General features: G+C 33.4%; 7 protein-coding genes across 12 annotated transcripts; all 7 read left to right on the forward strand.

The window, feature by feature from the left end:
• The first annotated feature begins 18,409 nt into the window (after positions 1–18,409).
• Dus1 (Dihydrouridine synthase 1) lies at positions 18,410–22,066 on the forward strand. Its single transcript, XM_080165370.1, has 9 exons — positions 18,410–18,562; positions 18,767–19,212; positions 19,504–19,610; positions 20,008–20,084; positions 20,282–20,393; positions 20,721–20,823; positions 21,044–21,133; positions 21,541–21,725; positions 21,798–22,066. The coding sequence occupies exons 1-9, from the start codon at positions 18,447–18,449 to the stop codon at positions 22,005–22,007; spliced, it is 1,446 nt and encodes a 481-aa protein (XP_080021496.1). The 5' UTR covers positions 18,410–18,446; the 3' UTR covers positions 22,008–22,066.
• Positions 22,067–22,509: 443 nt separating this feature from the next.
• On the forward strand, positions 22,510–36,082 carry Tgs1 (Trimethylguanosine synthase 1). 2 transcript variants are annotated; one of them, XR_013880461.1, is made up of 24 exons: positions 22,510–22,583; positions 22,761–23,439; positions 23,701–23,776; positions 24,444–24,584; positions 25,191–25,271; positions 25,817–25,867; positions 26,341–26,417; positions 26,892–26,981; positions 27,314–28,257; positions 28,565–28,661; positions 28,793–29,315; positions 29,624–29,774; positions 30,535–30,618; positions 30,883–31,006; positions 31,134–31,197; positions 31,500–31,594; positions 31,936–32,025; positions 32,305–32,417; positions 32,571–32,757; positions 33,096–33,170; positions 33,708–33,773; positions 34,270–34,349; positions 35,381–35,628; positions 35,918–36,082. XR_013880461.1 is itself a non-coding variant. In XM_080163673.1 (23 exons), the coding sequence occupies exons 2-23, from the start codon at positions 23,371–23,373 to the stop codon at positions 35,463–35,465; spliced, it is 3,363 nt and encodes a 1,120-aa protein (XP_080019799.1). In that variant the 5' UTR covers positions 22,510–22,583; positions 22,761–23,370; the 3' UTR covers positions 35,466–36,082. The 2 variants fall into 2 exon arrangements, 1 of the variants encoding a protein (XP_080019799.1); XM_080163673.1 differs by having other exon boundaries at positions 35,381–36,082.
• Positions 36,083–36,628: 546 nt separating this feature from the next.
• LOC145321962 (uncharacterized) lies at positions 36,629–50,688 on the forward strand. Of its 2 annotated transcripts, XM_080163675.1 has the most exons (18): positions 36,633–36,804; positions 37,343–37,448; positions 37,700–37,761; positions 38,295–38,401; positions 38,815–38,900; positions 39,278–39,339; positions 40,449–40,485; positions 40,945–41,066; positions 41,926–42,013; positions 43,001–43,097; positions 44,206–44,300; positions 45,434–45,500; positions 47,048–47,097; positions 47,551–47,644; positions 48,302–48,368; positions 49,021–49,094; positions 49,986–50,042; positions 50,494–50,688. In XM_080163675.1, the coding sequence occupies exons 1-18, from the start codon at positions 36,675–36,677 to the stop codon at positions 50,569–50,571; spliced, it is 1,479 nt and encodes a 492-aa protein (XP_080019801.1). In that variant the 5' UTR covers positions 36,633–36,674; the 3' UTR covers positions 50,572–50,688. The 2 variants fall into 2 exon arrangements, 1 of the variants encoding a protein (XP_080019801.1); XR_013880463.1 differs by lacking the exon at positions 50,494–50,688 and having other exon boundaries at positions 36,629–36,804; positions 47,551–47,600.
• A 3,931-nt stretch (positions 50,689–54,619) lies between these two features.
• Positions 54,620–69,440, forward strand: LOC145321957 (monoglyceride lipase-like). The gene is made up of 14 exons (XM_080163671.1): positions 54,620–55,746; positions 56,279–56,359; positions 56,901–56,964; positions 58,320–58,383; positions 58,720–58,784; positions 61,011–61,042; positions 61,615–61,655; positions 62,161–62,247; positions 62,609–62,644; positions 64,410–64,464; positions 66,880–66,952; positions 67,503–67,574; positions 68,036–68,116; positions 68,393–69,440. The coding sequence occupies exons 1-14, from the start codon at positions 55,677–55,679 to the stop codon at positions 68,439–68,441; spliced, it is 870 nt and encodes a 289-aa protein (XP_080019797.1). The 5' UTR covers positions 54,620–55,676; the 3' UTR covers positions 68,442–69,440.
• Positions 69,441–70,636: 1,196 nt separating this feature from the next.
• LOC145321963 (homocysteine-responsive endoplasmic reticulum-resident ubiquitin-like domain member 2 protein) lies at positions 70,637–83,401 on the forward strand. 4 transcript variants are annotated; one of them, XR_013880465.1, is made up of 17 exons: positions 70,637–70,792; positions 71,219–71,295; positions 71,572–71,653; positions 72,365–72,429; positions 72,862–72,919; positions 73,338–73,410; positions 74,312–74,374; positions 74,732–74,868; positions 75,295–75,381; positions 75,569–75,622; positions 75,867–75,965; positions 76,311–76,385; positions 78,134–78,337; positions 78,944–79,039; positions 79,280–79,399; positions 79,784–82,869; positions 83,249–83,401. XR_013880465.1 is itself a non-coding variant. In XM_080163676.1 (16 exons), exons 2-16 carry the CDS (start codon positions 71,219–71,221, stop codon positions 79,877–79,879), a joined length of 1,386 nt encoding a protein of 461 aa, XP_080019802.1. In that variant the 5' UTR covers positions 70,637–70,792; the 3' UTR covers positions 79,880–83,401. The 4 variants fall into 4 exon arrangements, 1 of the variants encoding a protein (XP_080019802.1); XR_013880466.1 differs by having other exon boundaries at positions 83,267–83,401; XR_013880464.1 differs by having other exon boundaries at positions 79,784–80,059; positions 81,625–83,401.
• Positions 83,402–88,747: 5,346 nt separating this feature from the next.
• On the forward strand, positions 88,748–93,120 carry LOC145322983 (uncharacterized). The gene is made up of 7 exons (XM_080165371.1): positions 88,748–88,841; positions 89,936–89,997; positions 90,269–90,314; positions 90,730–90,804; positions 91,125–91,176; positions 92,034–92,102; positions 93,036–93,120. Exons 1-7 carry the CDS (start codon positions 88,775–88,777, stop codon positions 93,118–93,120), a joined length of 456 nt encoding a protein of 151 aa, XP_080021497.1. The 5' UTR covers positions 88,748–88,774.
• Positions 93,121–93,433: 313 nt separating this feature from the next.
• Positions 93,434–102,094, forward strand: LOC145323282 (uncharacterized). Its single transcript, XM_080165711.1, has 6 exons — positions 93,434–93,514; positions 94,225–94,307; positions 97,768–97,849; positions 98,648–98,699; positions 100,735–100,778; positions 101,494–102,094. The coding sequence occupies exons 2-6, from the start codon at positions 94,227–94,229 to the stop codon at positions 101,559–101,561; spliced, it is 327 nt and encodes a 108-aa protein (XP_080021837.1). The 5' UTR covers positions 93,434–93,514; positions 94,225–94,226; the 3' UTR covers positions 101,562–102,094.
• The last annotated feature ends 31,547 nt before the right edge of the window (positions 102,095–133,641 follow it).

The following is a 133,641-nucleotide window of genomic DNA, read 5'->3' on the forward strand; positions in this document are numbered from 1 at the left end:
TCTTGAATTTTAGATCATCAAAACTCTTTATTTCTAAACTTCAGAAAATTATTCCCTTGAAAAATCTAAAAAGTCTGGGAAAGCGTATTTAAAATGGCACAAAAGTTTAGGATCTAAATTATAAAAGTTTAGGGCATAATTTAATTTTTGACCTGCAAATTAGGTCGGTGTGGCCTTCGTGTAGCAAAATAAAGTGGCTGGTATTGCCCTTTTGAATCCAATCTAAATTTGGGAGGTGTGAACCTCAAATAGCAAAACAAATTTGGCGGTGTGGCACTCGCGTAGCAAAACAAAATGTGCAGATTTACCCTTTTAAACCATTCTAGATTAAGGAGGTTTGGCCATCGCTTATCAAAATAAAATGGAGGATGTCTTTTTAAAGCCCTTACTTCAATTGACTTCTACTGACCATTTTAAAAGGCAACGAATCACACTGTGTGTGTGACTTTGATTATCTTTGATTTTTCGTAGGGATTTGGTTGCATATAGGCCGTAACCGCATCTGCGATTGTATGTATTTTTAGTGGGCCAAACAACAAAAGAATACCTTTTTCTTCAATAAATGGTAAAAAAATCGACGCTTTAAATGTAGCTTTTTTGGCGAAACTCTGTACATGTTATTTAAATGATAGTGCCTTTAAAAGAGTGGTATTTGTTTTTCTTTTCAAAATTATTATTTTTTATGAGGCTTGACCTTTAGAACTCAATCTTAATTATTAATACAAAACCTGCGGCTTTAACGTGAGGGGTGATGCATCCCTTCCTCTTATAGTGGCATACTATTACTTAAGACTTGAAAAATAGTACTGCTGCTGATCTGCCAGGCGTGTGTAATTGATAATAAAAGTGAGTCGACATACCTGTCTTAATAAAGGCTTTAATAAAAATGCAATTTTTTTCAAATCACAAAATTTATATTTTATGGCTTTGATAAAAAATGATCATTTACCCTATCCCCCCTTTCCTAATGGGTGAATTTTCACAGTTAAGACACAAAGATCGGCTAAGCATATAGCAATTTTTTACAAGACAAGATTTTCTTCAACAAGAATTGTCCGGCTTCCATTAATTCTATTCTAATCTTCGAATAAAGATTATTGAAACGATAAGTTAAACACAGCGTATTTAGTATTTAGATGATATAACATCATTGGAAAAATTATAAATTTGACCAAAAATCTTAATGAAATTGATAAAAAGCGCTATTTATTTTTTGCGTCATTGTTATGTTATAATAGAATTAAAAGTTAGATAACTAGTTAAGATAGATTTACCTATGTACAATACTTTGCATTGTACCAAATTAATCCTCTAAAGGAGAGATATAAACCAATTGACAAGAAAAATCTATAAGCCGCAATGCTCATAAAGAATTCAAATTTAGAATATGCAAACAAACTGTGTTCACAGTGGTCCTCAAGGCAAAAGAAGTTTGACAAAACCTACCATAAAAACGGACTATATGGCCATCAAATATACACATTGGAGGGCCAGGAACTGATTTTCTTAAAATCATAGCTGTTCCTTCTTGGGGTTTATTCCATTTTAAAGTTAACAGACCAAATTCCCTAAAAAATCAAGGTTGTTTGTCACGATTTTGTTGCTTTGGATTCAAACCTTTATAACTTTGGCTGTATGTAAGACTCATGAAAGCTAAACCTACCATTGGAAAGCCTATTGAATGACAATTTCAGACATAGCTTTAAATTTTTTGTAGCTTTCTTACTTTTTGCTCTACAAGGAAAATTGTAACCAAAGGGAAAAAATTTATTGATAAATCTATTCTCAGAAAGGCTTTCACTAGGGTATTTTGATGTAAATTTTTCAGGATTTTTCTTATGTTCAGTGATTCTTTTGATGACAAATGCAAAAAATACACTTTCATACATTTAATTTGGTTTATTTGCATTTTTTCTACCTTGTGCCAAAAATTTTTTATAAAAATTATAAGTTGGTGTATATTTTTTTGTCCAAAATTGTACATAAATTTCAGGAATAAATATTAAGAACCATCAATTGCTACATTTTACATGTGTAGTTTTAAATTTCCTATATTTATGGTTGTATAGGAGCCTCAAAAATGCTAAACCTACCATTGTAAAGCATGTTGAACACTCTATCCAAATAAACCTACGACTTTAAAAAAAAAATTGACTTCAAAGGCTTGCACAGGATTTATGTTAGGTGTAATAAATTTCACCAAAAATGTTTTCTTTCCTACAAAATTTGGAGTAGAAGGGAGGTTACAAAGCAGTAATAGTTATCACATGTCCTGTTTCAACACCAATCTATGGAGGGGGTGTGCCCCCCCCCCCAAAAAAAGGTGCAGGGCTTAGGTGCCCCCCCTTTCCCCCCATAAAAGGGAGGGGGGTAACAATTTGATTGTTGAAAATAATGCAAAATTTAAAAATTTAAAAAAATATTTTTTTCAAAACTCAACAAGATATAACATACCCCCCCTCCCCCTCCCCTATCCCATATCTATGGGGAATAATTCACAGTTGGGGGAGAGGGGGGGGGGGGGGTGTAAAAAGTGCATGAAGAGTCATCATCATTGCCTTTTAGTTCTCGGCAGAACGTAGGCCATGCACAATGGTTCTCCAATCTTCCTTTGTTTGGGCACGTTTTGAGGCAATGCTAAAAGATGGAATTTTTAAATCTTTCAGTTCACTTAAAGGGACTGTAAACGTAAATTTTTCTCATCTTAATATCAAATCTTAACATTATCTCATTCATAATATCTCACAGATAGAGCAAAACGCGCTTTTGTTTGCTTAAAAAACGGCTTTTTCTGATGATTATTATAAGGTACAGGGAAAGGAAGAAATTTTACGTATTATATAAAATGTGCATTAAATTCTTTTTTTCTCCCATTATAGCTAAAATTTAATTTTTTCACATAGTTCTTTATTTTTCCTAACGGTTAAGCTAACTTTTAACATAATCCTTGCTTTAAACCAATGTATAGTTACTTAGAAATTGATAAAATAAGCAATATTTTTTATTGAAAACCAAATACAATAATAAAGCTAGAAACTGTTTTTTTTAGTATCCAATTAACTTTAGATGGCCCATCTCTCGCCCACCTTTAATTACAAAATTTGTAAATAATAAAGATGCAACATTTCTTTATAAACAGTCTGATAAAAGTGTAAACTAATTCTCCAAAGTGGGTTGTTTATAGTCCAACACAATAAAAAAGGATATTATCACTTCAAATAATCTCTAAGATTCAACCCTTTGTAAACAGTAAGGTATTTTTTTGTCAATAATATGAACTTAAAATAAATCTTTATTACTTAATTTCTACGTTATTACAGCATGAATTAACAATTTTATGTCATAAAATAAATGCTTAACAGTAAGTAAATAGTTTAAGCTATATGTGACAAGTTAAATATCCCTACAAACATTTTAATAAAGAAAAAAGTTCAGATTTTCCCTGTTTTTCCAGTTTTCCCTCCCAAAATACCAAAAAATCAAGGCTTAAATCCTTGATATTTTTGTTAATACGACGTTTTTAGTTGATCAGTTTATTGAAATGTGCTTAGAAAATGTTAAGATTTGATAATATGATGAGAAATTTTTACCTTTACACTCCCTTTAAGTGTTTCCTCCTCCAGGTTGTTTTTGGTCTACCTGGTTTCCTCTTTCCTATTTGAGGGTTCCAAGTCAAGGCCTGGATATATCATCATGCCCTTTCCTTAGTGTGTTCCCCAACCATCACCATTTCCTCTGTTTTATTGTCAGTTTAATGTCTGACATGTCACTGCGCTCTAGAAGCTCAGCATTTGTGATCTTATTTGGCTGAAAGATCTAGTGGATTCTCCTGAGACATTTATTAATATATGTCTGTAGCTTGGAGACCACTGCTTTGTTTAGGAACCAAGTTTCAGCCCCATACAGCAAAACAGAGAGAATATCTTAACTTGATCTTTATGGAGATGTTGTTGGAATTCCAAATGTTGTTCAGGCTGGCAAAGGCTGTCCTAGATTTGTTAATTCTAGCTTTAACATCTGTTAAAGTGCCTCCAGCTTCATCAATTTTACTTCCAAGATACTCAAAACAATCTACATCCTCAAGAATTTGGTCTCCAATAGTAATTGGTTCTTGGGAATTTGCATTTAATTTGAGTATTTTGGTTTTAGGAACATTAATTTCTAGTCCAATTTTCTTGGAAGTTTCAGCTATCATGTTAGTCCTTCTTTGCATTTGACTTCTATTGCTTGTTAACAAAGCAATATCATCAGCAAAGTCCAAAACTCCCAAATATTTTGGATTGCCAAATAGCTCCCAGCAAATGCCATCATTACTTTCACAGTTCTTCATGATCCAGTCAATGGCAAGGAGGAAAAGGAAGGGAGAAAGAAGGCATCCTTGTCTGACGCCTGTTACAATCTCAAAAAAGTTTGATAGTTTACCTTTATACATTACATTTCCACCTCCTTTATGAAAGATAGCTTTAATGATATTGATTATCTTTTCTGGAATGCCATAGTGTCGGCAGATTTTCCAGAGAGATCTTCTGTCTAAAGAATCAAATGCTTTTTTTGTAGTCAATGAAGTTTACAAAGAGCTCAGAGTTTCATTCCTTGGATTGCTCTATGATGATTCTTAGAGAGGTTACCTGATCAATATTGGAACGGTTTAGTCTAAATCCAGCCTGATTAGGTCTTAGCTTTTCATTAACCTTTTTCTTTATTCTATTAAGAAGAATCTTACTAAGGATACGGCTAGTTACTGAAAGGACGCCTGCAAGAAATAACACCCTTTAACTGTTAAAAGACTGCCACAAGAAGACCCAATACCCCAAATTATAAGCCTTCAGCTTCAATAACAAAAAAGTTCTAGGCATTTCAAAATAGCATTTTATGTACAATGGAATTTTTGAAAGATTTCCAATGCTCATAAAAGAAAAAACAATATTAAATTACGTTGCCTAGACATAAAATTATAACCTTATCTTTGTCAGAAACTTAGATTGCCTGTAACTGATTACATTTTTACAATAAAAACACCACATTTCATAGTCAAAATCTATGAAAAAAATTCGATTTAAATTGCATTTTTAAACGAAAATCATAGCGGAAACAAAGGGGTAAACTAATACAAGCTTAGCTGTGATTGGTTGTTAAGCTGATTCAGCCTTCTGATTGGCTACAGTACATTCGGTACAACACAAGTAAAACTTAATTTTTTTTTAATGATTTTGACTATAAAAATGGGTATTTTTATTGTAAAAATATAATTAGTTACTGGAAACCTAAATTTATGACAAAAATAAGCTTATAATTTTGTTTCTAGGCCACATAGTTTAATTTTAAAGTTTTCAACATGAGCATTGCAATTCTTTTAAAATTTCCATTGTACATAAAATGTCATTTTAAAATGCCTAGAACTTTTTTGTTATAGAAGCTGAAGGCTTCAAATTTGGGGTATTTGGTCTACTTGTGGCAGTCTTTCAGCAGTTAAAGCGTGGTATTTCTTGCAGGCTTCCTTGAAAGAAGCATTATCCCTCTGTAGTTCCCACATTGGGACAAGTGTCCTTTTTTGGCTAGTAATGAGATATGTCCATTCTTCCAGTCCTCTGGGCATAACTCATCATTCCATACCTTTGTGATCAAAGGTAGGAATGCCTCAGCTGATGTATCTAGGTCTGCTTTTATGACCTCAGCTGGTATGTTATCAGGTCCAGTGGCCTTGTTATTTTTCAAATTTTTAATGGCCTCTTTGATTTCCAATAGATTTGGCACTTGACAGTCAATGTCAAGTGCATCTGAGGGTGGAATCTCAGTTTCTTCCTCTGGAACTGGAAGATTTAGCAGTTCAGTGAAGTGCTCTGCCCATCTATTTGAAATATCTTCATCAGTTTTAAGGAGTGAACCATCCTTGTCCCTGATGTGTGATCCTGATTTGTGTACTTTACCTGCAATGCTCTTAGTAATCTCATAGACATCTTTCATTCTATTTTGATTAGCAGCATTTTCTGCTTGCATAGCAAGGTATTCCAAGTGTTCTTTTTTGTCAATTCTGACACTTCTTTTGATTTCCCTGTTGAGCATCTTATACAGGTCTTTATCTTCTGGAGAGTTTCTAGAAAGTGTCTTTTGTCTTACATCTCTTCTTTGATCCATGAGATCAATGGATCTTTTAGTGATCCACGGCTTTTGGTTAGCCTTTTTGAAACCTAATCATTCTTGGCTAGTATCATTATAAACTTTTTTGATACTTTGCCCAATATCTTCCACTCCATCTTCCTCTTGAAGAGTCAACAACTTAAATCTGTTCTTTTGAGTGAGCTTAAACTCTTGTAGCTTTTCAGAGTTTTGAAGGGTTGTTAAATTATATTTCTTCCTGGGGTTAGGGTTTGAGTCCTGCTTTTTAAATCTAAGCCGAACTTTAGAAGATAGAAGATAATAGTCTGAATGGTCCTCTTTCAAACCTGACATCAAGGAGAGAACCTTTTATACATCTAGATATACAGATGTGGTCTATCTGTTTAAAGGTTCTTTGATCTGGTGATCTCCAGGTGGCAGTATGAATCTTCTTGTGTTTAAAGATGGTTCCACCAATGACAAGTTTGTTTTCAGTACAAAAACTTACAAGTCTATCACCATTGTCATTTTCCTTGCCATTACTTAAGCCTAGGCCATATTTGCCCATGACTTCTTTAAATTCTCATTATTACTCCCCTCTTGAGCATTGAAATCTCCTAGGAGCATGGTCAGGTCCTTTTCTTTATGACCATTCTTAAATACAGAGTCAAGCTGGTCATAAAATTCGTTTTTGACCTCTGTATCTGCTTGTTCTGTAAGAGCATATGCTACTATAATTCTCAGATTGATGTTTATATCTGAGGATTTGAAGTAAGCCTCCATGATTCTTAGGGGAAGTTACCAGAATTTAGAAGGGGAAGAGTTAAAAAAAATGAAAAAAATTCCCAGAGATGTCTAAGGAGGTGGGGGGAGGGGTTGAGGGCACACCCCCTCCAGTGATTGGTGTTTAAACAGGACATTTGATAACTATTACTTCTTTGTAACCTCCCTTCTACTCAAAATTTTGTAGGAAAGAAAACATTTTTGGTGAAATTTATTACACCTAACATAAATCCTGTGCAAGCCTTGAAGTCAATTTTTTTTTTAAAGTCGTAGATTTATTTGGATAGAGTGTTCAACATGCTTTACAATGGTAGGTTTAGCATTTTTGAGGCTCCTACACAACCATAAATATAGGAAATTTAAAACTACACATGTAAAATGTAGCAATTGATGGTTCTTAATATTTATTCCTGAAATTTATGTACAATTTTGGACAAAAAAATATACACCAACTTATAATTTTTATAAAAAAATTTTGGCACAAGGTAGAAAAAATGCAAATATACCAAATTAAATGTATGAAAATGTATTTTTTGCAATTGTCATCAAAAGAATCACTGAACATAAGAAAAATCCTGAAAAATTTACTTAAAAATACCCTAGTGAAAGCCTTTCTGAGAATAGATTTATCAATAAATTTTCTCCCTTTGGTTACAATTTTCCTTGTAGAGCAAAAAGTAAGAAAGCTACAAAAAATTTAAAGCTATGTCTGAAATTGTCATTCAATAGGCTTTCCAATGGTAGGTTTAGCTTTCATGAGTCTTTCATACAGCCAAAGATATAAAGGTTTGAATCCAAAGCAACAAAATCGTGACAAACAACCTTGATTTTTTAGGGAATTTGGTCTGTTAACTTTAAAATGGAATAAACCCCAAGAAGGAACAGCTATGATTTTAAGAAAATCAGTTCCTGGCCCTCCAATGTGTATATTTGATGGCCATATAGTCCGTTTTTATGGTAGGTTTTGTCAAACTTCTTTTGCCTTGAGGACCACTGTGTGTTACGTACAGATTAGATGCGCATTTTAAATAAGAAATTTTAGTATTCTATCTCATACAGCAGCTGAGTGAATAACAGACATACAGACCAACTTAGTGTGTTGTAAAGGAGATACACATCTTGGTTAGGACATTCATTCACGACTGATCAGTTTTCTATATCACCTACCTATGGCATAATAACAGACATACTGATAGACTAAGTAAGGTATATAATGGAAGATTAATATTACATTTACACAGACATTTAAAAATATTTAATAGCGAAGCTGCTAAAGTAACAAAAATTTACCCAAAAAAAATCCTTCTTTAAATTTTGTAACACTTACACTTTAGTTTGATAAAAAAATGTTTTCTAATTAAGGGTGTTAATAATTTTGTAGAAGTTTAAATGAAATTAATAACAAGGGCAATAACACAGGGGAAGCGGCATGGAAAATTAATTAGTTAACTTTTTTTATATCTCTTGTGGTTAAATTATGTTTTGTTACTAAGGTAGTGTTTATTCAATACCAATAATCACAAATGGACAAACGACGAACGTTTACAAATTAATTACAAACTTGCAATCTAAGAAGTAATTATAGAGATGTATTGTAAATCCCCTTTGTAAACTAAAAAAATTGAGAGAATAGTTCTATGATATTAGATATTATTTTAAAAATCAGGGAACCAAGTTACCAAGGATCCATGGACAACTGAACATTGTAAAACACATATTGAATGCACTTTTAATATTAAGAAACAGACATACTAACCATTATAAATATCGAGTTGTTTTGCTTTCTAATTTGAACCCAACTGTTTCAGGATTCATCGTCAAATTTTGAGATCCGTAGGACAATTCTAACATGTGTAAATTAAGGATTAGAGCTTTCCATTAAAATCGATCACCTCAAATTGTAGAAAAGCTTCGTTTTAAAATTACTCATTAACATTGATAAAATGAACATACTTGCCTTGTAGAGTTGATGCGCTCATGCGGTTATACACAGCCTTTAAACACGAGAAGGCGAATCTAACATATCTAAAATTAAAGAGCTATATAATACTTATAAAATCTATACTAAAGAATCTGCAGGATTGGTGGAACACCATTTTAGTTAAGCTTACACGGTCTGGGCCCGAGGGTATTTTTAACAAGAAGTAAAATTGGATGGGCCGATTTAAAAACAACTTTTAGAAAAGGCTATTTTTGGTCATATGTAAATGAAAGATATAAAAATAATATTTTTCTCTTATTTTCTAATTTATTGGCTTAAAAACTTTGGGTACTTTTATGTAATTTGATTTGTTAGTTTAAACTGGTAATGCCCAAGCATCAATAAACCCCAGATTTTAATCTTTGTTTATCATCATTGGGTATGCACATCAATTTATCGTCCACTGTCTCGTATCCCGTAATATCCCAGACTTTTTCGTCACGTCTAGCAGACAAGCATATCAGACATTGAAGAGCAGCTTCACTGCTAAAGTTAAATTTTCCAAATATCAGCTCTGCCTATGTTATGTCTACAAAGGAGGTATATTTTTAGCCAAGTCTTACGACCATATGGCATTTTTTTTAAAGGGAGCGCAGCTAATAGATAATTTAGCTAAGCTTATAAGAGAGTGAATTAATTTTATCTCCAACTTACTGAAGCTTAAGATCTCAATGTCTATTGAACCGATTGGGTTCTTTTATAGGTAAACTTCACTCACATAGGTCCTTTGATAGTTTTAGCTTATTCTTTTTTCCAAATTGGAAATGGTTTTAAACTAGCTTCTTTGAATGCAGTGCCCCTAGAGGCAAAAGGCGTAGCTACAGTTCTATCTTATGATACAAAGTAGAATGATGTCTTTATATATAAAGTATCGCCAAGCACTATATATATGGCTGAGTTCTACATTTTAGGATAGCTTGAAATAGGTCACGGTGTGGTTTTCTCCTTTTTTTTGGAAGTCTTGTATTGGTTTTATGCTATTTCTGCTCTCTTCTTATTTTTGGAGAAAACTTGATTAAGATTTCAAATTATTATAGGCCAAAATTACAATGATAATAAGAGTGTTTGAGAGTATGAAAATAACTCTGCTTACATTTACTTTATCAGATTGGTTTCTGACTGATCTTTCAATCTCAGAGCAGCTTATAAAGAAACTCCAGTAGTCCCTGGTTGCCTGCCTTTTATATATAAAGTAGAAATGATAAAGCAGGGGCGAGTATTAAGTAGAGGATATAAAGTAGAAATTAAGAAAGTAATTTTTTAACCGGAGTAACATGAAACTGTTGGAACACTAAATAAATTATAATTTAAACATAATTAATCATAATTTGATTTAAAAACTTTGGAGACTTTTTTCTTGTAAAATATTAGTTGGAAGGTTGCAGCTTATACCAACAACCAAATTAATTCGAAAAAAAACACGAAATTATATGTGTTTTTTACCTGTCGTTTGGGGGCAACACATCGTAAAATTTACGACCTCTCTATTTGCCCCCCAAATATTATTTTATATTTTTTTCGCTTGTTGGTAAGGTTCAAACTTTTTCCCTATCCATTATAATATTTCTAATTATTTCTAAAAGTCGTCTTTTCCCGATGTTGCGCTAATGCCGCGTAATTCGTCATAACAAAAAATAAACGAGACGACACACAGTGGTCCTCAAGGCAAAAGAAGTTTGACAAAACCTACCATAAAAACGGACTATATGGCCATCAAATATACACATTGGGTGGCCAGGAACTGATTTTCTTAAAATCATAGCTGTTCCTTCTTGGGGTTTATTCCATTTTAAAGTTAACAGACCAAATTCCCTAAAAAATCAAGGTTGTTTGTCACGATTTTGTTGCTTTGGTTTCAAACCCTTATAACTTTGGCTGTATGAAAGACTCATGAAAGCTAAACCTTTCAGTGGAAAGCCTATTGAATGACAATTTCAGACATAGCTTTAGATTTTTTGTAGCTTTCTTACTTTTTGCTCTACAAGGAAAATTGTAACCAAAGGGAGAAAATTTATTGATAAATCTATTCTCAGAAAGGCTTTCACTAGGGTATTTTGATGTAAATTTTTTCAGGATTTTGATTATGTTCAGTGATTCTTTTGATGACAAATGCAAAAAATACACTTTCATACATTTAATTTGGTATATTTGCATTTTTTCTACCTTGTGCCAAAATTTTTTTATAAAAATTATAAGTTGGTGTATATTTTTTTGTCCAAAATTGTACATAAATTTCAGGAATAAATATTAAGAACCATCAATTGCTACATTTTACATGTGTAGTTTTAAATTACCTATATCTATGGCTGTGCAGGAGACTCAAAAATGCTAAACCTACCATTGTAAAGCTTGTTGAACACTCTATCCAGATAAAGCAACGACTTTAAAAAAAAATAATTGACTAAAAAGGCGTGCACAGGATTTATGTTAGGTGTAATAAATTTCACCAAAATTGTTTCAAAGCAGTAATAGTTATCACATGTCCTGTTTCAACACCAATCTATGGAGGGGGTGTGCCCCCCCCCCCAAAAAAAAATGGTGCAGGGCTTAGGTGCCCCCCCCTCCCCCCCTAAAAAGGGAGGGGGGTAACATTTTGAAAATTATGCAAAATTTAGAAATTTAAAAAAATATTTTTTCAAAACAAGATATAACATACCCCCCCCCTAGCCCCCCTTCCCTACCCCATATCTATGGGGAATAATTCACAGTTTGGGGAGAGGGGGGGGGGGTAAAAAGTGCATGAAGAGTGCTGAAATTTATTTTATTTTCCTAAAAAATATCTACCCTAGGGCCCGGTAACACTTTTATGGGGTGGGGGGTATTATCTGCTATTTATTTTTTTTTAAATTACCTCCTTGGACATCTCTGGGAATTTTTTTCGTCTTTTTTACCTCTTCCCCTTCTGAATTCTGGTCACTTCCCCCAGTTCAGGGGGTTTGGGTGGGGCTAACAATCCTTCCCTAGAAAAAAACCTGCTCATGTTCAATCTGCACAAAGTAAAGACCAATTTAACTTTGGGCTCAGGAGGTTGGAAACAACAATATGATGTTTGGCTGGGAAACCGCTAAAGGACTAGTCAGGCGGATGATTCTGAATTCCCGCAGACCAGCAAAAATTTGCACCTGGAATGTTTGGACAATGTTTCAGTCAGGCCAGACAGAAAACATTTGCCGAGAAATGATTAGAGCCAGGGTTGATATCCTGGCTATCACCGAATCAAGGTGGACAAATAATGGAGAGTTTAAACATCATTCTGGCTTAAAAATACTTCACTCAGGCCATATGAATGAGAATCTAGGACATAACCAAGGGGTGGCTCTTATGCTGACCAAACAAGCAGAGCAGGCCATGATCAGTTGGCAACCCCATGGTCCAAGAATCATGGAGGCTTACTTCAAATCCTCAGATAAAAACATCAATCTGAGAATTATAGTATCATATGCTCCTACAGAACAAGCAGATACAGAGGTCAAAAACGAATTTTATGACCAGCTTGACTCTGTATTTAAGAATGGTCATAAAGAAAAGGACCTGACCATGCTCCTAGGAGATTTCAATGCTCAAGTGGGGAGTAATAATGAGAATTTAGAAGAAGTCATGGGCAGATATGGCCTAGGCTTAAGTAATGGCAAGGAAAATGACAATGGTGATAGACTTGTAAGTTTTTGTACTGAAAACAAACTTGTCAATGGTGAAACCATCTTTAAACACAAGAAGATTCTTACTGCTACCTGGAGATCACCAGATCAAAGAACCTTTAAACAGATAGACCACATCTGTATATCTAGACGTTTTAAAGGTTCTCTCCTTGATGTCAGGGTTGAAAGAGGACCTGATGTTAATTCAGACCAAATTCTTCTATATTCTAAAGTTCGGCTTAGATTTAAATAGCAGGACTCAAAGCCTAAGAAAGGAAGAAATATAATTTAACAACCCTTCAAAACTCTGAAAAGCTGCAAGAGTTTAAGCTCACTCTAAAGAACAGATTTGAGTTGTTGACTCTTCAAGATGAAGATGGAGTTGAATATATTTGGCAAGGTATCAAAAAAGTTTATAGTGATACTAGCCAAGAAAAATTAGGTTCCAAAAAGGCTAACCAAAAGCCATAGATCACTCAAAGATCCATTGATCTCATGGATCAAAGAAGAGAGGTAAGCAGGGAAATTCAAAGAAGTGTCAGAATTGACAAAAAAGAACACTTGGAAAACCTTGCTATGCAAGCAGAAAATGCTGCTAAACAAAATAGAATGAAAGATGTCTATGAGATTACTAAGAGCATTGTAGGTAAAGTACACAAATCAAAATCATACATCAGGGACAAGGATGGTTCACTCCTTAAAACTGATGAAGATATTCTAAATAGATGGGCAGATCACTTCACTAAACTGCTGAATCTTCCAGTTCCAGAGGAAGAAACTGAGATTTCACCCTCAGATGCACTTGACATTGACTGGCGAGCGCCAAATATATTGGAAATCAAAGAGGCCATTAAAAGTTTGAAAAATAACAAGGCTGCTGGACCTGATAACATACCAGCTGAGGTCATAAAAGCAGACCTAGATACATCAGCTGAGGAGCTGAGGCATTCCTACCTTTGATCACAAAGATATGGAATGATGAGTTATGCCCAGAGGACTGGAAGAATGGACATTGATATCTCAATACTAGCCAAATAAGGAGACTTGACCCAATGTGGAAACTACAGAGGGATAATGCTTCTTTCAGTACCTGGCCGTATCCTTAGTAAGATTCTTCTTAAAAGACGCCTGCAAGAAATACCACGCTTTAACTGCTGAAAGACTGCCACAAGTAGACCCAATACCCCAAATTTAAAGCCTTCAGCTTCAATAACAAAAAAGTTCTGGGCATTTCAAAATAGCATTTTATGTACAATACAAATTTTGAAAGAATCTAATGCTCATAAAAGAAAAAAAGAATATTAAATTACGTCACCTAGACACAAAATCATAACCTTATCTTTGTCAGAAACTTAGATTGCCGGTAACTGATTACATTTTTACAATAAAAACACCACATTTCATAGTTAAAATCTATGGAAAAAAATTCAATTTAAATTGCATTTTTAAATGAAAATCATAGCAGAAACAAAGGGGGAAACTAATACAAGCTCAGCTGTGATTGGTTGCTTAGCTGATTCACCCTTCTGATTGGCTACAGTACACTCAGTACAACGCAAGTTAAATTGAATTTTTATAATGCTTTTGACTATAAAAATGGGTATTTTTATTGTAAAAATATAATTAGTTACTGGCAATCTAAATTTATGACAAAAATAAGCTTATAATTTTGTTTCTAGGCCACATAGTTTAATTTCAAAATTTCTAACATTAGCATTGAAATTCTTTCAAAATTTTCATTGTACATAAAAGGTCATTTTAAAATGCCTAGAACTTTTTTGTTATAGAAGCTGAAGGCATCAAATTTGGGGTATTTGGTCTACTTGTGGCAGTCTTTCAGCAGTTAAAGCGTGGTATTTCTTGCAGGCTTCCTTTAATAGAATAAAGAAGATGGTTAATGAAAAGCTAAGACCTAATCAGGCTGGATTTAGACCAAACCGTTCCACTATTGATCAGATAACCTCTCTAAGAATCATCATAGAGCAATCCAAGGAATGGAACTCTGATCTCTTTGTAAACTTCATTGACTACAAAAAAGCATTTGATTCTTTAGACAGATGATCTCTCTGGAAAATCTGCCAACACTAAGGCATTCCAGAAAAGATAATCAATAACAGTAAAGCTATCCATCATAAAGGAGGTGGAAATGTAATGTATAAAGGTAGACTATCAACCTTTTTTGAGATTGTAACAGGCATCAGACAAGGATGCCTTCTTTCTCCCTTCCTTTTCCTCCTTGCCATTGACTGGATCATGAAGAACTGTGAAAGTAATGATGGCATTCAATGGGAGCTATTTGGCAATCCCAAATATTTGGGAGATCTGACTTTGCTGATGATATTGTTTTTTTATCAAGCAATAGACGTCAAAAGCAAAGAAGGACTAACATTATAGCTGAAACTTCCAAGAAAATTGGACTAGAAATTAATGTTCCTAAAACCAAAATACTCAAATTAAATGCAAATTTCCAAGAACCAATTACTATTGGAGACCAAATTCTTGAGGATGTAGATTGTTTTGAGCATCTTGGAAGTAAAATTGATGAAGCTGGAGGCACTTTAACAGATGTTAAAGCTAGAATTAACAAATCTAGGACAGCCTTTGCCAGCCTGTACAAAATTTGGAATTCCAACAACATCTCCATAAAGACCAAGTTCAGACTGTTCAAGTCAAATGTTTTCTCTGTTTTGCTGTATGGGGCTGAAACTTGGTTCCTAAACACAGCATTGGTCTCCAAGCTACAGACATGTGTCAATAAATGTCTCAGGAGAATCCACAAGATTTTTTGGCCAAATAAGATCACAAATGCTGAGTTTCTAGAGCGCAGTGATATGTCAGACATTAAACTGACAATAAAACAGAGGAAATGGAGATGGTTGGGGCACACTCTAAGGAAAGGGCATGATGATATAACCAATCAGGCCTTGACTTGGAACCTCACATAGGAAAGAGGAAACCAGGTAGACCAAAAACAACCTGGAGGAGGGAACTCTTAAGTGATCTGAAAGATAAAAAAATTCCATCTTTCAGCAATGCCTCAAAATGTGCCCAAACAAAGGAAAATTGGAGAACCATTGTGCATGGCCTACGTTCTGCTGAGAACTAAAAGGCTATGATGATGACTCTTCATGCACTTTTTCCCCCCCCTCTTCCCCAACTGTGAATTATTCCCCATAGATATGGGGTAGGGGAGGGGGGTCAGGAGGGGGGGTATGTTATATCTTGTTGAAATTTGAAAAAATATTTTTTTAAATTTCTAAATTTTGCATAATTTTCAAAATGTTACCCCCCTCCCTTTTTAGGGGGGGAGGGGGGGGGCACCTAAGCCCTGCACCATTTTTTTGGGGGGGGGGCACACCCCCTCCATAGATTGGTGTTGAAACAGGACATGTGATAACTATTACTGCTTTGTAACCTCCCTTCTACTCCAAATTTTGTAGGAAAGAAAACATTTTTGGTGAAATTTATTACACCTAACATAAATCCTGTGCACGCCTTTTTAGTCAATTCTTTTTTTTTTAAGTCGTTGCTTTATCTGGATAGAGTGTTCAACAAGCTTTACAATGGTAGGTTTAGCATTTTTGAGGCTCCTACACAGCCATAGATTTAGGTAATTTAAAACTACACATGTAAAATGTAGCAATTGATGGTTCTTAATATTTATTCCTGAAATTTATGTACAATTTTGGACAAAAAAATATACACCAACTTATAATTTTTATAAAAAATTTTTGGCACAAGGTAGAAAAAATGCAAATATACCAAATTAAATGCATGAAAGTGTATTTTTTGCATTTGTCATCAAAAGAATCACTGAACATAAGAAAAATCCTGAAAAATTTACATCAAAATACCCTAGTGAAAGCCTTTCTGAGAATAGATTTATCAATAAATTTTCTCCCTTTGGTTACAATTTTCCTTCTAGAGCAAAAAGTAAGAAAGTTACAAAAAATCTAAAGCTATGTCTGAAATTGTCATTCAAAAGGCTTTCCAACGATAGGTTTAGCTTTCATGAGTCTTTCATACAGCCAAAGTTATAAGGGTTTGAAATCAAAGCAACAAAATTGTGACAAACAACCTTGATTTTTTAGGGAATTTGGTCTGTTAACTTTAAAATGGTATAAACCCCAAGAAGTAACAGCTATGATTTTAAGAAAATCAGTTCCTGGCCACCCAATGTGTATATTTGATGGCCATATAGTCCGTTTTTATGGTAGGTTTTGTCAAACTTCTTTTGCCTTGAGGACCACTGTGGACATGGAAAATGGACATATAAATTCGCTTTTAAAGAAATTTCCTTCTTTATTGAAAACAATTACACCACAAATTTACAATATTGCATATATACTAAATTTCACGCTAAAAAAAATAAATTAGAACCGAATATTATTACCTCATTTTGTAAACTAATAAGTTTTTTTGTGTCAGTCAAGATTTTGCTTCAATCAACACTGAACTAATATATTGAGGTTTTCGTTTTAGGGAAGCTTCATAAATATTTTGACATGTATCTGGGCTAAATTTTATATTCAAATTAATTCCAATTTTACTGCCCTCTCTGCAGCGTTATATTCTTAGAAAGTTACGATCAAAATAAACAAACTCATAGAATTTATCTACTTCAAACTACAAACCATAATTTTCATCTTTGTGTTATAAATGTAGCACGGTGCCTTAAATCAAAACTAATTGGATTTCTGGTGTGTCACAAATATTACCATTAAATTTCAGGGTCGCCACATTTTGTCGATATATTTCCCCAAAGTTTAGAGTGATTTTTAACATGTAATAAAACGATTGTTGAAATTAAATTATAGCTAAAGATAGAGAAAACTAGTTTATTTACTTATATTAATTCTTAAAATAACTGCTTTATAAATAAAATTTCTCAAAATTGACGACTAAAGTTTATGAATTTTAAAGTCTGATAATTTTTAAAATTGAGCTTTTATACTCATTTTTTAGAAAGTATTTAAAAGAAAATACATTTTTAAACATACCCTAGCAATTTCTTTTCATTCTGATCACTAGAACCAACTGTCTGTTACTTTTTATAAAAATGGGGTCATTATTATCTTCGTTAAGGTATGTGTTTTAAGACTGTAATACAGGAGTAGAATGCTAAAATTTAAAATGGCAGTTGCTCTAATATCATACAATATGAAATTGTTAAGAAATGGCTGCAAAACTGCTGTTGCCGCCGAAAACTGGTAATCCCCTGAAAAAAATTTAGCTTGTTCTTAATTAATTAGACAATTTTGAAAAACTTTAAGGCTCAATGAGTAAAAACAATGTCCTAGTTGGACCCAAGCATAACTGAGATAAGCAAGCCTAAAGTAGAAACCAATCCATTGCTTTGAGCTAAGAAGGAAGGCACAAATTACGGGTAAGACGGTACTAACCACTACCGCACGTAGTATAGCTAGATATCTTATGCTCAAATGCAGATTTTCACAACCATATTTAAAGTTTTGATTTGTTCTTTAGTAGCTACCAAAACAAAAAAATGTATTTCCAAAATTTTAATGAATATTATTTTTCAAGGGGAAAAAGTTTCCAAATTGCATGGCAACCATGTTATATACTATTACTGGCTGTACTCTGTGTACAGCTGATATAACAGCTGATCCTAAACATTTCAAATGTTCAGAAGTTACAATAGGATTAGGAAAAATATGTTTTTTAACATACTGTGATTATTTGATGTAAAGTGACTCTAGAGATGCAAAATGATTTGTATTGACTCAAATTTTATAGTACAGTAGAAGTGCTTGCTTAAAGCGCGGTGGTAGTGGCCCCCCCCCCCCCCCCCCACTTTAGAAATCCATATTACAGCCTAATTCGTTCAGCAATTGGCGAGATTGTAAGTTTCATACGAATGGATGGATAAAAATATAATACTTTGTATAAGAAAATAAACACTAAGTAATATTACATAGAAATGAAAAATGCCTGACAAAAAGAAAGGATATGAGTTTTATCGGGAGGTGCTTGGCTCCCCAAAATATGTTGTGGCTCCTATGGTAGACGCTAGTGAATTAGCTTGGAGACAACTATCTAGAAGGTTTTATATTTTTCAATAATTTTTTATACATTAATTTTATTTTTTCGTTTACTTATTATATGATCATTGAACATCTACACTACAAATGATAATTGCTCAAGTTTAATGGACATTATTTTTTAGTTCCATTAGGTTTGTACGTGTTTACAAGTCCACTTTTTCAATTAATTCCATTGACACTAATCTTGTATTTTTTCATTTAAGGTACAATGCAGATCTATGCTACACCCCCATGTTTCATGCTGCAGTTTTTGTCCGCGATGCAAAATACAGAAAAGAATCCTTACAGACCTGTCCCGAGGACCGACCGTTAATTGTCCAATTTTGCGCAAACGACCCCAAAATATTCTTGGAAGCCGCGAGGCTGACCGTTCAAATGATCGACTGTGATGCTATTGACCTAAATCTTGGCTGTCCACAAATCATTGCCAAGCGCGGCCATTTTGGTTCATATTTGCAGGATGAATGGGATTTGATCCACAGTATTATTTCCTTGGCTTCCAAAGAGTTGAATATTCCCATCACGGCCAAGTGTCGGGTGTTTCCAGAGTTGGAAAAGACAATAAAGTATGCTCAAATGTTGGAGAGTGCTGGGGCAGAGTTGATAACTGTTCACGGCAGGACTAGAGAACAGAAAGGTCCTTTGACAGGTATGCAAATATAATGGGCAATTTATGACCATTATTAGCACAAAAATATCATAGAACCCACAGTATACTTCAAAATGGACATTAAACTGTCATAATTGTTTATAATCTTTAGGCTTTAGGTATGTCTTAAAGAAGTAAAATGACAGACTGATAGATATTCATCGAATGAGAGAAGCCGCGCTCTTAAAGAAATACTTGCGACTTAAATAAAATAATAAAACTAAATAAAGACTTCAGATTTGCTGACCTTCAACATGTTTTTAAATTAGCATATTTTGTTCAATTGTTTAGGTCTTGCAAACTGGAGTTACATTAAAGCAGTAAAAGAGTCAGTTAAAGTTCCCGTCTTTGCCAATGGAAATATTCAATGTCGTGATGACGCCGATAGGTGCATTAAGGTAGAGTTCATTAGTAGCACAGCTACAGTATAACTAAGTTATATCCGCAATTCACTAAAAGATCATGATATTTACTATTTAGGAACACATTCTCTACGAAGTCTATTAAGATATTCACTTTTTCAATGCAAATTGCACTTATACGTCTTTAAACAACTTTTTATCTGTCCATGTCCTTTATTAAATATGACATAAGATTTCATTTATTATTCTGTAGTCATGTATCGTTTGCAATTATGATTTTCAAAATATACCTAGAAATTAAGATAATTTATGTAACAAATATTAGACTTTATTTAAGAACGTGCAGCACAAAGTCTTTTATTCTTAGACATACCAACAGTCATTAATAAAAAGGTATTTGCGCTACTATAAATTACAATTATAATATTTGTAGGAGACCGGTGTTGATGGCGTAATGTCCGCTGAGGGCAACCTGACCAATCCCGCTCTTTTTGCTGGCAAAGATCCCCCAGGAAACAAAAGCTTTCATTCAAATCTTTTTAGAGAAACCGTTGTTTGGGTTTGAAATTTTTTCCAGGGAAGCAATGTAATGGTCTGTATCATTATTATCTTTGTAAGGGTGTAACTCACCTACCCGTCCCCCAAAAATATTCTAAAATCAAAACGCAAAATTGAGGATTTTATTTAAAAGTTTTTGTTTATTTGTTAGTTTGGGAAATGGCTTTGGAGTATCTTGACCTTGTTGACACCTACCCCTGTCCAAATTCATATGTACGCGGACATTTGTTTAAAATGTTGCATCATTGTCTACAAATAGAGGCAGGAATAAAGAATAGATTATTTTTTTTTATTGTTGTTGTGTTGTTTATAGAGTTTTCTTGTACATGTATAAGAGCCCTACGTCCTGATATTTTGATGGATTATTCAGAGCACATGTGTGTAGAGGGGAATGGCGGGGGTGTTTATATATTAATTGCCTTACAAAATAATGACTAGGATTTCTTCAGTTTAACTTTTTTCTGCAACTTTTAGTACACTGAAATGAATGAAGAAGAAATAGTTGTATGTTAATGTAGAGAAAAAATCCAATCATAAAAGCTATAATTTTTCAAAACCCATTAATTAATTCTTTATTCTAAACTTAAGGAAAATTTTGATTTACGGGAGATGATAGCCAAAACGTCGGAAATGTCACAGTTTAGGGAAGCAGTTGTCAAGCTCAAAGAAAGATATATTGATTACTATTTAGGTAGATAATTAAAAAAAATTTCATTAAAAATGAGGAATATGCTGTATTAAATTCGTTATTTGTATGGTTTGAAGGACCTTAAAAACAATAAGCTTAAAAAAACTTCTCAGTCTTCTTTTATATTTGGCTTATCTTAGCCGATTTTCATTTTTTCTTCAGGAATTTCATTTAGAACAGGCGTAAGTTTTCCTGAAAACTAATTTGTTTTATATATTTTCAGGTACTAAAGAATATTCGAACGAAGAAGAGGCTGCTAGACTTAATATCAAACTACCTCCCTGGATTTGCCAACCTTATGTCAGACAATCTCCAGGAAAGATAATGAAATATATTTTGGCTTCAATTTCACTTTAGGCTAAGACGTTTGTCATGCGATTATAACATAATAAGGATGACACATTCATAAGTAGCGAAGCCCCTAAAAGAAATTGGTTTGACCAAAAAGTCAATTATATACCTAGTAGGTAGATGTTCAGTGACATTGAATAGAAAATCATAAAACCTTTTTAATTTTTATATAAAATATGATTAGGCTTTTTGTAGCATGACCGACTGACCAATTGTATTAAACTCTGGATGTTTAATTTTTAGCTTCAGTTTTCTTTTAAAAATGAATCGTCTATCTTGAAGAGCAGCTGAGAAATTTACGTTTCCTCAATATCGTCTCTAACAGATGGACAATATTTCGAAATACATATAATATTTATTAATCTTTCTCAGAGGAATATAAAGCCAAGATGGCAAAGATAAGAGAGGAGCAGGCTAAAACCGGAGCCGACAAAACGCTGCCCCCGGCGGCTCCTGCCGTTAAAAGACTAAATGAAAACGGGGAGGAAGAAGTTGTTCTATCCAAAAGAAAACAAAAGAAAATGGAAAGAAATCCACATAAAGCCTTTTCTAAGGTAATTCAAAATGTTATTTTTAAAATTACCACTCATGCTCTTTAGTTAATAATAGTTAGTTTCATTAGTTAGTTTCCCGGCCGAAGAACAACCAGGAACATACCTAATATTGATGGCGAAAACAGTCTACAAGTATTATTCCATCACACAGAAATTGGTAAAAATTTCTTCAGCACAAGAGCCACTAAAGATTGGAACAATCTACCTGTGAATGTTAAATCTACAGACAAAATATCAGTGTTTAAAAAACTCTTGGACAAATATATTGAAACATTGATATAGTGAATCAACAACCTCCTCTTATGGTCCTATTTGGACTTCTTGGAGTTATTTAACCATAAACCATAAACCAAAACCATTGACTTAGTGGTTATATGTATCTTCCCAAAATTTATCTATTACTGCACATTTTTTACATTAATGAATTTTACATCATGGTACATTTTCAATCACTTAATCTGGTACTTACAGATTTGTATAAGAATTCCTAAATTTGCTGGGAGAGACCAGTAACAAATAAAAAATACCCTTGCAGTAGATGTCCTATTGCCTACTATTTCTCACGTTTACCAAAACTATGTAGTAAATAAGTATATGTGATTTTCTACATTATACAAGTTTGGTCTTCTTTTAATCGCCTCCCCCCCAAAAAACCCCTAGATCATATATATTGAATTATTGTTTTTTTTTTGTTTAGGAGAGACGAGGTTGTAAGTTATGCAGTGTTTGTAAGATGCCCGCAGGGTTAAAATGTGACCATGAATTATGTAGAAATTGTTGTAAGGTAAGCTATGATGTGTTTGTAAGATGCCCGGAGGGTTAAAATATGACCATAAATTATGTAGAAATTGTTGTAAGGTAAGTGTCTATTTATACGTTAAGAAATAAGCATATTTAGCCGCTGTTACAGCCTCTTATAAAACTTTCTTAAAATGGAGAGTCTAATCGGTTCATTAGTTCTTGAAATCTTAAGCTTTAAACGATAAAAAACCTTTATACTTTATATACCTAATAGGATAAATTATTTATTTTTAGACGAAGATGATAGAAGAAAAATTAGACTGCGAGGGACATAAAATGTTTCTCGGCAAGAAAAGACATAAAAACGAGGATAAAACTACAAATCAAGAGACTATAACTTCTTCCAATGAAACATGATTATTTGTTTATTTAATAAATATAAAATCATTAGAATTATTTTCCTGTAAATTAATCAGAGTGGGCCGGGGGAGGGACGTTGGACCGTAAATTACAATAGTACCCAAAGTTTAAAAAGGGCTCTATCATTCGATGGCTTTCATACTTTGGGTACTTTTATTGAATTTTGATTGTTTGGTTTCAAACTTTTCAACCAATGATTTAATCTACAGGTTGGATAATTATGTTAATCAACAATTTATAGTCCATTGTCTTATCCCTGAAGATCCCTGCTTGTATCCACAAAATTATGTTAAAATATACCTACCTAAGAATAAAAAGTTTATAATTCTAATGATATTTTGTGTAAAATTTACACTTTACCCTTTCGCCTTATTGATTACATTACAATTAATGAAAAAAAATATTGTATACCTACCTACCTAGATATTTTAATTATAATATAACTGTTACCTTTATATTTTGTTATTTTTTTTCAGAATCAAAAATGGACGCTTGGTACGATGAGCCAAATTACGAAAAGATAAATCTTGCAGATATTCATCTTTTGTTAGAGGTAATATATCTTGAGTAAGTTTTCAGAAGGGGGGGGGGGGGGTATTGTAACTCAAAATTGTAGGTAATACCCCCCTTAAAGATAAAGATATTTTTTATGTTAAAACCTCTTATAACAAAATTTACCCTCATAAATTTGGGAGCCGGGAATTTTGTATCATAGGTAGAATTATAAGGTTATTCTTTTTAAATTGGCGAAATACTTATTTAGTGATAAAAAAATGTTCATAAATTTCCCTGTAAATATTTATTTACTTTAAAGGGATATGCAGCTAGCGATGGAATCAACTGTTTGGCCTCCAGGGTCCTTCTTCACGATGAGGTTCTGCTTAATGCTGGTGAGTTATTGTCTTCATTGTAGTGCTCTAAGCTTTAAATATATTTTTTAGATTACGAAATTTTACAAAGTGGTAGGTAGTTGCAAAAAATGCATTTGAACCTTAATTAGTGAAAACAATATTCTTTGATATCTTGTGCATAAGTAAATATAACTTATAAATTATTTTTTTTATTTTTTCACCATGCAATTAAAAAAAATATCAAGACTTGAAAATTATACCTACTCATGTTATATATGCATCTTTTAAAGATGTATTATTTTCATCTAAACATGAAGGAATAACTTTTAGTGGTGCCAAACTGTTTATTATTTACTTTCTTGTGAAATACAAACGTGAAGCGGTATTCTTGTGATGTATACTCTTAACACTATTACTTGTAATCATTTCTCTGAAATGTTAACCTTAAAAATAAAAAAAGACATTTTCAGGTGTATCTAAAAATGTTGCATTAAAATTAAATTTTTCTCGAATATCTTAATTGCTAATTCATAGTTATTGTATAAATATTCTACAAAAATATTTTAAGGTTCACTGCTCCAAGTACTTAACTCGTTTTAATTGCATGCAACTATCCCTTCGAGGGAAGAATTATTTCGAGTTTACTTTTACTTGACCCTCTGTCATGGCTATGCCTCTATTAAATCTGTTAAAATGAAATATTAAGGCATGAAGGGAAAAGTTATAGAGGAACCTCCAGCTAAAGAAGTAGAAGCCAATGAGAATAAAGAAACTCTGGAAGAAAATGCTGGCAAAACTGTCCGATTTGATATCCAACCAGAACAAGAAATTGAAAAAATTACATCAGGTTAGTCCAAGAAAAGTATGAGTTATGTTAATATAGCAAAAGCAATCTAACAGTAATTTTGTTTTAAAAAGAAAATTGAAGTTTATATTACCTACTTTATATTATTTCCTGTTACCTCTCTTATCTTGATTACTTTATGGTTTGACTTTGCATGTACATAACTTTACTCGATTGATTGATTGGTATACAATGGCTTTGTTAAAACTTTTTAGTTTTTACTTTTTACACCACAGCAAAGACATTATTACTGATCGGCATATTGAGAGTGCCTAGTCGAACACAGAACCTCTCCTACCTTAAATAAGGGAACGGAAGGTGTTTCTAGGGCTCGATATGCACTTTGAGGGAAAACACCGAATGGTTGAGTTGAAATCTTTAGCTACACAGATGGTTAAAAATGTAAATATTCAATTTTTGGAAGGTATCGATAAAAAATCTTTAAATTTCCTCATTTGCTAATTCAACTTAAAGCTTTTTAAGTTAAAATTTTTAAAAATCCTTCAATAAACGAGAAAGGTATATAATATATCCATTATACTCTGATGTAGTAATGTTTGTATTCACGAACACATGGATCAGCTTCGCTACTAATTAACACTATTTCAGATCCTGTATGTGATGAAGTTGAAACTGGTGAACAGGTCCCACCTGTTGTGAAGCCGGGATATGTCCTTGTGGATCAAATTTATCAGGAATTAAACACTAGCATTATCATTTGAGTTTGAATTATAGTTGTAATTGCAATAAGTTTTGAATGAATATAAAGTTTACATATTGTTTAGTTATGGAATTAATATAGTAAGTGTAGATCCTCAATCCCTAATGGGACCAATAGGAAAATAGTGTAGGAACAATCCGAACATTTTATTGGTAAGAAAATGTATGAAAAGGCCTTCTTTTATTTCAAAATTTTATTCTCCGCTATAATATTATAGTTATATATCTTAGGATACAACTGTATTGCCAATGAAATTATTGTGTCTGATTGACCATCTAGAGTAATACATCTATTAGTGATGGGATATTGTTGAACAATATGTTTTATCATGAAATTAGACCAGCAAATTTCTCCTTACCTTTTAAAGTAACATGTGTAATCCAAAGCAACACTTCTTTAGTAATTTTGTGCGTGGACTCGAACCATCTACATCCAGAAATGTAAGTAAGTCACTCAAACAACATATCCACAAATCTCCTTCCTTCTAATTACAATGTTGTAATGCTAGTATTTAATCAGGAGCCTTTGGAAGAATATGACATTGCTTTTCAAGATGACTTACAAAAGGAAATTCTTTTTAAAATTTAAGTATAAATCAATATTTGTACATTTCAAACGATTAATATCTATATTAATAATCTATGATAGTTTGAAAATGACAAAAAAGTACAGTTACGGAAATAATATTGAACAAATTGTACAAAATCTTAATTATAATAAGTTTTGATTGGCGAAAAGTTATTGTTAAAATAGATTTTCTTTTTTTAAACCCTACAACATTACAAAACAGTTCTTGTTTCTGTTCCAGGGATCTTAAGGGATAAGACAATGAACGATTAATTAATATACATCCCCAATAATGTTGATTAAAATTACACCTTTTGTAGATTTAGATTAATGGTTGAAAAGTTTACACTCTGGTCATTTAGAACTAACCTAATATGAAATAGATTAAAATATATAAAGTTTATAGTGCATTTTAAAGAACAATATTCCCTTTCCTACCTGTTTCATCCTAATATGAAAAGAAGATTCTCTAGATGAAAGATATGGGTCTGCCATTGGGATTTCTAAACACAACACCTTTTGAAGTCGAGGAAAACGATGGAGTCATCAAGGAATTTTACTCAAACAAAATATTATTATATATTTCAAGCACAAATAAGTATGACAGAATCAGTAAATCAATAATCGAAATATTATTACTTGGATATTGTACCAGATTTTCATTTACTCTAATAAATTGATACTCGCAGCTGGCTAAAATAATAATTATTAATACCCCTCCCCCCCACCCATACACCACCTTTACCCCATTCACTCCCTCTCTAATAGATGAACGAACTGGCCATTAAATGAGGTCCATGTTAGCAACATTATCATTAATAATGTCCGTCTGACCATCCGTCAATCCATGACACTATGGGAGAAATGATGATCTGTTGCAATTAAAGCTAGACCTCAGATTGACAATTTACTTGTCTGTTTGTCAATGCTAGATTTTTTGTGATTCGCTACTTATGAATGTTGTCACCCTTGTTTATCAGGTCCCCTAATTAATTTATATTTGATTGAGATAAATAATATTGAAGGCAGCTGTAAGCACAGGGACCGGACAAGGCAAGAAGAAAAGGAGACCAAAAAAGAAAAAGAAAATTGTTCCCCCTGATTTGGTTCAGGTTATATTGTTATTTATTATCCACAGATTGAAAATAATATATAATGGCATAGGTCGAAAAAATAATCTACATCACCAGACAATGGACAATAAATTGATGAACAATTACATCCCCAATGATGAAAAACAAAGTTACCTGTTCTGTGAATGTAAATTATTAGTTGTAAAGTTTGGACAATTGCTTGAAACCAACCAATCATAATTCATTTAAAGTAGGTACCTACCCATGTTTCGAATTAAAAAGTAATGTACTCTCAATAGTTATTAGTAAACATTGGGAGAAAGAAATTAGCCTCCACTTCCCCTATAAGTCTTGACTGTTTTTTTTTATAGGAATTCAACGATGGTTGGTGGGCCGAGCAAGGAAATGACGCCATTTTGAAAGTTTGGAAACAAAAATATGGAGCTTTCATGGATAATGGCGAGGCTGAATCAACAGATGTTACATCTGAAAATATTGACACAGCTCAAAACAAAGTTGAGGATCAATTTCAACAGTGGAGCATCAGCTGTGATACAACTAATACTGATGATAAGCCAAAGAATGTTGGTGTTGACAATTGGGGTGATGTAAAGAAGGACACAAATGAAGTTGTTGGTAATTGGGGCGATTCTGAATCATCAGATAACAAGAATGTAAAGGCTGGTGAAACTATTGGCAATTGGGGAGATTCTGGTGCCTCAAATACAGAGAATAGTGTGGGAAATTGGGGTGATGTCAAGTCTCAAGATAACAATGGTCAAACAGCAAATCAAATAGGCAATTGGGGTGATTCGCCAGCAACAAACAATGAGGCAGTTGGTGAATGGGGAAATACTTCTGCCCCAATTTCAAGCTCTGGTTGGGGCGATGCTGCTCACACTGAGCCTGAAAATAACAAAGATTCTTCAACTGCTGTGACAGGCTGGAAGAATGAAGGTGACAAAGAATCAAATTCCTGGGGTAATCCCAATGAAAATACGACCCAAGATCCCAGCAATGAATGGGGAAAAGACACAGCCATACCTCATTCAAACTGCACAAGCTCTTTCGGCAGTGCCAGCAAAGATACCACCACCACTCCAACAACAGATCAAAAGATTGGCTCCGGTTGGATCCAGCCCAATGTTGGAGAGCTGTGTGCAGAAAAGGGCGACGGTTCTGAATGGAATAAAGAGTTTGCCGGACAGGCTCAGGACGGGTCTGCTGGTGGGGGTGGCGAATCGTCTGGTTGGACTCAACAGTGGGGAGGTCACGCCACTAGTCAGACTACGACACATCAGCATGACTGGGACAGGTAGGTTTACAACACAATGTGTTCTTAAATGCTTCTATAAAGCCCTCAATTTCTTTAAAGTTAACTACAATGTTAAAACTTTAAATGCTTTTTTAATTGCTTTAAAATTATTTTTGTATCAAGGCATGAAAGGTTAAAACCTAGCAAAAAAATAAGACTTTGTAAATGTTAAAAGTTAAACATTAGGCTTAAAAATATTTCTATATCTATTAGAAACTTTTTCTAATACTACCTAGGTACCTACTAAAAATTCTTTTCTGCATTTCTACGGAAACTTCAAAATAAGAATAAAATATACCTATTTAAGATTATGGATAGAAGTTACAAATGAGGTATACAAACAGGAATTAAACAAATATTTGGAAGCTGCTGAAAACAAAGAAATGGAAGCGAAACAAGAAATGGTAATAAAATATAAATTTTTAAAGTTTCTTCGTTTTTATTGTTGACTAATTAATTTCTAATTTACTGTTAATTTTGGCATTCTTTACAAACATTATTGTCCTTGTCAGCTCTAAATAAAATTTGTTTATAGGTGATGCGAAAACCAAAGAATAAAGTTAATGAAGAAGAAACAATTGAAGATAAACTAGACTCCATGAATTTAAATGAAAATACAAAGAGTTCCTATGCAAATGAAGCAAATAGTACATCTGAAGAAAATGAAAAGTGTACACTTGCAGATGATGCAAAGAGTACACTTATAGAGGTAGCAAAGAGTACAGCTACAGATGATGAAAAGAGTACACTAGGAGAGTGTGCAAAGAGTACAACATCTAAACATGCCAACTGGAATAAGCAAAGATATATCTCAGGTATTGGATCAATCCTTCAGAACTTAAAGTGCAATGGATTTCAAGACAACAATGAGCAGACAGATGATTCTGATAACAATGAGGATACTCAAAATAAATCTAGAGGTGATAACAAAGATTCAGCCAATAATGAATCTACTGGTGATGACAGCAATGATAAGAATGGTGAGGAGAGAGATGGTGATGGTGACAATGGTGATAATTCTGATGATGAACCTCCAGAAGAAGTTTTTGGAATCACAGGTATCAATACTTTATCTGAATAATGCTAACTTGTTTTTTTACACTAAAAAACATAATTTCCTATAGAAAACATTCAAACAACTAGCTTTTAAAGTATTCTTTTGGGTTAACTAAATGTGACATATTAAAGACTGTAAAAGCAATAATTAACTGTTTTTGATATATGAACAAAGGGCAAGAAAAATTCAATTACAAACGTAGGTATATTATGACCATGTATGAATGCACATTTAAGACTTCCTGAGAAGGGCCATGACAAAAAAAAGTTTAAAAATTATGAAGAAAATGTGTATTTGTATAATTCATAGGAAAGAGAAAGCATGGAGAGGCCATCCTTGAGCAGGACCAGGATGATGATCTGAATCCTGGATTGTCCAGAGCTGTGCGGGCATTTGACCAGTTAGGATTCATCTTTGAGATTGGTGAGGGAGAACGCTACCCGGAAACGCCTCCAATTAGGTAAATTTTTTATTCTAGCTACAAAACTATTGCTAGCAATCATCAATTCACAATTTAAATGTTATATAGAACAAGGATGACAACATCCATAAAAGCGAAGCACTGAAACGGTAGGACAAACGGACATTAACACTTGTATAGTGTCAGAACTGAATAATCAGAATATAAATGTACAAGAGTCAAAGCAATATTGTAAGTAAATTTGTTGAAAAATTGCTTGATACAGGATAATGTTTATGGTCATGCTTACATTTTTAGGACTTGATTATAGAGTTGCTTTGCTTATAACAATATACTTTGTTGTCCCAGGAATCAATATACCAAAATTCAGATCGATCGGATGATTAGATCACATAAAAATTTGTTGTTAAAAAAGTAAAAAAAATCAACATGTTTAAAATGGACGTACGGACATTTTGGTAATGATTAATATTATAGAGTTGCTACGCTTTCTAAATCGTACCTAACTACTAAAGGAATCACCATGCAAAGTTTAAAATCGATAGGACAATTCTAACATGCCTAAATTAACGAAAAAATCTATCCGTTTTGGACGTACGGACGGACCGACCCTAATTATAGAAAAGCTTCGCTTTTAATAGTAATGATATCTTATAATTTGTTATTCATGTACTATTTTTTCTTTTGTGTAATATATTACCTTACACTACTGAAGTTGTATTATAAATAAGCACAATCCAATTAAGAAAGATTAATTTGTCTCCATAAGCCTATCTCTTTCTTATGTTTCTTTGTATAGGTCTGGTGCCCTGCATTGGAGAACCAAGAATGCAGTAAAGAAGTCAAGACAGTTGAGGCTCTGTAAAAGAAACAGAATTATAAGGTAATTTTAGTTCAGAAACTACTCTGTCCGTCATACTGTCTGTAACGCCATGGGGGAAATGTGATGATCTAATCTGTTGTGTAAGACATACTGCTGTTTATCTTTGTAAAGTTAAGTAAAAATTAAGCATACAACTTACTTGGTCCGTCCGTAAGTGGGATTTGTAGATTTGAATCTTCCTTCGATTAAATTTTCACCATTTAACATCCACTCTATAACTTACCCTGTCCGTTTGTTCATCGATCAATTTTGTTTTTCTGAAAGGTTTGATGCAGAAGGCAAGAAGATTGAAACAGAAGAACATAACGAGTATTCTGAAAATCCAACATCAACTCAAATAGAGCCCAGTGATGCCATAGAGCTTAATGATGATCATGAAAGCAAAGAGGTAAGCATTGATTTTTTTTATAATAAACAGAACAGTCTAAGAATTTAGGTATTTCATTTAGTAAACTAAAATATACCTAATTGAAGTTAAAGATTAAAGTTGAGTAATGAACTTAATAATTTTTTAGACTGACACAAATCCAACAGAAGAGAAAAGGGTCCCCCATCCACAAAACGAAGATTTTAGTACAGGTTCAAAATTATATTATTCATGATAAAAATCAAATTATCTAACTGTAATTTTGATGTTAAAAAAAAAGAATCTTACTTGTAAAAGTCATAGTTTTCATTAGGTAACTGTATGTAAGATGTTGTGACACATTCATATTAAATCATATGTAAAAATTACAGTCAGCAATTGCAAGGTAACTCTACATACATGCAATGCAAGTAGTATGGGGTTTTAAAATTGCTCTAGGCTTTTGTTTTTGGTTCCAGTCCTTCTGAGACAGTGAACGAAGCCGTTAGTGTTTATTATATTTGTACTTTTCTAGAGGAAGATTATTACACCCCTGATGAACAAGAGAATACAACAGAAGAAAATACTCAAGCTATGGAACAGTTTTTTGATGCAAAGCAAAGTCCTAAGGTAAAACTAGTTGTTTATTGCATCGTATTATAATCAGCTTTCCGGTTTCCTCGGATATTAAACTGTAAAATTACAGGGTTAAAGCCAGTTTTGTTATCCCCTAGGTGCCGAAGGCCTGGGCTAACAAAACTGGTGTAATTTTATGATTTTTGTTTTAATATTCTTGGAAAAGCCTTATCTGAAAATATTTTACACTTTCCTAGTGGCTTCTATTAAGATAATATTTTTTCATTAAAATGAGTTCATGAGTTCTGTGCTCGACTAAGCACTTTGAGGGAAACCGCCGTGATTTATAACAGTCTTATTATCTATCTAATAACAAAATATCTACTGAATTTTAGGCTGTGAAAGAAAAGAAGCGGGGAAAACTACTTCGTCACCCCCCTGAACCTCCCCCAGATGATATCAAACATTTACATCATATCAACAAGGTAGGAAAGATTTATAGGTCAAACATAGGTAGACAGCCACCGAGATTGATAGACAAGACAGACACACCGTTACCCTTCAATGCCTTCCTTAGATGATAAATTATCATTTACACTATATCAACAAGGTTAGAAAGATAGACAAAACACAGATAGATAGACAGATAGACATACAGACAATATGATTTCTTTATATATAGTATTGGGCCCAGAGGTATAGACTATTCTCTCTGTATGATGAGGGTATCCTTCTAGATAGATAGATAATATAATTATATTTAGTATTGGGCCCAGAGGTATAGACTATTCTCTCTGTATGATGAGGGTATCCTGCTAGATGAAGAGTCCTGGTACTCTGTAACTCCTGAAAAAATAGCAGAACACATAGCCTACAGGTAGAAATGATCTTTGTGCTTTCCCATAAAGTGCTGAAATCCCCCTCCCTTATTTTAAAAAGAATTGGAAATTTGGGGGTGGGTTGGGTATTTTTTTTTAACAACAATTTAACTACTTTAGGACAACCATTTGATAAAGAACTTTTCTATTAGATGTCAGTCAGATGTGATAGTTGACGGCTTTTGTGGGGTGGGTGGCAACGCAATCCAGTTTGCCTTCACCTGCAACCACGTCATTGCCATCGACATTGACCCCAACAAGATCAAGCTGGCGCGTCACAACGCGGCTGTGTATGGTGTCGCAGACAGGATTGAGTTTATTGTCGGGGACTACTTTCAGGTGGGAATTAATATTTTTAAATGGATAAGCCCAAGCCCGTCTTTCTGTTTGCTTGATAGATTTTCTGGGAAGCTTACTATTGGGCCGACGTAGGCTATTTCAAATTTAAATCTGAATTAAGATATTCACCCTCCCTCCCTCCCATTTTTTCTTTCGGCGAAGTCCATGATCGAAGCCACTAGTTTTGAATAAAGAGGCTTTTTATGACAAATAACATACAAATATGTTTGAAATAGGTTGAATTAGTTAAGCTTTGAATTTAGAAATAAACCCGAACTAGTTTAGCAGTTACAGAATGACGAATAGGCAGCTTACTTTTAAAATATTTCATTTTCCAGATTATAAAGAACTTGAAGCCGGACGTTGTGTTCCTGTCACCTCCTTGGGGAGGCCCTCAATATCTTAATCAAGAGGTAATGAGACCTACAGATAGATTGACAGATCGACAAATATTTAGAGAGGAAGGTAGAACGAGAAACAGACAAATAGATTATAAAGTCGGATTTATTTCCTATTATTACCTTGGTGGGACCCACATTATCTTAATCAAGAGGCAAAGAGTTCAACAGACAGACTGACAGATCGACATACGTCATACATACAGTTGGACGAAACTAAGTGTTGGGTTCGAGTTTTTTCCCCACACTGATTCATAATAGAGACGTAAAAAAGGGTATCAACTGCTGTTAGTTTTGTAACGTATAGATAGATTAGGGGGAATGCCTTGGCCCGTTAGCATGCGCACTTCTGGCGCACAGTCGGAACATCCAGACAAGGGTAGTGCAATCAAAGGGTTTGTTGTCTTTTGGATATAATTAACCTAATATCCCTGTGCTAAAAAGAATCACGTTTAGTTTAAATGGCCGATGCAAAAAGGTCTATGAACGATCCCTTGAAATTCAAAGTCTCATTTAAATCAAAGGACAAGTATAATCTGCATATAAATTTAGGTCTTTGATCTCCAAGTAATGGATGGAAACCTGGATGGTATAGAAATATTTCAAGCCGCGCTCAAGGTTGTAAATTTTCAAATTTCATCTAAATTAAACTGTAGTATTTACCAAAACTTTAACTTAATATTTATTAAGATTAACTTCTAGACTTTGGTTTTCTTAATGATTTAATTAAAGAAAATTTTTTTTAAATTAAAATGATTTACCTAAAAACTGATTTTCAAACCTCTAGTGTAGAAAACGCTTACCAATAACAATCATTCCCTCTAAGTACCTAGGGTGTACTGTATAGAAACGTTATAAACTACAAATATAGAGGGGGTATGATTTTTTTTATGTCTAATCCCTGAGAATTTCTGAAACCTTTGTTGCTTATACTACGCCGTGACTGTTTTATTTATCTTGATCTAAAGTAAAACACAAACACACAAAAAAGGACCTTCGTCGCCTTATTTTCTATTTATTTCTAAATAACGGGTAGCGTTTCTGAGCCCGACAAGGCACTTTGAGGGAAACCGCCCAATATACTAACCTATTTAAAAATTATTTGTATTGGTAGGTATGTGAGAATATTGCCTATTTTGTGCCTCGTAACACAAATGTTGACCAGTTGGCCAGCCTGGCGGGTCCGGGTGGCAGGTAGGAACATTTTAAATTGCAAAACTACTCTATAAGTGATCATTATCTGTCTGTCTGCCATAATGATATATATGCTGCTCTCTACTCGGTTCTCATCTCACAAAAACACTACAGATTGACCTCTTCTTTCCTCTAACTCATATCTCCATACTATCACTACTAAAGCAAAGTTTACCTTCGTTAATCATCACGATAAATTAGAAAACTCAACTGTACTACCTCTAGGGGCGAGGCTGCTGTTCATGACACTAATGTCATGTCACGTAACACAACCACAATGATAGCTAAGGGTTATGTCTCCTTTTTTGTCTAAACAACCGGGGTATTTTGTATTTCGAACTGCAAATGGTAATGAGTTGCCCCCATTTTTGGTCGAAGACATTTTCCCTATTAATGTCACTTGCATGAAAAAGCATCTGTAGTTTCCATTTTCAAAGTTTGTTGTTTGTCGTGGTGAGGTCCAGACTCGAACCTAACACCTCTCCGAGAGCAAACAAACACGTTACTAATAACTAGGGCTGGCAAACCAAATCCGGGATCCGGAATCCACCCAATTTTTGGCCAATTTTGGAATCCGAATCCGTTTTTTAATAGCGGATTCGGATTCTTAATTGTTAGGCTAAAATTAGCGTCTTGAGTTTTTTTACTTCAACTCCTCCTTTTTGAAGGCAAAGATTATCACCATTATATAAAATATCTTTTAAATTCTCGGAAGTGAATTATAGAGAACACCAAGAACATTAATTTTTAGGACAAACGTAGCACTTAAATTTTTAAATTTTTTTAAAAAGCCTTTTAAAATATTGCTAGAATCCGGAATCCGAATTCGGAATCTGCCAAAAATAAGAATCCGGAATCCGCGAGAATCCGCCATTTTTTGGACGGATTCTTGGACGGAATTCAGTCCAAAAATTTGACGGATTGCCATCCCTACTAATAACGCTAATGCCGCGGATTCAGATACTATAGTTCATACAACAAAATTTCACTAGGTACCTAATGATATTTTAACTTTTCATTTATGATTTCAGAGTGGAGGTAGAGCAGAATATTATCAACAGAAAGTTCAAGACACTGACAGCCTATTATGGTGAACTTGTAGATGATCAAAGCTAAAGCAATCCGTCGCAGAATGATAAAATGGAGGGGGGGGGGGGGATTTTAGTAGACATCTCGAAAGTCAAAGTACAGAGTATTAAAATTTTTACTAAATAGATTTTTTGACTTTGTAGTTTTTTTCATGGAGTCCTTCATACGTTGATTACGATATATCTTCATAGTTTACCCTCTCCCTAAGTCTAAGCATTTGATTTTGTTTTCATGTTATTTCATTATTATTATACTCATGTAATTTGTATTTTATAACAGGGAGTTTAGGAGATAAGACATTGGACGATAAATTACCCCAGAACCCACATTTTTTTTTCATTGAAAATGATAAGGTGGTTGTAAAACTTTGGGTACCAGTGTATTTTGCTTACCAATGTCCACTCCCTCCCTGATTTTTTTTTCTTTTATTTCGTTTCATGTTTACATAAGAAAAGGATAAACTATAATATTACATCCAGTGAAAAAAGAACTTTTATGCTTTCAGTGCTTTTATTAAAAAAATCGTCCATTTTTAAAAATTGTGTATTTTTAATTTTGTGCATCATTACATACAAGTCATATTTAGATATTATGTTAAAATATATTTTAAATGTACATTTCATTATATTCTTATTATTTTCAGATTTAATTATGAACAAGATGTATTTTAGATTGGTAAAAATCAAATTTTCCTGGTTTTTTTGGGTAGTGTAACTATCCTTTCCTAAGCTGTGTTCTTCCATACGCCAGTTGATATGACAGTCAAATCTAAAAATTAAATAGCTCAAAACCAAATTGGGAATTATGTGAAACATTACTTGAAAAGGAGAACTCAATCATTTCATTAGTTATTGAAATTTTTAGCTCCAGAAAAATTTATACTTTTTAATTATACTAGCGGCTTCGCCCTAGCCTCTAGGGGTTATACCACAAGAGGTAATAAAAACGATAGATAACTACCTAAGGGGGGAGGGATTTATTTTTTTTTTTTTTTTGGGGGGGGGGGGGGTTGGTATTTGAACCCCCAAGAAAATAGCTTTAACCACCACAGGATCAGTAGATATATCCCCTAAAGAGTAGAATCCAATAGGTTCAGTGGTTACCGAGATCTTAAGCGTCGAGACGGACGAACATCAAGCTACTTTGTATTATAGATAGACAAATGATTTTAAATATATTGTTAAGATATTTTACTTAATTAAAGAGAAACATACGTTTTTCGTTTTGCAGACCAAAATGCGATTATATAACAATTCTTTGATAAAAAGTAGAGTTTATGAACCTTTATTTCTATTACGAATTTTAAAGGAACGAATCACAAATGTAAAATGTTGCTTTTCTTCGGAGAATGCGCTACCAAACCCAGGTAATCTTGCATTTTAACTAGGGGTTAGAGGGGGGATGAATTGTCAGGAAAATACCCTAAAACCACCCTAAAAGCGTCCCTGAAAAATACAACCCAATCTGGTCATCAATTTCACAGCTTTAAAAAAACTTTTATAGGATGGAAACGTATTGTGTCAAATGCTTTGTTTAAGTCAAACAAACATAAATTACGAAAGGATAAAAGCAGACATCATAAAAACAAAGTAGAAGGACAAATAGATGCTTGTTAATGTGATTGTCATACTAGAGACGTTAAAAATTGTAGATACTGCTACAATGTCAAGCCTGTGACACCAATAAATAGTGCGGGCTTGAAAACACTTGCGCATAAACAGGCGTAAACATCCACAGTTAGGATTTTCAGACGGAAGTCGAGTAATCAAAGTGTTGGTTGTCTGTAGGGTATAACTTTACCTATTGATTTGATTATACCGTTTATAAACTACCTACAGAGTATACCTTCGATTTTTAATTGAACGTAACATTTTATGGAACCTAATAATTATTTTTATACATAGAAAAACCCAAGGAAGAAGAAAAGAAATTATCAAAACGAGACGCAATGTTGCAATATTTAAGCACTATGCCTGCTGACGTTCGAGAAAATCTGTTTGAACCAAGAAAGTAAGATAGTTTAAAAGTTTAAAGTATTAAAAATCACTGGTACCCAAAGTTTTATAACGTTTACCTCTTATTTGTAGTCTCAAAACTTTTTGTTACTTTTTATCGAATTTTAATTTTTCGGTTCTAAACTACCTATTAATTTCAAAATTTCTCCATCAATAATTTTAATCTACAAAAGTGGTAATTTAGATTATCATCATTGTGGATGTATTTAAATTCAACGTCAATTTTTTTATCCCTTGATATTTTAGGGGAATGGGAAAGTACAAAAATGGTTTCGATTACATGACCAAGTCATATGCCAAAGTGCCAGGTGAGGCTATACACAAGATTTAAGATATACACATTAATTTTTAGGCTTTCTCTAAAGTAGTTGGGAGGTCTAAAAGCCAAAGTATTTGGAATGTCAATCTTCATATCTGTTTATCAATGAGGCTGTTTTTTTTAAAACCATTAATAATACTTTTTACGTGCAGTTCAACTAGCTACACGATCGTGCATTAATATGTTTGTGTATTTTTAAAAGTAAAGCTTTTCTATAATTAGGTTCGGTCCGTCCCAACGTAACGGATAGCTCTTTTCGTTAAATAATGCATGTTGGAATTGTCCAATCGATTTCAAACTTTGCATGATGATGTATGTCCAAAAAAATTATCCTGTATTTAAGAATTTTTAAACTAATTTACTTAAAAATTTGTTTCGAAATTATAATTTATATTTCTAATTATTCAGTTCTGACACTCTACGAATGTTAATGTCAGTTTGACTTATCGTTTCAGAGCTTTTATGGATGATGTCATCCTTGTTTTTGAACAAGCAAATTGTAATTTCTTGTATTTATTGTAGTGCGTATTTTGATTGAGAAAATGATGCTAATAAATCCGTCAACAGCTAAGAGGATAGCTAAATCAATAGTGGAAAATTCAGTTGTATTAAACTCTAAAGATAACCAAGTGAGTTTTTATTAGCCTAGGGTGCTTTTTCGTCTAGTTAACTTAAATAAACTTTTCGAAGTTTTTCCTTTGTTGAGCACAGAACCACTATCCACCCTTCAATAGTTTCTCGTTTGTTTTCCCCCTTCACCGACAAAACTACAACCTAACCTAACCAAATAATCGTTCTCGGCGAGAGTCATAGATTTTTTTTTTTTTTTTGGGGGGGGGGGGTGAGGTTTAAAAATTCTCAAAATTTAAAAAATTAAAAAAATGGGATAAGGCCAAAATTTTTCATTTGGAAAATGAAATTTTCATCTGAATTAAACGACAAATAATGGTAAATCATTAGTCGCTCAGTAAAAGACATTTTGTAAAAATATATACCTAGTCGAAGAGCTGCTCTATAAATATAATATTTTTTTATTATTTAGAACAAAGTTGTGTATGATTCTGATGGAATGTTATGTTTAACATCAATGGAACTAAGAAAACAATTACAAGCTAAAAATATCAAATCAGGAATAAAGATTGACGAAAATAATTTCATTCAATCAAATGTGTATTTTACAAATAATAATAATCAAAGCACTGAACTTTAACCCCCCGCCCCCCCCCTTTTTATGGTGGATTTTTCACGAAAACAATATTGCCCCACTAAGCGATTAGTGGGGCAATTTTTTTTTAAAGAATCCACCTCTGCATTGTCCTCACTTTTTCGGGTCAACCCGTATTTATTATAACCTAACCTAACCTAAAGTAATAAAAAAATATTCCCATCCCTCACATTTTGAATTAGTTGGGGGAGGGGGAAGGTTCTGTGCCCAACAAGGCACTTTATGGAACAACGTTAAATTTTTTTTCTGATAAAAAAAGTTAATCTTATATTTTAATTAAAGAGATCACAATTGTATCCGCATCAGATTTTTTGAAAAACATCCATCCAAAAGAATTACTTAAGGAATGGTTTTATGTTGTTTGTGGATTTTCAATGATATGAAAACTCTACCTTAAAAACTACCATAAAGGGGGGAGGGGGGTTTAATGCAACCATCTCGTAATCAATGATTAAATGGCACTTAGAATTCGAATTTCGATCTGAAATTTTGCATGAATAATCCTTGGTAGGTCTATTTTCCCTAAATCAAACAAAAAGTTGGAAAAGTAACGGCTAACGGCTGGCGGCTCAGCCGTTTTGCCATTTTTTGGATATCTTAAAAGTAAATTAGTCACGAAACCTATTTACACATAATACATTTTGTGGCTAAAAAACCTTATCAAACGGTTATAGCCGGTAGCTGTTGGTACTAGAAATATAAAAAATGGTTATTGCTATCATATAACATGAATTAAACCAAAATATGTTTTAAAAAGTTGATTCCTGCGTAATTAATGATGAATTTGCCTTGGAAATAGGCAAAAAACGGCTAAACGGCTGAGCCGCCAGCCTTTACTTTTCCAACTTTTTGTTCGATTTAGGGAAAATAGACCTACCAAGGATTACTCATGAAAATTTCAGATCGAAAATCGAATTCAAAGTGCCATTTAATCATTGATTACGAGATGGTTGCATTAACCCCCCCCCCCCCCCCCCCTTACTATAAATTTCTCTGGTATCCAAACTTTCTTATTTTATTCATCTTGTACTTTTGAGTACTTTAATTGTATTGTGATTAGTTAGTTTAAACTTGCAGTGACCAAACTTTTCAACCAACATATTCCCAAACCAACAATTGTAGAGGGAGTATTTTGTGAATCATCATTCATGTCACTGGTGAATGTGATGTACATTAATTTGTTTTCTATTTCTTATGGGGTGAATGATTTCTTTCGTCCACTTTTATTTTCTCCTTTTCCTACCTTCCATTACCCCTTGTTTACAACCCAGGTTATGTTATTTTTTTACCAGGGATCATAAGGGACAAAACAATGGACGATGAATTGATTTGTACCCAAAGTTTTAAAGTCAATAAATGCGAGGGATATTTTAAATAAAAAAATGTGCTGCGTAATTTACTTTCCCCCCTCTCTCCCTACATTTTCAAATATTACCATATTATGATGAAACAGGAGCTTGATATTGGAGAGTATCCAGGTATAGCCAGGTAAGCAGCTTTCAGGAAGGAAGGGAAGGGACATTAGACTGGAAATTACACTGATACTCAAAAGTTTTATAACCACGTTGTGTTATTCGTGGTTTTAACTTTTATTGAATTTGATTCCAAACTTGCAGTGTCAAAACCTTTCAACCAATACATATATATATATATAGAAAATGGAATTTCATTTGTTTATCATAATTGGGGACGAATGTTAATTTATCGTCCACTGTTTTTTTCCCTCAAGAAATGTGAGGATCTTTGGACATAAGTTATTTATTTAGTCCAAGAAGATCGCATTCGGTCATAATAGGGCAATATGAAAAGAAGAGAAATCATGCCTATCATTTTAATTAACATAAAAGGGGGGGGGGGGGGGCTGGGTCATTTCTTACCATCTTCATTCAATTGGGATCCTGAAGTGACACTACTTGTTGATGTTGTCATCCTTGTAACTTTTCTTAGTGTGGCACGTATGAGTTACGAGACTCGTCTGATGGGTACTGGCAATGAAACCTGTATGCACTCACTGGTCAACAGACCTGAATTCCGTACCTGGGAGAATCCAGTACCTGCCTATGTATACGGTAATCGTTTGGTGCTTTCCCTCAAAGTGCCTATCGAGCACAGAACCCACCCCCTCTCTGTTATTTGTAAAAATGGAAATAAAGAGGAGGGTTAAGCCCAAACGGTGATCACAGTACCTATTATAACCTTACCTAACCTAAAATAATGAATAAATTAGGGAAAAACTACCCATGAACCCTCTTATTTTATTTAATTCTAAACAAGGGGAAGGGTTTGTGCTTTATAAGGCACTTGATGGAAATTGAAATTGTTTTATTGATTGATTGGCCATAGTTTCTTATAATCTGAACATAAAGAATGTTTTTGTGAACTGAAGATCTTTTGATCGTTGAGCATCTAAATCATTTATATTTGATTTAAAGTATGTCTAAAATGGTTCAAGAGTTTTGAATATCTTTTAATAGCAAGACTTTTTTTTAACTTACCATGTCCTTAAGACATTGGATGTTATTGTTAAGTTATGAAATATTATTATGTCTTTTTTTCTTTACCTAACCTATTCGTTACGAGCTCCCAAAGTTAAAAAGTTTAAATCACCGAGGTTCAACAAAATAGATTTTTTCAATAATTACTCAACAGAATTAAAAAAGTAAGGTGTCAAATTAAAAATCTTACTATTTTTGTTCATAATCACAAAAGTTAGGACACGTTCTTTTTAGAAATTACTTTGGTATTAAAATGAAAATGTAGAAAACAAAGTAGCGGGTTTCGACGTATTTTCACAGTAGCTTTTGATGGGCTATATGAGGTAATTGTTATTGATTGCCCCACAGGGGCTAGAAAAAGGAGAAAAGTTACTGTGAAAATACGACGAAACCCGCTACTTCGTTTTCTTTCCATGATCCAAGATATTTTTAGTTGGAATGTCGGGTTACAGCACTTTGCAAAACTTTATCCAAATGTACCTACTCAGACATCAACATAACAATATATTTGCAAACACCAGGTAAGTGAAGTAGTGCAGCTACTCTAAATCTGAGTTAGCTTCGTACGTCTTCTGTCTCCACGTATGTCAATGCAACCTTTTTGTCCTTTAATTTTTTTGTGCATATTACATTAGGTATATTATACATTATAATAACCCGCGACCGTGGCTCAACACGTAGCGCATCCGCTCGTCGTCGGGAAGGTGATAGGTTAGAATCTCGGACCGACACCGCGTCATAACTAAAGACGTTAAAAATGGTTCCTACTGCTGCTATGTCAGGTGCGCGACAAAAATAGTTAGAGTAGGGGGAATGCCTTGGCCTAAAACAGGCGCAACTCACTACCATGCTCAGTTAGGACTTCTCAGACAAAAGTCGTGCAATCAAAGGGTTGGTTGTCTGATGGGCAAATGGAAGCTTTACACCGCAATCATAGGGCTTAGGGCTGACAACCCTATCCCTTATCCAATCCATAAAAAGCCACATTGTTACAGAAACACTGACAAATTGTCAGCGGTCTATGCTCCTGTGGAGTGAAAAGGGCTTGTTACTGTTATATTATACATTTTCTCAGCTTACCAAAGAACTCATCCGTTTGTTCAATGTTCATCCATGATATTTTTGTCCTGCGCTACTTATGAATGTTGTCATCCTTGTTGCGCAACTTTTTAGTGTAATAGATATTTATTCCACTATATTATAGACAATAATCTGGGGATATTAAAATAAAAGTTTCTAAGATTAAAACCAGTATTATTAGCTCTGTATAGGGCCGAAGGTTTGGACTAACAAAACTGGTATCAAAGTTTTTTTATCCTATTCGTAGAAAATTGTCTGTAATACGATGCTATACATGATTTTTCAGTATGGCAGAGAATCGGTTCTAATCCAGCGTAAATTAATCGGTTTCAAAGCCATTCTGGAATATTCATTATTGTACCCTAGTGGACTACAAATAAGACTTGTTTATAGTATTTTTATTGGGTATTTATCTATTATTTTTTTAGGCCAGAGTTTTTTCTGCTACTAGACCCTATCACATTCTTCAAACTGAATTTTACCATTCCAGAAATTGAAAGAACTACAGATGGATGTATTATTAAAGTAAGATAGATTATGAGAAACGAAGCTTTTCCACATTTAGGGTTTGACTTTCTGTACACCCAGCCTGGCGTCCGTCATGTCAACAGGTTGATAATATTGACCTGGGGAAATTGATGGGATCTAAAGGGATTAGACAATGGCCGATAAATTAATGTCCATCACAAATAATGATACACAAAATTTCCCCTTTTGTAGATTTCAATAGCGGCTGAAACGTTTGGACACTCAATGAAATAAACTAATCAATCAAAATTCATTAAAGTCCCCAAAGTTGTTGAGCCAACTTACATTAAAACGGTATAAAACTTTGGTGACTTGTGTAATAAATAGACCATTGTCCCCTCCATCCCTGGAAAATTGTCATATAAAAAACGTAATAACCATGGGCGTGCGGGAGGATGGACTGATAAAGGGGAGTTTTAACCGGTCCATTTCAATAAGTAGATTTCTACTTTCAGAAAATAGTTTCTAAGCGTTCAATGGGGGTTGTATGCAAGGAGGTAGGGGACATAAGGCTGTTTAGTAAACTATTCTTCCCATTCCTTTTCGTATTCGTTCAACTTTTTCGAATTTTGATTGGTTTGTTCATTTAGTTAAGTTTCAAAGCGTTTAAACCACTAATTTTAATCTACAGAAGAGGTAGTTTTGTACATAAATTTATTGGTTTAATCCATTTAAATCCCAGGATTCTATGTCTAAACTAATGCATATTAATCTTGATGTCATAAAAAAAGGGAATTATTATAATATATATCTAGCGTGTTTCGAAGCCGGGAGCCGTGAAGCCGCCATATTTTGCCGGAGCTGGAGCCGTATTTTAATTAAAAAACGGCTCCGGCTCCGGACTAGATAAATAAAGAGATTTTTTGTAAATTATAATTTGGTAACTCTGTTTTTTCATGTGCAAATGCCCCTTTTAAGTTTTTCAAGTCCATTTTTATCAAAAATTGAACTTTTAAAACCTTCAAAAGTCAAAAATAGACTTGGGAGAAAAAAAAATGTCGAGATTTTCTTGATTTTTGGTCGGAGCCGGAGCTGCACCAAAATCAAACGGCTCCGAAACACTGATATCTAATAATTTTTCTTTGATTTGTTATAATGTTTGTAGGAACCAAAAACTGCATTTCACCCCTTAAAAGATGCCGAGAATTTTACAATTTTAAGCAGAAAACAAAGTAACTCAAAGAATTCTATCTTGTTCAGGTACTTAATAGTTATTTACGCATCATATTATAGACAGCTTTCCGCGGATATTAAAATAAAAAAATGTAAGATTAAAGTCAGTTTTTTAGCTCCGAGAGGCCGAAGGCCCGGGCTGGTTTTAATTTTATGATTTTTATTTTATTATTCATAATACGATCCTATACATGATTTTTTAGTATGGATGAGAACCAGTTCTAATGAAGCGGATATTAATCGGTTTCGAACCAATACTGAAAAAGACATTAAATTATTAGGCAGTTTCCCTTAGAGTGCCTTATCAAACACAGGAAACTTATTTTGAATTGTAAATAAGTGGGGGGGGGGGGGGGGGGTCTGGTTTATTTTTTACCTTATGATAACTAATTTGGGCTAGGTTATATTGGTAGCCTCGCAAGGTTTGGATTTTGCAAGTACAGTCCTTCAGGGGTTAGGCAAAAAAAGTACCCCCTCATTTTTAATTTAGTCCTTGGGTGGGGGGGGGGGGGGGTGTTATATTGGTTGAAAAAATTGGAATCTACATGTGTTGAACCAACCAATCAAAATTCAACAAAAGCACTTAACAAATAAGATGGGTACCATATGAGGGGGGGGGGGGGGGGTTAATGCAACCATCTCGTAATCAATGCGCAAAGGCACCTAGAATCCGAATTTCAGGATGAAATTTGGTATGAGTAATCCTTGGTAGGTCTTTTTTTCCCCCTAAATTGAATAAAACGTTGGAAAAGTAACAGAAAACGGCTGTCGGCTCAGCCGTTTAGCCGTTTTAGGGCTTTTAATCGATATTAATACAAATACACTTTTTAAAAATCTCTAGTACCAGCTGGTACAGCTAGAACCGACTAAAAACGGCTGGTCATCATATTATTCAAAAAGTTGATTCCTACGTAATTAAATGATAGATTTGCCCTGAAAATATCAAAAACCGGCTTAACGAATGCCATTAAATTTCCAACTTTTTATTCGATTTAGGGAAAATAGACCTACAAAGGATTACTCATTCCTAATTTCATCCTGAAATTTAGATTCTAAGTGCCATCTGCGATTTGATAACGAGATAGTTGCATTACCCTACCCCCCCCCCCCCCCTTTACAGTCCAATGTCCCTTACCTTACTTTCATGCAATTTCTTTTAGACTTTTCTTTGATGCCAAATTGGTGGATTTGCTGCCAGCCAAAGATTTTTTCCCGTGGAAAAAGAAGGTAAAGAAAAGTAGAGAATAGTTATTTATCTCATCATTTTAGACAACTTTCTCCGGATATTAAATTGAAAAAAATAAAAAAATTAAAGCCAGTTTTGTTAGCCCTGAGAGGCCAAACGTCCGTTCTCACAAAATTGGTATTAAATTATGATTTTTATTTTAATCTTCGTGGAAAATTGTCTATAATTAGATGCTTTAAATGATTTTTCAGTATGGCTGGGCACCGGTTGTAATCCAGCGCATATAAATCGGTTTAGAAGCCACACTGGAGAGTAACTAGTAAACTACTCACCCATATATTCCGTAAAACCCCTTGTTTTGCATGTTTAGAAACAGCACTGAAAGCAAATAATTCTTATATTGCTTATCATAAAAAGGTATTAGAAAGCTTAAATGGAATCCTGTAATATAAAGTAGTAAGGTGCTTTTGTTTGTAGCGAAGGTCTCGCTAAATACTGAACCGATACGGTTCCCCTTTTTAGTGTAGCTTCTCATAGGTCCTGGAAAACTTTATAGCTATTTTAAGGGAGGGTAAGGTAAGACCACCCCAACCCCCCTGTGTTGTCATCCCTGTTTTAGGCCAAAAAAGATATCTTTTTAAATTATTTTTGTTTGTCCCCTTTTTGAACAATCTTTTCAGTAGCTGAGCTATTATATAATTTTCTTTGTTGCCTCCTTATTCTTAACGATTACTTGTACTAAACAACATCAGGGAGTAAGGGAGGGGACAGTGGATCGAATATTCAATTTTTAGGAGTCTCAGACTTTATGTAGTGGCTTAAAGGGAATGTGCATGAATTTAGCAGGTTCTGACTGACTTTGGGTACTAGCGCATCTTTGCCGCTAACTCGCTGAGTTAATTTTGACAAGTATCTATAAACTTAATCTTAATCTTAATTTCTAGCAGACAGAAAAATTTGTTATGAGATGGCCAGTTTTTATAATTTTTTTCTCTAAAAAATATTATTTCATAGATAAAAACTTTATTGTGATATTTGTGTAATAAACAATCTAAGAACCCTTAAATTTAATTCTTGTATATAGTGGCATTTTAAAATTTAGAAATATGGGGTAAACGAGTTCCAGGGACGATTTTTCTAGTAATTAATTTCAGAATGGTTACGTCAGTCTGATGTACTGGTAATCTAATTTTCAAATGAATGCTTTTTTATTAGAACTTTTTTCTTATTTTATAGTTTTCTAAATTTGATTAACATACCTTTACAATTTTCTTCAAATTTTCTAGATAAATCTTGATTTCATGGCCTTTCAGCAAAAACTCTTAAATTGAATTAATTGCCCATTGTCCCCTCTATTACTCCCTAAAACAGCATCCAGTATGCAATTCATTTTGTCCGTCGGTCTGTCAGTGATGCTGCAAAATCTAAAAAATTTTAAGAAAAGAAAAAATACGTGAGAATGTTTTTTTCTCCTAGGATAGGTAACTATTATTGAGTTTAACAAAAGCTCTTTAAATCTTCTTGTCCCTATAACCGTTCATGATTTTTATGCTTGGCTACTTATGGATGTTGTCAAACCTTGTTTTAGTATGAAGAGCCGACAAACACAAAACCTAAAAATGCTGCTCTTATGAAAAGGTAAGCGTTTATTTATAATTGAATGATAAGCTACAAAAGACAGAATTTTATCACTCTAAAAGGCTGATAAGGTTTATTTGTCCTCGATTGTCCAATTCCTGTATCTTTGTCTTGTGTAAAAAATAATCTTATACATTTGATTTTCCATCAATTAAAAAAGTTTTAGTAGCAAAGCAACTCTATAAATCGAAATGTCCGTCAAATTAAAACGTTTTGGACGAAACGTGGTTTTCTTCGGTTTCCATGCAAGATAGACGGTTGAAGTTTCTCGTCAACATTCGCAACGTAATGGAACATTTTTAAGTATAAAACACCCATGGCTGTCAGACTGCTTTTAAGCGTTTTTTAGCTTTGTTTAGGGTTTAAAATAACATTGATCGGTTACAGTTTACCATTAAACAATTCAGAATAATACCTGGCAGACAACTAGCAAATACTTGTGAGTTTGTTCAGGTTTGATAAAGACATTGCCCTGGTACAGATAACTCCCAGGATAGATCCAGGTATACCGCTGAAAGAACCGGAACACCTTCGATACTTTTTCTTGGTAAGTTAATAGGCGTGCTTTGCTTACACTTCCGTATTTTATCCATAGTGTTTTATATTCACAAAAAAAACATTAATTAAGTAACAAGGATGACATCATCCATAAGAAGCTAAGAACAAAACAATCATAGATGAACAAAATACTTTAATATAAAGTAGTAAGGTTTTTTTGTCTGAAGCTAAAGATTTTGGAAAACAATGATCCGAATTGGTTGTACTTATCAGTGAAGCCTTATAAATGTCTCTGTGAGGTATTAGACTAATTTTCTGTGAGGTATTAGACTAATTTACTGACCTCCCCTAGTGGCCTGGGGCGAAGAAATTAGTTAGTTGTATAGCAGATGCTAAGTTTTCATAAAGGAAAAAGAAAGAGATAAGTCCTTATTAGAAATCATGCATGTTTATCAAAAATTTCTCTGTCTTTTGAATTTTGGCAGACGGGCCAAGTAAGTTTTATACTAGATGTTCATTGGTATTGGGTATCATTACCATAAAATTAGCTGTCTATCTTAAATAGCAGCTGAGAAATTCGTTTACGTTGCCAATGGACAGACGGCCGGATTTTCGGGCAGGCATAGTGAGTTATGGAGATAATTCCCTACTAAAATTGCTGTTTAATATCTAGTATAACTTTTTCTTTAAATAAAAGTTTTTTTAGGGTTTATCCTCGCGTCCTAACCACCTGTACAACCCAGTCATGCCTGAATTTGAAAGATGGCTTCCAGGTACATTTTTAAATTCGGGGATACTTCATAAAAAAATAGATTAATCTTCCCTCAATCCAAAGAGATTGTTGCATAAATAACATTTTTAGGTACTAGGAGAATTTAAAATATTTCAAATACTTTTATATAAGATCATTATTAGGATTAGCAATAAAGATATTCAACAGAAAATCAACTTTTACCAGACAATTTTTGAGATGCACCTAAAAATGTAGAACTTGTGATTGTTAAGTTTGCCATTCCGAAAAATGATTGCAGCATAAATCACAAGAATATAATAGACAAAATAATTTTTTCTGCTAACTAAAATGGTTGTTTAAAAAGTTTGGAAAAGGCAAAGGGTTGGTTGGTTGTCTATAGCATGCTGATCTCAATTTTTTTTCTTTTTATGTCGATTTAATATTTTCTAGTATGGATGGTTCGAAACCGATTAATATCCGCTGGATTACAACCGGTTATCAGCCATTATATTACAGACAATTTTCCACTAATATTAAAATAAAAATCATAAAATTGATGCCTGTTTTGTTAGCCTGGGCCTTAGAACCTTCGGGGCTAGCCAAACTTGCTTTCATCTTAAAATTTTCCATATTATATCTGCGTAAATCTGTCTAAAATATTATGCGATAAATAACTAGGTATTATTATTTAGGATTTGGACTGGAATTGATAAGAAAAGGGTATGATCCTTTTACATCAATAACGGAAATCAAAATTGATGATATCAGGAATATTAACTTTCATCATAGAAGTTTTACAGTAGTGAAGTTTCTACAAATACTCTTGTTTATTTTTTTTGATATAATGCAATTAATGAAATAATATCTAATCTTTTATTTCTACAACTTAATTCTGCCTTTATACCTACTATACTCTATGAGGAAGGAAGAAACTCTCAACTTACTTTTTTTTTAATTAAAGAAATAAATTTTTTGTGGGGGTTATTTTTTATCAGGGTCGATTTCTCTTAGGAAGATAGCTATAAATTTCTTAACCTACAAGAAGCTTTACCCGCGACCGTGGCTCAACACGTAGCGCATCCGCTCGTCGTCGGGAAGGTGATAGGTTCGAATCTCGGACACCGCGTCATAACTAGAGACGTTAAAAATGGTTCCTACTGCTGCTATGTCAGGTGCGCGACATAAATAGTTAGAGTAGAGGGAATGCATTGGCCCAAAACAGGCGCAACTCACTACCATGCACAGTTAGGACTTCGCAGACAAAGGTCGTGCATTCAAAGGGTTGGTTGTCTAATATGGCAAATGGACGCTTTACACCGCAATCATAGGGCTTAGGGCTGACAGCCCTATCCCATACATATAAAGCCACATTGTTACAGAAACACTGACAAATTGTCAGCGGCCTATGCTCCCCCTGTGGAGTGAAAAGGGCTTGTTACTGTTTACTGTTACAAGAAGCTTTACTGAATAGTACAACCTTGTCAGTTCAGTGGTTAGCGAAATCCATCGTTGCAGACAGATAGACAGACATCATGCTACTTTTTATTATATTAGGATATAGAAAGCCCTTTGGCTCATGAAATGAAAGTATTATGTCAACAAAAGTAGATAGTTAAGTATTTTATTGAAAGTTGATTATAATTACTTATTACTCTTTAGATATTTCTATAATTTCTTGATAAACCATCCGGAGTTCAAAAATTCTAATTTTGAGGTAATAAAATATAGAAATAAATATAAAAAGTCTAAATCCTTTAGTAAATAGTAACACAGTATAGGAACTATCCAACAACCTTTTCTAACGATTTTTCTACTCCTATCTAATTATCACAAATTCTCTAATTCTTTTTCTTTTTATGGCCTCTGAAAATCTGTTCTTTAACACACTTTGTCCGTTTGCCCATTTATGATTATTGTGCTTCGCTACTTATGGATGTTATTATCCTTCTTAAAGATGAAGGGGTAGTTACCTTTTTTTAATGAAGACTAATCTTGTAGTTTGTAGTCCTGCATCTACTCTATAACAAAATAATTTTGTCCGTTTATCCGTCCATCCATGATTTTTTTTGTGCTTTGCTACTTATGGACGTTTGCACCTTTGTTAAAGAGTAGATTAAGGGGTAGGTAATTTTTTTCCCCACAATAACTAGTTCTGTTATTTGCAGGCCTGCAGTGTGGCACAAGATTTCTACAGAAATATCCGCAACGCCCCAAGAAAGTTTAGGACTGACCAGAACAAGTAAACAGTGCAAGTGAATGAAAAATTGGACAAACGAACATATACAATTGAAGAGCTATCTAGATATTTAAATTCATCTCTAAAATGGACAAACGAACATATACAAATAAAGATAATTTATAAATAATATCTCAACTGTAAAAAGATCCCACTTGCTATAGAAACTTACTTAATTTCTCCACTATAGGATAGCCTTAGAAAGGTCCCAGGTTAGTTTTAGGCTATTCTAGTATTTTTATTTGATTGTTTGGATGGTTTTAGGCTAACATTCTGCACCTTTATAGCCCTTCGAATATTTAACCCCTCTATTTATAAATCAGAATAAAACTTTGTTTAAAGTTTTATTTTCAAATCTTTGCTTAGCAGATGTACTTACCTTTAATAAGTATTCAGGGCGACCACTGCATACTATATATACTATTTATACTATATAGGATGAATTTGGATACTATATCATACTATATGACCAAAATTTACTATATATACTATATATTTTAACCTTTACTTGACCAAAATTTACTATATATACTATATAATATTACATTTATATAACATAAAACTAATATTGCCAGTTTTGTGACAACGCCTCTTAAGGAGCGTTTTGTCTTATTTTCACAGTAGGTTTTCTCTTATTTCTAGCCCCTGCGGGGGGCTCAAAAGATACTGTGATACGACTAAAATGCATAAATTAAGAAAATCCTTTAAAATATATTTTTGTTTGTGATTATGATATAAATATCAGTTATTTTTCATAGAGTTAACTTAAGGGTGAGGGGTAAGTTTTACCACTTTCGCTTACTCAGTGATTATTAGGCTAGGTATTAATGTGAGACTATAGGGTATTTGGGACAAAAATTTACTTTTGGGTAGTAGTTCACTTATATTCAATATTTTTTTGGATAAGTTTCCAGGTTCAGGTAGGAAAAAGGTGGTTTCTGGACAGGTAAAAAAATTGTAAAATTTAGAGATCAACTTATAAAACAAAATATGCATCTTTCAGGATGTTATTAACATATCTGAAGAAAAAAATTTAAATTGGCCTCAAAGTTCTGGTCCTGCAGGCCACCAGGTCAACTCTGGACTGGTAAAAATTAAAATTTTTTTGTTTGATGAGTTAGAGGTCAACCTATAAAACAGAATATGCATCTTTTTGGATGTTATTAACATATCTGAAAAAAATTGAAAATTAGCCCTTAGGGTCAAGCCGTGCAGACCTCCAGGTCCATTCTGGACAAGTAAAAAATCAATTTCTTATTCTAAGAGTTAGAGGTCAACTTATAAAACAGATTATGTATTTTTTTTTTTGATCTTATTAACATATCTGAAGAAAATATATAAATCGGCCTCCTAGTTTAGGTCCTGCAGGCCTTTAGGTCCACTCTGAACAGGTAAACAATCAAATTTTTTATATGAAGAGTTAGAGGTCTATTTATATAACATAATATGCATTTATTTGGATAATATTAACATATCAGGATCCAAGTTCAGGTTCATTCAGGACAGGTAAAAGACTCAAATTTTTAATTTGAAGAGTTCAAGTTCAGGCCTCCAGGTTTTCTCTGGACAGAGTCTACATGGAAGCCTGCAGCACCTTGACCTGGAGGTCAAGGAAGGGGGGAGTTCTGACACATTTGCGTAAACCTGGTATATAGGCTTTATCTTTGGATTGTAAGGATAGGTTATTAAAAATAAATCATTCTTATATGATTAATTTTTCCAATTTTTTAGATTTTTTGGATAGGCCTCCAGGATCCGGAGCTCCAGGCCTCCAGGTGGTCTCTGTACAGGTAAAAATGAAAAAAAAAAATTTTTAAGAGTTAGAGGTCAACTTATAAAACAAAATATGCTTCTTTTTTAATGTTATTCACATATTTGAAGAAAAAAAACATGCACTGTAACTCTTTAAAAAAAATTTTCATTTACCTGTACAGAGACCACCTGGAGGCCTATCCAAAAAATCTTAAAACTTGGGAAAATTCATCATATAAGAATGATTTTATCTTTAATAACCTATCCTCTCTGTCCAAAGATAAAGCCAAAATACCAGGTTTACGCAAATTTGTCAGAACTCCCCCCCCCCTTGTATTTTTTCTTCAGATATGTAAATAACATCTAAAAAGATGCTTATGGTGTTTTATAAACTAACCTCTAACTACATAAATAAGAAATTTTGATTTTTTCCTGTCCAGAGTCCACCTGGAGGCCTGCAGCATCAAACCTGGAGGTCGATTGTCCTTTTTTCTTTAAACATATAAATAGCATCTATAGAAATGCTTATGTTGTTTAATAAACCTCTAACTCCTTAAATTTAAAATTTTTATTTTATTCATGTCCAGAGTCCACCTGGAGGCCTGCAGCTCCTAAACCTGAAGGCCAATTTTATTTTTTTCTTTCAAATATATAAAGAACATCCAAATATAAGCTCATTTTGTTTAATAAATTTACCATTAACTGTTCAATTAGGGAAGTTTTATTTTTACCTGTCCAGAGTCTGCAGGACCAGAACTTAGAGGTCGATTTTAATTTTTTTCTTCAGTTATGTTAATAACATCCAAAAAGATGTATATTCTTTTTTTATAAGTTGACCTCTAATTCTTCAAAGAAGAAATTTTAATTTTTTACCCGTCCAGAGTGGACATGGAGGCCTACAGGACCAGAACTTGGAGGCCGATTTTAATTTTTTCGTCAGATATGTTAATAGCATTCAAAAAGATGCATATTCTGTTTTATTAGTTGGCCTCTAACTCTTCAAATAAAAAAAATATCTATAACCTGTCCAGAGTGGACCTGGAGGGGGCCTGCAAGACCAGAACTTGGAGGACTATTTTAATTTTTTCTTCATTTATGTTAATAACATCCAAAAAGATGCATATTTTGTTTTATAAGTTGATCTCTAACTAACTCTTCAAACAGAAATCTAAATTTTTTTACCTTTCCAGATAGCCTGCAGCACCTGAACCTGAGACCTATCCAAAAAATGATTAAATATATGTGAAATACTAACCAAACGTAAACTTTTATCCTAAATAACCTATAATCTCACATTGATACCTTGCCTAATAATCACAGAGTAGGCCCCTTATATGTGAAATTGCTTTGATAACAGCTATGCTTTGAGTTATTATTGATGATGTATATTGTATATACTATGTATTACTAAATAATTCTAAGTCCGATACTATATCATACTATATGAGTTTTAAAAAATATACTATATATACTATATGGATTAAAAAAATATACTATAAAAATACTATATTTTTTTGATTTCGGAGTGGTCGCCCTGAGTATTATAAAGTGGCTTTGCTTAAAGAATTTGTGCTTTATTGTCCAAGGAATTGATGTTACATATCATGATAATAGTACTTAGGTATAATCACAACATATGTAACTTAAATTTCATAAAGCTAAAAATCATCATATTTTCAATAACCTTTCGGTAACGATTATCAGGCATTTTTTCGTGATTTGTAGAGAAGATTCGCAAGGAAAACTCATCTTAATCACATCATTGTGGTGTGCATTCACTTCCGTATATATAACCGTAACTGCTTAGGGTTTATATTTAAGCGAGGATCACAGTATCTACAAAAAAAAAAATGGATTGACAAACAAACAAAGATATGAAGCAGATGCTCATTATTACAAAAAATCTTCACCAAAAATTTCAGCTGTCTTTCTTAAATAGCAGATTAGAAATACACGTTTCACACATCCCTTTTCTTACTGATGGACGGTTGGACATTTCAAATTATACATAGAATAATAAGAATTGAAGAAAAGGGTGAATATTAGGTTTAATCTTTTAATAAAATGTAATTCACAAGTGCGGAAGTGATTGTGCGCCCATCATTGTGTATATAGGTGTTCTCTTATCAAGCCATATTGTTCAAAGGTTGCTTTGCTTAGTGACATATTATAGTAGTTGGGGTTTTGAGTTCATTTTGATTATTAGAGTGATGCCGTGTCTTCCATTTTGCATGGGAGGGGGGGGGGGGTTGAAATTTACATTGTGGGAGGATTAGATCGTCAAATTATTTGTAGTTATATATATTTCTATCGGCTGCTCGCCTAGCTACTAGAGGGAAAGGGAGAGCAGAAAATAGCCTAAAACCATCCTAGAATTGATGTGATATCTAAGCGAGATATAATAAGCGGTAAACGATATTAACGAACAAGCCAAAAAACACGTATAACTTCATATAATAGGATAGAATAAAAATGATAGTAAAAATCCGAATAAGTTCAGAGAAGTACACTCAACTATTAACTTTAAAATTTGAACCGCTTACAAATTAAAAGTATTGTATATACTCAGTTCATATTTCATCATCACAATGTTTTATCATAATCATAGTAAAATTCAAAAGCAAAACTTTTTTTATAAAGAAGTTCATCAGCTACCTTAAAATTGCTGTAAAAAATTTTATTATCAAAATCAAATATATTCTTTTTTTAATTTATTTATTGTTTTTGTTGTTATTAAAAGCAAGTTATTTTTTAAGTCAGTTAAATATGAGATGTTATTAGATCTATAGTATAGATGAATATATAGATAACTACCTCCCATCCTTTTTTAATGACCTTATTCGTCTGCTACCAAATTATTTCCTGCTACTTGGCTGTGTCAATACACACCACACCATTGTTTGATTATCAATGACCCAATTGAAAGTCAGAACAAGGACAGTGCGAGTGGGAGATACAGTTTTTTAAGGCTTTTCCTCTCTAGTGTTTTACTCCAATTTAGATATAAGCAAGAATTCTATTTAAACTTTGATTTTTCTAAATCTCACTTAAAAAAGCTTTTGAGAGGGTTGTGACCTCTTCCCCTTCCCTTCCTCTTCCATAACCCTTGCCAGGTACTAAATCACCATATAAATATTGTTTGAAATAGTTCCTCTATTCGACGAGTGGACCATCCTCCTTCCTAACTCAATTTTTTAAAATATTGTTCACTCCAATACCTACCTATTCTTAGAGTCTTTTTTATGTTCCACAGTCGGATGAGGGAAAATTACTACTATTAAAAAGGAAATTAGGTGTATTAATTGTTAAACTTTAGCTGTTAGAATTTAATATTTTTTCATATTTGAAGTGAATATAAAAATGTACGTGGAAGACAGCCTAACAAACAGACGTGGAGAGAAGCTGGCCACCCATACCTGGAAGCCCGCAGGTAGGCATGTTATCCTGTTATAATTCATTAGATGTTGATTTTTTTACTAGAAATTAAATTGTGGTCAATCCTATATCACCTGTTTCAAGGACCTCCAAAACAATTGTCTCAAAAGTTGTCTATCTGTGAAAGTAGTTGAATGTTTGTGATTGAAAGTTTTTGCTCAATTAAAATATCAGGAAATAATTCCCAGGCTTTCTATCGGGTTTGGATGTCTGTACACGAAGAGCTAGTACCAATTTTTTTTAAAGTGAAGCTTTTCTATAATTAGGGTCGGTCCGTCCGTAACGGTTTATTTTTTTTTTGTTTATTTATGCATGTTAGAATTGTCCTATCGATCTCAAACTTTGTATGATGATTCCTCTAGTAATTTACGATTAAGAAAGCGTAACAACTCCCCCCCCCCCAAAAAAAAAAAAAAATCAGAAATAATAAATTGGGTTAGGTATCAAATTCGACTCTCCCCCTCCTCATGTGCCTATAGAGGCCTCTAGGAGCGTAGCCGCTAGTATTTATATAGTTTTCTTTGTAGGTGCTCCACGATGCTTGGTGTTTCTGTCACATGGTTTCAGTGAACATCTGGGTCTATATCAGGAAGTTGCAGCATCTTTAAGTAAGTAACTTTCCTCTTGAGGGATATATAAGTTTTTGTGCTATTTGTTTACGGATATTGCAACATGAATATTTTATCTCAAATGTATTAAACATTTAATTTTTTATGATTTATTAATTCTCATCAAAACTCTTTATTTGCAGCGTTGCTACTCCATAATTTACTTTTGTCTGTCCGTCTGTAAGGCTTTGGGAGAATTGTGATATTCTTGGCTGCCTTTCGGTCATACTTTAGATTTAAAAATATTTTTTTATGACGACTGAACATCTACTTGTATGACTCACTGTTCCCGTTTTCCATTCGTTGATTTTTTGGTGCTTCGCTACTTCTGGATGCTGTCGCAAATAATAAAGCAAAAGTTATATACATTACATTCAGATCAACAGAATTACGTTAATATAATTAGATCACCTATCATATTAGAGGGCATTAAGAGAATCTTCGTATTTGATTACCTACGCAAAAGATATTTTCGTTTATTTGCATCAATTTTTTTTAGGAAAAAGAAACATTTTATTATCTTAACCTGAAATTATTTTAGATTCGTATGGTTACCTAGTATTCGGTCATGATCATGTAGGACACGGGAAGAGTGATGGGAAAAGGTAATGAAATGATTGATTGATTGATAGCTTTTGGTCATGTCTGACAAGTTTTGGGGACGAAAAGAGAATATCTATTAATAATCGATTGATTGATTGATAGCATTTGGTTATGATCTCATAATCGAATAAAAGGGTAATACAATGTTTAACTGAATGATTGGGGACGAAAAAAGAATACCTATTAATAATCGATTGATTGATTGATTGATAGGAAGTATTCGGTCATGACCACGTGGGAAGGTAAATTAAATGATATTGATTGATAGTATTCGATCATAACACATAGTAAAAATAAAGACTTTATTATTTGAAAGTATTCAGTCATAAATAACCACGTTAGACATAATGTAACGAGTGATGGGTATATGATTGATTGCTTGAAAGTATTTGGTAATGGCTAAAATGGACATAAAAACAGTAACAGAAAGGACAATACAATTTTTGATCGATTGATAGTATTCGGTCATGATTACATAGTTGATTAAAAGATAATACAATGCTTGATTGATAGTTATTATTCGGTCATGACCACGTGGGACATCGAAAGAGTGATGGAGAAGGGTAATAATGATAATGATGATAACAAAGCAGAATTAAATGCTTCATTAATTTTTATTTATAGTATTATTCGGTCATTTCAACGGTGGACATGTAAAAAGTGATGGGTAAATTGATTGATATTCGTGCATGACCATATAGTGAATTAAAAGGGTAATACAATCCTTAATCGATTGAATTCAATATAGGGTAGGCAAGGTTTTTAGATAAACCATTATCCTTTTCGAAAATTGCGCATCAGCGAGAAGCTATATTTTAACATCATAGAATCCGAGTTATATACATATGCACATTTGTTCTTGGTATACTTTGAATATGTAATAAAATTGATACGTCTGTATTAAAGAATGTGTAGGTTTTATAGGAATCAAAATTCAAATTAGATAAAAAATTATTAAGAATGACAATATGCTTTGCTTAATGTACCGGACATGATTTCTTTTTACATTACGATATTCTAGATATATTCACGTACACATCTTACACAATAACTTTTGATGTTGTAATTCTTGTCTTTAGAAGTCCAGCTTTTCTTTAAGAAGTATGTCTGTATGCTCTGAGACAATGCACTTATGGACGGTCAAATTTTGGTGTTTTTTTATCTTTTTAACATCAAATCTGCTAAATATTTTCTGCTTTTATTATTGTTTGTGTTTTACAATTTGAACTTGTTAAGGAAAACGACTGACCATAATCAAATTTCCCTTTACATTTAACTTTTTTAGTTTGTCCATCCAGGACATGATTTTTCTTTGCTTCGCTACTTACTGAATGTTGTCATTCTTGTTTTTGTTTAGAGTGTATATAGAGAATGTTGACGATTACTGTGACGACGTTATTCAGCATTGTGTTCATGTTAAAGTAAGTTTTTCATTGTTTAGGGATACAGGGATAGGACAATAGACCAGAAATGATTCCTTAATACTATTTCTGTATCATCTCCGGGACTTTGGACTGAAACTATACTGGCACCCGAATTAATTTGAAACAAGTTTTCTCATTCTTTAAAAACTTTGGGAACTTTTATTGAATCTTGATTGGTTGGTATAATTTAGCGGTGTCAAAACCTTTTAAACCATCAATTTTCAACTACAGAATCATTAATTTTGTCTATCATTATTTTGTACACTCATTAATTTATCGTCCATTGTCTTATCCTTAAAATCCCTTTTTAATTCTGATTTTCCTTGTTTCTAGGAGAAGTACCCTGACCTGAAATTGTACATTGTTGGACACTCTATGGGTGGCATGGTCACTATCAGGTTGGTAATATTAAAATATAAAGTACAAACAGTACACTGTTGGACACTCTTTAGGTGGCATGATCACTATCAGGTTCGTAATATTAAAATATAAAGTACAAACAGTAAACTGTTGGGCACTCCATGGTTGGCATGGTCACTATCAGGTTGGTAGTTTTAAAATAGAAAGTACAAACTGAACATTATTGGACACTCCATGGGTGGCATGGTCACTATCAGGTTGGTAGTATTAAAATATAAAGTACAAACTGTACATTGTTCGACATTCTATGGGTGGTATGATAACCATCAGTTTGGTAGTATTAAAATATAAAGTACAAACTGGACATTGTTGGACATTCTATGGGTGGCATGGTCACTATCAGATTGGTAATATTAGAATATAAAGTACAAACTGTACATTGTTGGACACTCCATGGGTGGCATGGTCACTATCAGGTTGGTTGTATTAGAATATTAAGTACAAACTGAACATTGTTGGACACTCCATGGGTGGCATGGTAACTATCTGGTTGGTAGTATTAAAATATAAAGTACAAACAGTACACTGTAGGACACTCTTTGGGTGACTTGGTCACTATCAGGTTAATAGTATTAAAATATTAAGTACAAACTGAACATTGTTGGCAGAGATGGTAAAAACCAGGTTTTTTTTAAAAAAGAACAAACCAGTTGTTTTTTTTATAAAAAACATGTTTTTTTGTTTGTTTTTTATAATTTCCAAATTATAGGCCTGCCCCCCCCCTCTTTTTTCAACCCTCCCCCTTTTTCTCACCCCTCAAACAGGGGGTGCCAAAATCTGCCGAAGGACCCGAAAAAGGGCAGCCCAAACCGCCCGTCCAAAAGCGCCCGCCCTATTTGACAACCCTGGCTGATACGGTAATTTAGGTTTTTGACAGTTATTTACTGTATTATTTACGCTATGAAAAGATATAACTAGAAAGATAGGCCTTTGTATACATATTTAAAAAAAACCATCCCCACCTTGGTTTTTTGTTGTTGTTTTTTTTTGTTTCAACCACTTGGTTTAAACCAAGTGGTTTTTTTATGCCATCTTTGATTGTTGGACACTCTATGGGTGCTATGGTAACCATCAGTTTGGTAGTATTCATCATAAAGTACAAACATAGTACATACATTGATTTATATTTTGTAGAATGTCCATCATATTAAAACACGGACAAAGTAAATTGTTTACTGGGTGATCTGTAATAAGGTCAGGGGTATCTTCAACAAAAATCAGCATTCTATCTTAAATAAAAGCCGACTGACATTACGGTTGGACAGACAAGGTGATTTATAGTGTAGCTATGCTACATAAAAGTACTTTTATTCTCAATAATCAATATTGAAATCATTTCTTAATCTGAATCTTATGAAACTTAATCGTTTTGAAATCTAAAGAATTTTTAAAAGCAAAGCTTTTCTATATTTATTTTTTTTATTCGTCCTTCATCACGGAGAGTGGACGGACAATGACATAAGCTTTAAATCTTGTATAAAATTTCCTGTAATAGTAAGGTTTTTAGAAGTTTATGCACTCGAAAATATTTTAAACTTAAATTGACTTTTTTTTTACCTTAAATTGACCTTAAAAGAATCGTTCTACAGATTTGAAACTTATAATAGACACCATGACTAATGAAAGGCAATTCATAATGTAATTATAAGTTCGTTCATGTACAATAGAGCATATTGTGAAATTTAAGAATAGACAGTAAACTTGAGTTATGAATGTTGGCATCCTTGTTGGATTAAAAATTGATTCACTAAATTTTGCACCAGAATTTAAAGTTGACGTTAAAGAAATTCTAGATAATATATATATTCATTACTAGTGGCTGCGCCATTATAGTCCTCTTGGGGCATTTAAAGAAGGGGGGAGGGGCGGGGGCGTAGAAGAGGTTGCCTCGCCACCCTAAATTTTACCTAGTTTTTAAAGGAAAAATAAAATTGGGATGGGAGTTTATTTTCCTAGTGGCTATACCTATATATCTTCCCAAAAAACCTTCTTGGAACAATTAAGAAGCTTTACTATAAAGGAAAGCCATATCGGTCCAGCTACTAGAAATATCTTTCAGTACCAGTATCATGCGGACAAATAGACATACATACTATCACTTTTATATGAGAATTAGTGCACTATTCATGAAATTATTTCTGAAAGATTCTATAAAATGTACAAAAAGTTATATAATTAATATGAAAGAATTTATTATATTTCAGAGCAGCTCTGATGCAGAAAGAAATGTTTCATGGTAAGTGTTTTGTATAAGTTTCTTTACACGTCATGATATCTGACGGTCATTTCTCAATCATCTGGATTTTTTTTGTCAATATGTATTATATGTATAAACCTCTAACAAAAATAGGGATCCAAGGGGATAAGACAATGGCCGATGAATTGATATACATCCCCAATGATGATACATAAAATTTACCCTTTCTGTAGATAAAAATTAGTGGTAGAAACGTTTGAACGCTAAACTTAATGAAGCATCTAATTAAAAATCAAAAGTCCCAAATGTTGTTAAGCCAACGAATTAGAAAACGTAATTATAAAACTTTAGGGATTTGTGTAATAAACGGCCCAATGTCCTCTTTCTCTCTGATAAATACATGAACTAACAACACTGGCATTTATACGTCTAGTAATTTTATGTTAAGTAACCATTAAGTTTTTTGAATTTTTATCTTTAAAGCAATCAATTTGGTTTTAAAAAGGGCCTCAAACGCATATCCTTCGTGTTTTGTCAAAAGCTTTGTACAAGTCAAACTCCAAAGAAACATTAAATAAATTCAATATTATTGATCTTAACTTTTATTCAAGGTATGGTTCTAAATGGTCCACTGGTTGTTCCTGGGCCCCAGGTAAAAAAATATGTTTTATTGGAGGCAACGGGTTCTCGATAATTCAGTCCTCGACCCTCCCCTTCCATGTTTTTAATTTGTTTAGCCCTTCTTAAGACTAGTTACTTCGCCCCTAGACTCTAGGGGAGGGTGAGAGGTTAGGGAAATAGTCTAAAACCATCCCATAATATTTGTAAAGCTTCCCTGAAAAGTACAACTCATTAGGAATGAAGATTTATGAGATCTTAAGCTTCAGATAAAAAAACCTTACTACTACTTTATAAAATAAGATTATTGTGTTTTGACATTGAAGGTTTCTATTACCCAATCAAGTGCAAAAAAATTTTAAGCAAACTAAAAAAAGATCTTGTTGAAACTTTCAATGTCCCCTTCCTCCCTGATTGAAAGAAGAGTAAGATTTCTTTGTGAACAGATTCTTTACAGGTCTGCATTGCGACTCTAATCCATGCTTTTAAGTATCATAGATTGTTTTTATTAAAGCTTAGATAATTTTATGTTAATTAAGATCTTTGGAATGGACCTGCGTGCCACACCTATCAGAACATTCATCAGTAGGGCTGTTCTAAGTTTTCTCAGTATGTTTATACCTGAGGTAAGTTGAAATAGTTATCTTCCTGTGTCTTTTTGTGTGTCCCGCTGAACCAATATGGTTCTTCTTTAAAGTGTAGCTTTACCTAGGTCCTGGGAAGTTATATAACCATTTTTGGGGTTGGTATCACCACCATTCCAAGAGAAAACGCCTCTAGGAAATAAATTACTCCCTCCTTCCACCTCCAAAAAATAATCCTTTTTCTTTTAAAAACTAAAATCTAAAATGGCCCATTCTCAAATTCGGCGAGAAATAAAACTTTTTGGTGATGGTGGGGATCTAAAACTAAGAAAGAATCAATCAGTATCAGAAAGTTAGATATTACTTCAAACTGCGGGTGTTTGTAATCTCTTATTTATTTTAGACAGCGCTTGGAGGTCCAAATCTAAATTTTGTAACCAGGGATTTTAATTGTTTCTTTCTTTTCAGTTGCGAAACTAATCTATAATCAACGTTGCTTAACCGTGTGGCAGTCCGTAACTCGCTGGGGGATTTTCTCGTCTGCTATTCATAATTAACTTGATCCGTTGGTCTGTCAGTCATTATTCATAGATAAAAACATTGAACCATATATCAAACATTTGAAAAATTTCGTGATTTTCTTAAAATCAAGTTTTGATTAGTGATCATCTTCTCTATAACTCACTTTGTCCGTTTGTCCTTCCTTGATTTTTTGTGCTTCGCTACTTATGAATGCTGTGTCATCCTTGTTTTTTATATTCTGAAGAATGTACGTCGGCAGTTTCATCTAAAATTTGATGCACCATTTCTTTATTTTCTAATCATGTTATTATTGGTAGAGCAGCGGCTCTATTACAAAGGATATGTCCGTTCGACTGTCCTTGAACTACGGGTAACTATTGAATTATTGCAAGATAGCTTGATTTTGTAAACTTTCAGGTTCTTTTTCACTTGAAATATTATTTGCTTAAATTTATGTTCGTTGATACGAATATCAAATTAAATAGGTAATATAAAGAAGTAATTTTTATTATTTGGGTTTGTCCGTCAAGATTTTGCTAACCACTGAACTGACGGAATTCTACATTTGAGGACTGCTTCATGTTGTTTCCTGATTTCTTTAATCCTTAACAGTCGGGACCCTTGTCGCACCTTTATCGGTCCTATAAGAGCTAGAGGGCTAAATTTTTTTGTACATGTCCTCTGTTTGATAATGAATTTCCGACTATAAATGAGTCAAAATTTATTTTCGCTTCCTTCAACCTTTTATTTAACAACCTTTGTTTTTAGGTACTTTTTTACTTAAAAATTTTAAAAGGCTGTCATTTTCTTATTTTTGAAGCTAGAAAAACTATTTTTTCAGAAAATATTTATCTTTATGTAAATTTTATATTAGAAATCTCAAAACATAAATTTCGGCGGCCGCAGCTGTACTTGGAAGCTTCCAGCCGCCGCAGTCGAAGGGAAAACGACGGCGGATCTTCATGAAATTTTAATTCGTTATGTAGACATGTAGGAAAGGCTTAAGTTTAGAATTTAAAGACTCTAAGTAAAAAATTTCGGTCACAGGAGGCTTTTAAAGATTTCTTGAGACCTGGAGGATCAGAACTTGCAGGATCATACCTGGAACCTAAAATTGACTTGAACACCTATATTTTATATTAGGGTTTACTACTAGATGATATTTTAGTATTTTGGTAAGAAAAAATGCTTTGTTTAAGTCAAAAAATATTTTTGCTCTTTACCTGGATGACCCTGCCAGATTTGCTTGCATCCTGTGCCAGCCAGGATGGAGATATTTAAAAAAAAATCTAGCTCATTTATCCGTCATACCCATACTTTAATAGTCACTGAGTTATGGTCCTCCATCTTTCACAAACAGAAATGAGATAGAAAAAAACGTTAAGGGTTAAGATAATTAATTTTAAAAAATTATCTGAAACCTACCTACCAATACTGGAATCTAAAAAAAGTAGCCTAACATTTATCTATCCCAGGACATATGTGAAGCTTCTCTAAAAAAATGAAGAAACCAATCAGTTCAGTAGTTATTGAGATCTTAATCATCAGACTAAAAAACTGTACTTTATATAATAGGATAAAAATCAAATGATGATTTTATCAATTCTTTTCGAATACAGAGCTTCTAGATGTAGGGACGAAGCTATTAATTAAACAAAAGGAAATAATTGAAACTGAATTAAAGAGATCTTGCTGTCCACGACATGCTTAACAAGGACCTTCTCAGATGGACAGGAGGTAATTTTAGTTATTCTTCGTCATTAAAAGTTACAGTCTAATGTCCCCTCCCTCCCTGTCAGTAATAAAAAAAATTGACAGGTTAAAATACTTTTTATTTTTCTATCTAGGTTTGCATTTTTATGAGAGAAAATTATATCAGAATAGTTATTTATCGCATCTTATTATAGACAAATTTCCGCGGATATAAGAATAGAAAATTATTAGCTGAAGGCCCGGCCCAACTAAACTAATATTAAGCTTATGATTTTTATTTGAATTTTCGTGGAAAATTGTCTGTAATACGATGCTATGCATAATTTTTCAGTATGGTGGAGAACCGGTTCTAATCCAGCGGATAATAATCGGTTTCGAATTAATTTTAAAGTACGAGATTTTGTTTTTATATTTCTAGTTATTTGGATTAATTCAGATAATATTAGTTTTATTTATAAATGTCATTTGCAAGAATTTTAATCAAAAAGTTGAAATAAATTGGTTAAACGATTATAAAATTTTTCAAATGAATGTATTTAATGACGTCACTGCATTTGACATTCAGTTTTCGTGTTTTTTTTTTCCTAAAGTTTTTTTTCGGAGATCTTTTAGGAAGGTGTAACAAAAAAAATTAAGCATATTTTTTTTTGTAAATTATACTGGTACTCAACGTTAATAGTTTAATGGCTAGGTAACAAACTTTGCATATTTTTATTTAATCTTGAATGGTTGATTTAAGTGATTTGTGTTAATAATTTTTAAGAAATATTTTTAATTTACATGAGGGGCAATTTTATCGGATTTCGACCATTGCCTTGACACTGGATTTTTTGTTATTGAAATTTTTTATAGTCTATTTTTTAAATTTTAAACCTTAATTTTTAATAATCATTTTTACCCTTAAAATTTTAATTGTCAACTTATTTCATAATTATTCTTTTTTTCTGGGGGGGGGGGGGGGGGCGCGGGGTTAATTTTTTTCTTAGGACTATTTCCCAAATCGGATTTAAGGAATTATAACAGATTCACACAGAAAGACAGACAGACATCCTGTTATTTTCATATATGAATTATAATTTCACTACCAAGATTTAAGCGTTTACATAGTTTGTTGTATTTTATTTTTTTCTTGTACCTTTCTGATTTTTAGAAATTGGTTTTCTGTTTTTATTGTTTACATGTTTTTCATGTTTACCATGATTTTATAGCATTACAGTTTAGTATTACAGAATTTATTATCCAGTACTGCTTCCAAACCGATTGATATCCTTTGGAGTAGAACCGGTTCTCTGCCATAACAAAAAATCATGTATCGTATTACAGACAATTTTCAACAAATATTAAAATAATACTCATAAAATTAATAACAGTTTTATATGGCTTACAAAGCCGGTTAAATGTTAGAATTTTTTATTGTAATATCCGCGGAAAGCTGACTATAAAACGATACGATAAATAACTATTATACATATGTTTACAATGATTTAATATTATTTCAGTTTCTCATTACAGAATTTGTTTTCAATTTAACTAATTTCATTATTGTTTTCTTTTATTGAGCGCAAAGTTTTCTACAAAATGCTATATTATGTCTTACTGTTAGGTTCAACCAAGGAGGGGGGAGACATTGGACAGTGAAGGGTGTCCTATAGTGTAGTGGTTAGTGCACTACGCTGTGGTTGTGAGAAACCGAGTTCAAGTCCCCCCATGGACTTTGCACTTTGTTGACAAATGCTGTTGCAATTTGTCAGATGATGATCACGCAACCTTCCCTAAGATGCCCTAAGGTTGTAAGGAGGGAGATTTGTAGAAAGTTAGGATTCTACCAATCAAGCAGCTTCAATCTTGCTTTCCCTTGTCCATGCTCCTCATTCATATGAGAGTGCCATTAATTAGGGTGGCTTAATATGGAACACCTGCCAAAACTCTAGGCCAGGGTGATGTAATAATTGAGTAGCTTCCACGAGAATTGCAGGTCAGCTTGTAATGTAACATAGAATACAATCAGCTGTGCTCGAAGCTTACCAATCTAAGATTAGCTAAAGGATTCTCACTTCCAATCTCCGTGTGCATCTGAATCCTAACTTCAGAGAATCAGGGCTACAACAACATCAACATTGGACAGTAAATTATAGTATAGTGGTACCCAAAGTTTTAAAAACATGTTCTCTACTTTGTTGATTTAAAATTAATGGTTTTTTATTCAATCTTGATTGGTTGGTTGAAACCAGAAGTGTTCAAACATTTTAACCAATAATTATAATATACAGAAGTGGTAATTTTGGTAATCATCATCGGGGACGATCACCCAATATAAGAAGAATAACAAACATTTTAAAGTAATTAAAATCCCTGTCAAAACACAAGCACAACTGCTTTTTTATCATTTTTATTTTCGCTTTTAAGAATGCTACCATCCTTGTTATAATTGTAATTAAGGTTGTAAAGTGAGACTGTTATTGGCATTTGTCAACTGTTTAGATGATAATATCAATGCTTTATCTGATATCAGGTCAAGTATTTTGTTGGTAAAAGCGACGTTACTCTGCAAGAGCCCGTTGTTGTCTGTTTTTGGAGTGTTACATTTGTTTTCTCTTATATTCTCTCTTTTTATACCTCCATATTTATTCCTTCAGGTGTAGCTTCGGGTTCTATCCTTCTCCCCGCACCTTGAAATATACTCCTCATTTCAGAATTGCGCTGCAAGGCTTCTTTTCGCCCATTGGTATTGGACGAACAACCCTTTGATTGCACGACCTTTGTTTGAAGGTCCTAGCTGTGCTTGGTAAATTGTAATGAATTGCGAATATTTGTGGACCAAAGCATTCCCCTGCTCTTACTATTGATATAATGCGTCTGGCATATCAGCAGTAGGTATCATTTTAAATGTCTCAAGTATGACGCGGTGTTAAGCCGACATTTTACAAATAACACTAATGCCGCGGATATTTGGTAGCGGAACGAAAGTTACTCAATATGAGAGTGTCTTTCAGCTTTTCTCACTCTCCTTGATATAATTCCTCTATGCGTAACTTATCATTTCAAAGAGTTTTTTTTTTTAGAACACCTTTCCTTGTTATCCATGGGAGCGATGATATTCTATGTAATCCTGTTGGATCTCAACTATTATACAGGTTAGTATTTTTGTCTTTTGAAGATTGGCAGACAGACTGACGGACCAAGTAAATTATTATACTAGCACTACTGGATAGTGGATAATCAGGAGTACAAGAAGTCTTCATAAAAAATTTCAGCTTGCTAACTTAAATAACAGCCGAGAAAATTACATTTCCTCATAGCGTTACAGGCGGACAAAGTGAATTGTAGAGTACTTTCTCTAACTTAGATTATATAATCGAATATTATTACTTGGATCTTACATCAGATTATCACTTACTCTAATAAAGTGAAACTCGTAGCTGGCTAAAATAACGATACCCCCCATCCATCCACATTACCCAATCCCCTCCCCTCCTATTGAATGAACGAACAGACCAATAAATGATGTCCATGTTAGTAACTGAAATTGACAACAATTTTTCCCCTGTCATAATGTCCACGTATATTCTATATTCATTATGGTTGTATATTTAAGGCGTAGTCGAACAGATGATAAAGAGTTGAAAATTTACGATGGGTCGAGACATCAACTTTTCTTGGAAATTCCAGACGTCAGGTGAGGCACAGAAGTAGATAAAGGGAGACTGTCCCATTGAATCGCAATATTATTACTTGGATATTGCACCAGATTTTCATATACTCTATAAAGTGATACTCGCAGCTGGCTAGATAACGATACCCCCCATCCACACCTTTTACTCCATCTCCACCCCTCCTACTGATGAACGAACTGACCAATAATTGAGGTCCATATTAACGAAATTGAGGACAATTTATATCATATATCCATTACCTGTTAATTTGTATGATATTGAAAAAATTTTATTTTCAGACAAGAAGCTCTCAGGGACGTGGGGGATTGGATACAGTCGAGAATATAAAATATTCTTTATATCACAAGGGAGGGAGGGGACGTTGGACCAAGAATTACACTAGTACCCAAACTTTTACAACCAACTTATCTTATTCCTTAAAAATTTTGGGTATCTTTATGAGACTAAACTAGTAGAGTCCAAATTTTCCACAGATGATTTTAATCTACAGTGTAATTTACAGTCCAATGTCATATCCCCCCCTTCAAAGTTCAGAATATTTTCAATGAAAGTTGTTTGTACATTTGTATATTATATTGTAATTGTTAAAGTAAAATCAAACACCAAATATTTCTGAAAAGAATCTAATTTTTTAAGTTTTCTTGAAATTCTTTACACTCTAAGTCCGAATCCAGTTCGCTGGATTAACACTTTCTGAACCATAATGAAAAATCATGTATCGAAAAATATTGAAATAAAAATCATAAAATTAATTACAGTTTTGTAAGCCCTTGGCCTTCGGTCCCTTGAGACTAATAAAACTTGAATTAATCTTATGATTTTCCATTTACTATCCGGAGAAAACTGTCTATGAGACGATCCACTAAATAACCATTGTCAAACACACTAGTCTTAGAATCTGTTTTGAATTAGTCTATTTTATACATTCCTTTTTGTCAGCTGTAAAGTAAATCACTGTGTTCTATTTGACGAAGAAAGTTGAAGGCAGACTAACGCTTAAATATTTCAAAATGAATATTGAATAAGGGATGGGGTGGGTTTTTTTTTTATTTGTGCCTAATACCTAACCCCTGCTGGGGGCCTAAGCTAACCTAAATTAGAACACTCCTAAACATCCTTCAACTTTATTTCATAAAAACACACTGTGAATTATTTTTAATTTTCACTTATTTTTTACTTAGCATTTAGTACTGTAGAATTAGTAACTTTGTTAAATATATAAAATATTTAATATATTGTTGTCATAGACTCCTAGTGGTTTTTAGTACAAATTGTTGTAAATTTTTGTTGTATAATTTATAATAAAATATTTGAATTTTATTTTTATTCTTTTGCTTAAATCCGTTTTACAATCCTAATGGAGGTACCCAAAGTTGGCTCACATGAAGGAGACTAGCACCGAAATCGAAGAATGAAGAAAGCTAGCACCAAATGTCTTAAAGTGAAGAAAGGTAGCACCCTAAATCTAATATGAATAAATGAAATAATGAACATATTAAATATTAGTTTATTGATCAAATAAGATAAATCTAAAATGAATAAATAAAATAATCCTTATACTAAAGTAACAGGATGTCTGTGTGTTTCTGTGTCTGTACCGAAGGATCTCGTTTACCGCTGAACCGATCGGGTTTCCCTTAACAGGGAAGGTTTATAACTATTTTTTTGGGGATGGGACACCCCAAACCCCCCACAAACAAAGAAAAATCCCCCCCCAACAAAAATTTTTTTTCTTTTAAAATCTAAAATAAGAAATTGTGTTATTAAATTTGACTCTCTTCTCAAGTGCCCCTAGAGGCCTCTAGGGGCGTAACCGCTAGTAATACATAAATTGCTCCTCCCTCTTTCTCACAAAAAATATGTCCCGGCCCTTTTACACCTAAAATCCCTCCCACTATTAGAAATCTTGTAAATCTTAAGGATGAAGAACCCTAGCACCAAATGGTGTAGAATGAAGGAAACTAGCACCGGTGCTAGTCTCCTTCATGTAAGCCCCAAAGTTTTATACTAAATGCGCTGGCTATATTAACGCTTAAAATTGGTATACTGGTTTATACCTTAAGTGTCCAAACTTTTCAACAATTAGAGTCATCAATTTATCGTATACTATGATGACAGCATCCATAAGAAGCGAAGCACTGAACAATTATGAGCAATTTGTTGTAAAAATATTTTAATACAGGACACTTACCTTTTTAGGACTTGATTATAGAGATGATTTGCTTATAACATTGTGCCTTGAGGTAATAGGAATCAGTATTGCAAGAATCAAGGAAATAGGATAATTTTAACATATCAAAATTTGTTGTCATAAAAGTAAAAAAAATCAGCATGTTTCAAATGGTCGTATGACTATGTACGTCTATATCGAGTTTCTACGCTGCCTAAATCGTACCTAACTATTATAGGAATCATCATAAAGAGTTTGAAATCGATAGGACAATATTAACATGCTAACTGTCCCGGACGAAGTAATAAAAAAAACTTTGCTTTTAAAAATACATTAAAAGTTGACTGCCATGTTTTAAATAGAGAATAGTTGGCAACCCTGTCAATAATAATATTGTATAAAAACAAATATGGCGGAATCTCGTCTGCTAGAGAATTATTATTAAGTTGTCGATTAAGAAAAATTGATTTATTTTATTAAAATGAATGCGTAAATAATCAAAATAGAGGTAAATATCGCATATTTATATTTGTTATCAATGATGCTACTCTATAACTTACTTTATTCGTCCGTCTCTACGGCTAAATGATGATTTTCTCAGCGCACTTCTATTCACATTAATATGTACAGCATTAATGACATTTTTATTTATGCTTCATCGTCTTATGCCTTTAAATCCCTGCAAATTAAAGAATAAAAGCGCACAAGAACTTTATTGATGTATGTAGCTGTTTAAAATGAGATGTTTTTATATGTGTAATGAAGTGCCTATTGTAAAAAAAATGTTTTTTAATATTTTGATAACATCATATCAGAATCTTTCGTTATTGGAATCTTTCTGAAGATTGCAAAAACTAAAGTAAAATTAAAGTAAAATAACGCTGTTTTCTATAAAATATAGGTAATAACTATTCAATATTTTTGTTTAATAAAGATGAGTGATGATATTTACCCGGCGGGTTCCATTCCCATTAATATTAAGAGTCCAAGTTCTACATTTCAAGATTTAAGGTACATTTTTTTATTCTATCGTATTATAGACAGCTTTCCGCTGAAAGTAAAATTATAAATTTTTCCGCAGAAAGTAAAATTAAAAATTATAAGTATTGATTCCACTTTTGTATGTCCCGAATGACCCAACAAAACTAATAGGTATTAATATTATGATTTTTATTTAATTATTGGTAGAAAAATGTCTGTAATACAATACCTTTTCATGAAATTTTCATTTCTAATCCAACGGATATTCATCGGTTTCGAAGCTATATTAAAAATATATGATTTTAGGTTGAATTGTCCCGGTACGTTGAGTGTTTCCGCTTTGAAAGAACAAATTTCACAATGTTTAGACTATAAACTCAATCCTAAGGTAAACTAAAAATAATTTCGCATTAATGATTTAATCGACTGATTTTGTCACTAAGGATTATTTATATGAAGAAGTTACATTATGTACGATAGTCTAGGGATGGCAATCCGTCAAATTTTTGGGCCGGATTCGGATTCTTACAAGAATCCGTCCAAAAAAATCACGGATTCTCCGCGGATTCCAGATTCGGATTCCGGATTTTAGCACTATTTTAAAAGGCCTTTTTAAAAAAAACTAAAAAAGTTAGGTGCTACATATGTCCTAAAATTAATGTTCTTGGTGTTCTCTATAATTCACTTCCGAGAATCGAACCAGATTTTAAAAGATATTATATATAATGATGATAATCTTTGCCTTCAAAAAGGGGGAGTTGAAAGAAAAAACTCAAGACGCTAATTTTAGCCTACCAAATAAGAATCCGGAATCCGCTATTAAAAAACGGATTTCGGATTCGGATTCCAAAATTGGCAAAAACTTAGGCGGATTCCGGATTCGGATTGCCAACCCTATACGATACAAAAGTAAATTTTTACTTTTACTAATGAAGAAAATTTATTCAAAATGGCGAATTACCTGATAGGTACCTAGATAGAACAGCATAAAAATAAACATGTTTTAAGTACTACGTACTATCTCATAATCAGAATGAGGTTGCTGCGCTTGAAAATCATACATTAATAATATAGGAATCCTTATAGTATTTGTTTTTAGAAGCAGAGACTGGTTTATGCTGGAAAAATTTTAGAAAACAAGGATTTACTAAATGATGTGATAAGGTAAGCAGAAGCACTTAGCACAGATATATTAACCTGCGACTTTGGCGTTGTCGGGAAGGTTATAGGTTAGAATTCCGGTCACAATCAAAGACGTTAAAAATGGATCTATTGCTGCTATGACAGATGCACGTTATAAATAGAGTAAAGGGAATGCGTGAAACAGGCGTAACTCATTACCATGCACAGTTAGGACTGTCAGACAAAGGTCGAGCAATCAAAGGGCACTGCAGGTATAGTCCATGCAATAAAGGAATAAAGGGAATTAAAAATAAATAAAGGAATATTAAGAATTAGGAATAGAAAAAATTATTCCCATACTTATTTTCAATTTATTTGAAAATAAGTATGGTGGACGACTTTCTGTGCTCGACAGCCACTTTTCGGGAAATTATGTTTTTTTTTATCTATAAAATCTATACATAACATATTTAGGTTTCAAGATGAATGTTCAGTTTACACAATTCTGCTCGTTTCTTCTGAACCTCCAAAGGTAGGAAATTGTTAATACTCTTTTAACAGAATTATTGTTTTTTATTTATTTTAAAAAAATAGTGATTTCTCTTTTATAGCTGCAGTGTGAATATAGTTTTATACAGGGTGGGAGGGGAAATTGGACTGTTTTTACAATAGTCCCGAATGTTTTATAATAATAATTTCATATTCTTTGACTAAACAACTTTGGGGGCTTTCTATTGAATTTTGAATGGTTAGTTCATTAAGTTGAGTGTCCAGACGTTTCAACTACTAAATGTTATCTACAGAAGAGTAAATTTTGTGTTTCATCGTTTGGGATTTTTTTATAGATTTATCGGCCATTGTCTTATCCTGAGTTTGATAAGAGGCTTTCATTAGGATATAAAGAAGATGCGGTACTAAATATAATGATAGTGGATTATGTTTTTGTTCAGGTGGTGAAATCAAAGCCAGATTCAGATTCTAGACGCAACCTTAGATCAGAAATCAGAACCAATCTTCAATCAGGTAAAAATAAACATAATATTACACGATGACATTGACCAATTTGCGGGGATGGGGGGAGCATTTAAGTGATCGAACCCAAAGTATTCTTATTCGTTAGCTCAAAACTTTGAGTACATCAATTGGTTTGTGATTGGTTGGTTCCAAACTAGAAGTGTCCAATTGTTAAACAATTAACTTTAATCTATAGAAGGTATATTTGTTTATCATCGTTGGAAATGTATAGAAAAAATTTATCCTCCATATCGTCTTATCACTTAAGATCACAGGGTGTCCCATAGTGTAGTGGTTAGCGCACTACGCTGTGGTTGGGAGAAACCGAGTTCAAGTCCCCACATAGACTTTGCACTTGGTTGACAAATTATTATGATCACGCAACCTTCCCTAAGATGCCCTAGGGTTGTAAGGGGGGAGATTTGTAGGAAGTTAGGATTCTACAAATCAAGCAGCTCTAACCATGCTTTCCCTCATCCATGCTCTTCGTATGAGAGTGCCATTAATTAGGGTGGCTTAATATGGAACTCCTGCAAAAACTCTAGGCCAGGGTGATGTAATAATTGAGTAGCTTCCACGAGAATTGCGGGTCAGCTTGTAATGTAACATAGAATACAATCAGCTGTGCGCGAAGCTTACCAATCTAAGATAGGATTCTCACTTCCAGTCTCCGTGTGCATCTGAGTCCTAACTTCAGAGAGTCATGGCTACAACAACAACAACTTAAGATCACTGCTTATTTGATATACAATCCAACATTTTGTTTAAGCTATAAATATTGAGCTTAAACAAAACATTTTTAAAGACAAAGATTAAGCTAGGTAGGTATCAAATTATCAATAAACACCTAGGGCTATTATAAGCAAGCACAGTCAATCCATTTAAAGTAAAAGGCTTTATTATATTTCAGGGGTTAGTCTGCAAGGCGTGCCCACAAATGGAGAATCAGTAGCTCCAACACCTCCAGTTACAGGTACGAGTTCTTAAAGTTAAAAAAAACATTGCTAAAGGATTTTCCATTAAGTATATTGAATATTGATAGAGTGTAGGAACGTAACTTTGAGCATTGAATTCCTTTATATTTTGTAGATTTTTAGGTTTTGCGATGGCGATCATTTCCTTAAATTGGGAGGGGGGGGGGGGGCTATTTTGAAAATTGATTTCTTTTGAAAATGGGATGATACTGTCACACAAAATAGTTACCTATAAACCTTCCCTAGATTAATGATAAGCTTCACTGTAATGGATTGGAGAATCTTATAAGTTTAGCGGTCATCGAGATTTTTTGCTACATTTGTATTTGCACTTCTTATGGACCTTATTATTGTAGGACACTTGCCTCCAGTGACTGGCGGCCATCTGGACCTTCCTGCTGTCGGTCATCTCGAGTTAAACTCCTGGGCCTCACAGTATATCCAACTTTCAAATCAGATTCAATCAGCGACAGATCATCATACTAGTCAACAGGTGGTTAGAAAAATAGATAGATAGCTAGATAAATGGATATATTATTACTTGGATCTTACATCAGATTTTCATGTTTTCTAATAAAGTGATACACGTAGCGGGCAGAAATAACGATTTCCTCTTTCCAACCCATTTACCCCATACCCTACCTTCCTACTGAATAAACGAACTGACCAATAAATGTGTTTCATGTTAGCAAGCTAAATTATCAACAATTTTCCTCTGTCATAATATCCATTAAAATTCTACATTCATTCTTAGATACCTAGGTAGATAACCAGCAAGTCAGAGATGTTAAAGTTATTTTGATTTAAGTTTTCCTTCTTATAGATGGCTGCTATACAAGAAATGTACAGCCAGTACTTGATGCAGTACATTCAGTACACTACATACAAACAGTTCCCAACATAATTATATATATTATAGATGGCTGCTATACAAGAGATGTACAGCCAGTACTTGATGCAGTACATTCAGTACATACAAACCAGTTCCCAACAGTACATGCAAACCAGGAACGGATTTTTAAATGTTTTTTTTCAATTGAATACCTACCTAATTCTTTGTTTTTTATTGTAGAAAATTTTGTTTTGTTTTTTGACTAGCAAATTAGTTATCCTAGACGCCAATACACCTTATTCATTAGACAGATTTACTTATCGGCATTTTATGGTTAGAAACTATTTAAATATCCTTGATTAGTTCTGAACAATATATTCAGCAGAATAGTGACAACATTCAAGCATACTTTCAGGTATATTGTATTATGGTCTTTAACTATGAAGAACCATATTTATGTAGGCAAGGGGCTTTACCCCAAAGTGCCTGTCAACTCTCTAGCAATTCCCTCCTTCCAATTTCGTTTTAAATAAATTGAAAGGAAAAGGGAGGTGTTGTTTTTATGCTATTAAAATTCTATTTTTATTACCTAATGTTTCTTTGAAAATCTTTCAAAGTAGTGATTACACCCCCCAATAATCCAATAATAATTATTTCAGAATATCCCCCCTACCTCAGCGAATGAAGGAGTGATACCCACCCCCAATAATCCTACTGGCGACCAGGGCCTCAGATACAGGGCGAATGCTAATATTAACAGGAATGTTCATAAATATAACTATATCAACCATTCCTTAATTAAAGTAACAAGATGTGTCCCTCTCTGTCTGTGTCTTTACCGAAGGATCTTGCTAACCACTTGACCGATATGGCTCTCATTTTCAGTTAACTTCATATACATTTTCTGAAGGGGTTTAATCTATTTTGGAGGGTCCCTTCCCTCTTCCGAGAGAAATCACCTTCTCCAATATATATAACTAGATGAAAAATGTTTTTCATTTATGGAATGGATTTATTATTACTTTGATCTTACACCTGATTATCGTGTACTCTAATAAAGTGAAACTTGTAGCTGGCCAAAATTATGGACAATATGATTGATTAGAATTGATACAACCGAGAATGATGGAGCTGGAGGACAAAGAGGCCCAGAGGTTCCAGACCAGAACCAGCGTCAGGTAATACTTTGAGCAGAGATATTAAGGGATAAGACAATTAACATCCCCAATGATGATAAACATTCCATATTTGTTACCCTGTTCTGTAAACTAAAATTATTCGTTGAAACGTTTAGATATTTTTGTACCATGTAATAATTCTTCCAAGTGTCTTAAGTTATACAGGTATCTTAAGGGATAAGACAATGGAAGATATATTGATGTACATCCCTAATGTTGATAAACCAAATTACCCGTATTGTAGGTAGATTAAAATTCTTTGTTGAAAATCTTGAAATCACCAACCAATAAAAGTACCTGATGTTTTTTAGCCAACGAATAACGTCATTATGAAACGTTTATTACTAGTATTATTTACAGTCTAAATTAAATCCTCTATCTCCCTGTAAATTATCATATTTTGTTAAAACTCAAAAAATCTTGAAATTACCTACTGAACACTTACATGGAATGATAAAAAGTTTGAAAAGTGCATAAAAAAACCCACATGTCGAAACATTCTTTTTCATTTTTATAAAGAATTTTTATTCAGATATATCTTGAAATATTTAACCTAAATTAAATAGATTTGGATAAAGTTGTCTAGTCGTAGGTAAAAATATATCTGAGACGGATTGACCATAAAGTTCTCTTATTCTTCAAAAGGTTTAATGGCATTTTTTGCCTCCAACCGTCTGCTAACACAAAATGCTAGTACTTCAAAATTATCATGATTTTTCAAGATGCGTAACATCTCTTTGACTGACATAAAAATTTCAAGTGAAACGTCCCACGCCGAATTTTTATCAGAGAAGGAAGATTGGATTGTAAATTACACTGGTTTCTTAATTTTAATAACCTCATATTTGTTAGCTCAAAAACTTTGAGTATCTTTAATCTTGGATACATGACTGGATATTTCTTAAATTATAGCTGTAACTAGAAACTAGTATTTTTAGATTAGTTTTCTTTTGTTTATTTTCAATAGAATAGTACCTAGTAATATACCATTATGTGACCTCAATTGTATTATTAGTATAGAAGCTACTCTTTATGTTACCCATTGCGGTTTAAATTCATTTTTATTTTTACTTTTATTTTTAATAAGTAAATAACTCCCTTAGCCATTAAATAATTGTAATAAACTAAATTTCCTCTAAGATTAAAATTATTGGTTGAAAAATTAAGACTCCTTTATTTTTGTACTTTTTAAACATAATAAAACCTTGCCTCTGTAAAGTTTTTTAGCCAACAAATAACAAAAAATCTTTTTTTTAAACAAACAACATTAGAAAGCATATATTAAATTTTATTTCTCTTTAAAATCTTTGCTCCTTTTTGGTATAATGGATCTTGTTATTTTTCTTTATTATTACACATTTCCGTTGTACAAATACCCTCAATGTAAACTAGAATTTTCTTATTATTCAATATCCATTCATGATTGCTGCCAGTATGGCTTCGAAAACGTTTAATATCCGCTGAACAAAAACTAATTATAAATTCATCACACAATGCAGAGTTTGCAATTTTAAGACAATCTAACATGCCTAGTTTAACTATAAAAGCTTTCGGTTACATACGGATGGACGGACCGACCATTATTATAGGAAAACTTCAATTTAAACAGACATACCTATACGATAGGATCTACGCAAAGTTCAATTGGTTCAGTGGTTAGTAAGATCTTAAAGGCATAACAAAAAACGTTACCCATTAATGTAAAGTAGTTGCCTACTTTTCTTAATTTTTATCAGTTTCTTTTTTAGGCTGTCGGTGTGATTGCAAATCCTTTGGGTGGCCGTGTCCCGGCTGCAGCCGCCGCCGCTGGCGGTCAACCGCAGCGCGATATGCTGGACTGGGTGTACTCCAGTGTGCGGATCCTGTTCCTCGTGTCTCTGGTTTATTTCTACAGCTCACTGCCAAGGTTTCTGCTTGTTCTTGGTATTTTCCTGGCTTTTCAATACTTTCAGGTCAGACAGCTTTAAAACTAGCGACTTTGTCTATAGACATTAAATGGGGGTGTGGTGAGAATCATCTCCTCCCTCCAAAATTTTAATTTTAGTTTTTAAAAAATAAATATATTTTTTATAAGTGAGGTTAATTTTTTCTTGGCTCAATTTCTCTTGTGAGGGAGGTAGTGATACCGTATAAACTTTCCATGACCTATGAGAAGCTACTCTGTAAAAGAGAACCATATCGGTTCAGCAATGAACACCCAGTTTATAGTTTACTTGGTCAGTTGGTCTGACGGCCAAGCCACAAAAGACATTTATTTATTTTAAAAAAGGTTTCGGGATTTTTATTATCGTGATCTCTCAATTTTATTACCAGTAAACATCTGCTTTATAAATCATTTTACAGGTTTGTCTCCCCGATATTTTAATGTAAAAAAAAACACATTTCTAGCTCTATTCGGGTAGTATAACCATCAGCGGTACTTTCATAGGGGCTTTACTGACCCTTATACAAATATCTATCTATTTCAGAGAGAAGGAAATCAACAACATTATTCAACTTTCTTTCTCTTACAGAGTGAAGGGATCCAACAACATTATTTAACTATCTATCTATTTTAGAGGGAAGGAAACCAACAACAGCAAGAAAGAATAAATATCCAACAGCATGTCAACAACATCAGGGATAACAACATCACACAACAGCAGGATGTTCAGGTGAGCTGCAAATTATTGCAGAATTGCTAGTTTAACAGAATCATAGTGCTTATTTACTGTGTGTATGGCCATTGTTACTAAGTGATTGGACCGGAGTTGTCATGGAGTAGGATAGCCATTTAGGACAGCTCAAGCTCTTAGTTCAAGCACTCGCTGTTCCTTAACCTGAATGAATTACGCTCTCCTCAGAGTAGCTTGAGATAGAAGCTTACTGAAATTATGAATCCAATCTTCTTTCAGGATCCTACCGAGACAGGAGAAGCTGCTACAGAGCAGGATGTGCAGACAGAAGAAGCAGTGGCTAATAACCATAGTGACCACCAGGATGTTACTGATAATCTAGATGATCAACAAAATCAGGTAACTAACTACTTTGTTATCTGCAATATCATGCAATTCCTTTGTACACTGTACATACAGGGACAGAAAAGGGGGGATAGTAAAGAGTCCACTACTCACGGACCCAAACCGGAGGCAACTCTAAAAACCTTTGAAATCCCCCTCTCCCCAACAAAAAAATAAATACCATCTTTCTTTGCATTTAATTTTACCAGTGCAAAAATTATCCATATACCTAAAATAGATATGCGATTTGTAATTTTAATAAAAATAAGATAAAGGTCTGATGTCTTTTATTTCCTTTTGGATATTTCCAAAATTTTAATATACAAAATTTCTATTAAACTACTACCTTTCTGTCTATCTTGCCAGCCTATCTATTTAACTATCTACCTATATTTGCAGGACACACCACCAGACACCCTGACTATGATATCCACCTTCATCATGTCTTTCTTCACAAGTCTGCTTCCTGAACCCACTAATCAAATTATTGATTGATTGATTCATCCATTCAATAGCTGATTGATTGATTATTAAAAAGATTATGCAATACCTAGTGATAACATTTCAAAGTAGAAAATTATTTCACTTTAACTTTTCTGCCAATTAAAATTAAGATACACAACAAATTAGTTTTGTCCCAATAATGATCATATTTAACTGGCGGAAATGTTGGAGGTATGTTAATTTTCCTACAGTTGTCATATCCTTTCCATAAAGAGTTAAAAGGTCGATTAGTCAAACAGCAAAAATATCATTTATAGAACTACTATACCAGTTTTTAAAAAGTAAATTAAACCTTTTTTTTAACATTTGAATCTATTAAAATCAAAAAAAAAAATTTATGTGATTTTTTCATTGCTTAGCATTACAGGATCTAATATCGAGCTAAACTATTATTTCCAGAAAATTTTCCTAAAAAATAAGTTTCTCTGGTGTTTTACCTCAAAGTACCAAAAGAGCACCCCTCTCCCCCCCCCCCCCCCCACCCTCAATATTATCTTTATGCCTAACCTCTGCTTGAAGTTCCAACACTGTTTTGTTATAAACCTCATGGTGCTATCCTCTACACCTATACAAATTAACCTGACCTAAGTGAAAAACAAACAAACATCCCTTCATATTTCAATTTATTTTAAAATAAGGGGGGATGGGCTATATGCTCGACTAGGCTCTTTGAGGGAAACTGCTGTTTCTCCTGTCAGATTAATGATAAGTTTTGATTAAAAGGGGGTAGTAATTGTCGTAGAGATTTCGTAATCTAAGTATCGAATCAGAAATTTCCAGAAAGCCAAAAATGCATATAAATATATTTTCTTTTCTCATCTGATAACAAATATCTACTTTTTAACACTAAAAACTGCCTTTTACCGGTGTTTAATCAGAAAATGTTGGATTTAGATTTTTTAAAAGAATTGCACTTTCGTAAACATTTTGGATAAAGAAGAATAGTTATTGTATATGTTTTCCGCGGATAGTAAAATTAAATTTGAATGATTAATTTGAAGTTTTAACTTTTTGTGATGTTCCTTTATGTCTTTTTCCCCTTGATTTACGAAATAACTACAACAACTACCACTCTCTTTTAAATTAAAAAAAATATCCATTTTGTTATAAATACCTAATTTTTTCAAATGATTTAAATTGAAAAAAAGATTAATTCATAATGAAATTGATTCTTAATCCGATCAAAGAAATTTGATTGGAAAATATTAAAATAAGGACAGATTTGTACTTCAGTAGTGCAGCAATGACAAGTTACCTATAGACTTTTACTTATTTTCAGAAGACGAACTTACTCTGATTAGTATAATCAGGGAGGGTGGGGACATTGGACTTGTATAATAACACTGGTACCCAAAGTTTTAAAAACATATTATCATAATTAATGACTCAACTTTTATAAATTTTTTATTAGGTAGTTAGTTTTAAAACTGAGAACGTCTAACCCTTTTTATCCAATTATGTATTCTACAGAAGGTGTTTTGTTCTTTACAATATTATTTGGACAAACGTATAAAAAAATAAGGAGTAGCTGCGCTTTTGAAGAAATAAAACTTTTAAAATTACTTTTTCAAATCCTAGCAATCGTTTTATAGAAAAATTATATAGGTATTAACTAAATAAAAAATATTTTATTTTTGGCTTAATAGCAATATTAAATAGACTGAATAATTGCATAATTGGAAAAGTTGCCATTTTTAATAAAACTGTAGAAAAAAAAGTTTTTCTTAAAATCAAAGTTGAATTATCAGAGCTTAAATTGTAAATATTTGATTTTATTTTGAAAATTTAATTATTTTTCAGTGTGGCTTCGAAACAGATTAATACGTTGGATTAAAACATGCCCTCGGCCATACTGAAAAATCATGTAAACCATCGTATTAGAGACATTTTTCCGCAGACATTGAAATGAATGGTATAATTTTTTCATTTTAATGTACGCGGAAAGCTGTCTATAATACGATACTAAAAATAATTAATATGGGCCTATTATATAACTAATTTTGTTTTGTTTAAAAAGCATTGAAAACTTAATTTGTTCTTAATTAACCTAAATTCTTTTAAAAGAAAAATATGATAAAAAATATTTATAACATATTAGAAAATGTATTTTTGTGTATTGTATCATAATTTGGGGAAGTTTGATAAATCTATATTAAATTTAGTTACCTCTTTTTCTGCCTTTCAAATTTTTTACACCAATTAAAAATATTACTTTCATTATTTGTATGGCCCAAAGGACCTCCAAAGCAATAGTCTCCTGTATTTTCTCACCTTATTACAAATAAACATCGTATTTATATTAGGGTATTATATGAAAAAGATTTTAATCTGATTTTATTTTGAGTGGGAGGGGACTTTTAAAAAAGGCATAAGTTTTTGCAGGGGTGTATATTCTACATGGGATCCCCTGCTCATGGGGGGGGGGGGGGGGGGATAAAAAATAAGTGGTTGGAGGAAAAAAAATGTAAAAATTAAGAAAACTGAAAACATTTTCTCCATTTCCCCCCCCCCCCCTCCTTGGTGAAAAAACCAAAAAAAATGTGTGGTAGGAGGGATAAAATAAATAAAATATAGAGTTCTTTAAATATTTTTCCATTTCCCCCCCTTCTTGGTGAGAAAAAACTAGGGGGGGAAAAAAATAAAAAAAATTGTAGCAGGGGAAAAAAAATAAATCTTGTGCAGAATATACACCCCTGAGTTTTTGTGAAAACTAAACTTGTTAAAAAATATTTTCATATTTTTTGTATATTGTAACAATTATTGAAAATTTCCCTTACAATAGACCTTAAAAACGGTTTTAAATGTAATTAAAGAGAGACAAAAGTGAATTTTATTTAATATGTAACATGTAATGCCCGTATTTTAATGTCTAATCCTCTCCCCCCACTTCCTATTTATATTTCCCCATTTTAGGTCCTAATAAAATTTTCGTTGGTCTCTTGTATAAGTAAAAGTATAAAGTAACACCCAGGGATCTTAAGGTACAAGATAAATAACGATAAATTGATTTATATGCCCTACGATGATACACAAAATACCCCATTTTTAAATTTAAGATTATTGGTTTTTGGGGCACTGAAAATTTCAATCAATCTATCCTAATAAGTACCCAAAGTTTTGGAGCTTTGGGAACCATTTTATTTTACAGACCAATGTCCCTTTCCTACCTCTATAAAAGATGCGATTCTACATTTCCTGGTCTTAAAACTTTGGGGACTTTTCACAAATTGTCCTCTTGATTGTGATGTACAAAACGCCAGTGTCCAAACTTTTTAACCAATAATTTGATTCTAGAGAAATGTATATTTAATTAACCGTAATTGAGGTAAACACCAATTCATCATTGTCTTATCCATTAAGATCCCTGTCTTACTAAAGATATTTATTCCCAATATTATATGAAGTGATATTTATATAAACGTGATGTTTTGAGTTGATATTATTTATCCAGATAAAAAGATTCTAGTGATTTTAATTTGTCAAAATAAATGCAATAAAAATTTTCATTGTTAATGTTGTTTGAAGCGTAGCTTCTCTTTAACAAAGGTATGTTAGTTTGTCTGTTTCTAGGTTTCTTTCAACCAATAGTTTCTGTTATTTTTACACTAAATATCTTTGTTGCATAATATATCTCTTTATTGACTGAAACAAGCCACTCCTTTTATAGAAACTAGCGGCTTGACCCCTAGCCTCTAGGGGCTGTGCCCCAAGAGGTTTGATCAACCTAATTTTTCGTATTTTAGATTTAAAAAGAAAAAGTAAAAAAAAAAATTTTTGGGGGGGTATTTTTCATTTTTTGGTGGGGTTGGGGGTGTCCCACCCCCCAAGAAAATAGCTTAAAACCATCACAGGACCAGTAGGTATATTCCCTGAAGAGTAGAGCCCAATCGGTTCAGTGGTTACTGAGATCTTAAGCTTCAGACGGACAGACAGACAGACAGACATCGTTCTACTTTGTATTATAGATTATGTATTTGCCTTAAAAAACTAATATTATTTAATTTTCTAATCAAATACACTTTATCGTAATGGTTATAGAATTTAGGCGGACATTGGGAAAAATTGTCAATTTAGGTTGGAACTCATTTATTTGTCAGTTCGTTCATCCAGTCGGAGTTGATGAGGGATATCGTTAATATAGCTCGCTGCGAGTTGCACTTTATTAGAGAACATAAAATCTGGTGTAACATCCAAGTTATAATAAATCTAATTGTTTCGTCCATGTTTCACTAACTTTATTACAACAAGGATGACAACATCAATAAAAGTGCAAAAATCTAAATATTCTTAACTTGCCAAATACTCATATGAAATACATGGCTCTTATGCTTTTTGACTTGTGGATGATTCTTATCTCATATTAGAAATTATATACCGAGATGCATAGACGTCCAAGGTTGGGAGTAAAGATAGAGTTACGCCCCTCAAACCTTTGAAACCCCTTATTTACCGACCTCAAATTTTTTTGAAAATCATCAGATAACCCCCTTAAAATAAAAAGCTTGGAAGTCCCTGCATAGATGCTACGTTTCTGACAGTATTATTTTGTTTATGTGTGGTATATGTTTATTGTTATCCTGATTCCTGACAAACAACCCTAGCTAAAGAGTAGTTTCACCGCCAATAAAAATGTAGTAAGTATCAAATTTCTCGTGTAGTTATGATTTAACCTTTTTATCTCAAGTTATCAAAGTTAAAGCAAAAATTAGTGAAAACTGAAATCAAGGATAATTATATGAATGAGTAGCGCAGCAATAACACTCATTATTTGTTTAGATTCAATAATAATCGGGTATACTGAAGTTCCAATCTTAATTGATAAACAAGGATGACAACATCCATAAAAGCGAAGCACTGAAACAGTAGGATAAACGGACATTAACACTTATATAGTGTCAGAACTGAATAATCAGAATATAAATGTATTAGAGTCGAGTCAAAATTGTAAGTAAATTTGTTGAAAAACTGCTTTATACAGGATTATGTTTATGGACATACTAACATTTTTAGGACTTGATTATAGAGTTGCTTCGCTAATAACATTATACTTTGTTGTCCCATGAATCAATATACCAAAAATCAGATCAATCGGATGATTAGATCACATAAAATTTGTTGTTAAAAAAGTAAAAAAATCAACATGTTTAAAATGGACGTACGGACATTTTGGTAATGATTATAGAGTTGCTACGCTTTCTAAATCTTACCTAATTACTCTAAGGAATCAATATGCAAAATTTGAAATCGATAGGACAATTCTAACATGCCTAAATTAACGAAAAAAGCTATCCGTTACGGACGGACGGACGGACCGACCCTAATTATAGAAAAGCTTCGCTTTTAAAAATAATCCATATGGTTTGCATCATTATCGTGTAGTTATATTTTAAACTATTTATATGAAGTTAACAAACTTAAAACAAAAACTACCTAGTGAAATCAAGGATGATAACATTTTTAAAAGCAGAGTTCTAAAAACAGATAGTAGGACATATAAATAGTTAGAATTTAATAGCAAATCTATTTATAAGGTATGTAATAAAAATGTAATGTTTAGACATTGCTAAAATACAGAATACTGTTTAAGGACATAAATGTTTTAGACTTGATTATTGAGATAATTTACTTAATGTATTCTGCTGTTCTAGGAATCATTATTCCAAAATTCAGATGAATAGGATAATTAACTATATCATACAAAAAAGGTTGCCAAAAAAATCTACATGTTTTATATGGGCCTAGGGACTTTCTGCCAACATTATAGAGTTGCTACACATAAAAAACTGTTTTAAAAATAGTCGTGCTAATTGATAGGACAATTCTAACATGCTTAAATTAATATTTGGCGATTTTCAACAAATTCTGCCTTAAAAACCGGTTTTTCCAAAGTACCTATTTTTGGAAGATTTTTGGATCATGACTAATTTAAAGAGTGTGCAAAAATGGGTACATTTTTAAAAATCAAATTGCGCGGCTTGTGTTAATAGTAGAAAAATGTTATGCATACCGTTAGAATTGTCATAAACTCTAGTTTTTGGAAATATATGTATCATATTAATGCTATTTGTAGTATAGAAGCTACATTGGAAAATGTGAGAAATGTTAAAAATTTGAAGTAAGTTGGAACATTTTACCACGTAGCGATCCTAAACTATACGTAGCACAGGAATAGTTCTTAAAAACCTAAAAACTAGAGTTTATGACGATTCTAACGATATGCATTTTTCCGGTTTTTAAGGCAGAATTTGTTGAAAATCGCCAAATATTTTTTTCTCATACAAAATGTCCCACATCAATGAAGAAATTAAGATATAGATTATTAATTTCTGTCAATGGCAAGTGGGTTAAATTAAGCAATACTTTTAACTCAATAAAAAAAAAAACACCCTGTAGATTCTTAGAGTTTCGCTTTTATGAATCTTGTCATCCTTGTTAATATAGCGCTTATATCTAATTATACAGATGCAAATATTTTATTAAATTGACAAAAAAAGGACTTTAACAAATATTTTTATTAATCACAGCACATTATTTTCATTGCTATGATCGAAATAGAATTATTTTATCAAAGAATTTAAATCTCTGAAAAAAAGCATTATAAATAAACTAAAAACTATGTAATGGATATTAGAGTTATGCCTATAGACTTTTGTTTTCATAAAAAGAAACTTAAGCAACTATAAAAGTTCCCATTTTGTTTTATCTTCTGGTCCTACAGTAGAAATAGAAAATGTTTGGAAGTCCTTTTTTAAAACTCCACGTATATTTTTTTCGATTTTCATTGTGGGGGGGGGGAGTCAAATTTAGTACTGTTATTATTAAGATTTTAAGCGACAGGCAGACAGACATCGTTCAACTTTGTAAAAAAGCTCACATCTCTCCATCCTAAAATCTCTAGGTATAAAATATTCACATTACATCATATCTATAACACAAAACAGGAAATTTTTAAAAATAGCAAGGGGGCTTCCGGTTTCTGGAATCGAGTCGACTTAGCACTTACAGAATAGTTAATTATCGCATCGTACTTTAGACAGCTTTCAGTGGAAATCAAAATGAAAAATTTTAAGATTAAAACCAGTTAAAAGTGTCTGATCACCGGTTCTGATCCAGCGGATATTTATCGATTTCGAAGTCAACCTTGAAAATCTAATCTTACTTTTTCAAATTGTTGCACTAATTAGCAATTATTGCTAAAAAAAAATTACTGATAATTTTGTAATTTTTCATGAATATCACATGGCTTACATAACAACTCTCCATTCAAAAAATAGCACTCGTACCAAAATTTATTATTGCACGCAATTCTACGCAAAAATGCGTCATATGTGGGGAGTGGGTTAGTTATAGTGATAAAAGGGGAAGACTTTGAAGCTAATGATTAATTGAAAGGACAATTTCATGCTGGCAATTTAACAGGTGGCTGAATTCAATAAAAATTATTTAGTTGGCTTTTTAAATGCGAAGCTTTTCTATAATTAGGGTCGGTCCGTACGTCCGTCCGTCCGTACGTCCGTCCGAGACAGATAGCTTTTATTCGTTAATTTAGGCATGTTAGAATTGTCCTATCGATTTCAAATTTTGCATGATGATTCCTATAGTAGTTAGGTACGATTTAAAAACCGTAGCAACTCTATAATCATCACCAGAATGTCCGTACGTCCATTTTAAACATGTTGATTTTTCTACTTTTTTAACAACAAATTTTTATGTGATCTAATTATCCGTTTGCTCTGATTTTTGGTATATTGATTCCTGGGACAACAAAGAACAAAAGAACAATAGTATAAGCGAATCAACTCTATAATCAAGTCCTCAAAATGTAAGTATGTCCATAAACATTATCCTATATCAAGCAATTTTCCAACAAATTTACTTAAACTTTGCTTCGACTCTTTTGATACTTTTATATTCTAATTATTCAGTTCAGACACTATACAAGTGTTAATGTCCGTTTGTCCTACCGTTTCAGTGCTTCGCTTTTATGGATGTTGTCATCCTTGTTCAATCTTTAAAGAGTATTTTAGAGAATAAAATCTTTTAAAAAGTATATTAAAGTAACAGGATGTCTATCTGTAGACCAAGATATGGACTGATATGGTTCTACTTAACACTGAAGCTTTTTATATGAAAAGGGAAGGTTTAATATCTATTTTGGTGGAGGGTACCTCCCCCCTTCCAAAAGATTTCGCCCTGGAAAAAAGTCACTAATTTTTTTATTTCTAAAATTAAAAAGTGAATGTAAAGAGTCAACTTACATATACTTTCGTATTGATGAAAAAGTCATCTTTTTAAAGTATAATTATATTCGGATTTATAAAAAAAGATTTTTTCAAAAACATACATGAAATAGTTGTATATAGTAGTTAAAAATAAATTCCAGTTGTAAATTAAAGTGCAAAATTAAAATACAAGTTAAATTAATTATCACTATATAAAAGTAACAGGATCTGTGTGTGTTTGTTTCTGGTTGTACCTTAAATGATCTCGCTAACTGCTGGACCAATATGGTTCTCCTTTACAAGGTAGGTCTTATATATAAAGGTTTATAACTATTCTGTAGGAGGGTACCACCACCTTCCTAAGAGAAAACACTCCCAGAAAAAATTAACCCCAGATTAAATTTTATTTTACTTTTTTTTAAAACTAGAATTGAAAAAGGGAAGGGTTGACTTCCCACCTGCCACCTCAATTGCCCTTAAATGCATCTCGGGGCGTAGCCGCTAGAGTCAACAAAAGTTTTGACACTTTAATCACTTCAATACTAAAAAAAACTGACTTAAACCATTAAAATTTGTAGCTTATATAGATGTTTTCATCCTTTCATTCATAAAGATATTTAGTTATATAAATATTTATAGATTCTATTAGGCATTAAAATATAAAATGATTAATAAATTAATGTTAAACTATGCTTTAATATTAATCTGCATTCCTCATTTGAAAACTGAAGGTAGGTCTTTTTGTAACTACTAGTAGCATCACCCCTAGTCTCTAGGAGTATCTCTCATAGCCTCTAGGAGCTGTGTAACTACTAGTAGCATCACCCCTAGTCTCTAGGAGTATCTCTCATAGCCTCTAGGAGCTGTGTAACTACTAGTAGCATCACCCCTAGTCTCTAGGAGTATCTCTCATAGCCTCTAGGAGCTGTGTAACTACTAGTAGCATCACCCCTAGTCTCTAGGAGTATCTCTTATAGCCTCTAGGAGCTGTGTAGAGGGTGGATTCCCCGTATTGACCCCAATTATTTTGCCTTGAAAAAAGATTATTTAAGGTTGTGGGCTTGGTTTTTCTTGAATATAATCATTTTATAGGTAGAATGTTTGTTTATCTGTCTGTTTGTACCAATAGTTCTAACTAACTATTGGACCCAAAAGGTCTTCCTTTAGATTGAAGCTTCTTGTAGGTCCCGGTATACAGTATAAATAGTATATTTCGGGACTTATTTATGTAATATAAAGTTTACCATTTTGCCGCTAGATGTCCCTAAACTTTTTCAAAATTACTGTTTTGTTAAAATTCAACCATCAAAATTATTTGAAAGATATATTAATTTGATCCAACAATGAAAATTCAAAATTTTGATATATTCTTTAAAATTTAAATACTATTTGAAGAGGTCAATGTATATTCCCAAATGGCCTCCAAAAAGCCCTCTTATATGGCACGATCCTTTTGAATGTTTAAAAGGGAAATGATGAGTAGTTGAAATCTATCGACTAAATGGTAGACGCTTGCAGACGATTATCAAAGTCACATGCAAGTTATATCCTTCTGATCCCGATAACAGTTCATTAATTTTGTTTGTAAGTTTCTACTCCAGAAACGCTAAAGGTCAGTTTAATCTACTGTAAGCCCCCTGAAAAACAATCCTCGCTCCTCCCATGAGAAGTTAACGCCAAATACCAACGGAGCTCACAAAAATTTTACATTTTACCACTTCCTAATCAAAATTTAAAGCTTGGACGTCTCTGAAGACTTACAGCAGACAACATAAGTAAATAAATTCCAGAAATTGTAATTAATATGATGAAATGTCATGTTTAGATAATGATTGCAGCATTGACGAGGGCAATTTTGTATACAATAAGTGTAATAACTCCATACAGGTATAGATAGATAAATAGGTAGACAGTGTGAGAGATGGATAAATAAAAGGTTGGATGTGTAAATGGATGGATTAATGGATGAATTTATAAATGTATGTATGGATGAATGAATGGGCAGTTTGATAGTAGATGGATAAAAAGACAACTGTATAGTTAGAAAGATAGATAGAATTAGAGAATGAACACTTAAAAAATACATATTTACATAAATAATATAGTAATCTTTTCTTTACAATTAAATATAATATTTATTCAAATTTTTCTTTTTTAGAATCTGGAAAAAAATAAAACATGCGATTCAATTTTGAATATGATAGGTAAAAAATTGTTCTTAACTGGTGCCCAGAGTTTTTTAAAAACTAGCGCACATTGGTTGGCTTAATAGTTATTTCTCGTATCGTATTATAAACGGCTTTCCGCGGATATAGAATGTACAATTATAAGATTAAAACTAGTTTTAATCTTATGATTGTACATTTCTATATTAGTAGAAAACTGGATATAATACGATGCTAGACATAGTTTTTTCGTATTCATGAGAACCGGTTCCTATCCACCGGATTCAAATGAATACGAGAAAATATTTTACTACTTTTATTGGGTTGTCCAATCTTTTACAATAAAATTTTTAAAAATATTCATAAAATAAAGAATCTTAATAGGGTTATATTTATTTGTCATAAATAGACAGCCAGAAATCTTGTTACTAATAATTATTTTCTTGTACTACAGATGATTGTTCAACATATTGTGCTACCTATAACAACAATTTTATTCTGGAACATTCATTCAGACAGATAATTCCAGGTAGAACAATCCTTTCTTTCTCCCTACTATACCTCAAAACATTATGAGCTAAATTTTGCTATTGTTATCAACCTTGTTATGTTATTTCGCAGATTTTTATTTTTTTAGAGGTTGAGCACTTGATCAACCCCCCGGCCCCCCTCCCTTCCCCTTAAACTTAAAATAAGGAAGGCCTTCATCTCAACAATAAATACATATATCCCCTGAAAAAAACTCTGTGCACCTAAATATTTTTTAGACTTAGAAGTGTTAAGAAAAGCCCCCAAGGACTATGCTCCGTATTAAGATATCCTAGTATTCAATTGTGTAATTTACTTCAGGTTTTGAAAACATTCATTTACCAGACTGTCCAATTTATCAAGAATATTTTAGGTAACAATGTAATATTCTTTTTAAAAGCGAAGCTTTTTTATAATCAGGGTCGGTTCGGTTTTCTCTTTTAGGCATGTTACAATTGTCCTATCGACTTCAAACTTTGCATGATGATTCCTGTAGTAGTTAGGTACGATTAAGAAAGCATAGCTACTCTATAATCGTTACCAGAATGTCCGTACGTCCATTTTAAGCATGTTGATTTTTAATTTGTTTAAGTACAAATTTTCACGCATTATAATTATCCAATTGATCTGATTTTTGGAACACTATTTCCTAGGACAAAAATGTAAATTGTTTTGAGCTAATCATCTCTATATTCAAGTCCTAAAAATGTAAATATGTCCTTAGATAATATCCTCTATTTAAGCAAACAAATTTATTTACAATTTTGTTTCGAATTTTTATACATTTATATTCTGATGTTCTGACACTCTAATGTTAATGTTCGTTTGTCCTACCGTTTTGGAGCTTCGCTTTTATGGATGTTTTTATTGCATTTAGACCCAATCATTTATTTTGTTTGTCTCTCGTTATTTTAATTATATTTGAGCTGTAATTAATTTGATTTCCTAGTTTAAGATTTTTATAGCAGCTAGTTTAAGCTAAGATTAGTATTTGTCCGTCCGTTAGTCTGTCACTCCATAACAGTATTTTTCTATGTGCCAAAAAAGAAGACATGTTTAAGAAGATTTTCTTTATTTTTACTGTAAAACAGTATATTGCAATATAGTTTTACTTAAACGCTCCAATTATAAGCGTGTGGAAACTCCCCTGATAAATTTCTGGGCACGCCATTCAATTTCCTTTAGATATAACCATCATTAACCATTGGGATGATGATTTTGCCGTTTCAGAGATCTTGCTGTGCTTGTAATACAACAAGATAACAATTGTTCAGAGGTAGAGGACCTCAGCCTTAGAAGGTAAATTAGGGGCGCAGCTACCAGGGACGTCCAAGCTTTTTAATTTAAGGGGGGCATAAAGAGGGGTTTCAACGGTTTGAATAAGGGTAATCTTATGTATTTTTAAAAATTTCAGTGGGGGGGGGGGAAACATCCTTACCCCCGCCCTTGGACGTCCATTGCAACTACTCTAGATTTTCTTTTGTCCTCAAATATATCCTTGGTGCTAAGGGCGCAGTCACCCATAATTTTTTCAAATGTTTTTTTAAAGCTTAATTAAATTAATCCTTTATTAATTTGATATTTTGACTATCATTAATTAAGTTATTCATGAAGAATAACTATAATTAAAATCTAATTTATTTTAAGAGATTAATTTTGATCTTTTTATAAATAAAGAGGAAATTTCGTGTATTTTCAACTGAAAGATATCGCTAACCGCTGAACTTATTGGGTTCATCATAACATAAATCATGTTATTTGTTTTGTATTATTTTAGGTTATTTTGAACAAGGGTATAATTCAAAAAAAACTGCAGCAAATTTAAAATCTTAAATTTTAGGTTTTAGCACATTACTACCATCCATCCCGATCCTGAAGGCACTCTAAGAAACTCTGTGCACTCGGTCTGAAAGTCCCACTTTTGCATACTAATGAGTTGTACCTGTTAATGGGCCAAGGCATTTATCTTGCTCTTAATATTAAAGTCACGCGCCTAACAAAGCAACAGTAGGTATCAATTTTAAAGTCTCTAATAAGGCGCAGTGTGACCCAGACTCGAACCCGACACCTTCCTGAAAGCAAGAAAATTATTCTGCTTTTTTCAGATCTCACACTCTACAAGTGTTAATGTTCGTTTTTCCTACCGAATAAGAGCTTTAATTTTAATGGACGTTGTCATCCTTGCTGTTTTAACCTTAATTTTGAAAATATCGTTCTTTAATCTTTGTTTAGAAATGTTCAAAACTGTTCTTTCCAAATGGCCAAGGCATATAAAGATGTAATAAATGATACAGGAGAAATCAAGGAACAATACTAGAAATAGACAAAAAAAATAACATTTACCACTTAATTGCATAACTTTTGTTCTTAACGTTATCATATTTAAAGGAACTACAAATGCTAGAACTAGTAGACAGCTCATCTCAACATATTTAGATTAAAAAGAAAAAAAAATACGTGTCTCTAGAGGTCTATAGGGGCGTAGCCTATAGTAAGTTTAAGTTATAAAGTAAAGAGCAAATTAATTTTTTTAAAAGCCTTAAAAAATCACTAAACCTGTTAAAAGTGTATGATTACATTTCTGCACCATCACCTATCCTCTAAGATATCATTAACAGTTATATTTTTTAATATTTTAGTATTATTAAATTAGACGCCATGTATAAATAATGTCTGTCAGTTACTAGGAAATTCTACAAATACATGTTCAGGTAAAAATTTAAGAATTTTGGAAAGTTTTCCTTGGAAATAAGATTTAATACAAATATACTTTATGCTCATTGAAAGTTTAAATATTCTTCACCCTTAGTGAAAAAAATGAAAATTACAACTGTATTGTCATTGTTGCGCTAATTATCATTAGGCCTATTTGACCTTAGAAAAAAAAGTTACACATATAGATTTTCGAAAGGAAATATTTTGCAGGAATAATGTAAAATCAATTCATAAGAGTTGCACACACACATGCTGCGCATAAACTGAATATACTTCGGAAGACGGAATTCAAATTATTTCTTATTTTATTGTATCTGCTAATCAAATTTGAAATGAATTAAACAAAACATCTTATAGACAACCAATCCTTTAATTGCACAACCTTTGTCTGGAAGTACTAAATTTGCTGTAATTGGCCAAGGCATTCCCTACTCTACCAACAAATTTTTCACATGTGACAAGTTAGCAATAGAAACTTTTTGTAACCTCTTTATTAATGTCTTGATGATGGCTAGATTTTAATCCATTATTTACCTGACAACAAGCATAGTTGCCAATTGATAATTCACAGTTGCACATATTTATCAAAGATATTGAAATTATAGTTATTTTCAGTGAATATGCAATGCATGCTTGTTATCCCTCTGATTTCAATTCATAATACTTAATTTTTTCTGGTCATTATATGTTATGACTATTATTTTAGAAATGTTGTATGCATGTAACCCCATGTTGGGTAGAATGGAAATTCTGAAAATGACGATGAATTCAACAATCCAGTATTTACAGGTAGGAAGTAGCATCTTTTAATAGGTATATTTATCTCTTAGTGTAGGTTTTAGAATTGGTTGTGCTTTAATAATACATATTATTTCGCAGGTATAAAAAAAACAGTCAATAAGCAAAAAAAATCTAAAATAGTATTTGGGTGGCAAATGAAAAGGTCGTCATTACTACTAAGTGGGGCCACTACCATCACCCTCGACCCCCCCACACAAAAAGCATAAAATCACAAATCTTTACAATTTTTAAACATTTTTAGAGCAGATTTTTTTGAATAGTGTTAAAATCACAAAAAGACATAATAACAAATAAGAAAAAGGATTTATTAAATAATGAAAGTAAAGTAAAAAGGATATGGGGGTTGACCTGACATACTATTTAATTATTGAGGTATTGATGCAATTTAAAGTATATATGTACATAAAATCCAAATGTAAGAGTTATAGAGTAGTTGCACTTATAAAGATATATTAACTGACCTTAGCACAATCATTTTTAAATTAAAAATTTGTTTGCAAAACCATGCAAATAAAATAAATCACAGTTAGACTGAAGAACATTTGTTTTTTAGTTTTTGTCCCCTACCTTCAGGGATGTAAGGGACAATTGACTAAATTATATAAGTACCCAAAGTTTTGTTATGAAGTTCTTTCAATTCTTGCCTCTAAAACTTTTGAATATTTATGAGTTCGTGATTAGTTGATTTAAAATAGCAGTGTCTAGATGTTTTTTTTAAAGGAACATATTATTTACCTTTTTTACCACATTTTAATTAATTTTCATTGGATTTTTATTTTTTCAAACAAAAATAAATAATAGCTATTTCTTGCATCGGATTATAAACGGCTTTCTGCGGATACAGAATGTACAATTATAAGATTAAAACTAGTTTTTTTAGCCCCAAGGTGCCGAAGGCACAGGCTAAAACAACTGGTTTTAATCTTATGATTGTACATTTTTATATTCGTAGAAAGCTGGATATAATACGATGCTACACATAGTTTTTTCGTATGGATGAGAACCGGTTCCTATCCACCGGATTCGAATGAATACGAGAAATAACTTTCTGTTGTTCTTTGTAGTAATTGTATTTCTATCTGCCAAAGTAGTAGAGTGTATAATTGTCTGTTTTATTAAATATTGAGTAATTTGGCAAATTTTCAGTGGAATTTAATTTATTTCGGGCTAAATGCATTAAAAAATTTATTAATTATTATTCTATGCAGTATTTGGATGTGTATATGCTAAATTAGTAGGATGTATGATTATATGTCTTACTAAAATTGTGAGTAACTTAACCATTTTCATCTAATTTCTAATTTATTTTCAACATTGTTTATACCAGTAACTATAACTAAAAACATACTTCAGACAAACTGTGTAAAGTAGAACAAAATCCGGGGACAGCAGGGAAACTGAAATATTTATTTTCTGATTCAGATTTGTTTAATGTTATTAGGTTGTTTTAATATATAGAAAACATTACTTTGTCCCTATTGGAGTGGGGTAGGGGGTTGTAAAACACTCCCTGAAAATTAAATTAAGAAGGCAAACCTTCCCCTTGTTACACCCCTATATGGTTTACACACCACTGGCGAATCGCTGTGCACGACACTGATTGTCCCTGGTAAAGTATACATGGAGGCAGGGGACAATAGGCTACATATTACTCTAGTCCCCAAAGTTTTATAATATCTATGAGGACTATAATTGAATTTTATTGGTTTGTTTAATAAGTTGATTGTCCGAATGATTTAACCACTTAAATTGTAATCGCCAGAAGGGGTAATTTCGCATATCATCATTGGGGATGTGCACCAATTTATCGACCATTGCATTGTCTTATGACTTATGATTCCTGTAAAATAAGTGTATTATAATATAAGGAGGGAGGTTTACCAGCTACAAAAGACACAACTACACACATTAGATTTTTTGGGGGGAAGATTAATTTATTGTTCATTGTTCCATCCCTGCATCCCTGACAAAGATGATAATGAAATCTACAAGAAATGCGTAAATTATACGCAGCAAAAATATTAAGGAAAAAATTCACGAAAAGTTTTCCGAAGTGCAACTTCTCTATAGGACAGTCATATTATACTCTAAAAGTTCGCTGTAAAACTTTAATGCTGTTTATATAAAAAAATGAGTTTTTGAGTAATTTTAGATAGAGGTTTTTCTGTCTGTCTATCTGTCTGTAGCTTATGATCTCGCTAATCGTTTGACTTTTATGGTTCTACTATACAGTGAAGCTTCTTATTGGTCAATGGAGGGTTATAACTATTTTGCGGGAGGATACCTCCCACCTTCAAAGAGGAATGGCTTCTGAAAAATACCCTAACCCATCCCAAAAAATACTTTAAACCTAAAATTGATGAAAGTGAGTGTCGACCTAACCCCCTCTCTTCCCACAAGAACACCCTTTGCAATGCGCAACAATTCATCAATTCGTCCTTGTTTTCAGTATCTGCCATTTCATTGTTTTGAATCATGCATCTATACTATTGTTTTGTCATTTTTTTCTATAATTTTTAAAAATTTTGAATGTTTGAAATATGCTATACAGCAGCTAAATACAGGGTGCGACACTTAAAATGCCCTTTTTTAAAAATATATTTTAGAATAAAAACAAAAAAATTAGGTTACTCATATTGATCATTCCATCCAATTTTTTCTGGAGGGTAAAGAGTTAAGTTTCATTTCAAGTCGGGGGAAAATGTTTGGAGGGGGTGGATTAAAACTCCGACTTTACTCTGACCCCCCCCCCCCCTCCCCAAAAATGCATGATTTTAAAAATCAGTACAGTGAAACTTATCAATGGTTACTAGAAAAAAAAAAATATTTAATTTATTTTTAAAAATTGATTCTGGGACTTCTTATGTGACGCGCCTTTTGTAGTGTGTCAATTTTAATTGGAAGAATTAGACCTTGCCAAATACAATTTTTTTCTCACACGCAAAGTGTGTTCTTTTCATATTGGTTTCCCTTATAAGTTTAGGAAGATGAGGAGATGTATCAATAAACAATATTTGTTTTAAAGATTTTGATTATTTTTTGCTGTTTACCATGATATTGCATCTTGACCAAAAATGAAATTTTGTCATGTAAATATTTTATTTTCTAATCTTATATTAGGAAAGGTTAGGTTAGTTTATGTAAAGAAAGGATAGTGGAGCCCTGCCCCAGGATTCAGGATGGCAGGACAAGGAAGGTTTGATGCCCCCTAAAGGTGCTAGACATTCGTTTGCTTTCCTCTAGATACCTACAGAAATTTATAGCCTTTTGGGGGAGATTAGTTTGCTGTGTACTATCCCAGCCTGGAATCCGTGAATCCATAGGCATTAGAGATTTAGAAATGTATGAAAATCGGCTTTTACTTTGTTATTAAGACCAACGTTATAAAATATGAATATTATAATATTCTTCAGTACAATATAAAAAGAGCTATTCTAATAACATTTAGGGCCTGTTACCAGCCTTGCAGCTGGAGGTAACTGCAGAAAGATGTAATATTACTCAACCGATGCCGCCAAAATTATTACAAGGTAATAACAGCCGTTTTAGTGGCTGTTTTATTTATTTAGACAAGTTACTGTGTAACTAGAGTGTGTCTGCCTGTATGTATCAGATACACAAAATTTTCCCTTTTGTAGATTAAAATTAGGGGTTGAAACGTTTGAACACTCAACTTAATGAACCACTAAAGTCCCCAAACAAAAAAGGCCCTCCCCCTCCCCGAGGAAAAGTTATAATCTGTTTATGCTGAACATAACAAAACAGGTAATGGGAAGCATTTTTAATTTTATTGGCGAAGCTACTCTATAATTCACTTTGTCGGGCCGTCCGAAACGTTATTTTCTCGGCTCCTATTCAGAAAAGACAGCTGGGGTCACTTTGATTTAGGGGGGGGGGGGTGCCAAATTTTTTGCAAAATGTTCAATATGCCCCCCCCCCCCTAGAGAAAGTGTTTGGGGGTATTACCACAACTCTACCCCCCCCCCCTCCACCAATTTGTAAGGGTAAGGGAGTTATTGAACACCCTATACCACCCAACCATGGACGTCACTGAATAGGATAACTTTAATTTTGAGGCTTAACTCATATATGTATTATAGGGGTTGGGGTTCGGATACTTTTTTGGCCGGGTACCGGATACCGGATATTCGGCTGATTTATAATGCCGGATATTAAAAATGGCCCGTTATCCGGCAAATTACCAGATATAAGGCCGGATATCTGGTATCTAGACAGTTTCAATATCCGGTATCCGGCCGGATATCCGGCAAACCGGATATCAGTTATAACCTTAATATAGATTTCTTTAATATTATTTTCATTTTTAGGATTTTTAAAAGGACTTACACAAGAGCAAGAAGGATTCAATGCGACACATAGGTATATTCTTGTACGAAAGTAATAAAGTGTCTATCTGTCCGTGTGTAGATAGGATCCTGATATTCGCTGGACTGATATGATTCTCCCTTACAATGAAGGAAGAGAATGGAAACTTTACCCTCCCGAGAGAAATCGCCACTCGAAAAAAATATCCCCTACCCCAAAAATATTTTTTTTCCTTTTCCTTTAAAGTTAAATTGGAAAGTGGATTGTAAGCCCCCCCCCCCCTTCCCTTAGTTGCCCCGAGATGCCTCTAGGGGCTAGCCGCTATTGTTGATTATCTATCTATATGAGAATGAGGCCTCTAGGGGCGTAGCCACTTTTCTTATATAACGATAAAAAATCATGAAACTTCTGTAAAATGATCTTTGTACCATTAAGTTTAGAAGTTACAGAAAACTTTTTTTTGAAAGCGAAGCTTTTTTACATTTAGGGTCGGCCCGTATATAATGTATGTTAGTATGTCTGAAACATTATTTTAAGGTGATTCATAGGACGATTAAGTATGATATAATAAAAGAAACATCACTATATAAAGTAACTAGCGGCTTCGCCCCTCGCCTCTAGGGGCTTTGCTCCAAGAGGTGATCAAAAAAAAAGTTAAGGTGAAATACGTAAAAAAAAAGGATTTCTCCTACAAAAAAAAGGACCAAGGAAATCTTCTACAAAAAAATGGGGGGAGGGATTTTTTGTTTTTGGGGGGGTTGGGGGTGTCCCACCCCCCAAGAAAAAAGCCTAAAACCACCAAAGGACCAGTAGTTATATTCCCTGAAGAGTAGAATCTGATCGGTTCAGTGGTTACCGAGATCTTAAGCTTTAGACGGACGGACGGACGGACAGACATCAAGCTACTTTGTATTATAGATTACACCGATAATAGACATCCTGTTTTCAAGCCTTATGATAATGTTAATACTTTTTGTTTATTTAATATGTTGCTCTTCGCTTTTATGGATGCCATCCTGTTACCCTCCTTGTTTACTATTTTTGGGTTTGTTATTGAAAACCCAAAAAAAAGTTTTAAAGTACTAAGATTATTCTTTTATAACAATATTTCTCGTACTTTTTAAACTTTACGGTTTTTATCGGAGCTAATCTAGAATTTAAAAAGTCCGCCTGTCCGTTTATGAAATACTTAAGCGGAGAAAGCTTAAAGTGTTAAGTGTGACGTCATAAAAATCCATCTCTTTTTTGGGCGTTTCCTTTCCCACTTCTCCTCTCATCCTTCCTTTTTAGCCGTATTTTTTGTGACATCACACATGACACTTTAGGCTTTCTCCTTTATCGAAAAAACGTGACTTTCACGGCTAATGTTTGAAATATACGGTTGAAGATTTCCTTTTCACCTCAGTATTTATGATCACTAAACATCTGCTCTATATCTCACTTTGTCCTGCAGTCAATCCATCATTTATTTGTGCTTTGCTAATTTTTAGTAGCGAAGCTACTCTATAATTTGAAATGCCGTCCGTCTGAGACAGAAAGCGGGAAACGTGATTTTCTCGGCTCCTATAAAAGATAGAGAGCTGAATTTTTCAGGGATTAATTATGTTAACAGTCTTCATATTTTCAAAGTTTCATTAAGATTCGTCAGTTGGTTAGGGTGCTAGATCAATTCCTACATTTTTAAGTATTTATGATTTTCAGGGATTGAATACTTTCATATTATGCATACTTTTATCAAGTTTTATCGAGATTTGCTTATTGGTTGGGGTGATAGTTCGATTCCTAGATTTTTAGGTTTTCATGATTTTCTTTACTCCTATTTGAAATAGGTGGCTGATATTTTTAAGGATTAAATAAGTTCACAATTTACATATTCCAACAAATTTTCATTATTGCTGAGGTGCTAGATCAATTCCTAGATTTTCACGTTATAATTCATATAAGGTTTCTTGATTTTTTAATTAAATGATTTTTTATGAAACTGCAATAAATTTAATTTTTCCGGATATCCATCCATAGTTTTTGAGCTTCGCTACTTATGGATGTTATCTTCCTTGTTTTACATATTAATTATTTTCATAATTTTTAGGCCAACTAATGAAACAGACCAGTCAAGTTTATCAAACAGCTCAGGTTTAATTTATTGACAACAACAGTTAACAACGGAGAGCCCAGCGAGCTATAGAACCTCTCCCCGTTATTTTGAAAATGAATTGAAAGTAAGGTGTGTAGTGTTTTTAGCCAAGCCATACCTGTGGAGTGTCATAACATTGCAGCGCCTATACCTCTGGTGCTATAACTCTGTACTCAATATAACCTAACCTAAAGTAAAACACAAGAAAATGCTTATTTTAATTCACCTCAAATAAAGTTTTGAATCTACTGCAGTTTACGGTAAAATATTGCTTGTAACGAATATTGCCAAAAAATTATGAATTTAAAAGGCTGCTAGCTGCCAAACAGCTGAACGTACAGATCATGCCCGCACACTGTTTTAGGCGGCATAAGAAGGCCTACAAATAATCTGGAATAGCCATAAATCAATAATGCATAATTATCTCGCAGTGCAGAGAAATGCGCGAAAAAGGCCTATTTTACGCGTTTTTTTTCTTTAGTAAAGCTTTCCCTGTGCATCATTGGTTCTTGGCTATTCCAGATTATTTGTAGGCCTTCTTATACCGCTTAAAATGGTGTGCGGGTATGATCTGTACGTTCAGCCGTTTGGCAGCTAGCAGCCTTTAAAATTCATAGATTTTTGGCTATATTCGTTACCAACAATATTTTACCGTGAACTGCAGTAGATCCGAAGTTTTTTAAATAAACATTTTATTACTTATTTCTATTTTAGTATTTCCACGGATGCAAATATCGGATGTCCTTCATATTGGATGCTTTATAGTTATTCTGTTTTTATAAGGCATAAAAGGATTTGTCAATGTATAGATAATAGAATTTCCCCACAAACTGTTCAGAGTTAAAATCATAATATATTTTTATTGTACTTTTTAGTAGCAAAGCTACTCCTTAAGTGTTTGTGTCTGTGTGTCATTCTGTCTGTCTGTAATGCAATGGAGGCAATATTATACTAACCCTTCATAATATATATATATATACATTTAGAAAAATTAAAAGCCACTCTACTTCTTAACTTTGGATTGGAATAGTCACTTTTTTTTCTTTTTCCTTTCTGTTTTCATTTTCTTTTTTCTCGAACTTCTTTCTCTAACTAATTGAATAGTATATTTTACTTATAACTTCAATCAGCTTCACTACAGTTGGGCTTAATCGTCCTTGTTTTATCTAATTAAGTTTGTTAATTGTTTTATCGTAATTATTCGAATCCGGTGGATAGAAACCGGTTCTCATCCATACGAAAAAACTATGTCTAGCATCTTATTATATCCAGCTTTCTACGAATATAAAAATGTACAATCATAAGATAAAAACCATTTTTTTAGCCAGTGCCGTGGTTTTAATCTCATAATTGTACATTCTATATCCACGGAAAGCTGTTTATAATACGATGCGAGAAATAATTATTATAACATTATCTGTGATATTTGATTGTATTATAAATGTGTTTAGAAATTGAAATAAATATTAGGATTCTAATATGGCTTCGAACCCAATTAATATCCGCTGAATTAGAATCTGTTCTCAGCCATGCTTAAAATCATATATAGCATCGTATTACAGACAATTTCATACGAATATCAAATTTTCCTTTCAATATCCACGGAAACCTGTCTATAATACGATGCGATGAATAACTATTATTATTCCCAGAATATTAGATCTACAACTTTTTATGACGTGTGCCTTAAAAAAAAACGCACATTGTATACTAGGGTGGGTCGATTTACAAGCTTTTTGTGATTTTCACATTAGTTGACATTGGCAAGGGTTACTGGGCCAATATAAAACCCTGTGAAACTTGAAAGGGGTTTTATAATCCAACAACGGGCGCATGATGGGTATAAAATGTGCCCGCCCCCTTATAAAACCAAAAATTGAAATTCCTTCAAACACAGGCATGTTGCATATCAAAATGACGGCTTGAAATGCTGATTACGAATCTAGAAACTATACGTTAGTCTGTCTGTAATGCTAGGGAGCACAAATGACAACATGTTCTCGTGAAGATTGCCTTTACTTTATGCATCTATTCTATAACTCACTTTGTCCATCTGTCCGTCGTCCACTAAGCTGTAACCCTAAATAAAATAAATAGAATTTCAGTCTGTCTGTAGCATAAAATTACGCTGACCGCTGGTCCAACATGGTTCAACTTTAAAGTAAAGCACTTTTTTAGTTCCTAAGAGAAATAGATTATGGAAAAAAATTCTCATCCAATCCCAAATGTTTATTTTACATTTTGTTTTTAATTTAAACCTATATAGATCTCCTTTACAATAAGCATCTTGCAGGTCCATGGAAGGTTTGTAACTATTTTAGAATAGTATAAGCATTGAAGCAAACCTCCCAAGTTAGGTATATTACATAGAGTGATCAACACAGTTTAATTAAACATGTTATTTTTATTTGATAAGTCCAATACACAGTGTTTCATGTTAAAAACAATCTTCAGTTGGTTATAAATAGAAAGACATGATGCTTTAATGAGCATAAAAAAACAAAATTGTTGTTATCATCAGAAAACCTATTCCTCCCACCTGCCTCCCTTAAAGTTATTGATAGTTGTTTTTCGGGATCTCGTTCAGAGCTGGATCTTTAAATCATTTCAATGATGTGCCAAATCGGGGTGAGCCAACTTTCCACCAATGAGAGCACAGCATTTTACAAAATGCCGCGCTGTGATTGGCTGAAATTCGGCGCACCCTGATTTGGCGCACCATTGAAATGATTTAAAGATCAGTTCATGGTAAAATGTTCCTGGAAACAATTATCTCCTCAAATCTATGAACTTTAAAGGCTGCCAACTGCAAAATGATGGAACATATAGATTATGCTTGCATAAAATTTTAACCAACAAAAGATGGGGTACAAATAATCTGGAATAGTCATTACACAATAATGCTCAGTTATCTCACAGTAGGACTCTTCTGGTGTAGCTCCTAGGATCATTGTTTGTGCTTGTCTCAGGAGAATCCACAAGATCTTTTGGCCAAATAAGATCACAAATGCTGAGCTTCTAGAGCGCAGTGATATGTCAGACATTAAACTGACAATAAAACAGAGAAAATGGAGATGGTTGGGGCACACTCTAAGGAAAGGGCATGATGATATAACCAATCAAGCCTTGACTTGGAACCCCCACATAGGAAAGAGGAAACCAGGTAGACCAAAAACAACCTGGAGGAGGGAACTCTTAAGTGAACTGAAAGCTAAGGATATTCCATCTTTCAGCAATGCCTCAAAACGTGCCGAAACAAAGGAAGATTGGAGAACCATTGTGCATGGCCTACGTTCTGCTGATAACTAAAAGGCAATGATGATCTCACAGTGCTCATAAATGTGTGAAGATACTTATTTTACACGTTTTTTTTTCAGTGATGCTTACCCTGTGCATCAATGGATCTTGGCTACTCGAGATTACTAATAGACCTTCTTAATGAACTAAACGAGGTACATGACATGTATGTTCAGCTATTTGGCAACTAGAAGTATATATATTTTTGGAGATAATTGTTACTAGGAACCATCGGATTAAATTACAGTTTAGTAACTAATTTTATAGATTTTGTTTTAGGATATAAGGACAATACAAAATATTTTAGCTGTTAGATAACGTCCGATCTCCATTGTTTTTAAAAAAAGTAATATGATATCAATATAAATTATTATAACATTAAGTTTTAACATGTATATATAAATATGTTTATAATATGTAATATTATCATGTTTAATTTGTTTATGATTTGTCTAATAAGAAGAATAAATCATTTAAAACACACACACACACACAAATCGTTTCTAGGAAATTTTACCATGAACTGAATTAGATCTGTTTTTTGTTTGTTACCTACTATTATTATTCATCAAATATTTATAGATCCTGACCTCCATCATTTAATACACAAGTTACAAAATAAAAAATAGATCAAAAGATCAGGGACCAAAGAAAATTTTATGTACATTGTACAACCCCAATGGTGATAAACAAAATTATCTCTTCTGTAGATTAGATTATTTGTTGAGAAGTTTGGACATCATTAGTTTAGAACCAGACAATCAATATTTGATAATGGTATCCAATTTTTTGATAAAGATAAAATAAAATAAGACAAGATATAAAATAAGTATAAAGACAAGACAAGAAGACGAAGAAAGTCCCTCAATGACATCATAAAAATAAGGAGAGGAGGAGTGGGAAAGAAAACCCCTAAAAAAGAGATGGATAATCCCTTGTTTTTATGACGTAACATGCTGATTTTTTGGGGGACTTTCTTCGTCTTTCAAGACAAAATAAGTGTAAAACTTGGGGAACCAGAATAAAACATTCCTTTGTATGTTCCTAGTAATGTATTTCCAATAGCGAGAGAGAAAGGTGGATATGAAACTATTTGTTGAAAAGTGTGGATTTTGCTATAATCTTAAAACCAACCATCAGGATTTAACAAATGGGGCATCGTTGCTCAGTGGTAGCACACTGAGCTACAGTGATGAGAGTTTGAGTTCAATTTTCCGGTCCTACCCCAAACGTAAGAGTCCCAAACGTCAGAGTGGACAAACGCAAGAGTCCCAAACGCAAGAGTCCCAAACGCAAGAGTCCCAAACGTCAGAGTGGGACAAACGTCAGAGTGGGACAAACGTCAGAGTGGGACAAACGTCAGAGTGGACATTGCTTAAGTAAAACATCAGAGTCTATGCTATTTTAATTATATGACAAAAAATAGACAGTTAGGCCCCCTAGCCTGCCTAGCCGCGGGCGCTCGGCCCCCTAGCCTATAACCTAACCTAACCTAATCATAAAGAAAATGACTCTGGCTGCAGCACTCAGCACCCTGGCCTACCTAGCCGCAGCGCTCGGCCCCCTAGCCTGCCTAGCCGCGGGCGCTCGGCCCCCTAGCCTATAACCTAACCTAACCTAATCATAAAGAAAATGACTCTGGCTGCAGCACTCAGCACCCTGGCCTACCTAGCCGCAGCGCTTTAATGATTATAAAATCGAGACTCATACGTTTTACTTATAAAATGTCCACTCTGACGTTTGTCCCAAAAATCCTGCGTTTGTCCACTCTGACGTTTGTCCCACTCTGACGTTTGTCCCACTCTGACGTTTGGGACTCTTGCGTTTGTCCACTCTGATGTTTTTCCACTCTGACGTTTGGGACTCTTACGTTTGTCGTGGAACCAATTTTCCATGTGTTGACCCGAATTTCTCATTCGTAATAATAATCACGCAACTGTCCCTGGCTTTGTAAGAAGGGGATTATTGGGTAAGTTTGGATACTCATAGTGACGTACATAATATCAACTACCCTTATCCCAAGCTCTTCTGCAGAGAGCGTTATTCATTACGGTGACTTTATTTGGGACACCTATCATACTCGGCGAGGCTGAGGTAGTAATGAGTAGCTCTCATGAGATAGCGGGTCATATTATAATGTGCTTGAACGTGTCTCAGCCTACTCCAAACTAGGGTTGGGCCGGATAAATTTATGGCTGGATACCGGATACCGGATATCCGGCCGATTTTAACTGCCGGATATCCGGCAAACTACCTGATATCTGGCCAAATTGCCGGATATCCGGCCGGATAACCGGCCAAATTACTTGCGTTCTATTATATAAAACTGGCGGCTACGCCCTTAGACGCCTTTAGGGGCACTTGAGGGGGGGGAGTTGAATTTGATAACCATTTTTCTTATATCAGATTTAAGAAAGAAAAAAAATTTAGGGGGGGCTTACGCCCCTTATTTTTATATTTAGTTGAAAAATTAAATAAAAATATTTTTTTGGGGGGGGGTATTTTTTTCTAGAGCGATTTCTCTTGGGCGAGTGGTGGTACCCTCCCCCAAAATAGTTATAAACCTTCCCAGGGCCTATGAGAAGCTACCCTTTAAAGGAGAACCCGATCCTGCCCAACCCTACTCCAAACCCTAAGAAACTACATGTGGCTAATCAATCAATCAATTTAACAAATGAGAAACTTGTTTAAAAAACTAGCATAATTTATAATCTGTTGTCCCCTTCCTCCCTGATCTTGAATAGAGAGATAGGTCAATAATAGAGAATTCTTTACTCAAATGAAATATATAATGTTGGATCTTTCAGGGTCAATCATTTAATTTAGAGATCTTATAAAAAAACACGTGATAATCTTATTCGACCAACGTTATTTTAAATATGAAAATGATATAATTTTTTGACGTTGATGTTGTCTATTCAATTTATTAATAAATAAATATCTTTGAATAAGTTATTATTTTTTTTATTGGGTATTCTTACTAAATGTGCGTAATAACGATTCAGTTAAAAATTTCTCTACATTAAAAGGCGGTTTCTCCCAAGTGCATAGTCGAGCGCAGATTCCCTCAATCATTTTGTAATCATTGAAAATAAGGGTGGGGGTTTTTCATCTGTTTGTTTATTAATTTAGACTAGGTTATGTTGGATTATATTGTGAACTTGGTATCCCTGCTGGGGTAATGCCCGCATGGGTCAAGCATTTGAAACTCTACTCCCCCAAAATTTCAATATATTCTAAAAAAGGAGGTGGGGAGGGGTTTAAGTTTTCGATATGTACTTTGATGGAGAGCCGCCCCTAAATACTTAGTTAAAACAAAAGCTTGTTCTAAAAAGATTTGCATCCCCTCAATTTCATTTATATTACCGTTTTAGTGACAAAGCTACACTATAACTGATTGTGTATGTCAGTCTGTATTTCCATTTTCTAATTTTTAATGGTAATGATCATGGAGTAATGAGTATATTTTTAGAATTGCACCTTACAGTTTTAGAAATCATGAAGCAAAGTTTGAAATAGGAGCAATCCGGTACTGGAGGACCCATGTTGTAACAAGAGTATGACAGTCTAACGTACAGACTTACATAACAGCCGTGCTCTTAAAAATCTTTAAAATCAGCTCATACCAATAACAAAATTAATTCGGAAGAAAATCACGAAACCTATACGTGTTTTTCAGCTGTCGTTGGGGGGCAACACATCGTAAAATTGACGACCTCTCATTTTGCCCCCCAAATATTATTTCATATTTATTTTGCTTGTTGGTTATACCTTATTCCTGCTTTAAAATGCATTATTGAAAAATTTATCTTTAAAAAACTGATGAATAATAAAAAAGAGAAAATATTGGTTTTTAATGATGTTTATTAATCATTACATAGATTTCACTTTTCAATATATTTTTATTAGTATCGGAGCTACACTAAAATTATGGTTTGTCCGTGTGTCCGTTTTATTCAGAGAGGTAGGGACATTATTATAATACTACCAAAAGTTTTTAAATTGTTCTTTAATTTGTTTACTTTAAAATTTTGGTTACTTTATTAAATCTTAAATGGTTGTTGAATCAAAATAGCAGTGTTCAATCTTTTCAACCAATTATTTTAATCTTGAAAGCAAACTTGTTTATAACTTGAGAAGTACATCAATTTATCATCCATTTTCCTATACCTTAACATCTTTTATGATTTTAGCATAAAAATAAGACTTATCATTTAAACAATACATGTACTAAATGTGTCACAAATTACAAATTTGTATCTAGTTTTTACTATATTATATTATACTGTTCTTTTGCAGATTGTCGTTACTACGCTATTTATAGACAAAACCATCCTTTTTATTCTACCAACAATTTGGCAGCTGTAAAGATGGATTATTTATAGTTTTATTTATAGCTTTGCTTTCTAATATAGATCAATCTATAACCAACCATCTTTTTTTTTATAGCGAAGCTAATCTTTAACTCACTTTGTCTGTTCGTCAGTTCATAACGGTATAGGAGAAATGTGATTTTTTTGGCTGCTACTGAAGATATAGAGCTGAAATTTTTAGCGAGGACTTCTTTAAACTGTATGAACATTTAGTTGCAATACAGTATAGATTGTTTTGTCTTGCTTCATAAGACATAAACCTTATTTTTGTTGAACTTCCTATTTTTTTCTATTAATTTAATAACTTTTCATAAATTATTTCTTTGTTTCGCTACGAGTGGATGTTATAATCTTTATTATTTTTTTAATAAACTTTCTATGCATCTATGCATTTCTATATATATATGTTGTGACATTTGTAGGGTTTATAAATAAAATATTCTTTATCATGGAAAGAAAACGAAGTAGTGGGGTTCGTCGTATTTTCACAGTAGCTTTTCTCCTATTTTCAGCCCCTGCGGGGCAATCAATAACATTTACCTAACCTAAAATACCTTCAATCAAAAGCTACTTTCAAAATATGACGAAACCCGTTACTTCTTTTTCTTTCCACTAGCGGCTACGCCCCTAGAGGCCTCTAGGGGCAGTTGAGGAGGAGAGAGTCGAATTTAGTAATTCAATTTCTTATTTTAGATTTTAAAAGAAAAAGTAAAAAAAATTTACGTTTGATGTTTGTTTTTCGTTGAACTCTCTTTCTAAAATTGAGAAATTTTAAAAAAATTTAATTTCTCTAGGGAGGGTGGTGGTACCCTCCCTCAAAATAGTTATAAACCTTCCTGGGACCTATGAGAAGCTACCCTGTTAAGGAGAACCCGATCGGTTCAGCGGTTAGCGAGATCCTTCGCTACAAACAGACAAACACACAAACACACAAACACACAAACACACAAACACACAGACAGACATCGTTCTACTTTGTATTATAGATGATCGGATTTTCTTTTTGGAATTATCTTTCCCATCCGTGATAAAGGTACTTAACTCGTAATTGAAACGACAATTTGTTGTTAATAATGCGTTGTGCTTCAAATTATTGTTTTAAAAGTACACTCTACATTATTAATTTGTTGTTAAAAATATGTTGTGCTTCAAATTAAAAGTACACTCTACATTATTAATTTGTTGTTAAATATGCATTGTGCTTAAAATTATTGTTTTAAAATTACACACTACAGTATTAGATTGTATGGTATTAAGTTTGTGATTTTATTAAAGATAAAACTTAAGAGGGTCCTCTTAAATCAATACTAAGTGTAGAACATCGGAGCATTGCAATAATGACTTAAGATATATCTTCCTTAGAAAATTTATTTTTGCAACTATTAACACGAATTTAAAAAATTCATAACTATGCCAACTTTTGAGAAACATTGGATTGTAAATTATATTAGTACCCTAGTTTTGTAGTCACGTTATCTTATTCATTATTTAAAAACTTTGGGTACTATAAAAATGTTTAATTGGTTGGTTTAAAACAGGTAATGCCCTAACTCTCCAACCAATAATTTTATATATTGAAGAGGTAATTTTGTTCATCATAATTAGGGATGTATATCAATTTATCGTCCATTGTCTTATCCCATAAAATCTTTAATAACTTTTTAGTGAAGTGAGATTGTGATGATATTATCGGTAGTTTAATTTTTACAAAACTTTGATGAACACAGTAATAGTGTCTGACTGATTATGACGTAACAAAAAAAATTAGCCAATGAGAGGCCACTATAAATTTTACCATAAGTCAATAACGGCCTCTCATTGGCTAATTTTGTTTTGTTACGTCATAATCAGTCAGACACTATTACTGTGTTCAACTTTGATGTTCAATGATCATCGAAGCGAAGCACAATTATTATCGCTTGTTTCAAAGTATATACAATATTTCACCAGTAAAATTAGCGTCATGTGTAATGCACCGGCACAATATCTATAATACAAAGTAGAACGATGTCTGAAGCTTAAGAGTTCGGTAACCGCTGAACCGATTATTATTGTTGTTTTTTGTTTAGATTAAAATAAATGAATCCACAGATCTATAGTATAGATGTAAATACAGACAACTACCTCCCTTCCTTTTTCAATGAACTTTTTCGTCTGCTTCTAAATTATTTTCTGCTATTTGGCTGTGTTAATATAAGCGACAGCATGGTTTGATTTTCAATGACAAATAGAAAGATTGCACATGGTTGGTGCGATGGGGAGATACAGTTATTTAACCCTTTCTCCCTCTAGTGTTTTATTCTAATAATGAATCTCAGATCGCCTCTAGGGGTGAAGCTACTGCACTAATAGTAAAGTAGCTAAATGTGTGAAGTGTAAGATCTCAAAAACAGACGCAACTTAATATCATGGAAACCTAGGAACTAAAGACAAAAATTGGGAAAGGTGGATTATCTATCGAAGGGAGAGGACATTTGGCTGTTAATTACACTAGTCCCCGAAGTTTTATAATAATGTTTTCTTATTCTTGCTTAACAACTTTTGGAACTTTTATTGAAATTCGATTGGTTGGTTCATTAAGTTGAGTGTCCAAAGGTTTCTACCACTAATTGTTATGCACAGTTAAAATTTTGTGTATCATCATTGGGTATGTACAATGTACATCAATTTATCAGCATTGTCTTATCTTATCCCTTTAGATCTCTGACTTCATATAATGTCATAAGAACTTAACTAAAAATCTAGTTATTCTAAATTTTACTACTTTGAGAGTAAAAAGTATACTTCGATAATGACCAATTCCTATAGATAATCAAATACAAAGCATAACATTACAGAAGATTCTATGAAACCAATCGTTGTGGTGTTATAGATAAAAACTCCAAAGTCCCGAAAGTTCATGATTTATTAATGGTATATATTCACTGCCGCATAAGTATCACATAATCATATCACATAAACCCATATTTCAGTATAGCTTCGAAACCTATTAATATCCGCTGGACTAGAACTAGTTCTCCACCAAACTGAAAAATCATATATAGCATCGTATTACAGACAGTATCCCGCGAATATGAAATAACAAAGAACATAAAATTAATTACAGTTATGAAGGTTTTTAATCGTACAATTTTTCATTTTAATATCCGCAGAAAGCTGTCTATATAACTATTATTACAAGAGCATAAATTGTTCCTTCTACTTTGCCTATAATCACCTTTATAAACCATTTCTTGTTTGCTATTGTACAAGGTTATAAAGAGATAAAACAATGGCCTTTAAATTGATGTAAATTCCCAATGATGATACACAAAACTTCTGTAAATCATAATTAATTATTGAAACGTTTGGACACTCAACTTCATGAATCGACCAATCAAAACTCAATAAAGGTCCCCAAAGTTGTTAAGACAACGAGAAAGAAAACGTTATTATAAAATTTTTTGGACTAGTGTAATAAACAGCCCAATGTCCCTTCATCCTTGGCAATTGTGTCTTTTTAGCGAATAAAAATACTATGATACTATGCGCAAGTGAATGCACACCTATATGATTATAGTTTGTCATGTGATAGTTTAAAGAAAAATATACAAAATCAAGCCAAAATTTTTATATTTATTTTTAAAACATATGGATTTGATTCTTTTAAAACACGGTTAATGCGTTCTATAGAGCTTTTATGCCCTTATTCTGTGTATTAAAATTGAAAATATATATATTACCCTTGGTGGACAATTAGGTACTTTAAACTAATTTAGAATAGACTAAGGTTTTTTAGGCATTTTTTCAACTGTTATATATGAGCTTATATATGTCCTCCATACAAAATTTGGTCGGATTGTTCTTTCACTGTGTCTTTCACATTTACTATTTTGCAGTAAGGGTGGGGACATTGGACTGTAAATTATACTGGTCTAGGTCTAAAAAATATTTGGGGATTTTTATTAAATCTTCATTGGGTTGTACACAAACCAGCAATGTCAAAACTTTTCCTCCCATCATTATAATCTACAGATTGGGTAATTTTGTTTATCATAATTTGGGTTTACATTAATTTATTGTCCTATCCTTTCCATTATAACGCTAAAAAATCAATCGTCCCCAAAGACACCTGCTAACAATAGGTTTATGTTGCTTTTTAGATTTTCAGTTTTAATCTTAGCCTTTTATGAATATACTCGATCTTGTTTTTCATAATAACAGTTAAAGAAAAGAGATGATGAGAAATAATATGTTGACCAATTTAGGAAAAAATCAAAAAGGATTAGAAAGTGCTCAATTAAACAACATTAAAAAATGCAGGGACGCTGTAAGGGATATGACATTTGGATGATAAAATTATGTACACACCCAATGATAATAGAAAAAAATAACCCTTTAGTAGATGAAGATCATTGGTTATAAAACTTTGGCACTACTAGTTGGGAATCAACCTATTGAAACTCATTAAAAGTTTGTGAGCCAACGAAAAAGATAACTTGGTTATAAAACTTTGGGTACTCCCTTCCTAAACAAAATGTAAATAATTTTTAAGAAATTTTATTTATCATCTTGAAATGAATGTCGGTCAAACAGCCAGACAAGCGTACAAACAGACATAAATCTTTTGTTATAAAATAGCTTCACATGTAGTGTATAGTAAAAGATGTCTTTTGACGCATGACAGACAGACAGACTGACCATGTCAATTTTATACTGGATGCTCAATGGTAGATGGAATCTTTAATAAAAATACCAACAGTCAATCTTAAACAGAAAACAGTAAAAGTGTCGAACAATGAAGTCAGAAAAAATTAACAATCAACCAATGAGAGGCCGCTATATATTTTACCACAGTGAATTGGTTAATTGTTAATTTTTTCTGACGTCATAGTTAGACACTTTTACTGTTTTCTCTTAAACAGCAGCCAAGAAAGTCACATTTTTCTAAAGCTTTATATACCGATGACATACGGACAGACGAAGTAAATTCCAGAGTAGCTTCGCTATTGAAAACTTCACTGCTAAAAAGTACATGTTGTGAGGTTATCAAAAATATCTGAAAATGTTATTATTATCATAATGATGACACTAATTAGTGATTAAATTATAAAGTTAAGTAATTTTATGTATGTTTTTGTGGTAGGCGGCATCATACGGACAAGCCTTTCCCAGAGTATACTACGCTCTGGGACTCCCGGCAAATGCAGGTGTTAAAACTCCACCCATCAACTTTAGATATGCTATCAAAAGACGGTCATTTTGATAAGCGGTCACACCCAACCCATTGTTATGTAATACAATGGCCACCTGGGCATGGGGAGGGGATTACCCCCTCCCCCTTTCCGCAGCCGGACCTTCCCTTTTCTCTGCCATCACCTGCCTACCCCAAGGAGGCAGCCTTCCCTCCTACCTTTGCGCCTGTGGACACAGCCCCCAGCTCAAAGGAACCCCTCACCAGCTATCCCTCATAATCTATTATTATACTTCTATTTTGCTATATAAACCTGTATATCTATTGTAATGATTCAGTTTAAAATATATCTCTTTAACAGTAACTACTTGTAGTTTCTTATTGATAGAATCTTAAAGGCTAGGGGCTCTTTTGAATCGAACTCGCTCAGTAGGGTTGAACTGCTTCACCCCTACCACATTTTTATTATCCAAGGTTGTTAAAATCTCTAAGCTCCCCGCCCCCCTCCTAGGGATCTTAAGGGATAAGACAAAAGACGGTAAATAGATATACATCCCAAATGATGATAAACAAAATTACCTCTTTCTGTGGATTAAAATCATTGGTGGACAAGTTTGGACAATGCTAGCTTGAACCAACTAATCAAGATTTGGGTACTATTATAATTTACATACAAGTGTTCCCTCCCTCCATAGTTATACAGGTACAAATAAAACCAATAGGATAATAAAAATTTTGCGAAATTTAAATGACTCTTCGTCATAATAAATAACTTTATAATTAAGAAAATTTAATCTTGATAATCCAAATTGAACAGATTAATATTATTTCTAAAATATAAAAGTTAACATGACTAAATAAATAAGATTAGATGAGTGTATGTTTATGTGTGTTTCTGCAGAAAATTGTAGCGTAGTAATAAGACAATGGATGATAAACAAAATTATCCCTTCTGTAGATTATTATTATTGGTTAAAAAGTTTGAATACTACCAATGAGAAAACGAGTTCAGAAAGCTTTGAGTACCTGCAATGCAATGGTGTTTCTGTGTGTTCCATTGTAACCGCTGGACCGATTAGGTTCTTCTTTTCAGGAAACCTTGTTTTAGATCTTGGGGGAGAATTCTTTAAACGCCCGAAGGAAAAATTAACAGGTTCTAATTATGGAAATTATTGTTTTTGTTTTTATTTCAATAAATTTAAATACATGTATATCAATAACTCTGAACAATAAATATTTTTAAGCCTCATTAAGTTCTTTTCTTCTTATTCATTTTTGAGATGATTTTAATTTTTTTAAGTACTATGTCAACAAGTTTTTAAATTACAAGCTTAATAATCTAACCATAACTTTTTCAAAACGCATACAAAATTACTTTATTCTAGACTTTTCATTTCATTCAATATTCTCATAGATTAGGCTAGGTTAAGTAAGCTCCTGAAAGCCTACATGACTGTCACTGATGCTAAATCTATGAATATATTTTGCAAATATCAGGGTGTGTTTATGTTATATGTATTTTTTTTTTTTTGGGGGGGGGGGGCTAGGGTATTGTGGGTCCTGTTTCTAACAGACGGACATTGGAATTAAAGAGTATCTTCGCTACTGATACAATCTTCTTAATGGGAAGTTAAGTTTAGTAAAGTGAAATAATATGACACAATTGATAAATAAGTTTCTTCCAAATAAATCATATAGTGGACAGATTTTCATACAAGGGGTGGGAACTTTATTTGTCACTAGCGGCTACGCCCCTAGAGGCCTCTAGTGGCACTTTAAATGTTTTTGTTTGTTAAAATTAATTTTTTATGTACGATACCACCTTATTTGACGTTGAAGTCTCCCCTAAATTTGAAAAAATTTCGATTTTTTTGTCATTTCTCTTGGGAGGGTGGTGGTACCCTCCCCCAAAATAGTTATAAACCTTCCCGGGACTTATGAGAAGCTACCCTGTTCAGGAGAACCCGATCGGTTCAGCGGTTAGCGAGATCCTTCGGTACAGACACACAGACAGACAGACACACAGACAGACAAACATCCTGTTACTTTAGTATAAGGATAGAGCCGCAAAGAACGATTATGTCCAACAGTTGCTCACCGTTTTACATAAATACAACACCATTCTAGAAATCAGGGATATTAAGGGATAAGACAATGTATCTTAAATTCATATACATATATTTTTGTACCTATTAGGGGTATAGTCCCTTTCGTAACATCGCACCTTATGGAGCGATTCTTCGTATTTTTCATAGCAGCTTTTCTCCTATATTACCTAACCCTTTGGGGCAATCACCTAACCTAATATAACCTAACCTAACCTAAAATAAAAAACGCCATTTTAAAAATACGACGAATCGCCCCTTATGGGGCGATGTTACGAAGGGGACTATTCCCGATACTTCTCTACTTTTTTAAAGATAAAATTATCATAAAACTAGTTTATTTTCCCTTGGCATCTATGGAAGGACTGTGGAGGTCGTAAAAATATCCTAAAACCACACCAAACAAACATAAAGCTCACCTGTGCAGTGCTATCTATTCAGACCAGTAACTTCTGAGATTTTTAGTTAAAGACAAAAAAAACTGACTGCTTTTTAATATAGGATAAAGTTTGAGCTGAGATTATTCTAAATACATTTTTAACTTAGTGGCAGACTTACAATTTTTTTTATAAAAACATTAAAACATTGTGAAAACTACAAAAATAAAAAAAAATAAAATTTCAACTATGATGATTATCGAAACTGGAACATGAATACGCATGGACAAACTTAAAGACATAACTTATATATAGAACAGCTGCGTACTAAAAATTTGGAAAGCTAAAAAATAGAATTAAATTTGATCTAAGATACTTATTAAATATGAAATTACGTACTTATTGACAGACTTGCGTGTATTCTAAATCTAACAAGGATGACAACATCCATAAAAGCGAAGCACTGAAACGTTAGGACAAACGGACATTAACACTTGTATAGTGTCTAAACTGAATTATCAGAATATAAAAGTATAAGAGTCGAAGCAAAATTGTAAGTAAATTTGTTGAAAAACTTCTTGATACAGGATAATGTTTATTGAGTTTATGGACATACTTACATTTTTAGGATTTGATTATAGAGTTGCTTCGCTTAAAATATTGTTCTTTGTTGTCCCAGGAATCAATATACCAAAAATCAGATCAAACGGATAATTAGATCACATAAAAATTTGCTGTTAAAAAAGTAGAAAAATCAACATGTTTAAAATGGACATTCTGGTAATGATTATAGAGTTGCTACGCTTTCTAAATCGTACCTAACTACTACAGGAATAATCATGCAAAGTTTGAAATCGATAGGACAATTCTAACATGCCTAAATTAACGAATAAAAGCTATCTATCTCGGACGGACGGACGGACGAACCGACCCTAATTATAGAAAAGCTTCGCTTTTAATAAGATGCTTCGTATTAAAAAATTGTGAAAGCTAGAAAAATAAAATAAAATTTGAACTAAGATGCTTATTAAATACTGAGATAATTACTTTATAACAATACAATATTATCTGTCAAACTCACAATTTAAAAAAAAATAATAAAAAAATAATATTTTCATCTGCAAATATTTTCTATAAAGACAAGCTTCCTTGATGTTCCTATATTTTTATTACATTTATTACATTATATTTTTAGTATAGTAAAGCTATTATATAACTCACTTTGTCTGTCTGTCCACGTCCCGCCTAACAGTCTGAACTATAAATTAATCGGCTGCTTTTTAGAAAAGATGGCTGAATTTTAATGTAAAAATTCTTTTGGACTAACCAATAACCATGTAATTCATAACTCTCTCGTTTTTTTGGTATGTTTGTATATATTTGCTATTCAAGATAGAAAACTGATTTTTAAAGTAAAGATTGTGCACCAACTTAACATATTCAACAAACTAGTTATGGTTTGCAACTATATCATTCTTTTATGATCACTGAACTTATGCTCTATAACTCACTTTGTCTGCCTCTCAATCCGTAACTTTTTTGGCTTTGCTCTTTATGGTTGTGGTCTTATTTCACCCGAAATTTTGAGACAATTACACTAATATGAGGGGGTAAAAAAGAATGAATAACTTCAAATAGATGTTTAGAAATAATGAAAGACTTCAGCTTAATGTCTTTTCTTTTATAAAAATCATCCTATTTATAAAAACAAAGCTTTCTTTTAGGGCAATTATTTTTGATGTCACTTTTAAAGCTAATCTACTCTATAATTCCGAGTGACCATCGTAACTTTTTTTTTGATTTCCCCGCTCTTACTTAAGATAAGAGTTTTTTTTATGATTCTTTAGATTAATAAGCATCTCATTTTTCGATAGTGCTATGGAGATTAAAGAAAGTTTTACTCGGCTTCTATTAAAGCAGCACAATTAATTTTTAATTACCCGTTGAGCGAATTTTTGTCCATTCTTTAACTATTTTTTTTTATCTTTCATTGAGTTGGTAATGCTTTAGAAGGTTTTTTAATAAAAGGAAAAGTGATTTTTTCGGCGTTTATTAGATTTATACAACTCAAATCTTTTTAAAACAATTAAACATTTATTCCAAAACTTACTTTTCATTTCTGTCAATTTTAAATGCTACGAATAATATTTCAATTATGTGTTTCGCTACTACTGGATGGTGTAATCCTTGTTTAAAGTATGATATAGCAAAAAAACTTTTTGTTTGTTTCATAAGCAAAGTAATATTTCAATTTCATTTAGTTTAAGTAGCAAAGCTTCTCTGTTTGTCTTATGTATTGCTCAGAGGTCATTATAGAAAAAAACTATTTAGAAAATAAATAATGGTCTATTTTGAAAAACTGCTATTTTCATTAGTGATAACAATTAAAGGAGAATGTTGTCCATTTATTCCATAAAAACATTAAATTTTAATATTTTTAGAAGTGAGAATACTCTATATTTAACTTTGTCTGTCTGTCTGTCAGTCCGTAACTCTATTACAAACTCATGATTTTCTAAGGCGCTATCCGAAATAGGCTGATGGTCTTTGTTTTAAATTAAAGAGCATTCGGTATTTAATTTACTTGCTCCGTCAGTCTGCCTACTATGCTAGAAAATACATTCATATTATAATTTTATAATAAAAGGGTTTGTGATATTCTAATATTTATCTTATTCTTTTTTTACTTTTCACCATCATCTTTTTAATGATTACAGAACAGCTGCTCAATAACTTACTTTGTCCGTTTGTCCATCCATAATTTTTTAGGTGCTTTTAGTTTGAAAATGTTATTGTACCAAAAACAAAAAAATATAAGCTCAATTTAATGAGAATACTCGATTCAGTATTGTAATCAAATTGTAGAGTGTAGCTGTACATAATTGAGATACGATTGTGAAAAAGATTATAATGTATTTATTTACTAGAAACCTTTTTTTCAGAAGTTTAATCCTTTTTAGCGAAGAAAACTCACGAAATCGTCTTACCCCACAGCAATCGATATATTATTACCTGGATGTTACACCAGATTTTCATGTACTCTGTTAAAGTAATACTCGCAGCTGTCTAAAATAACGATACCCTCCATCCACTCCACCCCTTTCCTCATTCCCTCCCCTCCTACTGGATAAACAAACTTACCAATAAAAGAGGTATATATTAGCAAGCAAAAATGACGACAAATTTTCCCCTGTCAATATATCCACGTATATCCTATATCCATTGCCACAGCAGTGCAAGCACACGCGCCTATAAAACTCCACCGCCACGCTCACCACCGCCACCGGAAATTTCTCAGTCGTTCTTGTGATCGCAAGTAGTGCGCACAGTAGTGATTATTATCCGTGCGTGCACAGTGCACACACACACACACACACACACACCCGTGTGAGTGTGGCGGGCGTATAACTATATATGTGAATTTGTTTATATGTGTGCACATTATTTGGATTAGGTCAGAAATGCAAAGAAAGGTCTTCTTTAGCTGCTATACGGCCAAATTGCTGGTCAAATAGCTTAAATTGGAAAATCTTTAGAGCTAAAATAGCCAAGACCGGAACAAGTAATGCACGGCCATAGGAAATCCTAATTAAATACATATATACATATTATTATCACTTGTAGGCCAGTTTTATTTAATTTCAAACTTTAGTTGTGCGTTAAGTGTTTTAGCTGCTAGCAGCTCATAAAACTGCTAAAAAATACCTTATTTCGGGGATCTTAAGGGATAAGATTCTGCTAGCTGCTAGCAGCTCATAAAGCTGCTAAAGAATACCTTCTTTCGGGGATCTTAAGGGATAAGATTCTGCTAGCTGCTAGCAGCTCATAAAGCTGCTAAAGAATACCTTCTTTCTGGGATCTTAAGGGATACGATTCTGCTAGCTGCTAGCAGCTCATAAAGCTGCTAAAGAATACCTTCTTTCGGGGATCTTAAGGGATAAGATTCTGACACTACTATTTGGCAAGAAAATAATATTAATAAAAGTACCCAACGTTTTTATGCCAACAAATGTGAGAATGTTTTTTTTTTTTATAAAACTTTGTTCACCAGTGTAATTTACGGTCCACTTCCTTCGTATTCCCGACTTGATCCCATCATTTTATATACGCAACTTCCCTTTGCTACGGCGTTTTCAGAAGTGAGCTCTTTTTTACGCATTTTTTATTGTTGTTTAATTTTTTAAAAGTTTATCAAAGAATTTATATAATTATATGACAATTAAAATATAATAATAAGAGAAGCATATGATATTTTGAAAAAAGAGCCTAAAACTATCTCGGGACTTAAGTGAAGTTAATAAGCTCAGTGGTCGTTGAGAAATGGTTCTCAGCCATACTGAAAATTACGTGGAGCATCGTATTACAGACAATTTTTCACAATTGTAAAAAACCAGTTTTGTTAACCCTGGTTTTATTCTTATAATAAGTGAATAATAATTGAACACCTCTTGTTAAGAAGTCTATTCGCGCCCTCGTTCCCCAAAATAATGAATTACTGTTTTTGTTAATTAGAAAAGAAAGTTGAAGTGAAAATTGGGGATTTTATAATTAGCACCTTAAAATTATTCTTTTTCTTCAAATAATGCTTAACTTTTCATATTAATGCCATTAATCAAAAATACAGTATGTTCAGTATGGCTTCGAAACCAATTTATGTCTACTGGATTAAAACTGGTTCTCAGCCATACTGAAAAACTATGTATAATATTGTATTACAGACAATTTACCACGATTTTTTTTGCTGTTACAATGGATATATTATTACTTGGATGTCACACTAGATTTTTATGTTCTCTAAAAATGTGAAATTGAGAGCGGACTAAAATAAAGATAACCCCACCCATCCTTCCCTTCCCCCGTCTATTGGATGAACGAACTGTACAATAAATGAGTTCTGTTTTAGCAACCCAAATTGACGACAATTTTTCTCCTGTCATAATGTCCACGTATATATTTTATATCCATTGCTGTTACCTATCGACAAAAGTTTATTCTATTGTACGCAGTTTGAAATCATTCATTTTTCTTTCAAATTCGATATAAATAAATGTTAGTGTGTATTCACTTCCGCACATGTATCACTTTATCATATCATAAGAACCGCAGCATATTATTACAACAGCACTAATTGTCTCTTCCTGTTTTCTTCACTCTCCTTCAGGGACCTCCAAGCTTCTTATTATAATAAAGAGGGGTAAAATAAGCGGTTTCAATGGTTTGAGGGGGGTAATCTAATGTTTTTAAAAAATGAGAGGTCTCAAAGTTTCAGAAGTTTCAGGGGCTAAACATCCATTTACCCCCCCCCCCCTAAAAAATCTTCTTAGTAGTAAAACTTTTCTTTAATTTTAAATATCCGTCTGTCCGTTTGTCAGCATTGTTAATGAGTAAGCGTGATTTATTTTGCTGTTATTCAAAATAAATAGAGGGCTGATATTTTTTGATAAGATTTCTTGATAATTTAGTATATTATTTGCTTTGTTCTAACGTCTATCCATCAAACTATATGTATAAATGGATTTATTTGGATGTTAAACCAGATTTTCATGTTCTTCAATAAAGTGAAACGCGTAGCTGACTCCTACTGGATGAACAAACTGACCAATATATTATGTTCATGTTAGCAAATTATTTTTTTGGGTGCTTCGCTGCTTTTCGATTTTACCATCCTTGTTTTGAATGTGAAACCAATGATCTAAAGGGATGAGGCAATGACCATAAATTTATGTACGTCCACAATGATGATTCACATAATTAACCCTTCTCTTATTTACGATTTGTGTTTGACACGTTAGGACACATAACTTAATGAACCAACCAATCAAAGATCAATAAAAGTCCACAACGTTGATAACCCAACGAATAAGAAAACGTTATTATAAAACTTTGGGGACTAGTGTTATAAACAGTGCAGTGCAATGTCCCTTTGAAACACTATGCATTATGAAATAACATGCGCAAGTGAAAGCACACCAGTAATGTTTTGGTTACTTTCAATGCAAAATAAAAATATTATTTTCAATCTAATTCTATAATCAACAAGGCTGACATTATCGTCATAGGAATCCAATATAAAATCAATATTGGGAATGGATGTACAATATACGTGGATATATGGACAGGGGAAATTTGTCTTCAATTTAGGTTGCTAATATGGACTTCATTAATCTATCAGTTCGTTTACAATAGGAGGGGAGGAGGTGGATGTATCGTTTTGTTTAGCCAGCTGCGAGCATCACTTTGAAAATCTGGTGCAACATCCAAGTAATAATATATCAATGTATTTGCTATGCTACCTTTAATAGTCTATTGTCTCAGTGCCAGAAGTCTTCATACAAACGCATGAGGCTTAACTAACTAGCATACCTTAAATCGGACGAACGAAATCATTCTGTTTGTGGAAAAGCTTTGCATTTAGAAATCAAAATTTTGATAATAAGGAAAATTTTAAAATCTGGTAAAATGAGTTGATATTTGTTAGTGACAAATTTTATTAAAATGTTATACTGTTGTTAAATAATTTTTTTAAATAAAGTAATCTTTAGATTGGTACAGAATTCGGGTATAGTCCCTTTCGTGACATCGCTTCTTATGGGGCGATTTGTCGTATTTTCACAGTAGATTTTCTCCTATTTCTAGCCCCTGCGGGGGGCTCTAACCCTGCGGGGCCAATTACCTAACCCTGTGGGGCAATCACCTAACCCAATATAACCTAACCTAAAATAACCTAAAAAAAAGCCATTTTAAAAATACGACAAATCGCCCCATAAGAAGCGATGTCACGAAAAGGACTATTCCCCAGAATTCTTAAGGAGAAAATGAATTTCAGGATTTTCCCTCAGAGTGCCTTGTTGAGCCCCTAAACCCCCCTTATTTTAAAACAAAATTGAAAAGCAGGGGGGAGGGTAGTTTTTTGTTTAGGTCAGGTTATTAGGTTATAATAGTTACTTAATAGTCCCTCAGGGATGGGACACTACAGGTATAACCCCGCTGGGGTTAAGCTCAGGAATAAACATAAAAGGGGGGTAGGTTTAATTTTTGACCGTATATTCTCTATACTTTGTCCACCTGTTTACCTAAAACACGAGGGAAAATGATCAAAAGAAAATAATAATAGAGACATTTAAAATTATCTTTCACTTTCCCAATTATCTATCTATCTTTCTCAAGCATCTTAAGGATAAGACAGCACGATAATTTTATGTTCATATTAATGATAATCAATAAACTTACCCCTTTACATTAAAATTCTTTGTTAAATAGTTTAGACACTGGTAAATTTGGAAGCCACCAATCAAAATTCAATACAAGTACGAAAAGTTTTTAGCTGGCGCATGGGAACTTTTGGTACTGGTGTAAATTTACAATCCAATATCTCATCCCTACCCCCATGATCTTTCTACTTATTTCCTTAAATCATACTATGTATCTTCTTTATAATAAAGAAATTAAAAACAAGAATAAAATTGTTCATAAAACGTTTAGCATAGCATTATAAAAAAAAATGTTGTAGAAATAACAATTGATTCAGTAAGAAAAAGATACAAAATAATCCAAAAAAGAAGGATACATTGAACTAAAAATTAAATTAGTATCCTAAGTTTCATAACCAAATTATCTAATTTATTGGCTTAAAAACTTTGGGTACTTTAATTAAATTTTGATTGGTTGGTTCCAAACCAGTATCATCCAATTTTTTAAACCAACAATTTAATCTACAATGATACAATCGGTGGTAATTTGGTTTATCGTCATTAGGGATTTACATCAATTTATCATTATGGTCTTATCCCCTAAGATCCCAAGTATAATAAAAGTTGGACAAACGGATGTACGGACAAACACTAGGGGTATGAGAGCTTCGCTTCTGCAAAAGCTGCGAGAAGACCATTGGAAAGCTCTGTTTTGTTGAAAAAAAAAACAATTTCACGCATAGATTAGTTTTGTTGTACTGCTTACTATCCACGAACAAGGGATACTCTAGCTAAATATAACAATAAAATAGCATAAAGCCATTATAGGACCTATGGGAGTCTGACCTAAAATTATTTATAAGTAGGGATCTTAAGGGATAAGACAATGGAAGATAACTTTATGTATTTCTTTAATGATTTCAAACATAATTACCCCTTCTGTAGGTTAGAATTATTAGTTTGGAAGTTTGAAGATTACTAGTCTAAAACCAATTAATCCCAATTTTTGAGCCATCGAATAAGAAAAAGTGGTTTAAAACTTTGGGTACTATTATGAATCCAATGTCCCGTCCATCCATGATTATTTATAGAAGCTTCACTCTTTAAAAAAATTGAGTGTCTGTCCCTTAACCCTGGATAATTATATAAAGGTGTAAGTTAATACTTTTATTTGTTAAATTTCTCATAACAGTGACGCTAGAATTTTAAGCCCTTTAAACATTTCAATTAGGTCAACAACACAATTTTATTTTGCGCATTTTTTTTGGTCAGAATTTTATTTTGCGCGTTTTTTGGTTGGTCAGTCGTATTCCCAGAGAAACAAATTCCTTCATCTATTAGATATTCCTTTTTAAGTTGGACTGATTTAGTGTGTTATTGACTATCTAGAATAATAAATCTATTCCAAAGTGTTTCAATTTTGCAAAAATACACAACAACATATGAATAATATAGAATATTCAATGATGAAAGTAAAGCAAAGGTAAGGTGGTAGTTTGTGCTTATGTAATAATATGCGATTTTAATGATTTTATAATGTGATACATATGCGGAAGTGAATGCACACTTATCCATTTCTTTGCTAAATTTCTCATGAGAGTGACGCTGTATTTCTAAAGCTTTTTCTAAATATTTCAATTGGGTCAACACATTATTACGTTTGTTTTCTGTTGGTCGTCGATCGGTTGGTTAAACATTTGGTTGGTTTTTTATTCTGCACATTTGGTCAGTGGGTTTGTTTTTATATGGCTAGATTTACAAAAAGTCACACATATAAAATATATCTTTTTGAATTGAAGAAAATGTTTTTTTTAATCGTTTACTAAATAAAAACAGAATAGTTACTTCACAACCCTCAATAATGAACACACACAAAAATTTATCCTATTAAACAAAGTAGTAAGCATTTTTTGTCTATAGCCTAAGATTTCGATAACTTTTGAACCGATTAAGTTTTGCAGTTTATAAAAGCTTCACATTGAGATGGTTTTGGGTTATCTAATTTTAAGATTAAATGTTTGGGATGGTTTTCTGTTTTACCTGTAACATCAGGCACAGAGCTCTTAGATGCACAATCAATTAGTTAATGCCTAAAATAGGCTTAAAATATTATTTACAAAGATCTAAATGCTCATGTACAGCACAGGGATAACTTTTAAAGAAATAGTGATTAACTATTTTCAATGTTTTGCTAAAAAAAATTCTTTTCGAATCTTATGAAGTAATACAATTGTAAAATTGTATAAAAAACAATAAAAAAATATTTTTTTATTTATTATTTAAATAATTTTATCACTGTTCTAAATTCATATTTCAAATCATATAAAAAAAATTTAATATGTCATCTAGCAGTTTATATCTAAACTAAAAACTTTTTTTTTAACCCTTTGATTCCGAGTAAACAAACACTGAAAAATTACAACGAAAATAAAGAATTAATATTTTTGTTTTATAAAGTTTCTTGTTGAAATGCATAATAAAATACTTTCAAAATGATTAGTTTATCAAAATCATATCAGTTTTGCAGTTGACGAAATTCTTCGGAACAGACAGACAGACTATATCCCTGTTACTTATAAATGAGAATTAGATAGTCAGGACCTTATAAAGTGCCAGTTCGGATTAGTTGGACTTTTCAGGTAAACTTTATAAATATCTTTGGAGTAGTTTTAAGCTACTTTCCTAGGCTTCACTCCCTCACTACAAACTACAAACATTTTTATGTCCAATTGTTGGTTAGGTTTATCAACATAAGACATTCATGCTATATACATCTTCACAGTTCTTCGTTGGCAATTTATTTAACTGTCCTTGATAATTCAAATGCGAAATAAAAGTTTTACGTAAGGAATTTAGGTCCAGGGATGTCAGGCTACAAAAAAAAAATTTTGTCTCAATCTATCTTAACATGTATATTATAAATAAACTATTCAATCATGCCCTGGGAGGAAAGGGAACATTAGACTGTAAATTACACTGGTACCCAAAGTTTTAAAATTATGTTTTATGGCTTAAAAACTTTGAGTATTTATATCAAACTTTCAAACAAAAAAATTATACTACACAAAGGATGATTTGATGTATATCAATTTATCATCCATTGTCTTATCTCTTCAATGACGCTAAATGGATAAATAAATGTTTAAATGTGGTAATACGGCAACAGACGGACGGGTAGTTTACAGAGTTGCTACGCAGTGGCTTATCATGTCAAGCCTTCTGCACTAATCCTATTATATCACCATTCACCTCATGACCGCAGATGACCCCGTTGCGCAGCGGTCAAATTGGACTGGCTAAATAGGGGAGGGGCACGGACACTTAGCAACCCCGCGCCCCTCAGGCAACTATACAACCGGGAGATGGTGCCTTCCCTTTTACCACAGCTACCCCCACAGAATGTCTACCGCCGCGGGCTACGCCCTTGTCTCCCACACCCCCTTCAAACCTAACCTATTGTTATAATCTATTTGTATATATATAGTAACCACCCATTGTAAATGTATTCAGTTAAATATATAATTTCTGTATGAGTAAATCCTGCTAGTTTGTTTTGGTAGAATACTTCAAGGCTAGGGCTCGTTGGATTCGAACTCGCAACCGGTGAGCTGAAACGCTTCGGCTTACCACATCTTGGTGTCAGCGTGTTTCAATCGAGCCCTACAGAAACTAGCCAATTCTACCTCTGATTGGACCCTTTTGCAAGTAAGGGGACAGTCAGCTGCCAACTGAGAAGCCAACTGACCCGCGAGACGGCCTTTTTAGGTCGATTTTCCATCATTTTGAACGCATTATGTATGCCCCTGGCCTACGGCAAGCAGATTTAGCCTGCTAAAAACGCCAGTTTACGGCGTTTTTCCGTACCATGTGGGAGTAGCGCTAGGTGCGCAGCCACGGTAATCGGATAATTTAGCTCAGACGGCTACAGAACTGAGTCGAGATTGGCAAGTGTAGCTGGGACAAGCCCCAGGACACCCAGGCCAAACCTACGAGACGGACAGCTAAGTGCTGGTCTCCCTGAGAAGGCAATGTGTGGCTGCGAAGCTTCAGCACACAAGTAAGGCCTACCACTGCGACGGATAGCAGAATTTGAGCCAAAGGCACGGCAGGACGAGACATTCCCTGCCGCTGCCTCCCAGGATTCGAACCCGAGGCGCTGCAGGAAGGGCCATTCCCTGCTGCCATCTTTCGGGATTCGAACCAGCGGCGCTGCAGGACGGGACATTCCCTGCCGCCGCCATCCATCGACCCTTGCAGGACGGACATTCCCTGCTGCCATCGCTTCCAGAATCACACCTAGAGCTCCTAGTGATAACTACACATAAGTGTTTATAAATGTCAACCAAGTGATAAAAAGAAATATAAAATTGTTGACCCAGTGATAATTGATAAGCTCTAGTGATTCGAAGCTACAGTATAAGCCACCCCCAGCGGTCTACACACACCATGGTAAGCGATACTACCATAGCTGCGGTTCAGCCACCGCCGAAGTTTCTGCCGACCCCAGCCGAGCGGGAGGCCCCCTTGTCTCAAGGGCAGGACCTCCACTTCCCCTGCCACATCATGGTGAGGTTCCCTACTCCTGACCCTGCCCAGCACGTACAGGTTGATGCCATGGTAGATTCTGGCAACCGTGTACCAGGGTCTGCTGTCATTTCTGAACACCTCATGCACGCAATGGGCGTGCAGCGGATGTTGGTTCCAGACAACACCCAAATCCTGACTGCTAATGAGGAAGGGCAACCCCTTCAGGTAATTGGAAAATTATATGAATTATATATGGCAGTCTCACACACTCTTATACTCCATCTGTACCACGTGACTGTGGTATGGAATCTCTCACACCCTCTGAACCTAGGAGGGTACTTTCTCAAGGAGTTCGGAACTAGGCTCTGTTTCGACATGCAACCCCCCTGCTTGTGGGTGCGTGGGGAGTTTATCCCACTCCGTGGCGTCCCCATAGACCGGGAGACAGCCGAGAGAGAGTTGAGTTACGAGGGGCCTCTGCCAGGCCCACTGCCAGAGCAGCCGCGTGTAGTCGAGAAAGGCACGCACTGGGTGGATGCTGCGCTGAACGCCCACAGGGGGACCAACCTGCTAGCCATGGGATTGCCCCCAGTACCCAAGGTGCCTCTGGAGAACCTGCCAACGACGTTTCCCGAGATTTCCAGCCCTCCAGAGCCTATCTTCTCCGCCGACACCTTCATCAACGGCCAGCCGTGTCCACCTGGCCCCCTGTACCTGGGGCCCCCAGCAATCCAACCGGCCAAGTCCGAGCCCAGGCCCGTCAAGTCGCGGTCTGATGCACTCGGAGCCATGCCCAGCCCCCAGGAATCAGCCTCTCCCGGCGCCGTGCCCGTCAAGTCGTGGCCGGACGCCCTCGGAGCCACGCATGGCTCCGATGCCTCAGCCTCTCCCGGCGCCGAGCCCGTCAAGTCGCGGCCGAACGCCCATGGAGCCAAGGCTGGCCCAGGCAACCCGGCCTCTCCTAGCGCCGAGCCCGTCAAATCGCGGCCGGTGGCCCCCGGAGCTGAAGCTGACCCCGTGCCAGCCACTTACAGGCTAAGTGCTGTCACTCCAACCGATGGCCAACCACCCCAACTCCGTACAGCCAAGAGGGTGGTCTTGCCTGGCCGCGGTGTCATGGCTGTCCCTGTTGAGCTAGTGGGACACCGTACCAAGGATGCCATCCAACTATCTGCCCCAGAACAGAGGTTTGGGGAGTATCTTGTCATCCCAGAAGGCCTGTATGCGCACAGGCCTGGCTCCGCCAGCGTGTTCCGAGTGCTGGTGGTAAATGAGGGAGAGATGCCGCTCCTGCTGAACGCCGGCCTCCCCGTGGCTGGGGAGCTGGTAAAGCCCGACATTCTGGAGGTCTCCGACAAGCCTCCCCCTCGCATCCATTCGTTCCAAGAGCCTGTTGAGCCCCCAGACATGCAGCAGCTGTGGGCAGCCCTTGAGATGGAGGAGAACGAGTTTCTGCGCAAGGACCCCCTGCACCAGGCAGGCGCCCCCATGGAATTCTACGCGCCTTCCTCCATCATTGTTCCCCCCTTGGGAGCCTCTAGAGTGAGCCTAGGCCTCCGTGTTCAGTTACCAGCCGAGACAGAGCTAGTCCTGCAAACAAGGCCAAACTTCCAACGACGGGGCCTGGCTGTCGCCAACCCGCGGCTGGAAGCCAACTGGGAGTTGACAATGCTGATATCCAACCACAGCCAGACTGAGCAGCGAGTGTCCCGCGGAGCCTGTATAGCCAGAGCTGTCCTGCACCGAGCTGTGCCCCAGGAAGATGTTGTCGTTCGCAGACAGAGGCTGCCATATCCCCAGGTTCAAGGCCTGGTGGCTCGGGAGCCCCGCAGCCCTTGAAGGGGAGGTTGTGGTAATACGGCAACAGACGGACGGGTAGTTTACAGAGTTGCTACGCAGTGGCTTATCATGTCAAGCCTTCTGCACTAATCCTATTATATCACCATTCACCTCATGACCGCAGATGACCCCATGGCGCAGCGGTCAAATTGGACTGGCTAAATAGGGGAGGGGCACGGACACTTAGCAACCCCGCGCCCCTCAGGCAACTATACAACCGGGAGATGGTGCCTTCCCTTTTACCACAGCTACCCCCACAGAATGTCTACCGCCGCGGGCTACGCCCTTGTCTCCCACACCCCCTTCAAACCTAACCTATTGTTATAATCTATTTGTATATATATAGTAACCACCCATTGTAAATGTATTCAGTTAAATATATAATTTCTGTATGAGTAAATCCTGCTAGTTTGTTTTGGTAGAATACTTCAAGGCTAGGGCTCGTTGGATTCGAACTCGCAACCGGTGAGCTGAAACGCTTCGGCTTACCACATAAAGTTGACTTCTGAGAAAAACTTGCAAATTCTATTTATAAATTATTTCTATACATATGCTAAGTAGAAAAGGAAAAATAGGACAAAACAATCCCTAAGTAGTGAAGCATTAACAAGCTAAAAATATTTATCATTTTATAAAAGTAGACGGATGTTTGTGTGTCATTCGGAAAGGATCTCGCTGACCACTGAACCGACATGATTTCATCTTTACTGTCAAGCTTCCTATAGGTCCTGGGAAGGTTTATAATTATTTTAGGGAGGTAAATCGCCTCTAGAAAATATACAGGCATATGTAGAAAATGAAATGTTTAACCTCAAAACTCTAAAAACATTTGAGATAGAAAAAGAAAGATAAACTATCATACAGTTTGCATTCAACACTTAAAATACATTTGCACGGACAAAGAAACGCATGATAATACTGAAATAATATAGTTATAGAGTAGTTACACTTTTAAAACTTACGTAACCAAAGTAAATTTAGAATTGTAACTAGTATACTGTATTATATCGTATTTATTGAATTTTCCAAGAGTAATTACAAAAAAATCTTAAATTTCTCCTTTTTGTATTGGTACTTGACCCATTGGGGCCAGCAATTCTTGAATAAATCTTATGATTTTTTATTTCACTATTTCCTAAAACTGTCTCTTAAGTAATAAAATTAACGCCATAGAAAAAAAACCTAACATATAATAATGTTCTATTTACTAGTGACACACAAACAACCATTCACACAGCCATCCTCTTAATTACTTTAATTTAAGTATACCTTTTATTGAATATTGCAGAATATTGTCCTTATTTCTTCATAGTTAGATCAGTAGGTATTTATGGATGTTGTCATCCTAGTTTTATTTTTTATTTTGTTGTAAAACTGGCGAAACTTTATTTTAAGACAGGAAATGAATCATATAATCAATCATATGCTATAAAACATAGTGTGTATACAATTCCGCATCATAATATCTAAAGAACGTATTATTAAAACAGCACAAACTGCTCCTCCCCACGTTCCTCACTCTTATCATTAGAAACTCTATTTATCAATTTGCTATTATGCTATTTTGCGAATATAAATATTTACCAAATGCGGTAGTGAATGTACACTTATAAAACATTACCTGTGCTATCTAATCCGCTAAAAAAAGTTATTGTTTTATTTACATCACTCAGAGATCTTAAGGGATAGGACAATGGGCAATAAGTTAATGTAGAACCTCAATAATTATAAACAAAATTACCGTACCATAGATCAAATTTATGTTTACACTTCTAGTTTACAAACCAACCAATCAAAATTTCAAAATTTAAGAGTCATTTTCCTAACACCAAGTAATATAATTTTTGTCGAAAACTGTCGTATTTTTTATACTTTTGTTGCCTAAATTTTATTACGTCAGGGTCAGAAAATGTAACATAAATGTTTTGACTTTAAAACGATGGTTACTTGTATTGGCGTTTTTAAACTTTACAACCAATAATTTATGTATTCAAGTAGTAATTTTGGGAATATATATCAATTTATCGTCCATGGCCTTATCCTTTAAAATCTCCAATAATCAGAAAGAGAGAGGGGACAATATAAATTAATCTTTCCTGAAAATTTATATGTAAATAGATTCTGCTTTTGGTAGCTTAAAATCGTTTATAAGAGGGGAAAAATCATATTTTCAAACTTTTCTTCCCATAATTTTCAATCTGCCAAATGATGAATTTTGTTAATTATACATTTGTAGATCTTCAATTGAACTATCCTTATCAATGGCGGAGAAGATACTTTTTCTTCAGATGTCCTAAGCCTTCCGCAATTTTTTTAATGTTTATATCCTTGTTGTGTTAGCAACATGTTTTTATTATTTGTTGTCATATGTCGCTTTTTGTGTATGTTGTCATCCTTGTTGTACGAACAAGTACGAAATGTTAACATAAAGCACGGGCTAACATAAAACCGAAATTAGATTAATGATTTTTCACGTATTCATTCGAATCCGGTGGATAGGAACCGGTTCTCATCCATACGAAAAAACTATGTCTAGCATCGTATTATATCCAGCTTTCTAGGAATATAAAAATGTACAATCATAAGACTAAAAAGAATAAAAATTTATATATTCGTAGACGGACGTACGGACATGCTCTAGATGAAGCTAGTTGTAGAGTATCTGCACTCCTACCAACATGTCTATCTTATGTTGTCAGAAAAATGACACTTTCCGTCAAAAAAATCGTAGCTCGGATAATTATACACTAATCACTCTGTAGCATTTTTATATTATTATAATTTTATACTTTTTTATCATGAAAAAAGGGGGCCGCTTTTCTACATTCTGTACGTCTGTCTGTTCTATGAGGATTCCTGTAAAAATCAGGGAAAATCTTGATAGTGATATAGAATTATTACCAAAAAGTTTGTTCGTCCATTTTAGACATGTAAATTTTTCATTAGATCTACGAAACCTAATTTGTGCTATTTGAGATGTCTAGAAGGATTATACACAATGTTTAATCGTAAGCATCAAAATGTCCTTTTTTAAGTATTTTTACCTATGTTTCACTCTATTCTTGTAAATGTCTGCTTGTCCTATTTTATAATGTGTTCAGCTTTGTTTTTATGGATGTTGTCATCCTTGTTATTATGGCTATATAATTATGAATTATATTAAAGTATATAAATTACTTTCTATAGAAAATCAGATTCTTTGTTGAAATTTCTAAAACTTTATTATAGATATTGACTATTAGAAAATTTACTTGAAATTATGATAAAGTTATGAATAAAACAAGGAATAAAAGTCCATGAGAAGCTTCTCGTTTAACATTAAAACTTTTTAGATCTTTCATGGGTGTTTTATCAGAATCAATCTTATTACTCAATTAACAAACATTACGCATTTCCGTTTGCAGATTAAAATTATTGGTTGAAAAGTTTTGACACTGTCAGTTTGTACCAACCAATCATGATTTAATAAAAGTATCTTAAGCCAACAGATTAGCGGAAAAAAAGTGTCTCAAAAATCAGCCTCGTGACGTCATAAAAATGAGGGAGATGAGAGGAAAAGTGGGAAAGAAAACCCTTAAAAATGGATAATCACTCATTTTTATCACGTCATATGGCTGATTTTGTTTTGCTACGCCAACAGATGAGAAAACGTGTTAATAGCTTTGGGTAACAGTATAATTTACATTCCCCTTCCTTCCTCACTGATTATTTCTGAGGTATTTTATTTAAGACAGGTTTTAATATATTTTTGGTATTTTGGGAGAAGTATAAACATTAGGATATTTTATTTTTAAAGGACATACAAAAAGAGCCTACTGCTTTATATCATTAAGGGAAGTTTAATCTGTTTTTGGAGAAGAGGGGGGGGGGGTGTATGATTCAATTATAATAAAATATTATTTCACAATCCATAAATATGTCAATTTTTATGCAAATGTTATCAAAATTGTGACCTACAGACAGACGGACGAATACACATAC

Source organism: Acartia tonsa, chromosome 6 (assembly GCF_053477335.1).
Source record: "Acartia tonsa isolate MP-2025a chromosome 6, ASM5347733v1, whole genome shotgun sequence".
Classification (NCBI taxonomy): Eukaryota; Metazoa; Arthropoda; class Copepoda; order Calanoida; family Acartiidae; genus Acartia; species Acartia tonsa.

Excerpts from the sequence above, each read along its gene's own strand:
- Dus1 (XM_080165370.1), top strand. The coding sequence starts at position 18,447 with ATGCCTGACAAAAAGAAAGGATATGAGTTTTATCGGGAGGTGCTTGGC. Across the intron at positions 20,394-20,720 it reads ATCATTGTCTACAAATAGAG|GAAAATTTTGATTTACGGGA; the intron begins GCAGGAATAAAG and ends TCTAAACTTAAG. Across the intron at positions 21,134-21,540 it reads ACCTTATGTCAGACAATCTC|CAGAGGAATATAAAGCCAAG; the intron begins CAGGAAAGATAA and ends ATTAATCTTTCT.
- Tgs1 (XM_080163673.1), top strand. The coding sequence starts at position 23,371 with ATGGACGCTTGGTACGATGAGCCAAATTACGAAAAGATAAATCTTGCA. Across the intron at positions 32,758-33,095 it reads TTGTCGGGGACTACTTTCAG|ATTATAAAGAACTTGAAGCC; the intron begins GTGGGAATTAAT and ends TTCATTTTCCAG. Across the intron at positions 33,171-33,707 it reads CTCAATATCTTAATCAAGAG|GTCTTTGATCTCCAAGTAAT; the intron begins GTAATGAGACCT and ends ATATAAATTTAG.
- LOC145321962 (XM_080163675.1), top strand. The coding sequence starts at position 36,675 with ATGCGATTATATAACAATTCTTTGATAAAAAGTAGAGTTTATGAACCT. Across the intron at positions 37,762-38,294 it reads GTCATATGCCAAAGTGCCAG|TGCGTATTTTGATTGAGAAA; the intron begins GTGAGGCTATAC and ends TATTTATTGTAG. Across the intron at positions 39,340-40,448 it reads CCATCCAAAAGAATTACTTA|AGGAGCTTGATATTGGAGAG; the intron begins AGGAATGGTTTT and ends TTATGATGAAAC.
- LOC145321957 (XM_080163671.1), top strand. The coding sequence starts at position 55,677 with ATGTACGTGGAAGACAGCCTAACAAACAGACGTGGAGAGAAGCTGGCC. Across the intron at positions 61,043-61,614 it reads GCAGAAAGAAATGTTTCATG|GTATGGTTCTAAATGGTCCA; the intron begins GTAAGTGTTTTG and ends CTTTTATTCAAG. Across the intron at positions 67,575-68,035 it reads GGATCTCAACTATTATACAG|GCGTAGTCGAACAGATGATA; the intron begins GTTAGTATTTTT and ends TGTATATTTAAG.
- LOC145321963 (XM_080163676.1), top strand. The coding sequence starts at position 71,219 with ATGAGTGATGATATTTACCCGGCGGGTTCCATTCCCATTAATATTAAG. Across the intron at positions 73,411-74,311 it reads CAGAACCAATCTTCAATCAG|GGGTTAGTCTGCAAGGCGTG; the intron begins GTAAAAATAAAC and ends ATTATATTTCAG. Across the intron at positions 78,338-78,943 it reads TGGCTTTTCAATACTTTCAG|AGGGAAGGAAACCAACAACA; the intron begins GTCAGACAGCTT and ends TATCTATTTTAG.
- LOC145322983 (XM_080165371.1), top strand. The coding sequence starts at position 88,775 with ATGATTAATAAATTAATGTTAAACTATGCTTTAATATTAATCTGCATT. Across the intron at positions 88,842-89,935 it reads TCCTCATTTGAAAACTGAAG|ATAATGATTGCAGCATTGAC; the intron begins GTAGGTCTTTTT and ends TGTCATGTTTAG. Across the intron at positions 91,177-92,033 it reads ATTTATCAAGAATATTTTAG|AGATCTTGCTGTGCTTGTAA; the intron begins GTAACAATGTAA and ends TTGCCGTTTCAG.
- LOC145323282 (XM_080165711.1), top strand. The coding sequence starts at position 94,227 with ATGTTGTATGCATGTAACCCCATGTTGGGTAGAATGGAAATTCTGAAA. Across the intron at positions 94,308-97,767 it reads CAACAATCCAGTATTTACAG|GGCCTGTTACCAGCCTTGCA; the intron begins GTAGGAAGTAGC and ends AATAACATTTAG. Across the intron at positions 98,700-100,734 it reads GGATTCAATGCGACACATAG|GCCAACTAATGAAACAGACC; the intron begins GTATATTCTTGT and ends CATAATTTTTAG.